Genomic DNA, 144,179 nt, shown 5'->3' with positions numbered 1-144,179 from the left:
CTCACAATAATAGTCAAGAATTTCTTGGCTTGGCTGCTTTGTCCGTGAAGCACATAAAACAAACTAGGGCATTTGCTTCCCTGAAAAGCCTCTTTCCCACCTTATAAGGATTCCACCCACTTCAAGATAGACCCTTCCTGCTAATTCCCTCCAGCCCACATCAAACCTACTCTGAACTTCCATATTCCAGTAATAAATACATGTCTGATAAGTATCAGTGCTTGAAGTAAATGATTCTCAAACTAGCATCAGAATTACCTGGCAGGCTCGTTAAAACACAAATCGCTGGGCCTCATCCGCAGAACTTCTGATTTAGCAGACTGAAGTACTGTACTTCTCAAAACTTTCCAGGTAACGTGCATGCTTCTGGTCTGGGCACCACACTCTGCGAACCACTGCTCTCCAAATGAAGCTCCAGGTATCAGAGCGGGAGGAGGGGCTTCAGAGCAGCTGGGTGCCCCACTATTGCCTCCTCCATGGACCAGGTTAACCTGGGCCTGCGGCGTCCCCTAGAGAGTCACACGTCTAAGGCAGCGGTCAGATCTGTTCCTCTCACGCCGTCTCCTCGACCACACATCCCTTTGTCCAGCCGATCTGTGCTCAGATGGGAGTCACGCATGAAACACATCTTACAGACAAAGAACATAAAAACCACCCGAATGCTGTTTGTGTTTGCAAGTGATGTAACTGGCAACACGGCTTCCTGCACGAGATATTTAATGGGCAAAGCTGGCATGCCAACTAAGGAAAATGGAATTAAAAGAGCATAATTTTTATATTGTCTACTTGGTCTCCGGTACCATACATTAATCACCTATCAAAGAAAATGTTTTTTTTCCTCTCAAGAATGATAAGAAAACCATTTATTCTCTTAGCAAAGAGAATGAAGAGAGCTGATCTATTGTGCCATCTGAAATAGGTGTTATATATCCATTAAATATTTGTCAAGTCTTTTTTAATAACTGAAGGAAGTATTGTGCTTAATGTTGAGTAGAAAAATACGAAGTCACATATGCAGAATGAGCAATGCAGTGTAGCACTGTGCGCATCCATTCAAGCATTTACTCCTGAACAATCATTGGCTGCCTGCCTCGTAGGTCCCAGGAAATGCGAAAGGTTCAGCAACGGCAGAGGCAGGAAGGCGAGAATGATGTCCGTCAGTACTAGACTTCTGGCCCGGACTCAGGAGTGCCTGAATCCTGCTCTACAAATCTTCCCTCCTTTGATGGAAATTCTAAGTACTACATTACTAATGGAAGTACAAGTGTTTCAGAGATGTGTTTACTGATTTGGTTGAAATTACATTGGAATATATGAGCTTATACTTAAAGCATAAAATGGCTTAACTACTTTATCAGTCATGGGGCTGGCAAGAAAGCAGGAATCACACCAAGTGTTTTATGAAAGAGAAAGTAATGAAGAAGCTATTTGGAGAGGTTTGGGAAAAAGAGAGGTTGAAGCATTCAGGGAATAGCAATAACAGAGTCATTTGCCACCCCAGGCCTGATGGGTCAAGGGGAAGAACCAGATTCAGAATTAGAACCTTGGAGAACAGGCTCTCTAATAAGAACTGCCATCTAACGAAATTCAGCCAGTGCTCAAACCACGGCCAAGTTGTGGAAACAAGGAAAATTATCCCGAACTCTCTTTGTTCTCATCCTCAACCTCCTACCAGGGCCTCCCATTGGCTGAAGCCCACAAGAAGCCCAAGTGACCTAACTGGTAGCAGTCATCATTCTGAAACCTGGAACAGGGCCAAAATGGACTATAATTTACACCCATAAGCCTCCCCTTCTCCCTGAACTATAAATTAGGAATGGTATTCCCCAAGAGGAGTTCCCATGAGGACAAAGACAGAAAGATAGCCTAGCTAATACCCTTTGACAATTCTGCTATATTTAACAGACAATGTGGCACAGCCAACCGGCATCCTCCCCCAGAGATGTGACAGCAGAAAGACCAAGAGAAGCACAGTGCACAGTGTGGACATGTAACACAGTGACCCCACTTGCTGTAAACCAAGGCTGATCAGGGTAGAATCAGACTAGAAAGCCCTTCTCCCTCGGGACGATGCAGCAGGGGAGTGGGTGGTCACAGGGTTTCTGACATGATCAAGGTAGAGGTGCTGCTCTTCCTGAAGATTAATATAACTAGTAACTGGAGCTTCTTTTTTAAAACTTATCAGTCTTTTAAAATTTAGAAAAAGGAAAGAATGGTGCTTTAAGGTACATAGCACAAAAGTTATGTTTTTTTAATTCTGTCTCTAAATGTTGTTGTCCTAATTTTCTCCTTGGAAATAAAACAATAATCTCTGTTCTAAATAGTAATTTTTAAAAATATTTTGCAAAATAGGCAAAAGTCTGCAGTAACGATTTAGTAGACTGATTTTTAAAAATAATTTCAGCCCTGGCCAGTTTGGCTCAGCGGTTGGAATCGGCCTGCAGACCAGAGAGTCCCAGGTTCAGTTCTCACTAGGGCACATACCAAAAAAAGAAAGAAAAAAAGAAAAGTATCCTCAGGTGAGGAATAAAAAAAAATAATTTCAAAAACAGCAGAGCTAGTCTACATTGAGAATAACTAGAGGGAAATGTTCTTTTTCAAAATGGATCCTTGATCCACTGGAAACTATCAGTCATGCATCTCAACCAGTAAAAAGTAACAGTCAAGGATGAGGCACAAGATGAGAAACGAGCTGATCTTTGCTATCCCAACTCAAGCCTTACACTACAATCTCTAAACAACATATTATATACGCAATAATGATGTGGAGAGAGTCTGTTAAAATTCTACTGAAAAGCAGATGTGTGCTGTTACCCACCTTAAGTTTACAGGCGTTTGTCACAGGGAGCATAGCCAAGCAATGGTCCACATGTCTCCCTCAGAGGCCATACCCAGGATATAAAGGAAAGCATGAGCGAAGATGATGTCTCTTTGATACCCGGGATAGAAATCATATGCAGAGTAGGAAAAAAAAATCTACTTCCTTTGATTTTGGTGATGGAAATTTGGAAAGAGGGAAGGAGCAAGTACACTGACCAAAGCAAGCAATGAGAAGTCTTCCTCGTAACATGTCCCTGGGTCAGTATCCCATTTGCGCCTACAGCCTTAGTAGCTTCAACTAGTCTAAGGGTATGTCTAGTTGGGTAGGGAGGCAATGAAGAGGAGGAGGGATGCCTCCCTGGGAATCCCCATCGGACTCTGGGATCCTCACTGATCTCCAGCTGTAAGCAATCAATTAAGCACTAATTAATGTGTTGCCAGCACAGTCCAATTGTTTCTATTTGTTTCAGTGGTGTTAGTATGGTTTCCCCAAACTCCTGAAGTCAAGGGTTAAGTGTATAACAACTCGTGGATCCAGCCATTCCCCCATCAGAAAAATTAATGATTTCAGACACCTACAGAATATTCAATAATTATACCTATATTGACATGAATTGGTTCTGTACTGTGTATATAAGCATATCAAGGAGCATCTTTTCTCTTCTGGAAATGCTTTCATATCATTTTAATAGCAGTTCATTCTATAAAAATAAGAAACTTAGAAGGCATTGTAACCTAGGACCTCCTGGCATTTACCATGTGCACACACATATGACATTATTACATGCATGTAACACAGAGTAGTAAAGTGTTTTCTATCCTCGATCTTAAATATTTTTCTTTGAAGTTTAAAGCTATTCTTTGTAGTAAAAATTTTTCATTTACATTTGACTATTTTATTTCTCCTCGCTTTAATAACATCTTTGGCATAAATTCAACCAATGCTTCCCACCTGTAAGCAAGAATTTGTTCTGAGTCTCTGAAAAATAATGCAGTTACTTGTCAGGAGCTCAGCTGAGCTGGGGGAGAGCCAGCTGAGCTGCCAGGTGTTGGAGTAGCCAATTAAAGCAACGAGGCAAAATGAAGGAGTTAAGCCTTTAGTCACGTACTGCAATAGTACAAGCAAGAGTCTAAAATCAGAAAAGAATGCATGCCCCTGTACCATTTCCCCCCAGTGCAACAGCACACTTGTCAAGGGTCAGATGGATGAGCACAGATGTGGAGGTGGGCCCATCGACCTGTGAGAGCCCCACACAAAGGGCTCTGGCAGTTCTGTGGGCCCTGAGGTTAGGGAGAGAGCGAGGACGACTAGGCATATAAAAGTACTGGGTACTGAGTCAGAGTGCGGAAAAGTGTCTAAAACCTTCCTTCGCTCCACAGGTAAGGAGGGCCCAGCAGAGGCACTTAAAGAAGATTCTGCCCAAGGCCCACGACCTAGAAACGAAGGCACCAGGCCAGGAAAGTAGACAAGAGAAGAGCATGACTGGCCAGAAGGGCCTGAGCTCCTGACTGCAGCTCCCCGCAGACCTCCATGTACAGGCCGTGCCAAGTCAGGTGTGTGGAGGGCAGCCTTCCCCCAGGAGGGCCTGCCAGGCAAAACCTTCTCAAAGCCTGTGCTCAAGCCCGAAAAATCACACAGGATTTTTACCAGGCGTCAGACTCCTCATTACTGATGTCGTAAAGAAAGTCCACTTTGTTGTTGTCCAGCCAGGCCTAATTTTAATGAGATTCAACCATCTTTGAATGGATTTCTAATTCCTCTTTCTCCTACACTTCCGTCGACCAAATATGGACAGGACTTGGGTGAAATGATGATAATCATGGTGGCTAATTGCAATTGAAGAAAAGTGAGTAACAGTGTACGTGTTCATAAACATCCATTTGTTTAAAATAATCAAGAAATTACATCACTGGGAAGTAAATAAGAATGGCAGGTCCCCTTCCTATTTCTCTGTGTGTCTTCTCATATTTATAATAAAACATAAAACAAATCAGAAATACTGCCCTAAGGGTGAGGGACAGGGACTGGAGTGGAATCTCAGTTCCTATGCGCCAACACGTGGCGTGTGATGAAGAACTAAAGATGCCCGCTCTGTGCAGAGCGCACGCCAGAGCTTCCTGAAAGCAGGAAATTTAAAAGGGGACTACCAAAGAAAAAAGTTACAAACCTCTCCTTCTGGCACCCCCAACATGGGAATGTTGGCACGCTTGATGTTGTCCCAGAGGCTCCTTACACTATCCTCATTTTTTTGGATTCTTTTTTCTTTTTGCTGTTCTGATTGGGCGTTTTTTGCTTCCTTATATTCCAAATCGATGGTTTGCTTCTTGGATTTACATACTCTATTATTGAAGCTGTGCAAATTATTCTTTATTTCAGTTAATGCCTCCTTCAATTCTCACTGGTCCTTTTTTGATGCTCTTGAGGCCCTCAGTAAGTTCACTGAGGTTCTCAGTGAGTTCATTGAGCATCCTTATAAGCAGTATTTTGAACTCAGCTTCTGTTAGGTTGCTTATCTCCATTTCGCTTATTTCTTTTCTTGGGGTTTTGTTCTGCTCTTTCATTTGGGACCTGTTTCTTCGTCTCCTCATTTTGGCTGCCTCCCTGTGTTTGTTCCTGTGTATTACTTAAGGAGAAGAGCGAGAACAAGAAATCGAAAACCTGTTTGAAACAATAATGGCAGAAAACTTTCCTAACTTGGTGAACAAAACAGACATACAAGTCCAGGAAGCACAGAGAGTCCCAAACAAGATGAACCCCAAGAGGCCCACACCAAGACACATCATCATCAAAATGCAAAAGTTTCCAGAAAAAGAGAGAATCTTAAAAGCAGCAAGAGAAAGGCAGCTAGTTACCTACAAGGGAGTTCCCATTAGGCTGTTAGCTGATTTCTCTAAAGAAACTTTGCAGGCCAGAAGGGAGTGGCAAGAAATATTCGGAGTGATGAAAAGCAAGAACCTACAACCAAGATGACTCTATCCTGCAAAGCTGTCATTTAGAATCGATGGCCATATAAAGACTTTCCCAGACAAGAAAAAGTTAAAGAAGTTCATCACCACCAAACCATTATTATATGAAATGATGAAGGGTCTTTTTGAAGAAAAAGATAAACTATATGAACAAACAAAATGGCAATGAATACATATCTATCAACAATGGAATCTACAAACAAAATGAACAGGTAGATCAGAAACATTCTCATAGATACAGAGAACATTTTGTTAGTTGCCAGTTGAGAGGGGGCTTGGGGGAATGGGTGAAAAAGGTGAAGGGATTAAGAAGTACAAATTCATTGCTAGACTGACAAACCTCAAAGGGAAAGGGGTTGGGGGGTGGGAAGAAATAAACCAAAGAACTTATATGCATAACCAATGGACACAGACAATGTGTGGGAAAAGGCGGGAGGGGGGCGAGAGTGGGGAGGAGGGGGTCAATGGGGGAAAAATGTGGAACATCTGTAATACATTCTACATTCAACAATAAAGATTTAAAAAAAGAAAAAGGTTACGAAAATGCAAGAGCTTTGTATTTAGACTTAACAATTTAGGGAGGTAATTTACATGGATAGTGGGTAAAGCCTTAAAAGTTTTTCAGAAATTCTAAGTCAGTTCAAGCTATTTGTGCTACAATCGGATATTTAGATCATTTTAACATTGGGTCTGCACAGTTTAGGCAGTTTGTGTGAATTGCTGGTCCAGGGGCATATTAATAATCTGTTTTATTTCATCTAATCTAAGGAATCATTCTAATTCCGCCTTTGTGAAATGTCAGAAATCCCTGTCTGAATTAGTCAGAATAGGTTACACTATGCTTCTGTAACAAGTAAAGTAACCCACAGACCTCAGTGGTCTAACACAACAAAGTTACATTTGTTTACATCATAGTCTATACTCCATGTGGTTATTCACCAGGTAGCTCCCTTCTTGCAACTCTGTATCTTAAAATCCTTCCAATCCAGCTGTCTGAGCAAGAAAGAGCCAGAAGGCACACCCACAGAGTTCTTTCTCAAATTGCTTCAGTCCCATTTCATTGGTGAGAACGATGCACACAGTGGCACCTCGGATGGTGGGGCAGCACACGCCTTGTCTCTGAGACCTTAGAGACTCAACCACCTTCTCCCGACCTTTTCTTTCCTGCGGGACCCACGGGAAAGCTCTGAAGGGCCTAGAAGGAGCTGGTCTCCAGGAAAGGACAGAGTGTGATCTGCCCTCAGTTCTAGACTGTGGGCTCACTGAGCTGAGAAAAGTGGTTTGGAAGCCCCTGCACAACTGAATTCTGTTTTGGCTTTCCTGTTTTTTCTCTACACCTTGTTGTTTAAATACAAACTAGATATTTGTGGGTTTCAAAAGGCCCAATAGCCTAGAGAGGACCTATTTTACATTTTGAATGAGATTTGGAAGACTAGCACAGTTTCAGCTGGCATCCCTCTCCGTTATTTATTCCCCTCTGTCCTTCTTTCTTCTTTTGACCCTGTCATATTTAAATCACTTTTCAGATGCACCGGTTCTTCATCAGTGTTTGCTCGGTGCTGGGGAGACAGCGTGGCTTGTGTGTGCGTAAGCAAGCAGTAAGGCAAGAGTGAACAGGCACAAAATAATGTGTTCAGAAAACATAATGACAAACAAAATCTCTTGCCAATCCAGGAAACCCTTTCCACAACAGTAGAAGAGAAAGAAAACTGTTTACTTTTTCTATTTTTTTATCCTTACCCAAGGACATTTTTGCATTTATCCTCAGATGGAGTGGGAGGGAGAGAGGGAGGAAGAGAGAGAGAGAAACATTGATGTGAGAGAGACACACTGACTGGTTGCCACCCGCACGACCCCAACCAGGGCCAGGGACAAACTGCAATGGAGGTACGTGCCCTTGGCAGGAACCGTACCCAGGACTCTCTGGTCCGTGGGCCAACGATCTAACTGCTGAGCCAAACCAGCCAGGGCAGGAAATGGTTTTAATTCTATTATTGAATAAGTATCAAACCAGCATGTGATGAACATCATTGACAGCCCACTAAAGAGACTGAAAAAAACAGAAAAATCTCACCTTTGATTGTACCAAGCAAATACAACATCTTACACAGATGTTCTTGACACAAACTGTCAAACGAATGCCCATGCATCTTGGTATCAGAGTCACCAAGAAGAACACAACACCACGGTTAAAGGGACCAGAGTAACCGAAGCTGAAGTCACTCATGCTAAGCCCCACATCAGCAACCCAAACCCAACACACCTTACTGGACCCAGCTCTGAGAAGTCCCTTTGCTCCACAGAAGAAAAGGACCCTGCCTCAACCAATCAGCAAATGCCCAGTATAGTAAGTCCTCACTTAAAGCCACCAACAGGTTCTTGGAAACTGTGACTTTAAGCAAAATGATATATAATGAAATCAATTTCACCACAGGCTAATTGATAAGAGTTAAGTCCTCACAGCATTTTTCTAGTCACTAAAACATCACCAAACTTCCAGATAAAGACCCAAAGCACTTCAGATATTAAACATTGAAATAAATATGAGCTATACATGCTTTTAAGAAAAATTAATAAAAACATATAGGATGATTATTTTTCAACCCAGTTACTCCAGTTCAGAGTGGCCAGGGCCTCTGTTAGCAGCTCAGGGCGCAGGTGGGAACAGGGCACCTTCCATCTCAGGGTACACTCACCCACTCTCTCTCAAGATGGGGGTAATTTAGACGCCAATTCACTTCACTGCACATCTTTGGGATGTGGGAGGAAACCGAGTCCCCAGGGAACACCCATGGGGAGAACCTGTAAACTCCGCACAGACGGTGGCTACAACCCGGAATCCATGTTTTTTTCTCATCAATATTATGATGAAACAACATTGAACAGAATGATGGTATTCGGGGACCTGTTGTATAACTTTCTTGAATGCTGCCCAACTTATGAATCACTGAATAACGCCAATAAGATCTTTAAAATACACTCAGTTGACTCTTTGTCTACATAGCTAGTATGACCAAAAATGAAAATCCTCGTCTTTCTTATAATTTCTATAAACTTAACTGCAAAAACATATGTAGAAAATAGAACTCAAGCCCTGGCCGGTTTGGCTCAGCAGTTAGAGCGTCGGCCTGCGGTCCTGAAAGACCCGGGTTCGGTTCCCGCTAAGGGCATGTACCTCGGTTGCAGTTTGTCCCCGGCCCTGGTCAGTTGTGCGGGTGGCAGCCACTTGATGTGTCCCTTTCACGTCGATGTTTCTCTCTCTCTCTCTCTGTTCCTCTCTCTCCCTCCCACTCTACCTGAACAAAAAATGGAAAAATGTCCTTGGGTGAGGATAAAAGAAAATAGAATTCAAATCATAAAAATATTAGACATACATACATGTGAAGAAAATAGGGGTTCCAAGGTGTGCTTCTTCTCTTCTAAGGTTCTTTAAACAGTAACATCCTTCATCCCAACTGGATTCATTAATCCATGGAGTCATGTTCTTTTGCTCTCGTCCATTTTCTATTTGGGGGAAATCATTCTTTTGAAAAGAGTTGGATTGATAAAAAAGAAAGGAATTTGGGATGAATGGGAGAAATAATGGCACAATCAAGTCTGATGTTTACAATCTGAAATCGTTTGTGTGGAAAATTAATACTTTGGAATAAGTACAAAGCTCCCTGCAGATCATGAAACCGTAGGGGGTAACCTAGGAATCAAAAGACACCAAGAGTTTATAGCCAATTTATTCCATTTAACTTCTGATTATAGCATTTACCTAGCAAGTGGCATCCAATTACGGTGTGAATCATATGCACCTGGGGACGGTTGTGTCGGTGCCAGGAGCCCTCCGCTGCCATGTGGGACTTTACAGGCACTTCAGGGCACTTCTAAGAGAGGAGCCAACAAAGGCTCGGAACCTCGTGAGCAGGACTGTCAGCAGTAACATGTTCTTTTCCCGAAGACCGGAGGCCGGTTTGGGCGGGGCTGCTCACTCATTCACATTATTAGGAACTGTCAAGAGCTCTTCCTACCGAATTAATAACACCTCGAGGTCTAGAGTCACTCTGTGAGATGCAAGGAAAAAAGGCCACCCTCTGGATTTGCTATTTCATGATTTCTGATGATTCCAGGATGAGGCCCTGCATTAGGCTTGGCGAAGATGCTGGCCATCAGCTGTGCAAAGGGGTGAGCATTGCGAGGATTTTGTCTTGACTCGGTTTCTTTCTTGCTTCACTCTACAAGGAGCACCCTACAGTTCTCCCCTGGTTCTGGCTTTTGTAACGCAGAGGATGGGGAAGAGAAAGAGACAGGACTACGGAGTGCAGAGAACAGGGAGAGGGAGAAAGATCCAAGGGTCAAAATCGCAAGGGTAGAGGAGGAGCGTTGAGAAGGGGTTCGAAAGGGAGGCCATCCCACCACAGCTTGAGGGCCCTGGCCAGTTTGGCTCAGCGGTTGGAGCGTCGGCCTGCGGTACAGAGAGACCCGGGTTCGGTTCCCGCTAAGGGCACGTACCTCGGTTGCGGTTTGTCCCCGGCCCTGGTTGGTCGTGCGGGTGGCAGCCACTCGATGTGTCCCTTCACGTCGATGTTTCTCTCTCTCTCTCTTCCTCTCTCTCCCTCCCGCTCTATCTGAATAAAAAATGGAAAAATGTCCTCAGGTGAGGATAAAAAAAAAAACCCACCACAGCTTGAGGCAGTGAGAGACTGTGAGAAGGGGCTCCAGGGGGTCAGTGGGTGCTGCTGAGGGGTACGATTGCTATACACCCTTTCGTGTGCTTTGAGAGATGAAGTCATGACGCATTTCCTTAACTGCAGCACTGCTCTGAGACTGGCCACATGAAGGCAGGGCGTAAATCCAGTCAAAGACGGTTTTCCCATTGTCCAGCATATAAGGTGATGGTCACTGTACTTATAACAAACACGTCATTAGATTGTGCCCTGTAAAAAGCAGACAGACCTTATCCTTCTCAGTCATTCATTTGAGGCATAGGGAAGCAGCTCAACATATGGGAAAGAAGGGAGGGAGGGAAGGAGGGAGGGAGGAAAAGGGGGAGGAAGAGAGGGAGAGAGGAGGGACTTCTGGAGTTGAACCTGATGGCCCTCAGCCAGTAATACTGCACCCTGGAAAGATCTTAGCGTCCACAGTCAGAAGTTCTAGGTTGCCTCAGCCTCTGCCACTAACTAGAGTGGGGACAAGAAAGAACTGCTCATAGTTTTCCCACCTTTACATTGGGGTAACATCTATCCTACACACGTATTTTACACATTGGTTTTGAGGTTTCAGTAAGGGGTTTTGAAATTCTTTGTAATTCATCTGCATGGGTATTTGGACAGAATGACAGAGGGCGATAAACTATAGAGTATTGTACAAATAGTAGTTATAATTGCAATGGGCAAGAGTTCATTTTCAAAGTTTTGCAGCCAGGATAGATGTTGATATTAAAATTTTCATTACAGCCATAAGGTGCACTTAAGTGTGTGCTTCATTGAAATTAACACTGTCTCCTCTGGGGGGGGGGGGGGAATCAATTGCATCAACATGCTATTATTATTATTTTTTTATCCTCACCCGAGGACATTTTTCCACTTTTTGTTCAGGCAGAGTGGGAGGGAGAGAGAGGAACAGAGAGAGAGAGAAACATCGATGTGAAAGGGACACATCGAGTGGCTGCCACCCGCACAACCGACCAGGGCTGGGGACAAACTGCAACCGAGGTACGCGCCCTTAGCGGGAACCGAACCCGGGCCTCTCAGGACCGCAGGCCGACGCTCTAACCGCTGAGCCAAACCAGCCAGGGCAACATGCTATTATTTTTTACCATCTTCACTGTGTGTGTGTGTGTAAAATATGTGAATATCATACATTTTATAAAGGTCAATACTACAATTTCTAATATTTTTACTTTTCTGATATTCAGTTTACAATAGTAGCTTGGGCCAGGCTGACTGCTGATTTTGCTGCCCAGAAGCAAACATCCTCCCCTTTTTCTCTTTGTTTACAGTTATTAACATATGCATGAGACAAATCTCTACAAAATAAAGTGAAAGTATACTGTTCAAAAATTGTTTTACTTCTTTTTAAATTTAGCTATGTATTCTAAACATCTTTCATGTTAGTACATAGAATTTTCTCATTGTGGTTAATGACAGTAGAATTTCAGTGTTGAGTGACCCAAATTTAGTCAACCAATTCCCTATTGTTGAACATCTTGCTTCTTTGCATTTTCTTGTTTTTGCAAAAATAAATAAATAAATAATACTACAGTCAGTATCTCTGCACCTAAATCCTTTGCACAGGTTCCTATATAGAATAAACACTTGGTGAAATACCAAGGTTGGCTACAACACTTTTAGCTACAAATAACAGTGTCATACACAAAAAGATACCACTTACCTCTCTCTACAAGAAATTTGGAGGTAGTTCTAGATTATGTCAGTGGCTCAACAATATCAGGACACTGGATAGGTGTCTCTACAATTTTCTTATCCTTCTCTTCACAATGTCAAGCTGGCTGCCACAGATCCAAATCCGCACACAGCAACAGACCGGAAAGCAAGTAGGAGATGAGGGTGAAAAGAGGAGCTCTCTTTGCTACAACACATCCTCTTGTCTGTAAAGAAAGTTATTGCCCAGAAGACCCAGCAGACACTCCCTTGTGTCTCGCTGGGCTGAGCTGGGTCTCATGGCTAACCCCGCCTATGAGAGAGGCTATACTGGGAGGCAGGCGTGAGATGCAAGTGTTGGTGGATATTCAGTCATCAGCATGAGTATCCTGCAGGCGGTTGTACACTCCACACTTCTAGGGCATTATTCATACCATGCACATCAGACGTTTCTAATCAAGGCTGTAAAATATTTTGATGAAGGGGAATTTTTACTTGTCTACATAAAGTCCTCCTATGAGTTAGCAGCAGCCTCAAAGCAGTTTCTGCTACATATTTAATAGATAATTCCAAACTGCCATCTGAAAATGTCATCATAACTCTATGCACTATTATCAATAGCATAGGAGAACGCTATTTTCTTCACACAATTGTCAACACTGAGTATCATCAATCCAATATATATATTTAAAAACCTCATTGTTTTCACTTACACACTCTGCTTTTTCCTGAGGTACATGCTCTCATACATTAATTGACTATTGGTGTTTCTTTTGTGATTGGTTTGCCAGTTTACACATTCTGATCCTCTACTCTCTTGGCTTTGATCTCAGACTTCCCAATTCCTATCTGACGCCTCTTTGCTCAAGATTACATGGCAATTTTTAATTGAATTTATTGGGGTTAGATTGGTTAATAAAAGTATATAGAATTTAGGTGTACAATTCTATGATATATCATCTGCATATTGTGCTGCATGTTCACCACCCAAAGTCTAGTCTCCTTCCATCACCATTTAGCCCCCCATTTACCCTCTTCTACCTGCCCCCAGGCCCCCTTCCCTCTGGTAATCACCATACTGTGTCTGTGTCCATGAGTTTTTCTTTTTCTTTTTCCTTTGCTTAATCTTATTTCGCCCAGACCCCAGCCCCCTCCCCTCTGAGAGCTCAGTCTTTTCTCTGTATCTATGAGTCTGTTTCTATTTTGTTTGTTTATTCTGTCCCTTAGATTCCACATGTGAGTGAAATTATATGGTACTTGCCTTTCTCTGACTGGCTTATTTCACTTAGCGTAATACCCTCTAAGTCCATCCATGCTAAAGCGAAAGGTAAGCTTTCCTTCTTTTTTTACAGCTAAGTAGTATTTCATTATGTAAATGTACCACAGCTTTTTTGTCCACTCATCTACTGATGGGCACTTGGGCTGCTTCCAACTCTTGGCTAATGTAAATAGCACTGCAATGAACATAGGGGTGCACATATTCTTTCGAATCAGTGCTTCAGGTTTCTTTGGATGTATTCCCAGAAGTCAGTTCCAATTTTAATTTTGGGGGGAAACTCCATACTTTTTTCCACAGTGGCTGCACTAATCTGCATTTCTACCAACAGTGCACAGGGGTTACCTTTCTCTACATCCTCACCAACACTTGCATGACAATTTTTTTAACTGCAAATTGCCTTGAAAGATAAAATACAAGTTTCTGACAAGAATAAACTATTTAACCATTGGTATAATGAAATAAAATAGAGTTCCTAGAAAGGAGGTGAAATTAGGAGGAGAGAAGAAGTCTGGGGGGGTAGAATTGTGATGTCTGTCTGTTCAGGCTGCCATAACAGAGTACTATAAACTGTGTACCTTAAGGACAAAAGAAATTTCTTTTCTTTTCTTTTCTTTTCTTTTCTTTTCTTTTCTTTTCTTTTCTTTTCTTTTCTTTTCTTTTCTTTTTTGTGATTTTTAAAAAAATCTTTATTGTTGAAACTGTTACAGATGTTCTTCATTGTTCCCCCATTGACCACCTCTGCCCCCCTCTCACCTTTTCCCACACTATTGTCTGTGTCCATTGGTTATGCATATAAGTTCTTTGGTTTATTTCTTCCCACCACCACCCCCAACCCCTTTCCCTTTGAGGTTTGTCAGTCTAGCAATGAATTTGTACTTCTTAATCCCCCTCACCTTTTTCACCCATTCCCCCAACTCCCCTCCCATCTGGCAACCAACAAAATGTTCTCTGTATCTATGAGAATGTTTCTGTTCTGCTTGTTCATTTTGTCTGTAGATTCCATTGTCAATAGATATGTATTCATTGCCATTTTGTTTGTTCATATATTTTATCTTTTTCTTCAAAAAGACCCTTCATCATTTCATACAATAACGGCTTGGTGGTGATGAACTCCTTTAACTTTTTCTTGTCTGGGAAACTCTTTATATGGCCATCGATTCTAAATGACAGCTTTGCAGGATAGAGTCATCTTGGTTGTAGGTTCTTGCTTTTCATCACTCTGAATATTTCTTGCCACTCCCTTCTGGCCTGCAAAGTTTGTTTTGAGAAATCAGCTGACAACCTTATAGAAACTCCCTTGTAGGTAACTAACTGCTTTTCTCTTGCTGCTTTTAAGATTCTCTCTTTGTCTTGAACCTGTTGCCTTTTGATGATGATGTGTCTCGGTGTGGGCCTCTTGGGGTTCATCTTGTTTGGGACTCTCTGTGCTTCCTGGACTTGTATGTCTGTTTCGTTCACCAAGTTAGGAAAGTTTTCTGCCATTATTGTTTCAAACAGGTTTTCAATTTCTTGTTCTCCCTCTTCTCCTTCTGGCACCCCTAAGATGCGAATGTTGGCACGCTTGAAGTTGTCCCAGAGGCTCCTTACACTCTCCTCATTTTTTTGGATTCTTTTTTCTTTTTGCTGTTCTGATTGGGAATTTTTGCTTCCTTATATTCCAAATCGATGGTTTGCTTCTTGGATTTACGTACTCTACTATTGAATCTGTGTAAATTATTCTTTATTTCAGTTAATGCCTCCTTCATTTCTGACTGTGCATCCATCATTTCTGACTGGTCCTTTTTTATGCTCTTGTGGCCCTCACTAAGTTCACTGAGGTTCTCACTAAGTTCATTGAGCATCCTTATAAGCAGTATTTTGAACTCCGCATCTGTTGCTTATCTCCATTTCACTTAGTTCTCCTCCTGGGGTTTTGTTCTGTTCTTTCATTTGGGACCTGTTTCTTTGTCTCCTCATTTTGGCTGCCTCCCTGTGTTTGTTTCTGTGTATTACTTAACAAGATGTATGGGGCTAGCTGAGACCAGATGCTGCTCGTTTGAAAGAATTTAGGAAAACCTGAAGCAGGATTCGAGACAGGCCAATCCTATGGTTAAGCAACTGGCAACAGCTTGGGTGGGCCTGAAAGTTGGGTGGGGTGGGGCCTCAGGGAGTCAGCAGGGCGGGGCTACCAGTGTGAGCCAGGTTGCTGGAGTCCCAGATATGGCGGCTGTCTGCCGCCCCAGAGAAGGGCTCACCAAAGAAGCAAAGGCCTCTGACAGCACGTTTCTCTGTCCCGGAGAAAGCCCCCTCTCCAACCCTCGCTCCAGTGCCAAACAGCTCAGCTCTTCCCTGTATGTCTCTGGCGCCACTCGAGCTGCCTCCCCTCCAAGCTTAGAGGGAAAGAGTCCGATAAGTCCGTGCGCGGGCCCTTTAAGGAGCTGCCTGGGGCTCCAGCCCCTCTGCCTCCCTGAGCCTCAGTTCCCGCTGGTTTTCCAGCCAGAAGTGATGGGGATTCTCTTCCTGGCACTGGAGCCCTGAACGGGGCACGTGATGTGGGACAGGGACCCCTCCGTCCTCAGGAAGGACCTTCCAAGTTGAGGTATCCTTCTGATTTTTTTTTTTTAATCCTCATCTGAGGACATTTTTTTGTTCAGATAGAGTAGGAAGGAGAGAGAGGGAGAGAGAGAGAGAGAGAGAGAGAGAGAGAGAGAGAGAGAGAGAGAGAGAGAAACATCGATGTGAAAGGGACACATCGAGCGGCTGCCACCCGCACGACCAACCAGGGCCGGGGACAAACTGCAACCGAGGTACGTGCCCTTAGCGGGAACCGAACCCGGGTCTCTCAGGACCGCAGGCCGACGCTCTAACTGCTGAGCCAAACCGGTCAGGGCTATCCTCCTGATTTTTATCCGCCACACGTGGGTGTGGGACCAGCCCCTCCGCCCCTCCTACCAGTCTGGATGTGGCTGCTGCTTTAATCCCGTAGTTGTAGGACTTCCATTCACCTTGATTTCAGGCGGTTTCGAAGGATGGTTGTTCTGTAGTTTAGTTGTAACTTTGATGTGTTTGTGGGAGGACGCGATAACACGTTTACCTACCCGCCATCTTGACCGGAAGTCCAAGAGAAATTTCTTTCTCACATTTCTGGAGGCTGGGAATTCCAAGATCAAGGGCAAAATATTTCTCTATGTTCCTTTAAAAATCCCTTCCCCCCTTTGTTCTGGTTTCTAGTATGCTTAATGCCAAATTTGAAATCTCCCTTCAGCCTTAACCCCAGCTTCATCTCTTCTATTTGTTTTCTGTCATTACTTTCCAATTAACTTTTTATTTTATAATTTTATTAAGTTGTGTTACCTCCCTGATGCCAGTCACTAAATCTAAGAGATATCACCAAGGATGTAACTCAAATTTTATGATTAACAAATGAGGGAACTGTTAAAATCTTTCAATATTTATTCTGTGATATAGAGAATTCTAAGCAAACTCTTCAGATCACTCAAAAAGATGTCCTTAAGAATCTTCCTAAATAGTTTCTGAACTAGTCAAATTGTTACTGTAGTTAGCTAGATATTAACAAATAACTCATCCTCTCTTATGGATCCCTGGAAATGCTTTTCCTAGGACACTGCAAGGATCCCACATTCACTGGTGACAGAAAAATAAATTAAAATGAACTTATTTATTTGAGTACATTTCTTCAGAGAACATGGGAAGACCGATTTTAGGAAAGTGTTGTTTAACTCTACAGGAACATGAAATTCCAAAATGATCATTTTTTATTATCTGGAATAATTGTCAATGGTTTTCTAGCACTAGTTTCTTATTAGTAATATATTTTAATAATATAATAATAATAATAATAATAATAATAATAATATAACGACAAATTTCTTTTCCCCTCTTGAAAAGAAATATACACTTATACATACCAATATTAGAAGTAATTCCTAATCAAGACTTTATTGATTTTGTTATTTCTTGGAGCAACTTTTTTTTTGACAAGGCAAGATAAACATATTTGCAAAAGAAAATTATTTAACTTTAGTTACAAGTTGTTCTTTTTTCTTTTATTGAATTGTTAGAGGGAGAGGGAGAGAGAGATAGAAACATCCATGAGACATCGATTGGCTGCCTCCTACATGTCCCCCACTGGAGATTGAGCCCACAACCTGAGCATGTGTCCTGATCAGGAATCAAACTGGCGACCTCTTGGTGCATGGGTTGATGCTCAGCCTCTGAGCTACACTGGCCAGACTAGCCACAAGTTATTTTTAAATGAAAAGGATATATTCATCAAACACCTGGTTATTGATTTGATTCAATAGTCCCTCCACCCTTCATCAAGCTAATAAACAGCTCATTTTTTTTTCTTTTTAAACATTTAAAATTGGTCTTTGACTTGAAGTATATTAAAAATATGACTGAAGAACACTCAAAAGAAAAATTAGTCACCAAATAATCTCTACTGAATGGTCACTGACAAACTACACTATAGTATAAAATTGTACTCTTGAGTGAGCATATGTGTATTGCAAAGTAAAACAATAAATAAATTAGGCACATATTTGTGATTTATATGAAAAATATATATTTGGTCATTCTCAGATATATTTGGACCTTGTGGTTCCTGTCTCACAGCTCCCAAAACCCGTGGACTTTCCTAAGTGTTGAGAGTGATGAAGGTCTTTTGTTATGTTATAAGATGACTATTGGAAAGCACCTAAGCCAGTGGTTCTCAACCTTCCCAGTGCTGTGACCCTTTAATACAGTTCCTCATGTTGTGGTGACCCCCAACCATAAAATTATTTTTGTTGCTACTTCATAACTGTAATTTTGCTACTGTTATGAGTCGCCATCGGAAATACGTGTTTTCCGATGGTCTTAGGCAAGCCCTGTGAAAGGGTCCTTCGACCCCCAAAGGAGTCATGACCCACAGGTTGAGAACCACTGACCGAAGGATGGGGTGGTTGTCAGTGGAGGCAATCCTGTGGTTAGAAGGCTGCTTCCACCCCACCCCGCCACCTCAGGTAGGGGGGAACAGCTGGAGATTGGGTTCAGTCCTCAATGGCTATGTCTACCTAATGAAGCTTCCATGAAAACCCAAAAGCATGGGGTTAGGAGAGCGTCCAGGTAGGTGAACATGTGGAGATTGAGAGACTGCCACACACCTGGAGAGGACATGGAAGCTCCACCCACTTCCCACATACCTGGCCCTGGGCATCTCCTCCATCTGGCTGTTTTTGAGTTCTCTTCTTTAATTTTTTTTTTTTTTATCCTCACCCCAGGACATTTTTCCATTTTTTGTACAGATAGAGTGGGAGGGAGGGAGAGGAAGAGAGAGAGAGAGAGAGAGAGAGAGAGAGAAACATCGACATGAAAGGGACACATTGAGTGGCTGCCACCCGCACGACCAACCAAGGCCGGGGACAAACTGCAACCGAAGTACGTGCCCTTAGCAGGAACCGAACCCAGGTCTCTCTGGACCACAGGCCGACGCTCTAACCGCTGAGCCAAACCGGCCAGGGCAAGTTCTCTTCTTTTATCATAAACCAGTAATCTAGTAAGTAAATGCTTCTCTGGGTTCTGTGAGCCCCTCTAGGAGATTAATCAGACCTAAGGAGGGAGTTGTGGGGAAACTTCAACCTGAAGCCAGGGAGCCAGAAGCTCAGGTAACAACTGGGTTTGACTCGCTTTTGAAGTGATGGGCCATCTTGTAGGACTGAGCCCTCGATCTGTGGAACCCGAAGCTCTCTCTGGGCAGATCATGTCAGGATTGAGTTACAGTGTAGGGCACCCAGCTGGTGTCAGAGGATTGCTTGTTGGTATGGAGGGAATCCCCTTACACACACACATACACATTGGAATTGGGTCCAGGCCCCCTACTGAATGTTGAATGTGAATTTTTAACTTTTCAATAAAATTAATGTTGAACTTTTTTTTTTTTTTAAGGTATTTTAGAACTGTGTTAGATCTTAGTTTCATTTCTGTGGTAGGCAGAATTGTAAGACAGCCCCTGCCTGAGTCCTTAAGGGCTGCTATAACTAATACTGGGGACTGAGGAGCAGCTAATAAATGAGAGAAATTTACTGCTTACAGTTCTGGGAGCTGGAAGTCTGAGATCCGGGTGCCAGCACAGCCAGGCGAAGGCTCTTTTCTAGGTTGGGAATAAGTTTCTCTCCATGTCCTCACGTGCTGGAGGGGGGAAGGACTTCCCCAAGCCTCTTTATACAGGCACTAATCCCATTCATAGGAGCTCCACCTTCATAATCGAAGTACCTACCAGAGGCCCTATCTCCTAATACTATCCTCTTTGGTGGGTTAGCATTTTATTGTATGAATTTGGGGAGACACATTCAGACCACAAAAGCCTCCAAAATTTCCACCCACCTTTGTGCTCACCCTAAGTAACCCTCTCCTCTGGGGATTGGGCAGGACCAAGCCTGAGTAGGCCTGATCTAATCAGAGGAGCCTTTCAAAGAAGACAAAGAGTTAGAAAGACGCTCCCTGCTGGCCCCAAAGAAGAAGTAAATGCCCCTGAATTCTGCAGCTGCACGCATGGAATAGGGCACAACCCCCAGAGAAGAACACCCCCCACAGGTAACACCTTGATTGCAGCCTTGGGAGAGGCCCAGAAGCAGAGGCCCCAGTTAAGACGTGATAGGATCCCTGGTCCACTGAAACTATGATATAATTAGCGTGTTGTTCTAAGTTTAAGTTTGTAATAATTTGTTGTGTAGCATTAGAAATCTAACATACATGTCTAATTTAAATGTTAAATTTGATAAGTGCAGCAGCCTAAAAACAGAATTGAAATTTTTTAAAGGTTATGTTTTCCATGAGAAAAAAACATAATTATAATCATGGCAAAAAACTAATTTAAAATGTAGATCAACTATTGAATGGCAATCTATATATTTCCTGACCATTAATTAGGAAAAATTGAAAACATAAGCATCTTTTGATTTTAAATGATTTTTTAAATGTTCACAGTAGGTACAATATTTAAAAAGTCAATTAGAGCCTGGCTGGTTTGGCTCAGTGGTTGAGCGTCGACCCATGCAGCAAGAGGTCACCAGTTTGATTCCCGGTCAGGGCACATGTCCAGGTTGTGGGCCCGATCCCCAGTATGGGGCATGCAGGAGGCGGCCAATCGATGTTCTCTCTCATCGATGTTTCTATCTCTCTTTCCTTCTCCCTTCCTCTCTCTCTAAAATCAATAAAGAAAAAAAATTTTTTAAAATAAATAAAATGAAAAGTCAATTAGAAAGTACAATGCCTCTAATAAATTAGTATGGCAATGGACTCATGTCTAATTAAATGAGTTATTATTTATAATGAAACATTGTAGATTTGACTAAACATGGAGTAACTAAATAAAAGTCTTATAATAATTTGTGAAACAGGATGGCAGGAGAGATGCACTATTTCAGGACTAAAAAACAAGCTATATAGCCCTGGCTGGTTTGGCTCAGTGGTTGGAGCATCGGCCTGCGGACCAGAGAGTCCTGGGTTCAGTTCCCGATAGGGGAATGTACAAAAAAAAAAAAGAAAGAAAGCTATATTTCCCAGAAGTAATTCTCTTTTGTCAGAATTTATATTAGGATTCTTACCTGCTGAACTGTCAATTCAAAACAGCAGCCATGCCAGATTGAATGAATTATATAGTCCTCCCTCTTATTTTAAATTTTAAAACAAATCTTTTTAAAAATTTAACATCTCACATTAAAGTTTTTAAATTTTAAATCTTTAAAAATTTTAACATTGAATAAGTCTCACTTGTTAAACAGAGTCCATTTTAAAATTACATAATTATGCACCATGCAGTTCATGTGACAGACGCTACACTATGTAAAAGCTTTTACTCTCTAGAGCGCTGGATTCAATTAGGATCTACAGGAAGTTAATTTGACAGGCTGCCCAGATTCTAGCTCATGACCTAATTGAAGGTGTTGTTAATGGCCCAGCTCTCACATTTCTCAGAACAGTTCTAAGAAGGGACTCCTGCTGAATCCATTCCACTTAAGTCAGGCTTAGTAGTTAACAATGCAGAAAAATGTGAGAGGAGCTATGACTCTGACTTTTTAATATAAAATTTCCTTCTTGGCCATCTGTATCTCTTCTTTGGAGAAATGTCATGTCCTCTTCCCAGTTTTTGATTGGATTGTTTATTTTGTTGTTACTGTTATTTCTCCAAAGAAGAGATACAGATGGCCAACAGACATATGAAAAGATGCTCGCTGTCACTAATCATCAGGGAAATGCAAATCACAGCCACAATGAGATACTACCTCACACCTGTCAGAATGGTTATGATAAAAAAGTCAACAAGTAACATGCAGAAAAGGGAACTCTTGTGCACTGTTGGTAGAACCGCAAATTGATGCAGCCACTGTGAAAAACAGTAAAAAGTTCCTCAAAATAAATTAAAAATAAAACTACCTTATGACCCAGCAATTTCACTTCTGGGTATTTATCCAAAGAAATCAAAACACTAATTCAAAAAGATATATGCACCCCTGAGTTCCTTGCAGCATTATTTATAGTAGCCAAGATATGGGAGCAAACTAGGTGTCCACTGATGCATGAATGGATACAAAATATAGATCAAAGAATACAAAAGACATACATACATATACCTATATACTTATATATAATGGAATATTACACAGCAATAAAAAATTTGAAATCGCTGTTTACAACAACATGGATGGATCTAGAGAGTATTCTGCTAAGTGAAATAAGTCAGACAGAAAAAGATAAATACTTTATGGTTTCATTTTATGTGGAATATGAAAATACAAAAGTGAACAAACAAGCCCTGACCAGTTTGGCTCAGCGGTTAGAGCATTGACCCACAGACCAAAGAGTTGCAGGTTTGATTCCAGTCAAGGGCACGTACCTCAATTGTGGTTCAGTCCCTGGCCCTGGTCAGGGTCATACAGGAAGCAATCAATCGATGTGTCTCTCTCACATCGATGTTTCTCTCTCATCTCTCTCTCTCTCTCTCTCTCTTTCTCTCCTTCCCTCCCTCCCTCCTACTCTATCTGAAGATAAATGGAAAAATATTCTCGGATGAGGATTAAAAAAAAAAAAAAGAACAAAGAAAAGAAAAGCAAATAGACTCAGAGAAACAGAGACCAAAGGGACGATTGCCATAAGGGAGGGGTGGAGGAGTGAGAAGGTGAAGAGGAATACAGTCAATAATATTGTGATAAATTTGCACAGTGACAGATGATTACAAGAATTAGTAGGGGATCACACTGCAAGGTATAAAAATATAGAATCACTTTATTGAGCACCTGAAACTAATATAATGTATACCAACTCCACTTCAATTAGAAAAGTAAGTAAAATAAAATGTCCCTTCTCACCTGTGCCACATTTCTGACTGGATTTGCATGTGAAAATGTCTGTTATTCTGATGGTAGCCTGTACTTTTGCAGCATTTTTCATACCTGTTGTTATTTAATCAATAATTTATAAATATTTACTTATCATTCGGCTTCTTAAGGAAACTCTTGGCTTCATGTAGGCAAGCCCACCTCTCTGGTATCTGCCATAATTTCCCCAGCGTCCAGCGAAACACCCAGCATAGAAGAGATATTCAATAAATACTCTTTATGGGCTAGTCTTTAAGATCTGCTTTTCTGTGGCTTGGCTTTCCATTTATACTTTCCCCTGATTTAATCTCTATAAAAATTTTCAGCAGATAGGAGATATATACAGTGATTCCACTGAAACTCAAATTCTTCTAGGAGAGTGTTTCTTAACCAGGAATCATTTTCTTTAAAATACCAATGCCCAGCTCCATCAATTAAGATCTCTAGGGGTAGGGTTTAAGCGTCAGAATTTTTCCAGCCCTCAGATGACAGCAGTGAGAACCACAGCACTAAGCTTTTAATTACCCTTTTTTAATGTGCATAGAATCAGCAGGGGCAGCTGTTAGAAAGTCCTCTCTCTTTCAGTCTCAATGTGATAGTCTAGATCATTGTTTCAACTCCTCTCCCTCCACATCTTTGCACCTAACTACGTGGTACCTTCCCACTGGAGAAGGGGCATACTTCCCTCTGACTTCTCCTGAGCCCTGTGACTTGCTTTGGCCAATGGGTGTCACCAGATGTGACACAGGCAGAGCCTTGGAAAGCACCTGTGGGATCAGGCCTGCACACTGGTACTTCTGCCAACTGCCATGAGAAAATAGGCTTGGTCTAGCCAGCTGGGCTCCTGAGGAGGATGGGAGACACTGGAAGCAGAGCCAAGTCAATCAGCCAAGCCATTTAGATCAGCTGATTCCCAGACGGTGTGAAAGCCCAGCTAAAATGAGCAGATCTGCCACCCAATCTCACCCTGGATCAGCCCCTGCCCTACCCCTGTCAACCTACAGACATGGTGACTACTTCAGTCAGAATCTTTATGTTTATAACTAGCTGGAAGCTAACCCAAACTCATTTTAAAATGAAAGAGAATTGTCTGCCTTACACAATGAACGGTACAGAAATCCACACAGCTTCAGAGACGACAGAAGCCAAGCATTTCAGTGGTTTCATCAGAAATGTGTCTCTCTGCACCCTTCTGCATTGGCTTCATTCCCGGGAGGGTCTCTGCAAGTGACAGGAGGGACGATCACCAGCAGCTCCAGGTCTGCATCCAACCAGCTGCACCTTGCTCAGGAAAAGACAAGACTTCTTTCAAAATAGTGCCTAGAGAAGTCCAAACATTATAATTTACATTGGCTCTAATTGGATGACCTGCCAAGTCCTGAGCTAATTACTGTAATTCTGACTGGCCAGGCCAGTGCATCGGCATTGTTCTCTAAGCTGGAGTGGCTGAATACAAAACAGTCACATGGACTGAGAGAGGGGAAGGCGCTGCAAAGGAAAACCTGGGTGCGTTGCTGAAAGGAGAAGAGATTGCTCAGAGCCGAATATGAGTCCCCAGCAATAAGCCTGACTTGGGGCTGGTGACTAGGTGGTTCTAGTTTGTGGAACCCCAACACGACATTTTAAAGTAATTATATTATGGCTAGGATCCGCCTACCTCAAGGAATACTCAGAAGGAAGGGCGTAATTTAACCAGCTTTTAAAAATACTGCAAACAGCATTTTAGATATAAGATTTGTGAAGGAATCCTGGTCAGTAATGATTAATGATTTCAACTCTATTTCTGGTGTTTACTTCATGGTGGAGGTGTCGGGCTGCTCTAAGTTCTTATTTCTTGGTTACTTCTTAGGCTATAGAGAATTTATTGTATTTTTTCTTTTTGTTCTGATTGGTTTTCTTGGATGGAGAGGGGATGGAGACCCTATTTATTATCTTGATCACTAACATGTTGTTTTGCTGAATTTGGCGAGTCTGTTCCTCTCTACTGAACCTATAAGAACCATGAGTGAGAGAATCAAGTATTGATGTCATTCATAATGGAATTTCTGTTGTAAGACCCTCAAGTTGAATCCTAGAGCCACAGGCCTAACTTTCTACAAGGTCATTTCCTCATTCACTGAAGAAACTGGTCCTTCTGTTTCAATAAAAGGGCGAAACACACAAGAAGCCAAATATAAACACAACCTGTAGACTAGACTGAATTCAAGTAATGAATGATTCTCTGAAGCAGAATCACATGGCCCAGCAATACATTCTTTCTTCAAGTCAGACTCAGAGTCCAACAATTTTTTGAAAGTAGTTTTCTTCTTACCAAATATCACCCAACCAAATCTTGAATTATACTTTCAAATAGATACTATCTCATTTAAGACTTAGTTAAATACAAAAATTTTAGATAATTTTTGCGGTGCTTTTAAAAACAAAAATAAATGGAACAATTTAAACATCAGGGATTCACCTAAAAATTATTATTCTCTAAAGCAGTGGCACATATTCTTACATCGAAAGTCTTTACAGCTACTAGATGGAACTAATCAGAGCTCTATTTACTGTCAACTGATGGGCAGCTGTGGGACAGGTAGACGCTGCAAGACTTCTCTGCTCATCACTTCTGCTGCATTCTGTTGGTCAAAAGAAAGTCCACAGAGCCAACTCACATGTGCAAGGAGATTGCACAAAAGCCCAATTAATAGGCATCAGCAGATATCTGCCCCCAAAATAGAACAGGAAGCATATAATATGTTCCAAAGCAATTCTGAAATCCAGGTGAGCATCCATCAATTCCTTGAGTAAAGCCCAGTTCTGCTTCCCATGAATACATTTTCATGGCTCTTTGCTCTGCCCACCTGCCTCTTGTCTCTGAACTCTAGTTATGCTTCCTTTCCCATAAGAAACTGTTCATACTTTCAGCTCTATACATTTCTGATTCTGATTCTTGTTGGTTGAGGGTCCAAAGACCTCTATTAATTTGTGTGCATTAAGGTCATTCTTGGTTGTAAAGTTATATAAATTCTGACAAATGCATAATGTCATGTATCCACCATTAGAATATCATACAGAATAGTTTCACCATACCAACAAATCCCATGTGCTTTACCTAGTCAACCCTCCCCACTGATCTATTTATTATCTTTATGGTTTGCTTTTTCTAGAATGTCATAAATGAAATCCTTGTCAAACTGTTTTTTTCACTTAGAAATATGCATTTAAGATTTATCCATACTCTAAAAGACTTAAATGTGAGTCATGAATCCATAAAAATCCTAGAAGAAAATGTAGGCAACAAAATTTCAGACATCACACGCAGCAGAATTTTCACTGATAGAACGTCTAAGGCAGGAGAAACAAAGGAAAAAATGAACACATGGGACTACATCAAACTCAAAAGCTTCTGCACAGCAAAAGAAACAACCATCAAAATGGAAAGTGAACCCATTATATGGGAGAGCATAACTGCCAACAATATGTCAGATAAAGGGCTAATTTCCAAAATATATAGAGTACTCATACAACTCAACAAAATAAAGACAAAGAACCCGATTAAAAAATGGGCAGAGCCCTGGCCGGTTTGGCTCAGCGGTTGGAGCGTCCACCTGCGGTCCGGAGAGACCCGGGTTCGGTTCCCGCTAAGGGCGTGTATCTCGGTTGCAGTTTGTCCGGCCCTGGTTGGTCGTGCGGGTGGCGGCCACTCGATGTGTCCCTTTCACATCGACGTTTCCCTCTCTCTCTCTTCCTCTCTCTCCCTCCCACTCTAACTGCACAAAAAATGGAAAAATATCCTCGGGTGAGGATAAAAAGAAAAAAAAAAAAAAAATGGGCAGAGGACCTAAATAGACACCTCTCCAAAAAGGACATACAAATGGCCAAGAGACATATGAAAAAATGCTCAATGTCACTAATCATCAGAGAGATGCAAATGTAAACAACTATGAGGTATCACCTCACACCTGCCAGAATGACCACCATCAGCAAATAATAAAACAAGTGTTGGCGAGGGTGTGGAGAAAAGGGGACTCTAGTACACTGCTGGTGGGAATGCAGACTGGTGCAGCCACTATGGAAAACACTATGGTGTTACCTCAAAAAATCAAAAGTTGATCTGCCATTTGATCCAATGATCCCGCTTCTAGGAATATACCCTAAGAAGCCTGAAACACCAATCAGAAAGAATATATGTACCCCCATGTTCATAGCAGCACTATTTACAATAGCTATTATCTGGAAACAGCCCAAGTGTCCATCGAAAGACGAGTGGATAAAAAAGTGGTGGTACATATACACAATGGAGTACTATGCAGCTGTAAGGAAGAAAGAGCTCTTATCCTCTGAGACAACATGGAGGGACCTGGAGAATATTATCCTAAGTGAAACAAGCCAAGTGGAAAAAGACAAATATCACATGATCTCACTTATTTGTGGAATATAATGAACAAAACAAACTGATGAACAAAATAGACGCAGAGTCATAGAAGCAGGGTACAGACTGACAAACCTCAAAAGAGGAGATGGGGGTGCGGGGGAGGGAAGAGATAAACCACAGAACTTAAATGCATGTATGTATAACCATGGACATAGACAACCATGCTGGGGACAGGGTGGGGGGTCAGGAGAAGGGTGTCAATGAGGGGAAAAGGAGAAACATATTAACAAAAATAAATTATAAAAAGATTTATTCATACTCTTATATGCTTTGATAGCACAACCCTTTTCGGAGTGAATAGTGTTTTATTGTATGGGTATATAACTGTTTGTTTACCAACTCATCTATTGAATGACATCTTGATTGCTTCCAATTTTTGGTGACTATGATAAACTGCTATAAATATTCACATGCAGGTTTTTTGTGGATGTAAGTTTTTGAAGCAGTTGAGTAAATACCTAGGAGCAGTTAGTGTATTATTTACCTTTGTAAGTAAGATAAAATTTACCTTTGTAAGAAACTGCTGAACTGTCTTGCAAAGGGGCTGTAAACTTTTGCATTCCCACCAGCAAGGACTGCCTTTCTGTTGCTCTGCATCTCCACTTGCAATTGGTATATCAGATGATTTAGATTTTAGCCATTCTAATAGGCGTGCGATGGTATCTCATTGTTGTGTTAATTTGCATTTCCTAATTAATAAATGATGTTGAACATCTTTTTATATGCTTATTTGCCATCTATATGTCTTCTCTGATGAGTATCTGTTCAGATCTTTTGCCCATATTTAAAATTGGGTTCTTTGCTTTCTTATGGTCAAGCTTAATACGAGTTTTTGCATTTTGAATGTAAGTCCTTTATCAGATATGAGTTTTGAGAATATTTTCTTCTATCTAACTTAAAAGACAAGTCCATAATGCAATTATAAACAACCATATTTCCAAATAAGGTCACATTCTGGGGCACTGAGGATTAGAATTTCAATGTATGAAATTCTGAGGTAGGGGAGGAGGGCAATTCAACTCACAACAACCAGCATAAATCAGTCCACAGCCAGTCTATCCCTAGACATGTGAGCCAGCCCAGCTAAGATCAGCAAAGTCAATAGGTTCACCACCTAGACATGTGAACAATAAATGCTTATTGCTGTAGGCCACTGACATTTTATAGCTGTTTGTTATGTAGCATCATTATGACAATAAATGACTGATACATGGAATGTGGATATTATCTAAGAACTCAAGGTTTTTTCTATTTTTTAATGGAACAAAAATGCTCCCCTAAACTGGAGCGACGTTAGCTATATTATCCAGCACTTCCAGGTGCTTTGTTGCTTATCTCCTCTACATCATTGCCACACAAAAAAAGCCATTGCATTCTTTTCCTCTATGGGGCAACTCACTCTCCATATCCTCTATTGTGAGCTTCCCACTCCTGTCTCATTTACACCGTCTTAATACGCACCTATGTACAGACTCAAAGATGTCTTCTAAAATTTTGTTTTGTTTATCATAGCAAAGCACTCTCAGAGAGAGAAGTTCTCTGGGTGATTTTATTTATCCATTCTCCAGTGAGGAGACCCCTATTCAAAGTCAATAAATATTTAGGAATAGAAAGCTGAGTGGATTGTTCTCAGTTCCCTTCATCATCAATTTATGGGCTTACAGATATTTCCTCCTTCAATCTGTATCTGAAGGGCAGCTTGATCTATACAGCTCTCACTCAGGTTGCCCACCAGCCATTTGTCTGAGGTAGGTCTGCGGGACAAAGGTGGAATAGTTCCTATCCAGCTGTCAGAAACTGCAGTGATTTGATCACTGCACCTGTGGGCATTCACTTACACCCCACATGTCAATGGATAAGAAATTGGAGATGACAGTTTAACAAATCAAAAGATAGCATAGCCTGGAAAGAAACATTCATACAGTGTTCAGGATGAGTCAGAGTCTGAGCTCCTACCACTGTATTCTTCCTTGCATCGTTTGGAGTAGCTCAGCTAAGCAGAAGGTGAGCTGGGCTGGACATTGTAATCCTTGGAAGAGACATGGTGATTTAGAGCATTTGGGCTGATAGTAACCCAGGGAGAAAATAGTGACAGCCCCTTATCTTCCTTGGTTGTGTCACAGGGGATTGGAAGAAGAGGGAGGCCATTGTGAGGACAGTCTAGGTACATAGATTTAGATTGGCCTTGGAATTCTGCTTGGGTTTTAGGAAAAAGTAAAATTTTAGTTATTCAAATTGTCATCTGATTCAGCACCTAGGAAATTTTTGCCAAGCTCTGGAGGAGATGGAGGTAGAGACAATATAAACAGGGGACGTGATGATGAATTAGATCAATCAGTGTTTGAAGAGAACAACAACAGTATCGGAGGCACTCAGAGCCCGCGGCCAGCTGTTCTGGGCTTTGAAGCAGTGAACTCTACACAGACGGGCTGCAGGGGAGTGGTCCCATCCACTCCGAGGCAACACCTGCCGGGTCGCAGCATAAGGAGGGCAGATGCCATAGCAACGAGAGGAAGGTACTGAGGCAGCATCAGGAAGCACGCTCTAGCCATTCGGTGATTATTGGGAAGGAAATCACCACTGATGGCTTCCACAGCGGTCAGGAGGAAGATGTCCTTGAACAGCACAAGAGAGACACCTCCAAGGACCCTACATGGCAGAGTAGTGTTAAGGGGCCGGGGATGAGTCAGATGATTTTGAGGTTCCAGTGATACTGCCAATGACCGCTGGACCAATAATTGGTTGATGCTTAACCACTATTGCTTCCATGTTCCTATTCGTACCGCCTGCTTAAAATGCAAATCACTGGATAACTTTTGAGATGACATTGAGAACGGGTTTTATTTTAAAGTCTCAGGACATCAGTAAAGAGAACTTGCCCCTGGCCTGGGATTTGGGGCTGTGTTTTCACAGCACACTAATGAGAGTCTCATCAAACTCAGAACCATCCACCATGAGGCAAGGACAATATGCCACAAAACAGACTAACCTTAGAGATGCTGAGATAGAATAAGAATAGTTCAAGGACATGAGGTTATGCAATTATAACTACTAAGAATTCCAATCTTTTTCATTGGAGGAGGAAAAGGGGGGAAATCACAATGTGACCTACTTTACCCATTGTGAAGTTAATCTATTATGGTAGGGGAAAACAGTAGTTGCAGTGTCTCTGTAAGGAAAATGAGACTGGCACTATAATTATGTACAAAAGAGATACTCTTGAACTTGTTCAGATTCCCTCTGACATGTTAACCTCTCTACACTCACATAGCATTTGGTTAAGAACTACTTATAAATGAAATAAGCCATCAGCTTCTCTGATTAATCTTGTTCTGGGATATTTTAAGCAGTATTGGACTATAGATTACAGTATAGTAGATGATAATAAGAAAAAGAGGAAGCCCTGGCCGGTTTGGCTCAGCAGTTAGAGAGTCAGCCCTTAGACCAAAGGGTCAAGGGTTCGATTCCCCATCAAGGGCAATGTACCTCAGTTGCAGGTTTGATCCCCAGCCCCAGTGGGGGTTGTGCAGGAAGCAAACAATCGATGTGTGTCTCACATCGATGTTTCTCTCTCTTTCTCCCTCTCTTCCACTCTATCTAAAAATCAATGGAAAAATGTCCTCAGGTGAGGATTAACAAAAAAAAGGAAAAGTGCTAATAGTTCTCTATTAGCCTGGATGCTAATTCTCTATTCATACAAAACAGAGAAACTACCTAATGCAGATATGCAAAACACATCAGGGAAGAAAAACAAAGAAAGGGATATAGATCATTTCTAGAATCCAGAGAAAGTTTTATACCATGTAATATAATAGATTCTTGAAGTCAAGGGTTTGGGAATCTTTGTGTTTTTTATTAATATAAATAGTCCAAATCTAGAATAATTTAATTTATTGACTCAATTTTTAAAGTTATGCGTATAATCAAATATGAGTAAACAAAGACACTCTTTGAAATTATATCAACACTTTTACCATTACCTAGAGAATAAAGTCCCTTCTGTTACATTGCATTGGTCATAGATATTCACAAGGTCAGATCAGATGAAAGGAGTGAGGAATGCAGCCTACTTAAGAAGAGGAACCGAGAAATCGTACAGCAAAAGGAGTGATTATGAAGAGTTGGGGCCATTATTGCAATATACTCGAATCCCTACGAATGATTTCTCTTATTCAGTAACTATTATTTATAATAATATAATTTATAATTCTATATAATTCTTTATAATATATAATTTATATATTCTTTATCATTAAAAAGTCTTTCTCACCAGATCTAGCTTACTTTTTCAACTTACCTCCCCTTATTTTCCTCTTTCCCTGACTTGTAAACTAACTCGAATCCTTCATGTATGTGAAAGAGTGCTTTCACATAAATTATCTCAAGGCTGGTATCATTGCTTTTTCAGTTTGTGAAAATAAGGCCCTTCAAGGCTGAGCAAGTTGACCAGAGTGATGCAGTAAGTGGCAGGCGTGGAAAGGGGCTCCGAGTCCAGGCCAGGGCTCAGGTCACCTTATCATGCTGTCCCTCCAAATGAGCAGAAACATTTTAATTTGTGTATTTAAAAGTGTCGACACTCCAGTCTGGCCGGTATGGCTCGTGGTTGAGTGTCAACCCATGCTCCAAGAGGTCGCCAGTTCAATTCATGTTCAGGGCACATGCCCAGGTTCTGGGTCTGATCCCCAGTGAGGGGCATGCAGGAGGCGGCCAATTGATGTTCTCTCCCATCGATGTTTCTCTCTCTCCCTCTCACCTCCTCTGTCTCTAAAAACAATAAAGAAAAAAATTGTTTAAGAAATATATATATTTTTTAAAAAGTGTCTACACTCCAAGAATGAATTTCTGGGGACACATTAAGGCTAATGTTAGGCAAACTTGATTACTGACTTTTGAAAGATAGTGACCTTAGACACTAGTTAAATTTCCTATACAGAGAAGTTTGAATCAAATTTCAAATGAAACAGTGGAATCAGTTCATGAGAAAACATCCCTTTGACATAAAAACTCACTGGTCTTGTAGGAGCAGATGCTAAAAAGGTAAAGTGAGTATTAATATCTGAAGATATATAGCTTGGCTGACTTTCTTAGAAAATGATCAGTAAAAGCTGCATCTCTGCTTTGTTAGAAAATATAAAGAATAAAGAAAAGCAAAAGTACCAGAAAAAGTAATTGCTAACTGGTGGAAATAATAACCTTATTTTTATTTCAAAATTGGCCCATTAACTGTCCGTTATTAACCTTCCCTACCTGCACACAAGTTTTAATGAGTGACCTCGACCAACCCCCTTTATAAACAGCTAGCAATATTTACTAGTGAAAAGTACCCAGATATAAAATGTCTTTTAAACATGGTATTCCTGGATTTCTTCATGTAAATAAACCTAAAATTTATGGATACACGGAGCGTGTCTGGTTGGAAAATGAGGGAGTCAAGTAAACTGTGTGATTAATGAAATATAAAATAGAGATGCTCCAAAGTCACAATGGCTCCTTTGGGGAATGGTGTTTTTGTATGTATTGCTCAAAAATTCTGAAACAATAACAGATATTAATGTAAAGTAAAAAAGACATTTTGGGGAACTGAGTGATGTTTCCAGGCTCCCCTAGAAAACAAATGCTGGCCTATATCTAAGTTAATCATTCTAAGGATTAATGTCAAGTGAGTTCAAGTTTCATATGAATTTACTTTGAGAATTCAACATATTACAGTAACACCAAAAGGAATTTAAGAAATATAAAACAATTAAATAGCCCTGGCTGGTTTGGCTCAGCAGTTAGAGCATTGGCCCATGGACCAATGAGTCATGGGTTTGATCCCAGTCAAGGGCACGTACCTCAGTTGCGGTTCATCCCCAAGCCCTGGTTGGGGTCATGCAGGAGGCAACCAGTAGATATGTTCCTTTCACATCGATGTTTCTCTCGCTCTCTCTTCCTCTCTCTCCCTCCCACTCTATCTGAACAAAAAAATGGAAACAATGTCTTCGGGTGAGGATAAAAAAAAAACAAACAATTAAATTTAAGCTTTAGCACTACTCAAGGTATTATGCAAACATGTCTTACAGTCATTTGAATTCTCTTGACGTTCACGAAAAAAAGAGCTATATATCTCCTGTCTCTTTTGGGGATGTATCCAATTAAGTCTTTATCTTTCCAATTTTATATGATTTTGATTTTACCTATCATGAAAATAATTAGTAACAAAAATCAAGGGGAAACATTCTACAATGTCACATAAATTGGGTTTGATCAACACAGAATATGAAAGTAAATAACAGGGTTTTTAATTATTGTAGTTGAAGAGCATTTAATTAATGTCAGCATATAATTGCAATTTTACCAAATGCAAACAACATCTGAAATAGTGAGGTGCTTTATTAGCAAGAGAGGTCAATGGGAACAATGGTAGAAAGACTTTGATTTAAAAATCTTTGAGAGAAATGAAAACATAGGGTATCTTCTAATAATGAAATGTCAAGATGATCCAGCTTTTGGGCATTTTAATTACTGATAACTTATTTTTGTAAAAATCAATAGTGTCTTAGTCTTTTAAAGTATATTTTGCTTTAGAGAAAGACTAAGGGTCAAACAAAAGAATCCCTAAATTGGTATCAAGAGACCTAGGGATTTTATTCCTGTCTCAGTTGCACACAAGAGGGGTGGGGACATGTGGCAGGGAAGGGAACGAAGCCAATAGACAGTGTGCTATTAGCAGGTTATTTCTTTGGTCAACTAAGCTCGATCCTGCTGGGAGATTGTACAACACACCTTTGAGCTATTCTGCCAGAAGGGTGAAGGAAATGGGTATGTATTCACTAGCACTTGTCTGTCTGGTTAAGTGCTATTCCCTGGGTGAATTTACTCCCCGGCACTTGAGGCAGCCAGAGAAAGTCTGAAAGCAAAAATCGCAGGTGCTGCCACTCGGAAGCCATAGGCTGGGTGTGCAGAGGAAGGCTGGCGTCCGAGCAGAGACACAGAGAACCTGCAGCCTCTGCTACAGCTTGTGCACCGCTGTGGTCTCGGCCGATGAGGAGTAACGATGCTCTCAACCCTCACACCATGTGCCATGAAGACTGCCTCAAAACATGCTTGAGACAATGAACCCAGAACTCATCTTTTCTCAGATTTTTTTTTTATCCTCACCTGAGGACACTTTTCCATTTTTTGTTCAGGTAGAGTGAGAGGGAGGGAGAGGAACAGACAGAGAGAGAGAAACATCGACGTGAAAGGGACACATCGAGTGGCTGCCACCCGCACGACCAGCCAGGGCCGGGTACAAACTGCAACTGAAGTACATGCCCTTAGCGGGAACCGAACCCAGGTCTCTCTGGACCGCAGGCCAACGCTCTAACCGCTGAGCCAAACAGGCCAGGGCTCAGATTTTTATTTTAAGGAGAAAAATATGTTTTCCTTCTACTTGAATTGGTAGAAGGTATACTCTGAAGCATCAGTTCTCAAATTTTTTGGTCCCAGAACTCCTTTACACTCTTAAAGATTAAGAACCCAAAGGAAGTTTTCATTTGTGTCGGTTATAGCCATCAGTATTTACCATATTAGAAATTAATGCTGTAGCATTTAAATATATTTACTTATAAAGTCATTGTAAAATAACAGTAGTATATATTACATATAACATGCATAATAATAAACATTTTTGTGACAAATGACTATAGTTTCAAAAAATCATGAGAATAGCTCTTACATTTTTGCAAAATCGAATTAAAGTCTGGTTTAACAGAATATTGCTGGATTTTCATAGCTGCTTTTCACCTAAATTGTTGTGATATGTTGTTTTTGGTTGAAGTACATATGAAAGAAAATCCAGCCTCATCCAGATATGCAGTTGGAAAAAGAACCTTGTGGATACTGAGAAAAGTTCTTAGGGACACTCCGGTGTTCCTGGGAACACACTTTGAGATCAGCCCATCAGCTGAAATGGAGGAATTACCCTATTTATACAAAATAAAAGAATGTATTTTTGCCCTGGCTGGTTTGCTAAGTGGTTAGAACATTGGCCTGTGGACCAGAGTGTACCGGGTTCAGTTCCCACTAAGGGCACGTGCCTTGGCTGTAGTTTGTCCCCGGGCCCATTTGGGGTCATGTGGGTGGCAACCAGTCGATGTGTCTCTCTCATATCCATGTTTCTCTCTGTCTCTTCCTTCCTCTCTCCCTCCTGCTCTCTCTGAAAGATAAATGCAAAAATGTCCTCGGATGAGGATAAAAAAAAAAAAAAAGAATGTGTTTGGTACCCATATTTCTGAAAAACATTTAAAATCCTTGCTTGTGGGGCAAATTGTGTTATTGACTGAAAACTAGAAGGCCCTGTATTTGCTCACATTGTAGTGTTAGTTGGGAGCAATTTTTGCATAATTCCTGACCTTACATGCTTCCAGGTTCAATAACTTTCACAAGAATGGAAAGCAATGTTGTCACATCTGCATGAAGAGGAGACAAGTGCACAGAAATGGAGCAACCCATGGAAAAGGTAAATATAATCTAAACACTCAGTTACTGGACAATTTTACTCATTAGAGAAAATGGTTTTTTAGAGCACGGTTGAATATTGTAGGAGGTTTATGTTAATATACATAGGTATTCCCAGCTATCATAATATCACAATTTTCTTTTCGTAATGCAGTTTCTGCTAAGACTGATATAATGAACGGCTTTATGCAGAAGAGTTCGTCAGCTGATTCATAGTAAGAAAAAAATCAAAGTATTGGCATATGCTTGGAAAAATGAGCATTAAAAGCCTACATTCATGTGCTCTAATTTTATGAGACTGTCCATTTTCCCTTACATTTTAAAATCACTTTCTTCCTTGATTTGACAAACATTTAAAATATCTAGTTCACTTGAAAATGCGAGGCTTTTGAAAGATGGAGAATACATTAGTCTCCCTTCATTTTTAATAAAATATTACTGAGGAGAGTAACACCAAAATACAAATTAATTACTCTATAGTGCAGAGCACATATAATTACACACATATAACTTGGTCTTATTAATACATCTACAAAATACTAAGATTTCATTTACCAAGGACCAAATAAAATGCTGATTGGGGTTTTAATCAAATTGACAACATAAATAAGGGAAACCAAGCTTGTCTTCAACACCTTGAACCAATTATTAAACAAGACCACTGCTCTAAATGGAATCTTGATGGCCCCATATTCTAGAAAGTGGTGCCAGAGGTATTGTCAGTGAATTGTCAAAAGGAAATCATTTTCAACATATTGGTGTCAAAAGAATAGATTCATTGCTTCAACAGAAAATGTATCAATTATATGTACTAATAATATCACATTCATACCTTTAAAAGTATCATTGATTCTTTTATCAAAAAATGTTCTGATTAAATGTATATTATATTGACTTAAGGAATTCAACCATTTCTGGCAGTGTTTAATTACTGCTCATCTGTGGAGCACTAAGATAATCTAAAAACTGGATAAAGTAGGACTTCCGGTCAAGATGGCGGGTAGGTAAACGCGGTATCGCGTCCTCCCACAACCACATCAAAGTTACAACTAAACTACAGAACAACCATCATTCAGAACCGCCTGAAATCAAGCTGAATGAAGTCCTACAACTACGGAATTAAAGCAGCAGCCACATCAGACTGGTAGGAGGGCAGAGGGGCTGGGCCCACACCCACGTGTGGTGGATAAAAATCAGGAGGACACCTCGGCTGGGAAGGTCCTCCCTGAGGACTGAGGGGTCCCCGTCCCACACCAGGTGCCCCGATCAGGGTTCTAGGAAGAGAATCCCCATAACTTCTGGCTGGAAAAACCAGCGGGAACTGAGGCTCAGGGAAGCTGAAGCGGCTGGAGCCCCAGGCAGCTCCTTAAAGGGCCCGCGCACGGACTTATCGGACTCTCTCCCTCTAAGCTTGGAGGGGAGGCAGCTCGAGGGGCACCAGAGACACACAGGGAAGAACTGAGCTGTTTGGCACTGGAGCGAGGGCTGGAGAGGGGGCTTTCTCCGGGACAAACGTGCTGTCAGAGGCCTTTGTTCCTTTGGTGAGCCCTTCCCTGGGGCGGCAGACAGTCGCCATATCTGGGACTCCAGCAACCTGGCTCACACTGGTGGCCCCGCCCTGGTGATTCCCTGAGGCCCCGCCCCGCCCAACTTTCAGGCCACCCAAGCTGTTGCCACTTGCTTAACCATAGGATTGGCCTGTCTTGGATCCTGCTTCAGGTTTTTCCTAAATTCTTTCAAACGAGCAGCATCTGGTCTCAGCAAGCCCCATACCTCTCGTTAAGTAATACATAGAAACAAACACAGGGAGGCAGCCAAAATGAGGAGACAAGGAAAGAACAGGTCCCAAATGAAAGAACAGAACAAAACCCCAAGAAAAGAACTAAGCAAAATGGAGATAAGCAACCTAACAAATGCTGAGTTCAAAATAATGCTTATAAGGATGCTCAATGAACTTAGTGAGAACCTCAGAACATAAAAAGGACCAGTCAGAAATGAGGATGCACAGTCAGAAATGAAGGAGGCATTAACTGAAATAAAGAATAATTTACACAGATTCAATAGTAGAATAGGTAAAGCCAAGAAGCAAACCATCAGTTTGGAATATAAGGGGAAAAAAAAAGGCCAATCAGAACTGCAAAAAGAAAAAAGAATCCAAAACAATGAGGATAGTGTAAGGAACCTCTGGGACAACTTCAAGCGTGCCAACATTCGTATCTTGGGGGTGCCAGAGGAGAAGAGAGAGAACAAGATACTGAAAACCTGTTTGAAACAATAATGGCAGAAAAGTTCCTTAGCTTGATGAAGGAAACAGACATACAAGTCCAGGAAGCACAGAGAGTCCCAAACAAGATGAACCCCAAGAGGCCCACACCAAGACACATCATCATCAAAATGCAAAAGGTTCAAGACAAAGAGAGAATCTTAAAAGCAGCAAGAGAAAGGCAGCTAGTTACCTACAAGGGAGTTCCCATTAGACTGTCAGCTGATTTCTCAAAAGAAACTTTGCAGGCCAGAAGGGAGTGGCAAGAAATATTCAGAGTGATGAAAAGCAAGAACCTACAACCAAGATGACTCTATCCTGCAAAGCTGTCATTTAGAATCGATGGCCATATAAAGACTTTCCCAGACAAGAAAAAGTTAAAGGAGTTCATCACCACCAAGCCGTTATTGTATGAAATGATGAAGGGTCTTTTTGAAGAAAAAGATAAAATGTATGAACAAACAAAATGGCAATGAATACATATCTATCGACAATGGAATCTACAGGCAAAGTGAACAGGCAGAACAGAAACATTCCCATAGATACAGAGAACATTTTGTTGGTTGCCAGATGGGAGGGGGCTTGGGGGAATGGGTGAAAAAGGTGAAGGGATTAAGAAGTACAAATTCATTACTAGACTGACAAACCTCAAAGGCAAAGGGGTTGGGGGGTGGGAAGAAATAAACCAAAGAGCTTATATGCATAACCAATGGACACAGACAATAGTGTGGGAAAAGGCGGGAGGGCGGTGGGAGTGGGGAGGCGGGAGTCAATGGGGGAAAAATGAGGAACATCTGTAATACATTCTACAATAAAGATTAAAAAAAAAAAAAAAAAGGATGGGTAATGAAAAAATGCACTGCTAAATTCAGTAATTTTCTCAGATTGCTTTCTTAATGGAAAGATTAAGAATTATCCAGATAGAATATTTTTAGTCATGAAGATTTCAGGAAGAAAGTTTGAATGCTCGTCTCCTGTTTTAAGAAAGAATACTTTGCACCCTGGCCAGTTTGGCTCAGCAGTTGCAGCATTGGCCTGCGGTCTGGAGAGACCCAGGTTCGGTTACCACTAATGGCACGTACTTCAGTTGCTGTTTGTCCCCAGCCCGGGTTGGCTCGTGTGGGTGGCAACCACTCAATGTGTTCATTTCATGTCGATGTTTCTGTCTCTCTCTCTCCCTCCCACTCTATCTGAACAAAATATCAAGAAAAGAAAAGAAAAGAAAAGAAAAGAAAAGAAAAGAAAAGGAAAGGAAAGGAAAGGAAAGGAAAGGAAAGGAAAGGAAAGGAAAGGAAAGGAAAGGAAAGGAAAGGAAAGGAAAGGAAAGGAAAGGAAAGGAAAGGAAAAGGAAAGGAAAAGGAAAGGAAAGGAAAGGAAAGGAAAGGAAAGGAAAGGAAAGGAAAGGAAAGGAAAGGAAAGGAAAGGAAAGGAAAAGGAAAGGAAAGGAAAGGAAAGGAAAGGAAGGAAGAAAGAAAGAAAGAAAGAAAGAAAGAAAGAAAGAAAGAAAGAAAGAAAGAAAGAAAGAAAGAAAGAAAGAAAATCTTGCAACCTTATGGAGGCCACAAGGCAGGCTCGCACCGGGGCTGAACCAGAACAAGCCCTTTGGCTCCCGGCCCTGTGTAGCTTCCACTCAAGTGAGGTTAGTTTCCTCATTTACTAGTTTAATTCCTGTTAGACAAGAAATTAGCAATTACAGCTAATCAGTTATCACTGAGAACATTATTAATAATCTGTGGATAATGAAGTTTAAATCCTGATTGATTACATTGTAGGCATCAATTTCATTATGTGAGTGAGACTCCAGTAAGGACGGATTAAAGCAAATTGACAAAAATATTGTTTTTCCTTTCCATTTGGATAAGCTGTATGATTTAGGGACCTTCTGCATTGGGCACTCATTAGTCAAATCTCTTTTATTTGAATGTCGTTCATACTAGATTCCTCATTCGTGTTCAGGCCCTTCATTTCACCAAGGTTTCATCATTTTCTGAGTGAAAGGACAACATGAAAAGAAGTAACTGACCAGTCTTCATTATATCCTTATCATTCTGACATGTCTTAATTAAATCTCATTACCCTTATTCAGGAATAATTACTCCAATTTTTACAAATCCTTAATGTCATTGTGTGTGGACATGCACGTATATTCCAGGATTCTGCTTTAATATCCTTTCTATATTTTAAGGGCATCTTTCAACAAGCCAATAATTTAACATTATGTACATTATCTGAGGAGAATATATTTTCCAATACAGCATCACTGAAACATGTTCCAGGAGCTGCAGATTTGTAAATCTATGCAAAAATTTTAAAAATAATTGTAGTTACTGTGGAAATACTCTCACTGGGTGTGACAGCTCTTTAATTAATTTGGATGTACTTTTGTGTTAATTAAGCTTTCTTTAGTTAGTTTTCAATTTTCAATAAAAATCTCTATATATTTACTATGTTTATCTACCTGACACTGAACTTGATAAATTACGTACAATTTTATTATCTATACCCATAACTCTCCCTTCAACTTCATTGAAATACAGACACACACACACAGTACAAATGAAGAAAACGGAAACTGTTTATACCTGCTTTCTTTGTATCTGAGTTTAGTTGTTACTAATTTAGGTCCATGGCTTCTTTCCATTACTATAATGATTATATGTTCTTTTATATTACTCATAAATAAGTGCATGGACTTTGAATATGAGATAATACTACATGTGGAGAGTAAAGTGATGCTCCTTGACATTTCCCTAAACCTCATATTCACCCAAGTGCCTAACTTACACTAAAATCACCATTCAGTTTTTTGGGTTTTTTTTTTCTTTATTGATTTTAGAGAGAGGAAGGGAAAGGGAGAGAGAGAGATAGAAACAACAATAAGAGAAAACATCGATTAGCCACCTCCTACATGCCCCCCACTGGGGATTTGGCCCACAACCTGGGCATGTGTCCTGACTGGGAATTGAACTGGCAACCTTTTGGTGCATGGGTTGATGCTCAACCACTGAGCCATACCGGCCGGGCCCATTCAGTTTTAATACATGATATACCTACTCCAATACGAATTTTACATCATATGCATATGAGTTATATATCCATGTTTATCCTCAAATTCTAAATGCATCAGTACAAAGCTCAATTCTTCATTTTAATGTAGCTCAGGACACCTCTAACTTACTAATAATCAATCACTGTAAGTGACAGTATATTTGAAAAATAAAAGAAACTGTGCCTTATCTTAGCATGCCTATTACCCCTGACTGAAGGCTGTGGGGGAGATTACTACAGGCAAACCATGTTGTAATATATTTTCCTGAGTTGCAATTCTATGCCTCACTACATTCAATTCCTCTCTTCAGCTAGTTTTCATTTGGATGTTTAAAAGAGATATTTGATCAGTTACATAACCATTTTTGCTACTTTCTTTTCAAGAAAATTGTGCATTTCAATAGGTTGCTATGGCTACACATGGGTCACTATTCAATTTTGTTACAAACCAAGTAACAACAGAACTAAAATTTGCAAGGTGGATATATCCTTACACCTTAGAATGTTCAGGTAATGACTGTTTCTTTACAAAATGGATGTAACCACTTGTTGCTCATTTGACTATTATGTTCTCCAATGTCTACCTAAGCCCTACTTTCAGAATGTTCTTCCCACTACTAGAAACCTAACATGTCTCTCCCTGGACTCCCCTTTGGCATTCTTCTATCCATTGTTTCTCCAGATGTGAGCCACTGAACTATCCTCTTAAAAAACACCTGGAGTGGTTGCTAAGTGTTCGAATCCCAGGTTTCACCATAGGCCTAATTAATCAGAATGTCTGCCGAGGAATATACTGATCTAAATGTTAACAAACATCCAGAAAATTAATGTGCACAACCAGGTTTTAAAACACATCTTCAGTCATTTTCATAGTTATGTTCTAAAGTACAATTTTACATATTTAGTAAGTCTCACAATATATTATTATATTTTGCTTCAAAAACCAAATAATTTTTTAAAAATTGTATATGTACAATTTTAACCAATGCATGCACTTGTATAACTTATACCTTTATCATGAAATAAAACACTCCCAAGTCCCCCAGAGATTTCCTCATAGCCGTTTCCTGTCCATCTCTCCTAGCCAGAGCACTGCTCTGCTTCTGGGTTATTGTTTTTGTTGTTTTGTTTTGTTATGTTTTGTTTTAACGTGGCTTATGTTCGTGCATATACCACCTGAGATTGTTTCCCCTACTGATATCCAAAATAAAGGTTACTCACAATTTTTAAGCATATGGCCTTAGCTTTTCCCTGGCTGATAAAAAAAAAAAAAACTTTTCCATTCAAAATAAAATTTAATTAAGAACTAAATTATTTTTATTAGCTGTGATGGGTTTGGGTACAAATTGAGTGTGACTATACTGCTCTTCACAAATTCTATCACACCTGCTTCCTTAATCATTTCCAGATGAAAAACTGCATGGATTATTAATTAAGGGATGGGTGTATCATAAGGTTAAAATGCATTTCACGTTAGATTCTCAAAACTCCCATCAACTGTGTTAATAATGTGTGCCTCAAGGACTAACATTACAAAATTCTATGGCTTAACTATACAAATGTTGGTATAATTCTATATTAACTATAAATAACTTTTTTTTTTTTTTTTGGTATATGCCCCTAATGGGAACCGAACCCAGGACTCTCTGGTCCACAGGCCAACACTCCAACCACTGAGCCAAACTGGCCAGGGCAACTATAAATAACTTTTTAACAACAAAAGGAAATATATTCTTTCTAAATGGGGATGGTACATTGACAAAGATAGTCCATATGATGTTCCGCGAAATAAGTCTCAATAAATTTAAAAGAGTAAAAGTAGTTCTGCATATATTTATTGATCATACTGTAAGTTAATTAGAAATAAATAACAGAAACATATCTGAAAAATCTCCCTAATATTTGGAAATTAAACAGCACACTAATAATCTATTGGTCAAAGAAATTGCGAGAGTAATTAGAAAATACTTTGAAAAGAATAAATTCATTCTGTAAGACCAGCAACATTCTAATACCCAAACCAGACAAAGATATTACAAGATAAGAAAACTACAGACCAATATTTCTCATGAATGTATATTAGCAAATGAAATATAACAATATATACAAAGAATTATACCCCACAACCAAAATGGGATTTACTTCAGGTATTCAAGTCTAGTTCAATATTCAAAAATTGGTAATCCATCACATCCATAGGCTAAAATCATATGATTATATCAAAAGATGTAGAAAAATTATTTGACAAAATCCAACACGCATTCATGATACAAACTCTCAGTAAACTAGGAAACTTCCTCAACTTGTAAAACAAATATCTACAAAAAAACCTACAACTAACAACATACTTAATGGTGAGAAACTAGAAGCTTCCCCACTAAGATGAGAAACAAGGCAAGGATGTCTTTTCTCATCACTATTTTTCAACATTATGCTGGAACTCCTGGCTAATGCCATAAGATAAGAAAAGAAAGGCATACACAGTAGAAAGAATGAAGTAAAATCATCACTACTGACAGCTGACATGACTATATAGAGACAACCATTAAGAAATTATGAAAAAACTGCCCTGACCAGTTTGGTTCAGTAGTTAGGGCGTTGACCCGTGGACCAGAGAGTCCCGGGTTCAGTTTCCGCTAAGGTCATGTACCTCCATTGCAGTTTGTCTCTGGCCCCGGTTGGGGTCATGTGGGTGGCAACCATTTGATGTGTCTCTCTCACATCTCTCTCTCTCTCTCTCTCTGTCCCTCCCTCACTCCCTCCCGCTCTATCTGAAGATAAATACAAAAAAAAAAAAAAATGTCCTCAGGTGAGGATAAAAAAATACAGTTCCTTAATATGACTAATAAGGTTGCAGGATGTTAGGTTTATATTCCAAAGTCAGAAGCAAAATTCTCTTTCTTAAACTATTAATGAACATTTGAAAATACATAATTTTAAATGTTATTTACAATAGCATCAAAAGCATAAAATACTTAGAGATTAACTTAACAAAATATGTGAAAGATCCATACACAGAAAGCTACAAAATATTGCTGAGTGAAATTAAAGACAATGTAAATTTTTTAAAAAGATGATGTAAATAAATGGAAAGATATAACACACTGGTGGATCAAAAGACTTAATGTTGTTAAAATGTCAACTCTACCTAAATTAATCTCTACTATGTCATTCAAAATCTCAGCAGGCTTTTTTTAGAAATTGAAAACTGGTCCTAAAATTTACAGGGAAATGCAAAGATCTAGAATAGCCAAAACAATTTTGAAAAAGAACAAAACTGAAAGATTTATAATACTTTTTAAGTACTAATAATTTAATACTTATTATAAAGTTTATAGTAAAATTTATTCTAGGATAACAGTAGATATAAGATTCATGGAACAGAATAGAGAGTCCAGAAATACACCCACACCTACATGACTTTAGGCAATGGTGTCAAAGTATTTCAATGGGGGTAAAGTGTTTTTCAAATAATGGTCGAATAACAACTGGATATCTACATGGGAAAAAATTACCCCTGAACACTTCCTCATACCATACACAAATATGAACTCAAAATGGATTACAATTCTAAACGTAAACCCTAACATTTCTAAAAGAAAGCACAGGAGAAATTCCTTGTGGAGTAGGCAAAGATGTCTTAGACTACAAAAACCATAAATCATAAAAAAAAATTCTGAGCCCAGCTGGTGTGGCTCAGTGGATTGAGCAACACACCATGGACTGAGAGGTCCCAGTTCGATTTCCGGTCAGGGCACATGCCCAGGTTGTGGACTCAATCCTCAGTAGGGGTCGTGCAGGAGGCAGCCAAAAGATGTTTCTTTCTCACATCGTTGTTTCTATCTCTCTCTCTCTCTGTCCCTTCCTCTCTCTCTAAAAAAATCAATAAAAACATATATTTTAAAATGTGATAAATTGAACTGAAAACATCTATTCTTCAAAAAGCATCATTTAAAAAATAAAAAGGCAAAAACAAACAAAATATTCACAAACAACAAATCTTATATCTGAAAATGGGTATGTGTCAGAATATAAGCTCTATGACTCATCACTTCAAAAGATGATTAACCTAAAATAAATGGAAAATAATATATAAACATATACTTCATAAAAGAAGATGTGTGAATGGTCAATAAACATAATAAAAAGCATTCAAACTCACTAGTCTTCCCAGAAATTCTAATTAACGCTGTACTGAGATACCACAAACATCTATTAGAATGACCAAAATTAAAATATTTAATGTGTAACTAGTGAGTGTAAAATAATATAACCAAATTTGTGACACAGTTAAGTAGTTTCTTATAAAGTTTAACATGCTATCTAGCTATTCCATTTCTAGGTATTTACCTAAGAAAAATAACACGTGTTCACACAAAGACTTTTTCACATATGTTAATAACAGCTTTATTCATCAAGGAAACAACCCATGTTCATCAACAGGTGAACTAATAAAAAAACTATTGCATTTTATGCATGGTGTGTGATTATATTTACATGAAACACTAGAAAGGCAAATATAATGTGTAGTGGCTGAAAGGAGACCGGTGGTTGTCTAGTTGGGAGTGAATGGGTACAAATAAACTGTTTGAGATGAGAAAAATATTCATGATTGTGGTGGTAGTACTCAGGTATATACTTTTGTCAAAATTCACTGAGCATTGGGGAAAGCAGGAGGCAGGCGGGAGTGGGGAGGAAGGGGTCAATGGGGTGAAGAGGGGAAACATCTGTAATACTTTGAACAATAAAGATTTTAAAATGGCCCTGACCAGTTTGGATGAGCAGTTCGAGCTTCGGCCCATGGACCAAAGAGTCGTGGCTTCTATTTCGGTTGCTGTTTGGTCCCCAGCCCCTGTCGGAGCCCTGGTCAGGGTCATGTGGGAGGCAGCCAGGTGATGTGTCTCTCTCACATCGATATTTCTCTTTCTCTCTCTCTCTTCTCTCTCTCTCTCTCTCACCCCCCCTTTCCCACTCTAACTGAAGATAAATGGAAAATAATATCCCCAGGTGAGGATTAATAATAATAATAAAATACAAAATTCACTAAGCAGTATACTTAAAATAGGTGCATTCTATTAACACAATGAAGTCTTTTTTAACAAAATGGAGTCACTGGGAAACTCATCATGAAAAATGTGAATTTTCAGGTATCTTTTGCAATACTGTCTGCTTTTGTTTATAGGAATGGTTGCCAGATGGGAGGAGGTTTGGAGGCTAGGTGAAAAAGGTGAAGGGATTAAGAAGTACAAAACAGATGGTTTTAAATAAAATGATGCTACAATCATAGTGGTATTATTTGGTGAGAATAACAATTTGATCACAAAGAAAATAAACTGTACTCATTCATTACCCATATAGGATGAGGTTCAAGTTTTGTCCTCATCTTGTTAGTTATCTCCCCATCCCCACTTCCAACCAAGTCAAGTCACAAGTAGAACTATGACTGTTGAGGCATAGTCCAAATATCTGAATCGGTATTTGATATGAAATGGCAAATCTTTTTTAACTTTGTTTTTTCTTTCTGTCTTTTTATTTTCATTTTTTTTCCTTTATTAATTTTAGAGAGAGGAAGTGAGAGGGAGAGAGAGATAGAAACATTGATGAGAGAGAACATCGATTGGCCGCCTCCTGCATGCCCCCCACTGGAGATCGGGCCCACAGCCTGGGCATGTGTCCTGACCAGTAATCAAACCAGCAACCTCTTGGTGCATGGGTCAATGCTTAACCACTGAGCCACACCAGCTGGATTCCTTCTATCTTTGTAAATTTATCTTTATTGCTGAAAATATTACAGATGTCCCTCCTTTTATCCCCCATTGACTCCCTCTATCCCCCTAGCCCCCTTCACCACACTATTGTCTGTGTTCACTAGACACATATTTTTTTTATCTTTACCTGAGGACATGTTTCCATTGATTTTAAAGAGAGAGGGATGAGGGGGAGAGAAAGAGAGAGAGAGAAGAACATCGATGTGAGGGAGAAACATCTATAGGTTGCCTCCTGCATGCACTCCAACCAAGGATCAAACCTGAAACCTGGGTATGTGCCCTAACCATGAATTGAACCTGCCACGTTTTGGTGAATGGGACGATGCTCCAACCAACTGAGCCACACTGGCCAGGGCTTGACACACATATTTTTAATATTAAAATTATTTATATTATAAGAAGAGCTCAAAGCAGACTAATCTAATAAATGATTTAACATAACTTTTCCATGGACAAATATAGTTTTTCCAAAAGAAAATCTAATTTTTTTTTTACTTTTCTATTCATGTTTAAAATAAGATGTTATATCAGCATAAATACTAGCATAAATCACCATTTGACACACATTTTTCTTTTATCCTCACCTGAGGACACTTTTGCATTTATCTTTAGATAGAGCAGGAGGGAGAGGGGGAGGAAGAGAGAGAGAGAAACATCGATGTGAGAGAGACACATCAGGTGGTTGCCACCCATACAACCTCATCCGAGGCCGGGGACAAACCACAACTGAGGTACGTGCCCTTAGCAGGAACCAAAACCAGACCTCTCTGGTCCGTGGGCCGAAGCTCTAACTGCTGAGCAAAACTAGCCAGGGTGACACACATTTTTATGTTTACGCAAATTCAGTACATACTGAACTTTAGCTCATGTTTTATAATTTACATAGTTCAATTTATAAGCAATATTTCATGCTTAACTGCCTTTTGGAGACATACATGTTATTTATTTCTTTTGAACTTCACAGTTTTATTGTGTTATGCCTGTCCATGAAGTACCCCTCATTTTCTCATGCAATTCTACTAGATTCAAAAACAAAGGAGGTGGCATTTAAATAAAAGAACTATTCATGAAACACATTTACCTGCATACATATAAAATTTATAGTTATATGTCTATATGCACATTGCTATTTGATGACATTTTCTTAGAAATCTAAGGAAGATAAAATCATAAATGAGGAAAAGTAAAGAGAAGTTAATTAAATTTATATTCATTTTTCCCACTTGGACAATGGTTAGGTTTAGTGTGAAATACTTGTCTCAGCATTCTGAAGGACTGAACAAAATTTGGTATGTCTAAATTTTCAAACTTTTTCAATAGTTTCAAAATATATTCATGATTTCTTATCACTTTGCCTTCAAATATTATTTTCATTATTATAAATTATCTATTGAATAGCAAAATCAATGAATCTTACATCAATGCTCTGCATAAAATAACTATAGATAAATATTTGCCAATAAAGGTTATCCTGTCTGCCTTTATTACTGCTTTTTTCTGGTATTCTCTCTCATATTAATATCTGAAGCATCTTCAAGTAGATTGATAAAAATGTAAGGTTACACCTCCTGGGTCTCCTAAATAGAGCACAGATTTATGTGCATGTCCCAAAGACGTGAAAAAAAAAATTGTTACACTCAAAAGAAACTGCCAAGAAAATGGCAACCAACCGAATGGGGAAGATATTTGCCAACAACAGCTCCAACAGGGGGTTAATATCCAAACTATATAAAGAACTTATACAACTCAACACTAAACAAACAAACGATCCAATTAAAAAAGTGGCCCAGGAACCTGAGCAGACACTTCTCCCAAGAAGACATAAAAATGGCCAACAGATATATGAAAAGATGTTTAACTTCACTAGCTATCAGAGAAATGCAAATCAAAACTACAATGAGATATCATCTCACATCTGTTAGCATGGTTATTATTAACAAGACATGTAATAACAAATGTTGGAGAGGTGGTGGAGAAAAAGGAACCCTCATTCACTGCTGGTGGGAATGTAAACTGGCACAGCCACTATGGAAAACAGTATGAAGCGTCCTCAAAAAATTAAGAATAAACTTCTGGTCAAGATGGCAGCGTAGGTAAACATGGTACTCACCTCCTCCCACAACCACATCAAAATTACAACTAAACTACAGCACAACCATCATTCAGAACTGCCTGACATCGAGCTGAATGGAAGTCCTACAACTACGGAATTAAAGCAGCAGCCACATTGAGACTGGTAGGAGGGCGGAGGCGGGCGGGCTGGTCCCACACCCACGTGTGGGGGATAAAAACCAGGAGGACACCTGGGCTGGAAAGGTTCCCCCCTGAGGAGTGAGGGGTCCCTGTCCCACACCAGGTGCCCAGCTCAGGGTTCCAGTGCCAGGAAGAGAATCCCCATCACTTCTGGCTGTAAAACCAGCAGGAATTGAGGCTGAGGCTGCTAAAGCCCCAGGCAGCTCCTCTTAAAGGGCCCACGCACAGACTTACTTGAACTTACTCCTTCTAAGCTCTGAAGGGAGCCAGCTTGAGAGGTACCAGAGACATACATGGAAGAAGTGAGCTATTTGGCCTCAGGTCGAGGGCTGGAGAGGCTGCTTTCTCCTGGACAGACGTGCAGGCAGAGGCTGATGTTCTTTGGTGAGCCCTTCCCTGGGGCAGCAGACAGCCGCCATGTCTGGGACTCCAGCAACCTGGCTCACACTGGTAGCCCCGCCCTGGTGATTCCCTGGGGCTCCGCTCCACCCAGCTTTCAGGCCCACCCAAGCTGTTTGCAAAGGCTTTATCATAGGATTGGCCTGTCTTGGATCTTGCTTCAGAGTTTCCTAAAATCTTTCAAACAGTCAACCTCTGGTCTTAACTAACTCCATACCTCTCACTAAGTGGCCCTAGTCCCAGTACTAGGAGCAGTCAGACTTGGTTCACAACTTGGCTTTTCCTGGGCACATCCAAGCCCAGCACAAGAAGCAGCCATCAGCAGACTGCTTTGTAGCTTATGCCAGGTGGCCCCGGCTAGACACAGGCAGTGGCTGACCTTGCCCCAGAGCTAGCATATCCAGTGGACAGCTTCAGACCACATTGAAACACCACCAACAACCACCTCCACAAGTGACACACTCAATGAGCAGACTCAGTGGGTACCAGAGCCCTGCTGAAGTAAGTCTTGCTCTGTGTTGGGTCCCTACACAGCTGATCCTCCAAGGGAGTCAGAGGCCAGTGGTCCATGGGCATAGCCAGTCCTTGCAGCTGATCAGCCTGAGTAAATCCCTTCCACTGATGTGCCAACAGCAATCAAAACTCAATTACAACAGAAGGGTATACAGTCCACACTGTGGGTGCACCTCGAGGGCCCACCTAGGGATGATCAGGGAGACTGTCCCACTGAATCCTACAGGACACCTACAACAATAGGCCACCCTCTGAAGCCTAGGAGACATAGCAACTCTACCTAATACATAGAAACAATCACAGGGAAGTAGCCAAAATGAGGAGACAAAGAAACATGTCCCAAATGAAAAAAAGAACAAAACTCCAGGGAAAAAATAATAATAAACAAAATGGAGATAAGCAATCAACCAGATGCAGACTTCAAAACACTGGTTATAAGGTTGCTCAAGGAACTTGGTGAGACCTTCAAGGAATTTAAGGAGACCTCCAAGGATCTTAGTGAGAACATCAACAACATAAAAAAAGGACCAGTCAGAAATGAAGGAGGCACTAACTGAAATAAAGAATAATTTACAGAGAATCAATAGTAGAGTAAGTAAAGCCAAGAAGCAAACTATCGATTTGAAATATAAGGAAGCAAAAAACACATAATCAGAACAGCAAAAAGAATCCAAAAAAATGAGGAGAGTGTAAGGAAACTCTGGGACAACTTCACGCATGCCAACATTTGCATCATAGGGATACCAGAAAGAGGAGAGAGGGAACAAGAAATCGAAAACCTATTTGAAACAATAATGACAGAAAACTTCCCTACCTTGGTGAAGGAAACAGACATACAAGTCCAGGAAGCACAGAGAATCCCAAACAAGATGAACCCAAAGAGGTCCACACCAAGACACATCATCATTAAAATGCCAAAGGTTAAAGACAAAGAGAGAATCCTAAAAGCAGTGAGAGAAAAGCAGTCAGTTACCTACAAAGGAACTCCCATAAAACTGTCAGCTGATTTCTCAAAAAAAAACTTTTCAGGGCAGAAAGAAGTGGCAAGAGATATTCAAGGTGATTAAAAGCAATGATCTACAACCAAGATTACTCTATCCTGCAAAGCTATCATTTAGAATCGATGGCCATATCAAGAGTTTCCCAGACAAGAAAAAGCTAAAGAAGTTCATCTCCACCAAACAAGTATTACATGAAATGTTGAAGGGTATTCTTGAAGGAGAAGAACAAAAATATGAACAATAAAATGGCAATTAATACATATCTATCAACACAATTGAATCTACAAACAAAATGAGCAAGCAGGACAGAAACAGACTCATAGATGCAGAGAACTTTTTGTTGCTTGCCAGATGGGTTACAGCTCAGAGGATGGGTGAAAAAGATGAAGGAATTAAGAAGTATAAATTGATTGTTAGACTGATAAACCTCAAAGGGATGGGGGGAGGGAGGTTGGGATGATATAAACCAAAGAACTTCTATGCATATATGCAGAACCAATGGACACCGATGATAGTGTGGAGAAGGAAGGAGGGGCAGGATTGGGGAGGAGGGGGTCAGTGGGAGAAAAAAAGGGGAGAACATCTGTAATATATTCAACAATAAAGATGAGTTTGTTTTTTTTAATTAAGAATAGAGTTACCATATGACTCAGCAATTCCTCTTCTGAGTACCTGAAAATTTTGAAAACATTTATTCAAAAGATATATGTACCCCTATGTTTATTGCAGCGTTATTCATGGTGGCCAACACACGGAAACAACCAAAGTGTCCTTCAACAGATGATTGGATAAAGAAGAGGTGGTACATATATACTATGGAATACTACTCAGCCATGTGAAAAGATGAAATATTTCCATTTTCGACAACGTGGACAGACCTTGAGAATATTATGCTAAGCAAAATAAGTCAGTCACAAAAAGCTAAGAACCATGATTTCTGTTATATGTGGGATATAAAACTGAAACTCAGCCACAGAAAACAGTATGGGTGGTTACCAGAGGGAAGGGGATTGGAAGTAGTAAAGGGTAAAGGGTGACAAACATATAATGACAGAAGATGATTTTTAACCAATGTCACGTCAATAAACTTAATTTAAAAAATAAAATAAAATGTTATACAAACTCACAGCTTCATGTACTGGATGTTTTCCTACTTAGCCATTTAAATCATTAAGCAAATGAGCCACAAAAGCTCCCCAAATAAAATATGGTTTTGAAAGGGGTTAGAGGTCTAAGTAGAAGCTGAATTCAAATAATAACAGCATTAAATTAAGAGACAGCGTCAGATAAGAATGTTTTCCATTTTGCCTGTTTCTGTGCCATTTACAGATACTTCCATTGCTCTGAGTGGTTTTTATAATAGTGAATAAATGGAAACCTACATGCAGCCTATTTTTAAATGCCATAAAGATGAGTAATCTAAAGACAGAGTTGTTCAAAGTCATTTTGCTACAATATGTGGGCAAATTTTCCATGGTCTCATTAGGCAGCTTAAGAACAGTATTTAGATCTTTATATCTCTAATTAGATATTTGAGGTAGAATTAAAAGAGGAGTTTAGATTCAAAAGTTACTTTTTTTTTAAATCCTCACCCGAGGACATTTTTTCCATTTTTTGTTCAGATAGAGTGGGAGGGAGAGAGAGGAACAGAGAGAGAGAGAGAAACATCGATGCGAAAGGAACACATCGAGAGACTGCCACCCGCACAACCGACCAGGGCTGGGGACAAACTGCAACCGAGGTACGCGCCCTTAGCGGGAACCGAACCCGGGGGTCTCAGGACCGCAGGCCGACGCTCTAACCGCTGAGCCAAACTGGCCAGGACTCAAAAGTTACTTTTTATTGTGATAGTCATGAAATACTGGGAGATAAAAATGCTTTAATCCTAAACTATAATCATGTCATTGTTTTTTACGTTCCCATAACTATTGCTAATTCTACTATCAAAATAGTTGAATCCTGGCCTCGTGGCTCAGTTGGTTGGAGCATTATCCCACACACGAAAAGGTTGCGGGTTTGATTCCCAGTCAGGGCACACACCTTGACTGCCGGTTTGATCCTGTTTTTCTCTCTCGCTCCCTTCCTCTCTCTAAAAATCAATAAAAACATAAATTTGTGTGAGGATTAAAAAAAAAGTGGAAATTAATTCTTGTTTGTTTCCTCATTGACTTAGCACACTATTGGGCCACATAAGTGAGAACAATCAGGGGCCTTGGAATCAAACTGAACTCGGTTCAAATCCTGGCTTAGCCACTTTCATCTGAAGCAAATCATCAAACTTCTGAGTATCTCAACATTTTTTGAAATGGCAATAACTATATCACAGTGTGTTATGAAGATTATATGGTAAGATACTAAAAATACTGAGCTCAATTCCTAAAATGAAGTGGGCGTACATCACTTATTTACCTCTGTTATTCCTAAACAACCCACAAAGAGGCCATCTTTGCAGTCTAAAATGTCCCAGGATTGCCCTGGCCAGTTTGCTCAGTGGTTAGAGCATCGACCCGTGGTCCAGAGAGACCCGGGTTCGATTTCCGCTAAGGGCATGCACCTCGGTTGCAGTTTGTCCCCGGTCCTAGTTGTGTGGGTGGCAGCCACTCGATGTGTTTCTTTCATGTCAATGTTTCTCTCTCTCTCTCTCTCTCCCCCCCCCTCCCTCCCTCCCTCCCTCCCTTCCACACTATCTGAACAACAAAATGGAAAGGTGTCCTCAGGTGAGGATAAATAAATAAATAAATAAATAAATAAATACAATGTCCCAGGATACGCAGGTAAGAGCTTTCCTGAGCAATTGATTGACTGTGTCTTGGGGAGAGGGTCTGAGAGTGGAGGACATAGGCAGAGCAGACTTAATGAGGGGAAAAGATTAAAATCCAACTCATAAAACAAGGTATTTAATAACTATAAAACATGAGAATGTCCTTCACAGATTTTTAATAAACTCAACCATGTATATATTTACATTTCTAAAAGGAAACAATCACTAAGTGTGAATAATAGTTAAATGACAAGCTAGACAACACTCCTTCCTGTAAATGCAACACATAAAATACCATAACACCAGCACAAGAATCAATCTCCATGAAGCAACCAGACAAAAACACATAGCCTAACTAATCAACCATGGCAATTCTTTCCATATAGGCCATCAATATAAATCTCTGTAATCATTTTCTATGGATGACAAACAAATTACCATAAACTCGGGGGCTTAAAACAACACTAATGTATTATTGTACAGTTCTAAAGGTTAGAAGTACAACGAGGGTCTCACTCAATAAGGCTGTATTCCTTTCTGGAGGCTCCAGGGCAGAGTTCATTTCTCTGCCTTTCCCTAGCTTCTAGAGTCTGTCCACATTCCTTGGCTTATGGCCCTTTCTTACATCTTCAAAGCCAGCAACAAGTGGCAGTCCTTACATACATCATTCTGATTTCTTCTTCACCTCCCTCTTCTACTGTTGTTACCACTACGCTGGACCCACCCAGATAACACAGGATAATCTCCCTGATTAGTAACCCTTAATTGCCAAGTAATGTAACATTGTCACAGGTTCTGGGGGAGGGAAGTGGGGTGCATTGTTCTTTTTTACCATAATCTCCAGGGGAGATCACCTCTGAATCATAGAACATTAATCTCCACGTATAAATAATATACTGCAACTTACACATACCTTATTAATTTCTTCCAACGATTCAAAAACAGAGGAGTTGGTTTTATTTTTTGGTGTGTGTGTTTTTTGTTTTACAGCTTTGGAAACTGCAAAGCAAAGATGTTCCATGTTACTTAACAAGAGCAGAAAGAGATAATGCTATGACAGTAAGAGCTATGTGACCTGTTTACTTGAGGTGGTAAAAATTGATTATCACCGATGTCAGGCTTTCTTTTGCTTCCAGGAAAAATAGAGTATCAAAATGCAATAGCCATGTCAACAAGCCATATAAGGCTATCTTCACACACCCCTGGAATCTATCACACCATTTCATCCTTTGCATCTGGAAATTGCTGTATTTCCAAAGGGAAAAATATCTGTTGCATTACCAGTAAGTATCTCAGAGTAGCAACTTAGAAAGTGGAGCTTTGAACAATGTGGCTGAGATCTGAAAGCACAGACATTGTGGGATAAATGTTTATCTCAATGGGATCATCTAAACAGCATATTTGTTATCATATCAAACTTAAGTTAAATACCACTACAAATAAAAATACTTGGTTGCTTAACTTCTTAGAAAAATTTAAATTATAGAGGATGTCACACACACAAAAAAAATACTTTAGAAAAATGTATTCAAGTTCTATGTAAGTGCATTGTTTAGATCAGGGGATGGAGCCCAGAAATGTAATAGAAATGATTGGACAGGACTTGCGGTCAAGATAGCAGCGCAGGTAAACGCGGTATCGCGTCCACCCACAACCACATCAAAGTTACAACTAAACTACAGAACAACCATCATTCGAAACCACCTGACATCGAGCTGAATGGAAGTCCTACAACGATGGAATTAAAGCAGCAGCCACATCCAGACTGGTAGGAGGGCGGAGGGGCTGGTCCCACACCCACGTGTGGCGGATAAAAATCAGGAGGACACCTCGGCTGGGAACGTCCTCCCTGAGGACTGAGGGGTCCCCGTCCCACACCAGGTGCCCTGCTCAGGGTTCCAGTGCCAGGAAGAGAATCCCCATCACTTCTGGCTGTAAAACCAGCGGGACCTGAGGCTGAGAGAGGCTGAGGTGGGTGGAGCCCCAGGCAGCTCCTTAAAGGGCCCGCGCATGGACTTACCGGACTCTCTCCCTCTAAGCTTGGAGGGGAGGCAGCTCGAGGGGCGCCAGAGACACACAGGGAAGAACTGAGCTGTTTGGCACTGGAGCGAGGGCTGGAGAGGGGGCTTTCTCCCGGACAAACATGCTGTCAGAGGCCTTTGTTCCTTTGGTGAGCCCTTCCCTGGGGCGGCAGACAGCCGCCATGTCTGGGACTCCAGCAACCTGGCTCACACTGGTAGCCCCGCCCTGGTGATGCCCTGAGGTCCCGCCCCACCCAACTTTCAGGCCCACCCAAGCTGTTGCCAGTTGGTTAACCGTAGGATTGGCCTGTCTTGGATCCTGCTTCAGGTTTTCCTAAATTCTTTCAAACACACAGCATCTGGTCTCAGCGAGCCCCATACCACTCGTTAAGTAATACACAGAAACAAACACAGGGAGGCAGCCAAAATGAGGAGACAAAGAAAGAACAGGTCCCAAATGAAAGAACAGATCAAAACCCCAGGAAAAGAACTAAGTCAAATGGAGATAAGCAACCTAACACATTCTGAGTTCAAAATAATGCTTATAAGAATGCTCAATGGACTTAGTGAGAACCTCAGTGAACTTAGTGAGGGCCTCAAGAGCATAAAAAAGGACCAGTCAGAAATTAAGGATGCACAGTCAGAAATGAAGGAGGCATTAACTGAAATAAAGAATAATTTACACAGATTCAATAGTACAGTAGATAAAGCCAAAAAGCAAACCATCAATTTGGAATATAAGGAAGCAAAAAACACCCAATCAGAACAGCAAAAAGAAAAAAGAATCCAAAAAATGAGGAGAGTGTAAGGGGCCTCTGGGACAATCTCAAGCGTGCCGACATTCGCATCTTGGGGGTGCCAGAAGGAGAAGAGAGAGAACAAGAAATTCAAAACCTGTTTGAAACAATAATGGCAGAAAACTTCCCTAACTTGGTAAAGGATACAGACATACAAGTCCAGGAAGCACAGAGAGTCCCAAACAAGATGAACCCCAAGAGGCCCACACCAAGACACATCATCATCAAAATGCAAAAGGTTCGAGACAAAGAGAGAATCTTAAAAGCAGCAAGAGAAAGGCAGCTAGTTACCTACAAGGGAGTTCCCATTAGACTGTCAGCTGATTTCTCAAAAGAAACTTTGCAGGCCAGAAGGGAGTGGCAAAAAATATTCAGAGTGATGAAAAGCAAGAACCTACAACCAAGATTACTCTATCCTGCAAAGCTGTCATTTAGAATCGATGACCATATAAAGAGTTTCCCAGACAAGAAAAAGTTAAAGGAGTTCATCACCACCAAACCATTATTGTATGAAATGATGAAGGGTCTTTTTGAAGAAAAAGATAAAATGTATGAACAAACAAAATGGCAATGAATACATATCTATCAACAATGGAATCTGCAAACAAAATGAACAGGTAGAACAGAAACATTCTCATAGATACAGAGACCATTTTGTTGGTTGCCAGATGGGAGGGGGCTTGGGGGAATGGGTGAAAAAGGTGAAGGGATTAAGAAGTACAAATTCGCCCTGGCCAGTTTGGCTCAGCGGTTAGAGCGTCGGCCTGCGGTCCGGAGAGACCCGGGTTCGGTTCCCGCTAAGGGCACGTACTTCGGTTGCAGTTTATCCCTGGCCCTGGTTGGTCGTGCGGGTGGCAGCCACTCGATGTGTCCCTTCATGTCGATGTTTCTCTCTCTCTCTCCCTTCCTCTCTCTCCCTCCCACTCTATCTGTACAAAAAAATGGAAAAATATCCTCGGGTGAGGATAAAAAAAAAAAAAAGAAGTACAAATTCATTGCTAGACTGACAAACCTCAAAGGGAAGGGGGTGTGGGGTAGGAAGAAATAAACCACAGAATTTATATGCATATATGCATAACCAATAGACACCGACAACAGTGTGGGAAAAGGCAGGAGGGGGGCATCAATGGGGGGAAAATGAGGAACATCTGTGATACATTCAACAATAAAGATAAAAAGAAAAAAAAAGAAATGATTGGAAATGGCTAGGAAGGCAATGGGCATCCTAGAGCCCCTCTGTCCCATCTGAAGGGGCCAGCCACCAGCCACCACTCAGTGGCAGCTGCTGATTGTTGTCACATAAGGTCCTCTAATAGTTTCATCATTAAGAAAGTATAATTTTTATGTGGAATAGTTTAAATTTTCCATGTTTGCAACTAAATAATATACTGCAACCCATGACAGAGCAAAAAAAATAATAATGCAGCAAATTTCACTTATCAGCCAGTAGGTTGCACCTTCAGGTCTAGATCAGCCAGTCCTTGATAACTGCCTGATACTTTACTTCATAAAATCAATAGATTAGTGTAACTTATTGTCCTAGCTGTCTAATCAGATGCAAATATTATCAAAACCTAGAAGAGAAAAATGTGTACACAGATGAGCTCAAGAGTCCTAGCCACTGAAGGGTTGTTTCTCGAGGGAACAGACGATGTCTTATTTTTGTTGTGGCCCCAGCACACAGCATCGTGTCTGTCGCACAGTAGGCTCGAAGTCAGTGTTTGTTGAATCAATGAATGACTAAACTCTAAGGAAAACCTCTGTAACTCTGAGGGCTTTATTCATACTTGTTAATGTAAAGAAGTAATGGTTCAGCCTTAGAATGTGGGGTTGGCTTAGAAAGTAAAAATTCTTAATATTTTCCATATTATCAACTATATATACATTTTTCTAATGATTATTATGTTGCAATTACCAATAAGACTTTTTATTTCTTTTTTTTTTTTATTTTATTTTTGTTACAGATGTTTCTCCTTTTTTACCCCATTGACACCCTCCTCCCCATCCTCCCCGCCCTGTCCCTGGCTTTGTTGTACATGTCCATTGGTTAGGCGTACATGCATATAAGTTCTGTGGTTTATTTCTTCCCTCCCTCACCACCTCCTCTTCTGAGGGTTGTCAGTCTGTACCCTACTTCCACGTCTCTGGGTCTACCCTATTCCTCAGACTGTTATCTTCATTATATTCCACAAATAAGTGAGATCGTGTGGTATTTGTCTTTTGCTGCTTGGCTTGTTTTGCTTAGGATAATACTTTCCAGGTCCCTCCATGTCATCTCAAAGGATAAGAGATCTTTCTTTCTTACAGCTGCATAGTACTCCATTGTGTATATGTACCACTGCTTTTCTATTCATTCATCTACTGATGGACACTTGGGCTGTTTCCAGATCTTAGCTATTGTAAATAGTGCTGCTACAAACATGGAGGTACATATATTCTTTCAGATTGGTGTTTCAGGCTTCTTAGGGTATATTCCTAGAAGTGGGATCACTGGGCCAAATGGCAATTCAATTTTTAATTTTTTGAGGTAACACCATATTGTTTTCCATAGCGGCTGCACCAGTCTGCGTTCCCACCAGCAGTGTACTAGAGTCCCCTTTTCTCCACACCCTCGCCAACACTTGTTTGATGATTTGTTGATGGCAGCCATCCAATGAGACTTTTTATAATATAATGGGGCAAAAGGAATTTAACTGAAAACAATCATGTAACAGCAACCCAAACCAAGTATTTGTGTGCAATTTTTATGTTACAATGTGGGGATGTGACGGCATAGAAGTGAATCAGATTAATTAAACATGCGCAGTGGCACTTTCATAAACAGGAAGGGAAGGGAAGGACTGACACTGTGCACGGAGGAGGAAGGAAAGAAAGAGCTTGGAAAGAGACTGGAATATATGTCAAGAGGACGTGTAGACATCAGAGCACCTTACTCATCATGACACCATTTGCATGTTGGTTAAACCACTCAGCAAGATGAGATCAATCAGCTGGACCTATGTCATCTCACCTGGAAATACACTGCTCTGTGATATTTTCATTTCCTGTGTGTATTTGACCCACTACAGTGAAAACTTCATGAGGGTCAGAGACTAAAACATATTACAATAAGAGCTCCTGAAGCACTGTCTACACAGAAGCATTCATTCACATTTTTTGAGTGGTTAATGGGTGACATTATATTGGTGACAGTAGAGCATAACAGTTAAGAACATGGGACTTGAAGTCAGTAGATCTTTGTCTAAAACTGTGCTTTGTCACTGACTAGCTCAGTGACTTTGGGCAAATTACTCCACCTCTGTGAGTCACAATATCATTTGTAAAAAGGGTGATAATGATAAGACTTATTCCATAAGTTTGTCATGAGGATTAAGCAAGTCAATGCTTGTAAACACCTAGTAGGATGCTGGGTACCTGACATGCACTCAGTAAATGTTTTACTGCTGCAACATACTGAAATTTCAAGTTCAGAAAAATACTGGAGCTACATGCTGATCTCTGTAGACGTGGAGAAGGGAGATTCGTTTGGTTCCTCAAAACAAACTGAGATGCTGAGAGAAAATGCTAAAAAGTGACCCAAATGTATTTTTAAAACCAACTTTTAATTTATCCCACATGCCATTTGTAATATTGTAATAGAACAAAGAAGGAAAAAGCACGGATGCAGTGTGATTTACGATCGATATAAATGATTACAAACAAAATTAGTTTGCAGATACAAGCTCACCAACAGAAAACCTTGTGACAGGTCAAGGTTTACAAAGGAGAGAAGACCTGAGATGTGGCTGGGCACTGAGGGGACATTCAAAAGGAGGACTATATGCAATATTCTTTTTTAAGCGACTTTCCTGGTTCCTAGAAAGAAACAAGTTTCACTGCCATCAATGTATTACCTTATCAAAGTCCAGCTAACTTACACACCAGTATGTATTTGTTCTTAGATCTTTAATGTTTCAACACACATTTTCAGGCCCTAATTGCTCCTACACACAGACAAAATGAAGGCAGTGCTAGAAGTACATTCAAGTGAGAAAGAGAAAGAGAGAGGCTTCGTTTCCTAAAAGGAAATGACACGTACTAAATGATCGCTATCACACTTGGCATAGCATTTATAAGAGAAAACTAAAGCCAAGCAATTAAAACGTTTTCCACCCAAATGTAGCAGAAAAAATGAACAGTCGCAGAGCAAGTACCACACATCAACTTAGAAGAGAATCAGATGCCAAAATAAGGTGATAGACTACGCCGGTGACACTTCTCCTTTTGTAGCCTCAGTATTTATGGAGCCAATTCATGGAGCCTGGAAACTTTGTAAAGAAACACTTCAACCCTGGATTTTCAGCTCTGGGGCTCAAGCAGAGGGATGACAGCCAAACTCTTGGACCATCAGCTCTCGGACAACCCGATGGACCAGCTCTTCAAGCCACAGATGTTGATTTACAGAACATCCTCTATTTCTCCTTTGCTTCCTCCAGGTTCTGGGGTGCATTCCACTGGCCTGGAAGACACCTCCATTGGAGCTTCTTCTCCCTGCCTCCTGTTACCTTCCTTGGTCTCCTCCTGGCTCAAGTGTGGCTGGCAGTCCTGCTCTGAGTTACTCCAGACATAGCCGGGTAAAGTCACGTGGCTGTCGTGCTGCCGGCCAGCCGGCCTGGTGGCTTTGGCAGAGATGAGGACCATGCGAGTGCTGGCTGCCATCTGCGACTGGCTGCTGGTGCTGTGCGTCATGGTGGTGAGCACCGAGCCGTATCTGTGGCCGCCGCACGGGGGCGTCCTTTTCCAGTCGACGGACAGATTCCACCGACTCCACATCTTCTTCACCTCCGACTGAACCTAAACCGCAAGAACCACGTCGTGCATCAGAAACCGCCAGGGAGACCCTGAGGCTTTGTTAGACGAGTGTTTGCCCTGGCTTCAGTGACAGTGGTAATATTCATTAAGAGACCACTTTGTGCCAGGGACTTGGCATGTTCTCTCTCAGCCTCAAACAACTTCCAAGAAGGTGTTATTACTGGAGATGAACAAACTGAGGCTGACAGGGAGGTAGAGGGATTTGTCCCAGGTTAGTACTGTAATAAAGTCTGAAATACAGCCAATAGACTTGTGGGAGAGGACAAAGAGGACTGGGTTGGAGGAGAAAGACATAAGCTGTGGCTGTGGCTGAGGAAGGGCAGGAAGGGGACTCAACCTGAAGTGTGACCTCCACTCTGTCACCGTGCAGGGGCACACTGACCGGGGGACCGGGAAGGAGGAGTGTACACCGAGAAGCAAGCACCTAATGCATTCTCAATGGGGGGCGGGGGGGGGGGGTTCCATTCTTTCAGCTGGAGAGTCAACCCTGTTGTTAGTGCCACTTTCCGGAAGGAAGCTCATTTGCAAGTTCCATGGGAGAATGCAAACCTGGTAAGCTGATGTCACCTGAAAGAACAGTTCAACTCCCAGACGAACAGAAATTATCCCACCACACCACATTATCCCACCATTTTTAAACATTGTAGTTTAAAAATGTCAAAATGGCCCGGCTGGTGTGGCTCAGTGGATTGAGTGTAGCCCCCTGGACTTAGAGGTCCTGGTTCGATTCCCAGTCAGGGCACATGCCCAGTTGCAGGTTCGATCCCCAGTAGGGGGCGTGCAGGAGACGGCCAATCGATGTTCCCCTCTCACATCGATGTTTCTCTCTCTCCCTAAAAAAAAATCAATGAAAACATTTATTAAAAATGTCCAAGTGTTCTAATGGATTTGGCCCAAGAATACATATTTGAGTTTCTTATAGACCTTGAAATTGATTAATAAATTTAAACATTAACTGGAATATGAAGTTCACCATCCTTCCAAGTCTCAATTTGCATTCCAACAAGTTGGTTTTGATATCAGGGTTTATAACTGAATTGACCTTAGCTTATTAAAATGAATTCTTACTTTCTCAAAATAATTTATGATTAGCCCAGCCAGTGAGGCCCAGTGGATTGAGCGCTCTCCCATGGACTGAGAGATCCTGGTTCGACTCCCGGTCAGGGCACATGCCCAGTTGCAAGCTCCATCCCCACAAGGGGGCGTGCAGGAGGCAGCCAATCGATGTTTGTCTCTCATCAATGTTTCTATCTCTCTTTCCCTTCTTCTCTCTCTAAAAAATCAATAAAAAACATTTTTAAAAATACTTTATGATTAAAATATCTCTCCTCTCCCTGCCTATCTGTCCTGTAACTCCTGGGAATCCTGAAAAGCTTCGCGTCCCATTGTGATGGAGACCTGTGAGATGTCTGGGTTTCCTTTGAACCTACCTCTCCATTGCAGTAGCAGTAGATGATAGACACGAAGAAACCCTGGAAACAAAAATGCACGTTAGGTGCTGACCATTCACGAAGACCACAGCATTACAGTGTCTCGTGTCAATTTATTCCTTCAGAAAAATGTATACATTATGCTCTCCTAATATTTTCACATCTTTAAGTTGGCTTTACATTTGTCTGAGATCATGGGGGCCATCAGCAAATCCTCAAATGACAAATGCTGATGAGAATGTTGAGTAAAGGGGACTCTAGCACACTGCTGGTGGGAATGCAGACTGGTGCAGCCACTATGGAAAACAATATGGTGTTTCCTCAAAAAATTAAAAATTGAACTTCCATTTGACCCAGTGATCCCACTTGTAGGAATATACCCTCAGAAGCCTGAAACACCAATCAGAAAGAATATATGTACCCCTATGTTCATAGCAATGCTATCTACAATAGCTAAGATCTGGAAACAGCCCAAGTGCCCATCAGTAGATGAGTGGATAAAAAAGCTGTGGTACATCCCTGGCCGGTTTGACTCAGTGGTTAGAGCATAGGCCTGCAGTCCAGAAAGACCCGGGTTTGGTTCCCTCTAAGGGTGCGCACCTCAGTTGCAGTTTGTCCCCGGCCCTGGTTGGTCATGTGGGTGGCAGCCACTTGATGTGTCCCTTTCACATCGATGTTTTTTTTTCTCTCTCTCTCTCTCCCTCCCACTCTATCTGAACCAAAAAAAATGGAAAAACATGTCCTCAGGTGAGGATTAAAAAAAAAGCTATGGTACATGTACATAATGGAATACTATGCAGCTGTAAGAAAGAACAATATCTTATCCTTTGAGATGACATGAAGGGACCTGGAAAGTATTATGCTAAGTGAAATAAGCCAGTCAGAGAAAGACAAGTACCACATGATCTCACTTATTTGTGAAACAAAATAAGCTATCGACCAAAAAAGATCCAGAATCATAAAAGTAGGGAATAGACCGACAAACCTCAGAAGGATGGGGGGTGGGAAGGGAGGGAAGAGATAAACCAAAGAACTTATATACATATATGCACAACCAATCAACACAGACACTAGGCTGGGGAAAGTGGAGGAAGATGAGCGTGGAAAGGAAGGAGGGGTCAGTGGGGGAGAAAAGGGGGACATCTGTAATACATTCAACAATAAAAAATAAAATAAATTTGTCTGAGATCTTTGCTTGGTGTCAGCTGAACCGAGCAAGCAACTGAATCAAACATGCCAAGATACACAAAGAACTGATTTCTATTATATTCCCGTCATTTGTGTTGCCACTCAAGGATCACTGAATATCCCCTGGTTGGTAAGAGACATTTGTACATTGTGAATGCTGGAAACTACAAACATAGGGTGTTAGATGGTGAAAAGACAAACTGTTTTTCACTCATTCAAAAATATTTATTGAACTTATACAATGCAAAGTGGTCAGTGTGCCAAAGATAAACAGTCTAATCAAGACAGACAAGGACCCTGTTCTCTTAGACCTTACGTTCTAGAAGGAAATACAGAGGGGTGAAATATAAGCAAATAGCCACATGAGAAAAATGTTAAGACGATAAGGGTATGCAAAAACAAGCGGTGCTGACAGAGAAGAATGAAGATGTATCTGATAAGGGACTCAATAAAGACCTCTCTGAAGAGGTGACATTTAAGCTGATCTGAGTGACAAGAAGCAGCCAGGCCTTATGAATATTAAGGGGAAGAACATTCCAGGCAAAGGGAACAGCAAGTACAAACCCCTGAGGCAGGAATGAGCTTGAGGAACCCTGCCACGCCAGGGAATGGATTTGGATTTTATTCTGAGTGCAATAGGAAGCTTCCAGATACTTCTGTCAGATAAGTGACACAATCAACCTATTTTTAAGGTTCTTCAGACTATTTATGGAGACGAGACTGAAGGCGGCAGGAGGTGGCAACAGATACATACCCCATAAGGGTCAGGGGGCATCTGCAGCAATCCATGTGACGGACGATGCCATTATTTTGAAACAAAATAAAATCTATAGAAGTCACCTCTTTCTCTGTTTTATCTCCTTTTTTCCTCTTCCCTGCCTTCTCCTTTTTTTTGCTTTCACTCATTTTCCGCTCACACGCAGGGTCACTGTTTTGTAGGTGGCACACCGTTGACAGCGCACTTTCTCGTCTGCCACCCAGGCTTGGTCACAGGGTAACCTGACCTCTGCGGGATGGACAAGCACCTTCTCACGGCCCTTGGGAGACAGGTGCGTGAAAGCCAGAGAGAGGCAGAGAAAGAGGCTGCAAGGGCAGGGGCGAGGAGGTGGAGGAGCAAAATACAAGAACCCAGTTAACAGCAGGCCCTCTACCTGAAAGGAGTTGAAGAAGAGCTCACAGTGCATCCGGATCTCCCACCCGAGCCCCGAGAAGGAGTGGGGCAGGCACACGAACACAACGTAATGCACGCCGAAGACCAGCACCAGGACCAGCGTGGATTTGGCGAGTTTCCTGAAAGAGAATGCAAACCCTTTTCCTTGACCGTCTCGCAGTGCCTTTCGGTAGAGACCGCTTGCTGGGGGAAACAGCAGAGCTAACAGGGCTGACTTTCCTCACCTCTTTGGAGCCACAGCCGCTGCTGGGTTCCCCTCCCTCCTCGTCCTGTGACTTTTATACTAAACCACGTAGGTTATTCTTACTTCCCATGACTATTATCTCCTAAGTCTCTCTAACCTCACTTCTGCTCTTCTTGTTTAAAGGATACTATTTTCATGAAGCTGTGAAATGCCTTTGTTTCTGTCCCCAGTCCTCTTTAACTTCTGTGTCTGAGACTTAAGCATTACCTCCATCTATGTTAACTGTCGTTACTTTCTCGGGCAGCATGCTGGCTTTTGTTCGTTTTAAGATCAGCTCTTCCCTAGTTTCTTCTTACACTCGGCTGTCCATTTATCATTTCATATTTTCTTATGAGCTACATGTAGTCACTTTCTCTCCACGGTCTATATCAAATATCCATCTCAAATTGTTTATAGTTCTAGGTTTCATTCTGGGATTTGGTGGAGGTTGAAAGCTAATCAATTTTACTTTATTTCCTTTAACTGCCTTTCTATATACATTTTCTTGCGTATTTGGAGGAATCCTAGGTTTTCCAGTTTAATGGGCTGACTCTAAAATGGCCCCCAGTGATGCCCACCTCCTAGTATTTACAGCCTTGCTAATCCTCTCACCTTGAACGTGGGCAAGACCTGGGACTTGCTTCTAATGAATAAAGTACAACCAAGATGATGGGATGTCACGTCTGTGATTATGTTGCATAAGACTGTAATGTTCATCTTACTAGCAGACTCTCTCCTGTGTTTGGTTCAGTGAAGCAAGTTAGCATGTTGTGAGCTGCTCTGTTGAGAAGCCCTTGTGGTTAGGAGAGGTGGCATCTGGCCAATAGCTGGCAAGAAACTGGATCCTGCCACCCATCACATAAACTTGGAAGTGAATTCTTCCCCAGTCGGACCTTAACATAAGACTGCAGCCCTGACTGACATCTTAATTGCAGCCTTGTACGAGACCCAGAAGCAAAAGGGCCCAGCTAAGCTAGGCCGATCCCAGACCCACAGAAACGGTGAAAGAGCAAGTGTGTTATTTTAAGCCACTAAGTTTGTGGTAACTCATTTTTACAATAGGTAGCCAGTACATCCAATCTCATCGTTTTCTGGTGTTTGTTTTGGTTATTTCTTGTTTTAGTTTTTTATTTGTTTTGTCTTTTGCACTTTTTATCCAAGAAATGGCCAGATCTGTCGTCTTCTTTCTTTCTCAGATACCCCTTTTTCTCTGTGAATCACTTATGCCCTTGGTAATCTCAAACAATTGGAACCTTCTCCCTTTCTCACTAGTCTTTCCTCCTTACTTTCTTACTTACTTACTTTACTTTCTTACTTATTTTCTTCTTGGAGATAAACTATGTAGGCAAGTAGCAATCACACTGGACTGAGTCTAAAGAAAACTGGATTCAGTTTCCAGATTTGCCATTAGCTCCCTGTGTGATCGTGGTTCAGTTTTATCTCTAAAATGAGGAAATAGGGCCCAAAAGTCCAAAAGTGCTCTAACCGTCCAAGGCTTTACTAGGGATCTTCTTCCAGACACATCCATTGTCCTATTATAATGATCTTTTCAGCTCCTGCACGAGCTGGACTGTCCCATGAAATCATATGGAAATGCCGAATTTAGATACGTGGAGTCGCACATTGCTCCACATGGTTCTCCTCTGCCTCTCTGGTCTCTCTTTAGTTAGTGGACCATCTGCTCCTCTTGGCTCAGGGCCATCTGATCTGCCTCACATCCAGTCTCCCCTGCAGCCTGTGGGCTCTCTCTTATGCTGTTCCTAGTCCTCATATCTCATACCTTGAGTCATCTACAGTCCACTTAATTGCAAATTCTACTTTACATCCATTTAATTCAAGGTAGCATTCCTGATAAGACAATGGGTTTCTCAGACCTAACTAATCCTTTCAACTTTCGGAGGCTCTTTGGGATGTGCTTGTCCTCCCGAACCCTGGCTAGCGAGTGCCCTCTTTTATCACATGCAGTATGGGCAGGACACACTGACTACCTTCACGGCGTTTTAATGTGGTCTACTCAGAACCTTGGAAGTCTGGTCTAAAATCAATCTGAAAAGAAAATTGTGTTTCCTCCTTTAACACAAATGGGTAAATCCCCCTGGACACTATTTTCAAATCAAGCTTTGTTCCTACTGTATGCGCCTAGGAACCAAAAACTAGGTTAAAGCAAAAACTAAAGCAGAGCAAACACACTATGAAATGATCACAAATGTAAAAGTTTAGGGACAGCCTGGGTCAACGCAGAGCAAGAAAACGCTGTCAAAGTACTAAAATTCAGTGGCCATCCGGGTAGCTCAGCCATTCAGGTTTTCTCTCTCTCTGTCTCTGACTAGGCTCAGCTACAGCTCTCTAGAGTTGTAGTCAATCTGTAGGAAAAAAGATAGTAATTAAATTAATTGTCTATTGCTATGTAACAAATCATTACGAATGTAGTCGCTTAAACCAAACCCATTTGTTATCTCTCAGTTTCTCTAGGCCTCCAGGCCAGGCAGGATGCAGTTGGGTCCTCTGCTCAGGGAATCACAGGCTGGAATTAAGGTGCTGGCCAGGACTGCGTTCTCATCTGGCCCTCAGCATTCTCTTCCAAGTTCATTCAGATTGCTAGCGGAGCTCAGTTCCTTGCTGTTGGGGTCGCTCAGTTCCTACAGACTTCCCTCAGGCTGTCCTCAGTCCTAGCCATAGGCCCTCACAACAGGTCAGATTACTTCTTCAAAGCCAGCAAGAGAATCTCTCTCCAGGATGCCAGCATGGAGTCTTATATAAAGTGTCCTAATCACAGGACCCATCGCCTTTGCCCTACAGTGTTACCTAATCAAGGGAGAAACTATCCAATCACAGGTCTTGCCCACATGCAAGGAAAAGCGTGGGGGTGGGGATTATACAGGGTATGTATACCAGGGAAGGCAGGCATCTTGGGGGTTATCTTAGAAATCTCCCTATCATAGCAGTTCAAATAATTCCTGTCCACAGAAAAGCAAATTATTCCCAATGTAATGCCACTAATGATAGGCCTGTAGATATGAACAAGGTTTGCTCATTTGCATCCATTTATAAATTCATTTCAGCATTCATTATTCTCTTTTAGACATAGGTAATATCTAACCAGTTCCTTCATTAATGAGTTAAATAATAGATCTGAAATGTGTTCATTTATATTTGTATAAGAGTTATTATTATGTCCTCTTTTAAAATGTATCCTTCAAAAACAGTGAATGAGTCAAAGTAGTAGTGTATCTTAGGCCAATGTGTCATCTATCTGTCTATTCACTTATAAAGATGGACTTTTCCACATATCAAATTATTCAACCATCCTGGGCACTAATTTGTTTCGGGGTCCATCTGGTCACCGATGCACACTGTACATCTCTGCAGCCCAGCTCTCTGAAAAGGCACAGCTGTCTAATGAGATGACTCAGACATGCAAAACTGCAAGTGGCCCTCTGGCTTGCTAGACACATGGTGGTGGCTCTGGGTCTAAGAGCAGAGCCACGAGAGGAATACAAAAAAGTCAAATGGTTTGTTGGATTCAGCGTTCAGTGTAGAAAACAGATGCCCAATTCTTGCAATATCTCTCCCTAGCTCATCTCTCCACAGTTAAAAATTTCTGAAAAATCTCTACTTGTCTTTTAAGAGTCAACTTAGCTTAAAAAAAAAATACCATTTCTTCCTTTTTAATCCCTTCTGGCCTTGAATTAATCTTTCCTTCTTTCCTACACATATAACTCCCTGTCCGTCTGTCTGTCTGTCTCTCTATCTATCTATCTATCTATCTATCTATCTATCTATCTATCTATCTATCTCTGTCTCTCTATCTTTATCTATCTTTTTCTCTGAGAACAACCATGTGTGAGTGTTTTAATGACCCCATGTCCAGGTGAAGATAGAGGCTCAGAAAAGCCCAAACGTCATCACCCAAAGTTACACAGTTAATCGTAGATTCAGCCTTAAAATCTGTCCTCCTTAGTATCATGCTGCATAATAAGTTCTGGTTGGATTTATTCCAAAAAATAAATATTAAATATGATTTTTGTGTAATAGTGAATGGAAATCTAAATTAGCCAAAACATTTATCTGTTCTTTTCCACCGTATCTTGCATTTTTCATCTCTCTCATGTTCTTCCAGTCCTGGCTGTCTTTGCTTACTTTGCAAAATAATTGAGTTGTAATGTAAAAAAGAAAAAAGTCTTTCTTTGTGTGTGTGCAAGCTCACCTGGACACTCTCTCTGCTCTGAAAGATGCCCTCAGTCTTTTAAACAGTAATATGCACTGAAATGTGTTTAAAAACTGTTTCAGATGCCACCATTTGGAAATATAGTTTTCATTATTTTAGTTTAACAAGAATATTACCTTTGACAAAGGTAATAACCAAATGAAATATAAGTTTAAAGGTACAAAAATGAGTGGGTGTAAATTTAAAGATTTAATTAAGCCTCTTAAAAGGACTATCACTGGGACAGAAACACGGGTTACATTTTCCTAAGTCTCTTTGTTTAAAAGTGAGAAGTTATTTAAACCTGACGATCTAAGGCCTCAGAAACTGCATACAGAATTGAATTCCCAAATCCCAGCCAAATAGGTTCCTACATTTTTCTCTCCAAAAAAAGAAAGTCATTTCCCATTACATTTTTATCTGTAGCTCAACTTTGGACATTATTAAAAATAAATATGTTTCATCTATGAACAAAATGTATTTTGGCTGAAAAATAATTGCCCTGACAACTATCAGTCTAGACCACATACTCATTAATTGCTTCAAATTTAAGAAACTTCTGGGTACCAGATTATTTTAAATTAATTCTGAATTCTAGATTACTTTAATCCTAGATAAATTATTCTCTTCAATTATTCTGAAAAATAATCCTTATGAATAAACTCAAAATATTGGCTATCCTATTTTTAAGATAATTCACCCTTTGTTCTTTCCAGAGTTGCTCAAATCTCTTGGGCAATTTTTCACTGAAAATACAAGTTTCCATCATTGAGAGCTACAGAAATAGGTCACTTTTATTCAGAACTAAAGAGATAAGCAGCTTTCCAACACCACTGCACTTTTTCACTTTCTGAAGAAGTATGAAAGGCTATTTATATTTTCCATTGTTCTAGCATCCTTTGGCTTTTATCTTCACCAGTGGGATGTGGCATGAGACAAACTATCTTACAATAGCAAAGGTCTTTCACTGTAGACTCTTATGCACAATTTATATTATAATATTATCACTTGCAGTACATTGAAAATAATGAGCTAGTGGCTGCTGGTTTGTTCAGGCTGTGTGTCCTATTCTAGACTCCAATCTATAGCTGCCTAACAGTACATGCTGCCTAAACGCTTAAGGGGAATGATTCAACAAAGAACGTATAGAACACCTGTGAGAGAAAATCAAAATGCTGACTATGATTTCTTCCCTTCTGTGTTTGAGACAGTATTTCAGAACAATCCAAGGTAGAAAGAAGTAGTTACATGTTTGGGGAACATAAAGGTCAATCCAAGTCCAGCTGGTGTGGTTTAGTGGTTGAGTGTCAACCCATACACCAAGAGGTCACAAGTTCAATTCCCGGTCAGGACAGATGTCCAGGTTTTGGGCCCAATCCCCATTGGAGGCCATGTTGGAGGTGGCCAATACATGTTCTCGCTCAACATTTCTATCTCTTTCCCTCTCCCTTTCTCTCTCTCTAAAATCAGTAAAGGAAAAAAATTTTTTTTTTAAAAAGAACAATCCAAATCCACCTGACTGTTGACTATATGCATCCAGCTGGATAGAGGCCACTATTATCCAGAATTTTCAAACTAATCATTGGAAGAAATAGACACACCCTTAATATAGTTTGATAATGATCATGTTCAATTTGCCCATTTCTTTATGAAAGATGGAATAATGGACCTTAATCAGTACGTCTGAAAGTTAAAAATTTATATTTGGTAGACGCCAATTTGATGGAAAGATTGAAAACAATACAGCAATCTACTTTCTTGGTGTGTTTTTCTTTTTCTTTTCAGTTTTGATATATTATTTTAAGAATGAAATAAGAGCAAGATCTCTGAGTGTGAGCTACCTAAGACCCTGGGCATGGCGCCATCTCCTTAATAAATCCTTGCTTCCTTGTCTGCAAAAAAAACAACATCAACAAAACAATGCAAATAAAAGTGTCTGCCAAGGTCATCAATAAGAGATTGGGTGGGGGGATACACATAGTTTCTAGGAAAATCCCAATCTACTAATAACAAAAAATATATATACTCCAAATTTAAACATATTGGAAAAGTTTTGGGTTATTAACATTTCCCTAAAAAGTATAACATATATATTTTTCTGATAAAACACAAATTAAACCAAACAAAAATACACATTTAAATTAATCTCTTAGAGACATTTCATATCAATTGATATCTGTTCTTTACACTAAATTGTAACCAAAATACGTCCTCTGAATGATGCCTGTCCTGGAATTACCTGTATTGCTTTCTTGTGTCATGCCCAACTGCATTGGTCTCCCAAATCTTGGTAGCCAGAACTCTAACCGTATTCAGAAACAGAATAAAATTCAGCTGAAAGAGAAGATAAGATTGCAAAGAATTATTAAGTTTGTCTTTAAGATGTTTATAAAATTTGCATAAATTGAAATTCTTTGTATTTCAAGACTGAAAATTCCTTAACTGTCAGTGAGGGGCTCTGAGATAAGATATTGAAAAGCTAGTGACTCTTGATTTGCCCTCATAAAGACACAAAGAAAAAAATTTTAACAGCACTGGAAACTAAAATTACGAGGGGGTGATCTGCCAGAATCCACAGGGAATTTCCAAACCAAAGAGCAAGTCAAGTCCTATAGCACACTGGCAGGACAAAGGATAATAGTTATTATATAAACATAACCAACTGTTCTTTTGAAATGAAGTCTCAGCTTCTGTCTCTATTTTTAGAGAGAGAAATAATAGAGTTGTTTGGGGGATGTTGTCTCTCTCATAATGTATAAAAAATATTGGGTGAAATATACAAGAATTTTTAAGGCAAATAAGATGCTGTATAAAAAAAGGCTCCCCATGTAGGCAATTCAATTGAATTTGAAATATTATAGGTGTAGGCACCACCAGAAACAAACAAGTTCTGGCTTTTAAAATGGAGGGAAAGATAAGCCCCTTTACGTCCGAGGGCCTCAAGGATCCGTGAAGAGATTCAAAATGAAGAAAAAGAACAGGGTCTGCAGGTCTGAGGTCATAAGGAAGTAGAAGCCTGAGCCTTGGGTCCTTCATTCAGGGAGTTGTCTGCAGTCCGGAAAGGTTCGTACTTAGTATGAATGGGAATGTGCGTTGCCAAGAGTGGGCTCGTGTTGGCAGCCACATGGGATGACCCACAAGTGCTGCAGTCATGGCGACAACTTGTCTTGCAGAGCCTTCAATCATCTCTGGAATTTGGAGAATTTGGGTTATTGGGTGATTGTGTGCCCCACTCCCTGATCCAGCTGACTGTATCAGCCCTGAAGCCCCTGCCACCTTGTTTGCCACCCAACCAGTTGTAGGCACCTCTCACCAACTGCACAGTATTCTCTAAGAATTGGGTGCGGGGTCTTGAGCCCCATGCCCTGCAGAAAGGACAGAGGTATGCTGTGAGCTGGTAGAAGAAGGGTGTTTTCAGGCCAATAAGAGTTGTCATTTACTGAGCACTCTCTGGTTTAAATGCTCACATGAAGAAGGGACAGGTATTTTTATTATGTCCACCTTGTATAAATGAAGAATCTCCAGCTCAAAGAAATGAACTGATTTCACCTAAGCTACCCAGCTACCAGCTGGAGTTTGAATCAGGTCTATGTAAGTCTGTATTGTGAATTCCTACCCACCACCTTATACCTTCTGTTAAGGAGTATTAAAAATAAATAAAGAAATAAAGGCAAAACATGGGAGTTGAAGATTTGCACTCATCCCCACTCACTACAACACCTGGCTCACAGACACAGTCTTTTTCAATACGGGGACGGTAAGCTGCTCATCTCACACGAGTGCTATTTCCTGAGTGGTGAAGCTTACTTCGTGCCCCAGGAATTCCTCTCCCCCTAAGACTACAGTCCTCGGCAGTACCATGCAGCAGAGACCAAAGCTGTGGGAAGGATCTGTGTACCTGCTGTTTGAAGGACAAAGTGGTAGGGGTGGGAGCTGGAGCTGGCAGAGCCGGCAGCTGGCAACTGGCATTGTCATTCCCTAGTCCTGCAAATCGGAAGAATTACAGATGGTTTCAGATGGGCCACCCCTAAACTCCATCCGTATTAAAATGAGCATGACCAGGGACTCTGTCCTCAGGTCACAGGCCACACTAAGTAAACACTGAAAAATCCCAGAAATTTTACTGAAGAGGATACACACACCCAGTGCATCAGTGCACGTAATAACCAAGAAGATACACTCAAGGACAATGGAGTGAATAATAGAAAGAATTAAGGAAAACTAAAACTGAGTAGAACTTGCTGCCTTAAATGATAGGTAAACAAAATACATACATGCATACATATATCGATACATGCAACCGTAGTTGGCTCAAATCCCAGATAATTATTCTGAGTAATTTAGGAAAGTAGAATAAAGGTTGATTATAACCTAAGTCACTGACTAGTTACTATTCTAAGTGTTCTACATAAACTAACTCTTAGTCTTCCCAGCAGCTCTATGAAATGAGCACAGTATCCCCGTTTTACAGAGGAGGCATCTGAGTCGCAGTTTGTACAAATTCCGCACGGTCGCACCGCCAGCAAATGGCAGAGCCCTAGCCAGGCCCATGCACCCTGGACACCAGCTGGACTCGACCACTGCACTCCACTGCCCACAGAATACTGTGAATAGCAGATGGACATGGAGACAAGATTTTTTTTTAAGTGCCTGGTGCACGAAGAAAAGATGGTAAAGAATCTAAAATATAACTAAGGTTAAAAACCAATATAGAAACAGCAAACAGTAGATCAGACTCCGGAATGTCTTTAGAAAACCCCTGAAGAATCTTCCCAAATGGAGGGACAAAGAACAGAGATTTGTACGATGAAGGGGAAGATGCTTGTATGGAGGGCATGGAATTGAGAGTCATTGTGCAGATTATTTATCTTCCTGAAGAAAAACTATGATAAACTGAACTAGTCAATGAAGATGTAAATCCTGTGCTAATAAGAAAAACATGCGGGCAGATGGGAAAATGACATTAAATTACTGGGCAAATGGAATGAAAATGAACAAAACTGAGAGGAAGCTCTGGTGACTTTTTTTTTTAAGATGAAGAAATAATTCTAGAAATGCGGTATCCGTCCTCCCACAGCCACATCAAAGTTACAACTACAGAACAACCATCATTCAGAACCGCCTTACGTTGAGCTGAATGGAAGTCCTACAGCTACAGAATTAAAGCAGCAGCCACATCCAGACTGGTAGGAGGGCGGATGGGCTGGTCCCGCACCCACGTGTGGCACATAAAAATCAGGAGGAAACCTCTGCTGGGAAGGTCCTTCCTGAGGACTGAGGGGTCCCCATCCCACACCAGGTGCCCCACTCAGGGTTCCAGTGCCAGGAAGAGAATCCCCATCACTTCTGGATGGAAAGCCAGCAGGAACTGAGGCTCAGGGAGGTTGAGGGGCTGGAGCCTCAGGCAGCTCCTTAAAGGGCCCGCGCACGGACTTATGGGACTCGCTCCCTCTAGGCTTGGAGGGGAGGCAGCTCGAGGGGCGCCAGAGACACACAGGGAAGAACTGAGCTGTTTGGCACTGGAGCGAGGGCTGGAGAGGGGGGTTTCTCTGGGACAAATGTGCTGTCAGAGGCCTTTGTTCCTTTGGTGAGCCCTTCCCTGGGGCGGCAGACAGAAGCCATATCTGGGACTCCAGCAACCTGGCTCACACTGGTAGCCCCGCCCTGCTGACTCCCTGAGGCCCCGCCCTGCCCAACTTTCAGGCCCACCCAAGCTGTTGCCACTTGCTTAACCATAGGATTGGCCTGTCTTGGATCCTGCTTCAGGTTTTTCCTAAATTCTTTCAAACGAGCAGCATCTGGTCTCAGCTAGCCCCATACCTCTCGTTAAGTAATACACTGAAACAAACACAGGGAGGCAGCCAAAATGAGGAGACAAAGAAAGAACAGGTCCCAAATGAAAGAACAGAACAAAACCCCAAGAAAAGAACTAAGCAAAATGGAGATAAGCAACCTAACAGATGCTGAGTTCAAAATAATGCTTATAAGGATGCACAATGAACTTAGTGAGAACCTCAGCAAACTTAGTGAGGGCCTCAAGAGCATAAAAAAGGACCAGTCAGAAATGAAGGAGGCACTAACTGAAATAAAGAATAATTTACACAGATTCAATAGTAGAGTAGGTAAAGCCAAGAAGCAAACCATCGATTTGGAATATAAGGAAGCAAAAAACACTCAATCAGAACAGCAAAAAGAAAAAAGAATCCAAAAAAATGAGGATAGTGTAAGGAGCCTCTGGGACAACTTCAAGCGTGCCAACATTCACATCTTGGGGGTGCCAGAAGGAGATGAGAGAGAACAAGAAATTGAAAACCTGTTTGAAACAATAATGGCGGAAAACTTTCCTAACTTGGTGAACGAAACAGACATACAAGTCCAGGAAACACAGAGAGTCCCAAACAAGATGAACCCCAAGAGACCCACACCAAGACACATCATCATCAAAAGGCAAAAGGTTCAAGACAAAGAGAGAATCTTAAAAGTAGCAAGAGAAAGGCAGCTAGTTACCTACTAGGGAGTTCCCATAAGGCTGTCAGCTGATTTCTCAAAAGAAATTTTGCAGGCCAGAAGGGAGTGGCAAGAAATATTCAGAGTGATGAAAAGCAAGAACCTACAACCAAGATGACTATCCTGCAAAGCTGTCATTTAGATCAATGGCCATATAAAGAGTTTCCCAGACAAGAAAACGTTAAAGGAGTTCATCACCACCAAACCATTATTGTATGAAATGATGAAGGGTCTTTTTGAAGAAAAAGATAAAAAATATGAACAAGCCCTGGCCGGTTTGGCTCAGCGGTTAGAGCGTCGGCCTGCGGTCCTGAGAGACCCGGGTTCGGTTCCCGCTAAGGGCGCGTACCTCGGTTGCAGTTTGTCCCCGGCCCTGGTCGGTTGTGTGGGTGGCAGCCACTCAAAGTGTTCCTTTCACATCGATGTTTTTCTCTCTCTCTCCCTCCCACTCTACCTGAACAAAAAATGGAAAAATGTCCTCGGGTGAGGATAAAAAAAAAAAAAAAAAAAAATGAACAAACAAAATGGCAATGAACACATATCTACTGACAATGGAATCTACAAACAAAATGAACAGGCAGAACAGAAACATTCTCATAGATACAGAGAACATTTTGTTGGTTGCCAGATGGGAGGGGGGTTGGAGAAATGGGTGCAAAAGGTGAAGGGATTAAGAACAAATTGGTTGCTAGACTGACACACTTCAAAGGGAAGGGGGTTTGGGGGTTGGAAAAAAAATAAACCAAAAAACTTATATGCATATATACACAACCAATGGACACAGACAACAGTGTGGGAAAAGGCAGGAGGGGGGCGGGAGTGGGGAGGATGAGGTCAATGGGGGAAAAAATGAGAAACAACTGTAATACATTCAACAATAAAGATTAAAAAAATAAAATAAGTAATAATTCAAGAGAAAATCATTTAAAGTTTTTTTTGTTTGTTTTGTTTTTATCCTCACCCGAGGACATTTTTTTGCATTTATCTTTAGATAGAGCAGGAAGGAGAGAGAGAGGAAGAGAGAGAGAAACATGGATGTGAGAGAGACACATCGAGTGGCTGCCACTCACACGACCCCAAACGGGGCCAGGGACAAACCACAACCGAGGTATGTGCCCTTAGCGGGAACCAAACCCGGACTCTCTGGTCCGTGGGCCAACGCTCTAACCACCGAGCCAAACTGGCCAGGGCCATTTAAAGTTTTTACATATCCTATGTGACCTTCATGGAGGAAAAATTTTGTTTGAAGATACACCTCAGGTAAACTACTGGTAAAACTGCCCTGGTAGGTTTGGCTCAGCGGTTAGAGCGTCGGCCTGCGGTCTGGAGAGACCCGGGTTTGGTTCCCGCTAAGGGCACGTACCTCGGTTGCAGTTTGTCCCCGGCCCTGGTTGGTCGTGCGGATGGCAGCCACTCGATGTGTCCCTTCACATCAATGTTTCTCTCTCTCTCTCTGTTCTTCTCTCTCCCTCCCACTCTACTGAACAAAAAATGGAAAAATGTCCTCGGGTGAGGATTAAAAAAAAAACTACTGGTAAAACTAAACAAAGAAATAAAACATAGAAAAGGTGAATAAAATGACCTTTCATTAGAATTGAAGCAAGGAACATCGAATGAATTTTATGCAAATATGGTTTTTAAATAATGCAAATAAAAACAAACATTACATGAATTGAAAACCACTCAAAATTTCATTTGGAGAACTCGCTTTCACATACAAGATACGAGGTCTTAAAACACTTATAATTTTCTTCTTCAGACTAGTCTTAAATATGTTTCAATCAACAATATTCATCAACCCACTTTTACTTCAATGCCCTCTCTAGAGGATCATTTAATGAGTTTTATATTTAAAAACGACAAAAACAACAAGTTGCCCTGGCCAGTGTGGCTCAGTCGGTTGGGCTTCCTCCCATGCACTGAGAGGTTGCTGGTTTGATTCCTGCTCAGGGCACATGCCAGGGTTGCAGGCTCCATCCCCAGTAAGGATGGATTAATGTTTACTCTCACATTGATGTTTTTCTCTCTGTCCCTCTCTCTCTAAAAATCAATAAAAATATATTTTTAAAAACACAAAAAGAGCCCGGCTGGTGTGGCTCAGTGGTTGAGCATCGACCCATGCACCAAGAAGTCACCAATTCGATTCCCGGTCAGGGCACATGCCCAGGTTGTGGGCCGGATCCCGAGGGGGGGCCGTGCAGGAGGCGGCCAACCGGTGTTCTCTCTCTTCGATGTTTCTATCTCTCTCTCCCTCTCTCTCTAAAATCAATAAAGAAAAAAATTTAAAAACAAAAAGAATGCCTTTCATTAAACAGTTGAATAAGATTATTTCTCCTCTGGGGGTAAAAAAAAAACCTCAAAATTTCACCCATGAAATCTCTCACTTCTCAGGCCGTCTCTGAAACTCTGTCCTAGAATCATCTTTGTCTGGATCGTCTTCCTCCCTCTGCTCTCCCGCCCATACTAGGTTAGCTTATTCTCAAGTTCTAGCTGAATGTCGCTTCTTCTCAGAAGCTATTCCTGACACTCCAACCCCACCGTAGCATTTGTCACACTTAAATGTTTGCTTCACCCAATGAGCTTAGGCTGAGTGAGGATAAATTGGTGTCTCTCTCAGGTGGGCAGATCGTGACTCATTCCGGTGTCTTCAACAGGTCCACTTGGCCAGCAGATCTAAGATCATACCCTCCAAACCAGCCTCCAGAAGCTATACGGGTTTTGCTTTGGTTCTCCCCAGCCCTTGTTTATACCTCTGAGCAGCAAAGAGGGAGGCCATGTATTCCCCTCAGAGACCCTCTGAATACGCCACATCTCACTCCACATATAGGCACACTTTTCAATATCATGAACGGAAGAAACCTTTCTGCTTTGTTTATAGGCATATTGATGCTAAATATTGAATATTTAAATAATAGATAATAGATCATAAAATCCTTAATCTATTCCAACTATTACAATTTTACTGTCAATATGATAGATTATGAAGACAAATATGGAGCTCATTTTTATCAGTTGGAATTCAGTTTATAACTAGAGACAGCATCAGTGGTAAATTATAAAGCTTTCATTTCATTTGAAGTTCTAAATGTGACTGGTTTAAAAAGCGGGGGGAGGATTCTGGAGTGGCAAGCTTCCTCTGGGGAGGAAATCAATTTGGTATTTGCAATTCCGTCAAAGATTAGATTGAAGTTTATCCATCTTACTTTCCTCTCTCACAGTCATCCCTGTCACCCCCATCCCTTGTTTTTCCTGACTGGGCTCCTTTAATTACAAATGGGGGAAATGAATCAGACTCAACAGCAGCTGAGAAGCTTAGGCCTTGTCTGTTTCCTTCCCCGATTTTACAAAGCTCACTGGATATATTTTAAATGGCCTTCATTAGAAGTACTATCTTATTCCCTCTTCCAGAATTCCCTCAGATGTTCTGAAGGAAAAACAAGGGATTTGGGGAAAAAATAATTTATAAGATAAACCACTGAAAATCTGGAGGTCTCTACTGAACGCACTCAAAGTAGCAAGCAACGGCCTCGGGAGATGCTACTTGGTTAGTCATTCGATCTAGACCTTCAGGCCTTTGTTGAAGCCCATGACACACACTGCAAATTATATGCTGAACACAGAGGTTAGTTCTTAGCTAGGGTACACAGCGATGCTATGAATCATAATAAATATCTAAAAATAAGTAAATATACCAATAAAAATCGACAAAAAAAGAAGTAACTTACAATTGCCTCATATTTTTCTAAAATCCATCAACATTTATAATGCTAACCATAAGCTCTCATAATTACATCAGAAAACACAAGTGTATTGCATTTTAATTACTGTCTCCATTTCCTTGTGAGCTCCTTTGGTTTTTTTTTTTTTACTTTTATTTTTTGTTGTTATTGTTATTGTCTTTTTGGTTGTGTGGGTGTGTGTGGGGGGGGGGGTGCAATACACTCTTAAAAGTGCCTGATCACATGATCACATGAAACATAACTAGCTTCCCATAACCATGGGGCCATTCACTGGTGATGTTGATCAGACCATTTGCTATAATCCCAAATTTCACTGTTAAAGAAATTTGCCTAGTTCAGTGTTCTCCAAAAGACAGTTACTTAGGGTGCCACCACTATGATTTTCCCTTATCAATTATTCACCTACTATTATTTACTTAATGTTTTCTTTAAACAATCCACTTTTATTAAAGTATTGAAATTTAAATTCCAGATCAGTAACATAAGTGAAAAACCAGTAGAAGCTGCTATAAACAAGAGGCAAAAATAAATGGAATGGAAACAAGTCAGAGGAATTTTATCTAGATTGGGTTGCCTGTCCCCCATATGCCACCCCCAAAGAAACAAACCACACGTTAGGGCTGTGTTAAAGACCAGTACCAAAAGGAGAATTTCTCCTGGGTGTGTTCAGAAGGGTTGGAAAGGGACCAATGTTCTCAATATATGGCTCAATGTTACATAGTGACCTTCACGTACCACCTAAATCCTCTCATGCACCAGGTATGTGCCCACCTTGGGGAACACTGGCCCAGCTTACATCCTATCACCACTAACAGTAAAAGCTGCAGGCTCTGGACCCCCCTGGCTGGGTCTGACCCTCACTGCAGCACTCTCTGAATGTGTAACCCTAAGCAAGTTATATAACTTCTCCTGGACTAAAACTGAAAACAATGAAAAGACCTACCTCACGGTTGTTTGAGGGTTATGCAAAAAAGATTTTGAGACATTTCCTGAAGCAAGAAGGCAGTCAAAAATATTTATTCATCAAATGATGAATAGGAAGTAAGAGATTTAACTCTTTCAAGGGACAAAAGAAAAGACTTTTCAGTAAGAATGAAACTGAGGAGCGACTAGAAAGACCATTTGACTGCCTATCAGTGGACGGTGGATGAAAGGATGGATGGATGGACGGAGCAGACTAACACAGGATAAAGGAAATAATTAGGGCAAATACCACAGAGTTTTCCTCTTTCTTCTTTTCCTTAACCTATAAATTCAAGATCTCTTATTTCTGCTAGTACCAAACCTCTCTCCACCCCATATTATTAGCATCTTCAAGGCCGTCTCCAAAGTACTCATGAGCAAGTCTGCTCAATTTCCCAGTCTATATGCTATGTCTGTGGTTTATTGCTATTCAGCTGTTATAGTCTTTCTTAGTGGACACCAGTGCCAACGCAGGTCCTCATGTCTCAGGGGGCAGTGCCCTGCTTGGTCAGGATTCATCACATCTACCCATTCCGTTACCACTTCTAGACCACGCCGCCCCGCCCGCTGCTTCTCCTGCTCTTCAGGTAGAACATCCTGTTTCTTCTGAGGATGCTCTGGAAGGCCCAGGACCAAAACGAACTTCATGCTCTGTTATCAGTTAGGAAACATTCCTCTCATATTTTGATGTTATACAGAAAAATTTTTAAATCATCCTCAAGCCTGGCCAGTGTGGCTCAGTGGTTGAGCACTGACCCATGCACCAAGGGGTCATCGGTTAGATTACCAGTCAGGGCACATGCCCAGATGTGGGCCAATCCCCAGTGGGGGCATGCAGGAGGCGGCCAGTCGATGTCTCTCTCTTCCTCTCCCTTCCTCTCTCTCTCACTCTCTAATCATCCTCAAATCAATATCAAGATGTTTCAGGTGAATAATTAATAGTTATATTCGGAGAGATTCATTTTCAGAATAACAAAAATTACTGTTTTCTAATGACTATAGTTCTCTTCAACACAATTTTAACATGTGAACAAAACACAGAAAACAATAGTGCTACAAGTTTAGATTCTAGGATTCCAAAATCAAGTGGTTCCTTCCAAATTTGTACTGAAGTTTGTGATTATGTCTAAAATTCAATTATTTTATTATGACATATTCCAATTGGAACCTATAAATACTCAACCTTTACAAACTCCGTTATTCTCTTAAATTTGTTTTGCTTAGAAATTCTGACTGCGTTTTACCACATTTTACTCCCAGATATATAAAATCCAATTAATAAAATCTATGTTATTATAATTTCCAAAGCCATAATTAAATGCGGGATCCAACTTGCATTTTAAATTCTTGGCAAATAATTTTTGACAGCATATATGGAGTCTATCAATTCACATAAAACCATGCTACATGTAATGTAAGCCTAAAAAACAAAGCACTTATCCTGAAGTTAGTATATAAAAACGCTATAAATATTGCTATAAAGATGGAAAGGTCCTTTTCCATGAATTCAAGAAACAATCTTATTTATTTATTTACTTTCGTTGACTTTATCAGGCAAGAAACAATGCTGACATGTTTTGGAATGCAAGTGAAAAGCACATGGTCAATGGCACGGGTTGTAGCCTTTGTTCTGTCACAGTAGCCATGTGCCCTGTCCCGCGTGGGCTTCGGGTTCCTTCTCCAGGAAAGTGAAAAGGTTGCGTGAAATGGACTCAGAAGTTCTACAGTTACACTGGCTCTGAGCTCTTATTTCCATCCCCTTTCCTCTGGCGTTCCCCAGGATATCTCACTTGTATGTATGTTTTATTTTTTTGACAAGTATTTACTGAGTGACCATTATTTGCCAGGAAACTTGCTAGGCAACTAGGAATACAGTTTTGTTTTGTTTTTTTTAAATATGGTTTTTGTTCACTTAACCTTGCAAGGTAGTGGGCATGATGGGTATTCAACAAACAATTAGAAGCATTATACGTCGTGATGATCTTGGGAAGGAAAACCCTCACTGTGCTCTGCAGGTTATAATCGGTGACAACTTGGACTGGGGCCTCAAGGAGACCGCAGTGAAGTGGCATTTACAGCGAGGAGGAGAAGGAAGCGCGCCCAGCCTGGCAGGGGTACAGTGCAGAATGAAAGGGACAGAACTGGGTAAGTTCCAGGAACTGAAAGGAAGGCAAGGTGGCTGAGGGAGCTGCAGAGGGGTGCAGGCATGAGTGACAGGTTTTCTCTAGAGTATCAGGGATGTTAGATTTTATTATAAGTGCAGGAGCTCATTGGGGAGAGAGGGTGACCCTGAAGTTAGAATCCCAGCTCCACCACTTACTAGCTGTGTGACCGTGGGCAGTTCCCTCGTTTAGAGTGATGGGGAGGATTAGAAAAACTGATCTAATAAAGCACGTAAAACAGTGCCCGGCGGTGCCTTGGAGCTGTCATAATTTTAGCTCAAGAAGATGGAAATGGCCTTTTCTACCTAAGTTTCCTTCCAAAATTATTAAGTGTACAATCATTTTCATTTCTTCTTCAACAATGGTGAGTCTTTTAGAGCCTCTATCATTATCTCACTGTTTCACTTTGCAAGTCAGAATCTCAGCAGATGTCAGCCACAGTTAAGGGTCTGAGCTCCAACCCAGACTCTCCCCGCAGCAGCTACTATAACAGGAGTTTCCTAATCCTTCCTACCACAGTGACAAACTTTCTCTGGGCTTTAGCAGCAACTTAATTATGCATCCTTTTTCTTTTTAAACTATCCAGGCTTTGCCCGGCCAGTGTGGCTCAGTGGACTGAGTGTCCGCCCATGGACTGAGAGGTCCCGATTCGATTCCCAGTCAGGACACATGCTGGGGTTTCAGGCTGGGTCCCCAGTGGGGGGCGTGCAAGAGACAGCTGATCAATGTATCACTCACACTGATGTTTCTATCTCTCTCTCTTTCTCTTCCTCTCTAAGATAGCCATAAAAAATCTAAAAACACATAAATTATCCAGGTTTTTAGACTTACTCCAATAGCTGCTAAGATTGGGGCTTGATAAATCCACTTGATGTCTCCAGCACTAAGGTCCCAGCACCTGAGACAGGAAAAAGAAATTGGCAAAGCAAACAGGCAGTGAAAATTAAGTAATATTAAGTAAAATTAAGCAAACAGGCAGTGAAAATTAAGTAATATTTTATTTTAAGGTTTAGGAAAAAATCCAGCCCTGAGCTTTTAAGAAACAAATAGGCAGAAAGAAAAAAATCTCATAAAGCACCCAACCAGTGGGGACAAAATGTGCAATGTGTAATGTAAATTGGCTTCTACACCATTAGCTAAAGAATATTATAAAACTGGTAAATTATTATTATAGTGACAAGAGTCAAAATCACATTTCCAGAGCCACACAAAAATTAGTCTACGTGTGGTACAACTGATATTTTATATGTATTAGCACTGAGACTGGTATTTTTATTTTTATTATCACTTTCAGAAGTTACAGCAATTCAATTTTATAATGTCACAACTTGTAGAACAATGACAATAACACAAATCATTCTTATTCAGAGGAACGCAGTACAAAACCTACAACAATGGGAATGATCCTTATTGATAGGAATGTAATAGAAAACTGAATGTGAATGACTTTCGTCCATAGAAATGAAAATCAGCTGTGTTCGCTGGAATACAATTGATCAGTGTCCTGTGAATATTGACCAGTGTTTGCATTTATTTGTGAATTTATTTCAGTGTTCATTTTTTTAAATATAAACATGATTCTTTTATTTCTCCTTTGAACCAATTATAATATCTTACTGGTTCCATCATTAATTAGTGAGTTAAAAAAAAATCTCTGACAGGTGCTCATTTCTATTGGTATAAGAAGCATAATGTCATCTTTAATTTTTAAAATTTAGTTTTTAATAGTATTTAATGAAAACACTATACAATTTACCTGTTATATTTATCTTCTACTTCCCCCTACCCAACTAGAATTTAAATTCTACACAGGCAGGGACCATTTGATTCTTGTCTTCTGTTGTACTGTAAGTGCCTAGAATAATACCTAGCATGTAGGTATAAATATTTGTTGGATTTAATTGAATTCAAAGTAAGTTTGATTCAAACTCACTCAATCTGGTATGTAGTAAAGGTCTTCTTCCATTAGAATAATTAGCATAGAGTTGATGAAAACTAGTTCCACTGAAAACTTTAATGTAGAACTTTAAAGAATTTTTAAATTAAAGATACATAAATAAAAGCCTTCGGTTTCTTTTTCCTTAGACAAAACCCAGCACTGACTGTGGTAATAGTAAACGAAATCTTATACAAATATTTTAGGGATACAATGATAAATTTTTAATTCTACATGATGAATGATCAATGTAATGAACAAGTGTGGATAATAAGAAATTATTTCAACTATTCCTTGAAGGCAAAACCTTTTCAGTGCACATGGAGTAACTACATATTTTTTTATTTTAATTTTTTTATATAGGCAATACATTCTCATTTCAAATACCGAACTGCCAAACTCTATAAAAAGACAGATATTGAGACATCTCAGTCCCCCCATATTTCTATTTAACCTTGCCCCTGTCCCTCCACTTATAGGTAATACCTTGTATTACTTTATTATATATGCTTCCAGTGTTTTCTTATGCATACACAAATACAAATATTGTCATCTTATTTTCCCCTATATAACAAAAAATGCAAGGTATATCCTGTTCTGCAATGTGCTATTTCCTTTTAACATATTTGATCTTTCTTCCCATAGCAGTACAAAGAGAGCTCAGCAGCACAGCATTCCACTGGAAGCATGTACCAGAGTTAAATAAGCCAGACCCTAGACCAGTGTCATTCTGCCACACCGAAATCTGCAGTCAATGGATTTGAAGTTTGAATGACATGGAAATCCAAAACAAGGACATTTTAGACTTGCACATTAGACATTTTCTAGCATTATTTGCATGCATTTATTTTGTTTACGTTATTCATCAAAACAAGAAAAAAAATTTTTTTTAAGTTACCTAGTTGTATAGAACATATATCATACTACCCTAGAAAGGCTTTCTACCGTAAGGAAAGTGGCTCATATTGTACAAATATAAAATGAACATTGATGCACCAGCTATAAGACTCTTGGAGTCTATAACTTTTTTTTTTTTTTTTTTTGATATTTGGTAATATATCCACAATCTTCTTTCTTTGCATCAATGACATTTCATCATGGAATTCAATTATTCAATTCCAGCTCTACAAAATACTCGTATTTGGAAATAGGGCAAAACCAGCTACCTCTAAAAATAGGAAAACTTGACTTTGGTCATTTTCAATGGCAAAGTTTCATATTTGCCCTTCGATAGAAGAGGCAACTGAAATTTCCGATTTTTTTTAAAGAAAAAGCTATTAAGCTTTACTTTTCATTAATCTTCAATGTCCCAGCTCACACTGTGTTTGTCAACATGACCCAGAAAGTACTCATTGTTCAGATTTTAAAAATAAATTTTTAATGCTCTGGGAAATACAGGAATGAATGTCAGTAAAAATGTGGTTCTGAATGGTGGAGCATGAGCCCCAGAGGTCTGACTAGATGCAGGACTTCCTGTAGCCAGGACTAGAAAGAGGAGATGCGCTGTTTTGCTAGGGGGTCTAGGGAATTGTACTAATTGAATGCTGCACCGTCTCCACAACCGACAATCTGATCAGAGTAGAAGAAGCCCTCGGTGCCTTGAGATTTCCTAGGAGCAACCAACGGGATCTTTCCTGGGCCCTTTGCACTGCAGGCCCCACCTTTCCTGCTGGCATCTGTCTCCTTTGAATGAGCATAAAGAAGATAATAAAGTACCTTGTAAGGTGTTTTAGCTTTTGTAAGTGAAAAGAAAGAGAAACAGAAAGATTCAATTTTTAAGTTCATTTGTCCAATCTAAACTACTCAGTTATCTTATCCTATAGTCAAAGAACACTTCTGATATGGATTTTATACCTGAAAAGGCCTTCCTTTGTATATTTATTAGAGTTTAGAGTATCTTCTAAAACTAGGTCTGAGCGGTTTATGTCCAACTGGCTAAGATGTAGAGAATTTTAGAGTTTTAGCTTTGAAAGGCCAGATCATAAAAAGGTAAATCTCACATGTAAGAGACATGAGTGGGGACCTCATCCATCCTTTGGAGATGCTCAGGTCTGCTCTCTCTCCCTGAGCTTTGTAACATGTCACTATACATAGGTCAGATGACGCTTAAGAAAAACCACACAAACTTACGCTGAATTTCATGAGAAATCAAATCAGGCAATTTCGAAATCATGCATGTATGTGGTAATACAGTTTTATTTTATATGTAAAATAAATATAAAATGACCCCTTAATACAATTATTGCTCAGATTGAACACTAAAGGACTCAAGATTTTATTCTGAGTAAGGTAGGAATCAATATTTTGTACAGAGGAACCCCATGATCTAACTTTAATTTTTTACATTACTGTAGCTGTTTTAGAGCTAGTATTGGTTGTATTTTTCAAAATATTATTTATAAAATATTATTAATGGATTCTTTGTCTCAAAAATAATAAACCTGTAAAAGATATGATTATCAATGCTTTATAACGTAGTTTATGATTTTTAAGAAAGAATGCATGATTACTAAAAGAACTAATTATCTAATTCAATACCAAACGTACTTTGCATATATTTGCCTTCTTTCCATCCGCAAGGCCTGGAATATCTGATGAATGGATAAATGAGTCAGAATTGCTCCGATTCAAGGTTGTAGGCTTTGGAGAAGTAACCTGATATCTCTGGGACTCATTTTATTCATCTCTCAAATGAGAAGTTTGAATCAAAAAAGTGCCTTCAGTCTCACCTTCTCTAAAATCCCAAATCTAAGTTATACAGTTACACATCTCTGTCAAATTAATTAGCATTATTTAGTACCTCTTTACTCATTCAACCCTCTCCCTCCTCCAAGAAATAGAATAGCGGATGCTGCAAGGTGTTTCTGAGATTGTGAATATCACTGTGTGACTATAGCATAATGACAATGTGGAAGAAGAATTAGGGGTTCTGTGGGAAGTAATCTCACAGCAGAGTCCGATCATAAATTCCTAACTGGGTAGGTCATGGTGGGCAGTCATGCCTTAGGCATACAACCTCTGTAGTGGAAGGTTTTAAGCCAGCCCTGTCCATTGTTCTTATTTGTCTAGGTTGACACACCTTCAAAATACCAGAAGTGGCGCTCTCCCTCCCAGGAGTACACCCAGCCTTCCCCTCCCCTGCTCCCCCTCAGGCATGCATCCCCTAAACTCTAAGGTCCCCATGAGACTTGCAACCAGGAGAGCAATGGCAGTGGCAGTCTGTCCCAGGCTAACCCCCAGAGCCTGGCTCCAAGGCCCCTTTTCTCTAACTCCAATGAGCCAACGCAACTCTACCTGGGCTCATTTCTGTCCTGATGTGTTCCGGCACAGTGATTTTCAACCCTTTGCATCTCATGGCATACATAAACTAATTATTCATATTCTCAGCACACCAAAAAGATATTCTATTTTTGCCAATTTGACAAAAAATATATCATTTTGAGTCATTCACACTGGACGGCTATTGTTGCGTTGGCTGTTGTCATCTTTTTACCTGGCAATCTAAGGGAGAAGAGGTCAGCAGCCCTGACTAAATAGCCAGGTCCTGCATGTTTTAAACATTCTCGCAGCACACTGGTTGGAAACCGCTGCTGTAACGTTTCTAGAGCCAAGCAGCCCTGCCTAGGTTCTCCCATTGCTTCTTCTAGCCTAACTCCTTCCTTGTTTCACTGTCCCCGGCTGTAATAAACACACTTTCAAAACAAAGAATAAAAAAGCAAAAAAACAGAGGGATACCCCTGGAAAGGGGTATGACCCCTCAGGAGAGCACATAATCTCACTATCTGTTCTGTAAGCAAATCCTCACCTTGCTTTCTCCAGCCTTCCTCAGGTCCCACACTTAATTTCAAATGTACAAAAGAGGCTGCAAAACTGTTATTCTCCAGAGCCTTTGAGAGGTTGATCCCCAACTTATATTGTCAGTTTGGCACATATAAACGCTTCTAAAAATTTTCTACAGGTTTGGACATATCTTACACCCACAACAACAGTGTAGATAACATTAACCCTCCATTGCTAACAAATCCAAACATCAGGAAGAGAGAGAGGTGAGTAAAAATGCAAAGACAGTACAGTACGATCTAGAACTGAGGGAGGCTGATGAGTGGGGAGCTTGGGAGCAAGTAGTGGGAGGGCTGAGCCCGAAGACAGTGATCTACAGAGTTCGGATTTTCGGAAACAGCGGCAGGTTCTTTCTCCTGTTCACATGCTCACATAATGTGGCTTTTTTTTTTTTCACTGCATAGCAGACAAATGACTTCTGAAGAAAATACCTAGTAACTCAAAACAAACATGTTGGCTCAAACTAAAAAGAGGATCCCACCCCAGCCAATTTGGCTCAGCGGTTAGAGCATCCGCCCACAGACTGGAGAGTCCTGGGTTCGGTTCCCACTAAGGACACGTACCTCGGTTGCAGTTTGTCCCCAGCTCCAGTTGGGGTCGTGTGGGTGGCAACCAGTCAATGTGTCTCTCTTACATCAATGTTTCTCTCTCTCTCTCTCTTCCTCCCTCTCTCCCTCCTGCTCTATCTGAAGATAGATGCAAAAGTGACCTCGGGTGAGGATATAAAAAAAAAAAAAAGAGGATCCCAGGAGCTAACAAAATGTCCTGCCATGAAATGTACACCATCAGTGGGCATTAAATTGCACTCTGTTCACATGAAACATTGATCAACATGACTGCAGCTGGGTTGACTCAAAGCTGTTTCTCTTGAAACCACCTTCTCACGTAATGGAGTGTATGAGTCTGCTCGGGCTGCCATTACAATAGATCACACACTGGGTGACTTCAACAATAGAATTTATCTCCTCCCCTTCTAAAGGCTGGAAGTCCGAGATCCAGGTGCCAGCAAGGCCCATTTCTGGTGAGACCTCTCTTCCTGTGGCTTGCTGTGTGCCCATGAGGACTCTACTTTGTCTGCACATGGAGAGACAGGAACTCTGATAAGGACATTAATCCTATCATATCAGAGCCCCGTCCTTACGACTCATTCAGCCTGAATTACTTCCCTGTGGACCCCATCTCCAAATACAGTCACAATGGCGGTTGGGGCTACCACAGATAATTCTGGGGAGACACAGTTCTGCCCACAGCAGTAAGTCTGACCATGAGAGCACACCGCAGGCAGCTGAATGCCCTCCTGCCTTTACCCGTCCTGCCACTCACCTCGCGTCCGCCAGCGTGGCCCGTGCCACCGCCCAGGCTGCAACAAATACTGCAGGGAACCCTGCAATCAGAAAAGGAGGCAGAGAGCATGTACTTTTTCAGATGAAGGGTTTTTTTTTTTCCTTATTTCATCACACAAAAAATATATACTATTAAAAGTTGAGAGAGGAAAAACAGACATGAAAAATGTTACTATGTGAACTAGAAAAGTTCTCATTTTCATCTTGTCCATTTGAGAAGTGAGCCAATACAGGGGTGTTGTTTGGTCCCAAAAGTCTGAAGATGAAGGTTGGCCCTGTTTCCATTCGAGAGATGCAGGGTCAGGCTATCCCGGGTGGACCGAAGCTCCCAGGCCAGAAGCAGGCGGCGGCGGGTACGCGCACGTGTGTCTCTTGCCACACTCACTGGCAGCCACGTGCTTTCGAGTGAAACAAGAAGGGCTCGTGAGGAGCCGCAAGGAGGCTGTTGTTTCAAACAACGTAAAAGTTTTCATTCTAAAAGTGGAAGCCACAGAGAGGCCCTTCTGCGAGTTACGAAATCAGGACGTTTTGCTCAGTCTAGCCTCTTTTCGTGGTTCATGTTGGCTCAGGGCAGGAGCATTTGCACACATTGAAAACCTAGCAAAGAGGCCCTGGCCGGTTTGGCTCAGCAGTTAGAGCGTCTACCTGTGGGCCAGAGAGACCCAGGTTCGGTTCCTGCTAAGGGCATGTACCTCGGTTGCAGTTTGTCCCTGGCCCTGGTTGGGTCGTGCAGGTGGCAGCCGGCTACTCGATGTGTCTCTTTCACGTCGATGTTTCTCTCTCTCTCTCTCCTTCCCGCTCTATCTGAACAAAAAATGGAGAAATGTCCTCAGGTGAGGATGGAAAAAAAAAAAAAGGAAACCTAGCAAAGGGTGGTCGCTATGCTAGGAGGATGAGTTTGTCCGTCATGAAAGATAAACACCTTGTGAGCTTGCGATATCAAATCTACTATCCTGAGTTCCCACAAGTCCTTTGCCCCCAAGAAAGCTGACTGTTCAGTTCGTGCTACAGTTATTAGACTCTGACATCACAAAAAGAAAATACAAACCATAACTTTTGTGGAACATTGTAATGGGGGACCAAAGGATTTAGGGAATAATATTATGTGGTCTCTATAAAGGAGGTTTAAAGAAAAGAGAGAGAAAGACTATAATGAAAACACTACAGAAAATTGCAAGCACCTTACAAAGGGAGCAAAAAAGTTTTAATCTAACTTAGAACATTTTTTATTAAACACAATATTAAATTCTTTACTTTTTAAAAACATTTGTAATTTTTCAGATATTCCTTCTTAGCAAAAAAAGTGAACAAAGAAATAGATTCAGATGAAAAAACTTTCATGAAAATAAGACACTATACCCTACAAAAGTCTCCTCCGCAATCACCTAATTGAATTTAACCTCAACATGCCTGTGAGATTATTTAATTTCATAATTCTACATTTCAATTTTATTTATTGGTTGTATGTAACTCCTATTTTTTTTAAAAAATGGCTTGAATTCTATCTTCCAGAAATTTGTTTTTGTCAAAATAGATTAGTTAATTCTTAGGTTCAGCTCACACATCCTATCTGTCTGTATCTATATATCTACCTTCCAATCTATCTAGCCATCAATCCATCCATCCACCTGTCTAACCACACATCTAGTAAGCATTTATTAAGTGCCTATTTATGTGTCAAGGATTGTTCTAGTCTCTGAAGATAAAACAATGAACAGATCAACAACATCCCTGTTTTCCTGAAACTTATATTATGCTGTGGGAGGCAAAATTCCTAACACAACTTTGTTTATCAATAGCACTATGAAGACAAACAAGAATGACACCATGTGATGGAGAAAGCACAGCTTCTTCTGCAGGATGGTTCAGAAAGGCCCGACACCATGCCCGTGCTATTCTGCTGCCTTGGCTATCTTTAAAAAGTGGCTGTCTTCCTTTGAGCAAAGTTTCCACATTTTTTCATTTGCAGGTTTTTATCTTCTGCTTCCTTTACAATCTCCTGATTAGGCAATTTCCTGAATGATGTGCTATGTGCATTAATTAATGGCACTTGAGTTAGAACTATGTTTTGGATGATAATTATAACAAATATAATAAGCACCATTTCTTAATAAAAATTGCTTTTCTCATTCTCTTGGGAGACCCTCATTCATAAGACCAGTGTAGAAACAACCACGAAGGAATGATGAACAGAAACCACTTTGGGGTTCTGTAAGATTCTTTTGATCACCAATCTTAGTATCACAATATTACATAATGGAGAACACATAAACACAGAAAAAAATGTTTGAAATTCAGATGTTATTTTAAATTTAAATGTTAAGTCAATTTAATGGAAATTTGAATGTTACTCAATATACACATTCACTATGGGAGCTGACATAAAATATGTCAGTATAAATAAGTGACTTTGGGAGGGAAGCAATCTCTGGTCTAAGAATAAGTGGACTTGGGTTATGGCATGACTCCATTAGTATTCTCCAGTGGTACATTTACACAATGGAATACTATGCAGCTGTGAAAAAGAAGGATCTCTTACCCTTTGAGACAACATGAAAGGACTTGGAGTGTATTATGCTAAGCAAAATAAGCCAGTCAGAGAAAGACAAGTATCACATGATCTCACTTATATGTGGAATCTAATGAACAAAATAAACTGATGAACAAAATAGATCCAGAGTCATGGAAGCATGGAACAGACTGAAAAATCTCAGAGGCAAGGGGGAGGGGTGGTGGGAAGAAATTAACCAAAGAATTTATATGCATATATGCCTAACCCGTGGACACAGACAATAGTTCAATGAATGCCCAGGGGAGGCAGGAGCAGGGCGGAGGGGGTCAATGGGGGAAGAAGAGGGGACATCTGTCAATACTTTCAATAATAAAGATACTTTTTTTTTAATGAAGGTTTAGACTAATGGTCAAAATGTTATAGTGATTAAACCCTTTTTTCAAATAAAAACACATTCAGCAGCCCACTGCATTAAAACAGAGATGCTCATATGAAAAAATGCTCAACATCTCTAATCATCAGAGAGATGCAAATTAAAAAGACTATGAGATATCACCTTACACCTGCTATAATGGCCGCCATCAACAAATCATCAAACAACAAGTGCTAGCAAGGATGTGGAGAAAAGGGAACCCTAGCACACTGCTGGTGGGAATGCAGACTGGTGCAGCCACTATGGAAAACAATATGGTGTTTCCTCAAAAAACTAAAAATGCATCAACAAATCATTAAACAAGTGTTGGCAAGGGTGTGGAGAAAGGGGGACTCCAGTGCACTGCTGGTGGGAATGCAGACTGGTGCAGCCACTATGGAAAACAATATGGTGTTACCTCAAAAAATTAAAAATTGAACTTCCATTTGACCCAGTGATCCCGCTTCTAGGAATATACCCTAAGAAGCCTGAAACACCAATTGCAAAGAATATATGTACCCCCATGTTTGTAGCAGCACTATTTACAATAACTAAGATCTGGAAACAGCCCAAGTGTCCATCAGTAGACGAATGGATAAAAAAGCTGTGGCACATATACACAATGGAGTACTATGCAGCTGTAAGAAAGAAAGATCTCTTATCCTTTACAAGCAAGCAGAAAAAGACAAATACCACATGGTCTCACTTATATATGGAATATAATGAACAGTCTGAGGACTAGGGTAGACCCAGAAACATGGAAGTAGGGTACAGACTGACAACCCTCAGAAGACGGGGTGGTGGGGGTGGGAAGAGATAAACCACAGAACTTATATGCATGTACGCATAACCAATGGACATGGACAACAAAGCGGGGAACTGGGCGGCGGGGATGGGAAGGAGGGTGTCAATGGGGTAAAAAAGGAGAAACATCTGTAACAAAAGTAAAATTTTTAAAAAAGATTTTAAAAAAACTAAAAAATGGAAAAAAAAAAAAAAAGAGATGCCGGTTGCAGTTTGTCCCCGGCCCTGGTTGGTCGTGCGGGTGGCAGCCACTTGATGTGTCCCTTTCACATCAATGTTTCCCTCTCTCTTTTCCTCTCTCTCCCTCCCACTCTGTCTGTACAAAAAATGGAAAAATGTCCTCGGATGAGGATTTAAAAAAAAAAAGAGATGCTGTGAAGCCAAAGAGGAGGAATAGGGTCTCTGTCTTGGTCTCCGTAGTGTCATCTTGGTTTGGACACTTCGGAGTCTTCACAGCGCCCTACCTCGGCCTTACCCTAATCGTGTGCTATCAGAGTCCTGTAAATCATAGACTGATCATAGAAAGTGTACAGTTAGTCCTAAAGGTAGTGACCCGTCATGACAGGGGGATTCCTAGATTTGCTACAGATGTACGGCGTCTTAGAAACCAAAAACCCTGAAGCCCCTGGGAATCCGGCTACACTGACTGCCAGGAGCTACACAGACATGGAGCTCCAGGCGGTGCCCCCGGTTGCCTCACCATGCCCATCGGGATGCTGAACCCATCGCCTGCTGATGCATCCTTTAAGGAAACTAAAAGTCCCTCCATATAATTTTGGCACAGCTGTTCTCTTGGACTCTAAGCCAATACTGAATAAATGCATCTCTCTGTCAGGAAAATTGCAGAGCCTTTGGAAGTCTTTCATTGTTACAAAGAAGAGTGTCTATTTATGAAACTGTAGAAAAGCTACCTCCTCCTGTGATAGAATTACTACAGGAAACAAAAGAAATCTTTAAAAAAATATAACTAATTCATAACCCACAAAATAGAATAAGGCATTAATAAAAAAGAACCAGTCTGCCCTGGCTGGTTTGGTTCGGTGGTTAGAGCGTCAGTCCATGGACCAAAGAGTCACGGGCTTGATTCTGGTCAAGGGCAGTACCTGGTTGGGGTCGTGCAGGATGCAACCAACTGATCTGTTTCTCTCACATTGATGTTTCTCTTTCTCTCTCTCTCCCTGCCTCCCACTCTATCTGAAGAAAAATGGAAAAATATCCTCAGGTGAGGATTTAAAAAAATAAATAAAAGGACCAGTCTGAAATAGAAGAGTTACAATGGAAAGAAAAGTATGTTTACTTAATTAAGTACTGCCCATGGGCAGAAACTGTAGAAAATCAAATTGGTGGAGAGGAGGTAGAATCTTGAACCCAGGTAAATCCATGGAGATAAATCTACATAATTGTTACAAATTGAATCTAAAGTTAACTATAATTTATTTTCGTTTAAAGAGGTAATAATCCATGTAATTTTAAATAATTGAGTAAGACCCCAAGCTATATCTTAAAATTGTGGGGAAAGTGATAAGCAGAGAAAACCAAGTTCCTTATCTTTCATAAAATAAAACCAAAATATAGATCTTTCATTGACTCTAATGGTTAATATAATTTTAACTTTAAGGTAACCTTCAGTAGAATTAATAATGACATTAAAAATCATAGGAAAAGGGAGAGATATTTTTCTAGATTTGTATATTGTGTTTGCAGCAAACAAGGAGATTTTTGATTGTGCAAAGGTGTTGTGCTGAATTTCATAGTTATATAAACACATTTTATAAATTAAATATTTTGAATTCAACACATATCATCAGAACAGACAAACAAAAAGTAAAATAACCTAAAGGGTCAGACTGCATGCTTCTTGTGTGTGAGGACTCTACACAAACCTCCGTATTTCAATGAAATTTGCTGCCAAATGGATGATCAGACAATGTTTACTGGATTGAGGATCATTTTATACAGAGATAATGAAACTGGAAATGTAGCACCTTCTGATTATTTTCAGAGAATACAAAACATGAAAATATTCTGCATGAGAGCTTGGCAATAGGGGACATGACTACACGCTATTATAACCAGAAAAGGTGCTTTTATATGATAATATGCACATTTTGACATTTCATCTGACAGTTGAAAATTAAGAATGGTAAATTACATTCAATAAGAATAAAGAAATAAGACTGACGCCTTTTAGATATAGAACTAACTATATTTTTTAAACGTGTAGTTGAGCCCTGGCTGGTTTGGCTCAGCTGTTAGAGTGTCGGCCTGCAGACCAGAGAGTCCCAGGTTCGGTTCCTGCTAAGGGCATGTACCTTGGTTGCAGTTTGTCCCTGGCCCTCGTTGGGGTTGTGTGGGTGGCAACCAGTCAATGTGTCTCTCTCACATTGATGTTTCTCTCTCTCTCTTCCCCCCTCTCTACCTCCTGCTCTATCTGAAGATAAATGCAAAAAATGTCCTTGGGCGAGAATTTTTTTAAAAAATGTGTAATTGAAAGAACAAAATGGATCTAAGAATAAAATAGCGTATTTATGAGAAAACCGAGGCAGAGATAGAGAAAATGAAGAATGAGGTTGGTTGAAAGAAAAGAAGCATAGTCGTCACCAGTATTTGTCCTTATTCCTCTATATATCTTGTTTTGTGATAAAGCTATGTAAAAAGACATTTTAAATATTTGCCTTCGATTTACTAAAGGTCAGATGTGACATCTGTTCCTCTTCAGATTGTTATTTCGTTCTCTTCCAACTGATTGTTAAAGATCAGTAAAATTGGTATAAATAATGTAACCCAGCAGGGGAGAGTTGAAAGTTATACTGATTGGGTCCAAATGAATAACCAAGGAATCCAAACAAGCTCTCTTCCCTAGTGAAGCCAATAAATCATACCATTGAAAGAAAGGATAAAACTGAATTCACTCTAAATTATTCTAGCAAATGATCATGGCAAAGCAGCTGTAATGTTTTTTATCATTATTTTTCTCATAGGAATTTGGAAAAATGAGTAAGAAATAAAAATGTTTTAAAATCAGACTCTCAGTGTTGAGATGAGAGAAAAATAGTCTATTAATCAAATAGATACTTACTTCATTAAATAGTAGCTATGCTTGAGTAGCAGAGAGATATTCTTCAAAGAATATTACTATTCTTTTCATTATACCTTAGACTCCAGCATTTACTTAAAAAAAAAAAAATAGAGTTTAAAAGAGAGAAAGTCCATCAGGCCGGTGTGGCTCAGTGGTTGAGCGTTGACCCATGCACCAAAAGGTCGCCGGTTTGATTCCCAGTCAGGGCACATACCCAGGTTGTGGGCCCGATCCCCAGTGCGGACATGTAGGAGGCGGCCAATCAATGTTCTCTCTCATTGATGTTTCTATCTCTCTCTCCCTCTCACTTCCTCTCTTTCTAAAATCAATACAGAAAAAAAGAGAGGAAGTCCGAAGATAGACCAACTCCAGAATCACAACTCTGTAAAGATTGGTTATTAGCATTTTAGATTGTGATTGAGTGAGCATAATATTGCATGTAAAATGCTTTTTCAAAGTGAGCTTTCATGTAAACCCTACTTGCTTTAAAGTGTGTTCTTAAACCATTTGATAAAATGATTTCAAGGAATGATGCTTATCTACTTCAGTCATCATTCCTATGTCAACATTTTTGTGGATAAATTAATAAAAGTTGTAAAAAAAGAAAAAAAAGAAAAAAACTCATACTTACATAGAAGCTCACTGGACTTTTTTTTTTTTTTTTTATCCTCACCCGAGGACATTTTTTTTTCCATTTTTTGTTCAGATAGAGTGGGAGGGAGAGAGAGAGAGAGAAACATCGATGTGAAAGGGACACATTGAGTGGCTGCCACCCGCACGACCCAACCAGGGCTGGGGACAAACTGCAACCGAGGTACGTGCCCTTAGCGGGAACTGAACCCAGGTCTCTCTGGACCGCAGGCCGATGCTCTAACCGCTGAGCCAAACCGGCCAGGGCTCACTGGACTTTTTTTAACTCTTTCATTGCAAGACTTGAAAACTAGTTTCCTGGTTTCAGTGAAACAAACTCCTTACTATAAGGAGGGACAGAGTTGACTGCTACAGCCCAAGTAAGAGCTGACGGAGAAGTTAGCTATCGAACCAACAAGTAAACAGAGAAAAAGGAATGTATAACAAGTGTGACCAGTGCTGTAGAAATTAAAAAAAAAAAATGCAACGTAACTCAGACAAATGTCTGCCTTTATTGTGAAATTTTCTATTCACACTTTTACCAACATCTAGTAATTATGTTGGTACACAGATACAATTAATTTAGACTTGAAGTCAAATTACCAAAAGTGTCAAAAATAAATTTAAAGTACCCTAAAAAATGCAATGTGTTTTTTTATTTTTAGTAGCTGCTAGTTAAAGATACAGGAGAGCCTTAAAACAGACAAGCTGCCTTCTGAAATAAAACTTTATTCATGACAATCATTATTTCATAATAAGTGAAGTATTATAGTAAGTTGACCCTTTGTCTTCTTAAAGGTTATTAATTAACTAGCAAGGAATTCGATATTTCTCACTTCACATTTTCAAACAATTTTAAGGCAAAATGGGCCCAGAAATATTCTGATTTGGGGGTGGGGAGGTCTTCAAATTTGATCTTGAGCCATTTAATTCATTTATTTCCTATGCTAAGTGCCTCATAATTTAAATATTAAAATAGTAATTGTGATATGCAATTGTTAATCCTGAAACTTAACCACATATAAGTTATAATTTCTCTTACATTTTAACAAACAACGTCCTTTTCTCCACATCATGTTGCATTAGTGCCTAGTCCAGTGATCCCTCTAGTATGGCTAAGACATTTTTGAAATGTGAGCCGAATATCTTTTTCTTTAATTACTTATCCCATAAGTAATTTGAATTATTTCCATCCAAAATACATAGTAAATCTATATAATTGGTTTATAATTTGTATTTTTACATGCAGTCAAGATGATGTTATAAATTCCTTTCTGGCATTTTCATCATACAAATCAATGATGAGCCCTGGCCAGTTTGGCTCAGTGGTTAGAGCATCGGCCCGCAGACCGGCGAGTCCTGGGTTCGGTTCCTGCTGGGGGCACGTACCAGGGGTCATGTGGGTGGCAGCCAGTCGATGTGTCTCTCTCACATCGATGTTTCTCTCTCTCTTCCTCCCTCTCTTCTTCCCGCTCTATCTGATGATAAATGCAAAAATGTCCTCAGGTGAGAGTAAAAAAAAGAAAGAAAAAGAAAAAGAACAAATAAATCAATGATGAGCAATTATAGCTAAGAAATAAAAAAAATAAAAAATTTTAAGATGAAATTATTGCTAAATCAGGACATTGACATAAGATGTGAACAGAGCAGCTCTAAATGTGTGTGACTAACAACGTGTTCTCTTATGTTTCCACCAAAGAATCCTCTCAAGAATCTGACCTAAAGCAGAAAAAGACAAATACCACATGATCTCACTTATATACGGAATATAATGAACATAACAGTCTGAGGAATACAGTAGACCCAGACACATGGAAGTAGGGCACAGACTGACATCCCTCAGAAGAGGGGGTGGGGGGTGGGGGGGTGGGAAGAGATAAACTACAGAACTTATATGCATGTATGCATGACCAATGGACATGGACAACTAAGACGGGGACAGGGTGGGGGGGGGAGGTGTCAATGGGGTAAAAAGGTAAAATATCTGTAACAAAAAATAAAAAAAATTTCATAAAATAAAAAAAAATTAAAAAAATAAAAAAGAATCTGGCCTAGCCCTGGCTGGTCTGGCTCATTGGTTAGAGCATCGACCCACAAACAAAGGGTAACGGGTTTGATTCCTGGTCAGGGGCATGCACCTCAGTTGCAAGTTTGATCTCTGCCCCTAGTCAGAGATATATGGGAGGCAACCAATCGATGTGTCTCTCTCACACCAATGTTTCTGTCTCACTATCTCCCTCCCTCCCTTCCATGCTATCTAAAAATCCATGACAAAATATCCTCGGGTGAGGATTAACAAAAAAAAGAATCTGGCCTGAGAACACTGGCCGTATGTTAACCGTGAAGGACTGTAGCCACTGCGAGGGTTATAGATCTGCTCTTATAATTTTCCTTGGTGAACAATGAAAGAGAAAAAAGGAAGGATAAAGATAAAATGAGGAGGGATTATTTTAGAAAAACGGTTGAAAGAATGTTAATTATAGGCATGACAGAAAGCCCTAAAATCCATAATATAGTTTAAAAGAAAAAGAGACAATTTCCTTACCCCAGCCTATCAAGGTGAAGCCCCACAGGTATTTGGTGTCAGAAAAGAAAGCCACAAAAATCAGACTATGCAGGTAGAGACCTTCCACCAAGATCCAATAGTAGTTTGTCGCCAAGAAGTAAATAAACATCACAACAGCGATCTTGCACCCAATCTGTTACAAATAAACCAGAATTGCATCATATTAGAACTCCTAATTGTCCTGAGTGCCAACATTAGACAACTGAAAAGCAAGTCTTCATTTTCCTTTTTATAATGTATGTCTCTTATACATAGGAAGGTCAAGGCTGTTGAAAAGACTAGGACAAAATTAGTTTGACATAACATTTTTATTTTATTTTATTTATTTATTTATTTATTTATTTAATCCTCACCTGAGGACGTTTTTGCATTTATCTTCAGATTGAGCAGGAGGGAGAGAGGGAGGAAGAGAGAGTGAGAATCATCGATGTGAGAGAGACACATCAAGTGGTCACCACCCACACAACCCCAATGGGGGCCAGGACAAACTGCAATTGAGATACATGCCCTTAGCAGGAACCAAACCTGGGACTCTCTAGTCCACAGGCTGACGCTCTAACTGCTGAGCCAAACCAGCCAGGCTAGTTTGCCAAAACATTTTTAAGATTATAGGTTTGGCCCTGGCCGGTTTGGCTCAGCGGTTGGAGCATTGGCCTGCGGACCAGAGAGTCCCAGGTTCGGTTCCTGCTAGGGGCACGTACCAAAAAAAAAAGATTATAGGTTTGATTCTATTTCTTAAGTGAAATTTTTGCCTTTAGAAATTACCAAAAAATCACTTTTTCTTAATTTTTCCTGTTTATAGAAAGTATTCATGATCATTCGAGAAAATTAGAAAAGTACAGAAAAGCATAAAGAAGAAAATATTATCCATCATTCTACCATAAATATATTTTATTCTGGTCTTTTATTTATGCCCAAAAGTTAATTATTTAAAACAATAAACTAGTAATACATCTGTGAATTGGTTAGGTGATTCTGCTGATCCGGGCCAGGCTCAGCTGATCTTGGTTGGCTAGGCTCACGCATGCAGTTCTGACCTCAACTGGCACACTATCACTTCTACTTAGTTCTATTATGTAAAACGAGTCACAGAGCCAGTCTGGAATCTGAAGCAGCATGGAATACAAAGCTACGAGGCAAAGGACAAAGATACAGATAGGGCATTAATTTGCACCAAAGAGACAATTAATCTAGTATACTTAATTTCCAGATATATTGCTTTAAAGATTCAGTTAACTGAAATATTGGATGATCCTATTTACTAAATAACACCAGGACATTTAACAGCAGAATCAAGTGTGATAGAATTTATTTTGAAACAAGTCTGTGAGTCTACAATAAAGGAGCTGGATGTCATGGGCCTTTAAATCCCAAGCTTCTGGTTTTGGGCTTTTTACTTTCGCAAGTGGTGACAGCTGCTATGGGCTGTACATCAGATGCCATTCTGATTATGCGCTGTTTGACATTTCCATTCCAGAACATTCCTGAATGAGTGATTAGGCATGAGATTTGAGAACGGAATTGAAATAGTAAGCATCGGTATACAAATTGGTCATCTATTTCAGTTAGTCCAGAGATAAGATAAGCCAAAACAACTAACATATAGTTAGTCGACTGTGGAATTTTACTTATGTGTAATGTTATACCAATGAGTAATGAGAGAAAATGGTGAAAACACTTACATATTGCAATTTATCCATATAAGGCACATCTATGAAATTCTGTAGGTCCTCCTTCATCATCAGGGACTGCAGCTCCTTTACCCCTATGTGAGCATGGACCACTCTGTCCTTGACAAAGATGCTTGCAGCTCTCAGCATGAAAGATACAAATAAGTGCAGGTGTATATAGTTCCTAGTGCAATGCAATCGTCTATGGAGAGAAAATAATCAATTATAGATTTGGATAAAAATAGAAATGGGCAAAGAAAATACCTAAGTGAGCCCAAACTCCTCCCCAAAAAAGAGGAAAATATAATAAACCTGAACAAAGACAGAAACTCATTATCATATATTCCCAATAGAAACAATTGGGATCAAAAACTAAAATGTAACTTTTAGGGAATTAATTTCAAATTTATCCTTATCTGCTATCATGTTCATTCATATTTTGCAGTGTTAATATTATACTAAATTATATCTATATATATTACACTGTATATTAAAGTAATAGTGGTTAGTGGAGAACCACTTGAACAAAGATGAAACATTATTAAAACTGGAACTTTCACATTTTAAATACATTCTCTATGTGAAAAAGTAAGATATTATAACATTATACAATTTTATTTTCTAGGCAGTTTAAAGGGTAAACCAGCTTATTTGAATATAAAGAGCATTGGAATGATAAAAGGATCACAGAGTCAATCAGTAGCATACTTCGTATGTTAGACATAGTAACACTAATTTCCAGTACAGAAAGCTAACTCCAAAAAAAGAGTTTTTCTTCAAGTTTGATGAAGAAATCCTCTAGGAAAAGGGTTGTATAATCTGGCCAAAAGGCTCACCTCTCCATTGCTTGATTGTGAGAAAACACAACTTTCCTGTATAATAAACACACTGATATGACTCCTCTTCCAGAAGACAAAGCACCCAAATGTAAGGGAATAAGAACATTTTTAATCCAAGAATCTATTTTTCTATTTCATAATGTAGGATGGAAAGTCAAATAAGAATAAGCTAAATTTAGATATTCTGAAAGTGTTACAGTGTTAGTATGTTAGGGACACGTATTTATGTCCATTGTGCCCAGAAGGGCCTCTCAGATTCACCCTTCACTGGGAGTGTCTTCACAGGTGAGCAGTGTTTGGCCAGATAGTTTATCAAGTGTACATAGCAGCTATTTACTGTGAGTGGTGCCATCACAGTAACTAAGCAGGTTTTGATTTTTCCAAGACAACACTTACTATCCCAATAAAGGAGTATTTTGTTTTGTGAAGCAGAAGAGTTTCTGAACTTTTTGTTTAACTTTTTCTGTATAATATGCAATTACATATAAAGTAATTATATAGAAAGAATTTACTGTTAAATACTGTGATGAACTATTATGTAAACTGAAGAATTATTAATCATTGGCATCCCCCTGAAATTTTGTCTCTCACAAATACTTCTCTACTATTCTGAACACGCACAGCTAAGCTTGGTGCAATGGAATGACGTCTGGCTAGGAGTCAGGAAATGAAGGTCCTGTTTCCAGCTGGACCACTTATCAGCTGTGGCCTTAGACACTAAGCTTTATTTTCTTGGTCTCTAAAATGGGGTAATATCTGCCAAGCCTATTTCACAAGGCTATTTTGAGAACCCCTTTATAATCTCACAACTGGGATTGTGTTACCTTTCTACTTAAAACTTTCATTGGCTCCCTGTTACCTACTTTTAAATTTATTTTATTTTATTTAGAGAGAGAGGAAGGGAGAGGGAGAGAGAGATAGAAACATCGAAGAGACAGAACATCAATTGGCTGCCTCCTGCATGCCCCCCACTGGGGATCAGGCCCAAAACCCAGGCATGTGTCCTGACAGGGAATCAAACTGGCGACCTCTTGGTGCATGGGTCGATGCTCAACCACTGAGCCACACCGGCCGGGCATGTTACTTACTCTTAGAAGCCAAACTGAAAGCCCTTGACAAGGACCTGCAAAGCCTAGAGTCACAAAATCTAGTCTCTTCCTGAACATTGCAATATGACCACTTCTCCCTATGCACCAAAGGCTGCATTCCTATGGGACACTTCTGTTTCCTGAGTGGACTCAGCTCCTCTGTGCCTCTGACTTTTGCACATTCTGTTTCCACCCTTTAGAATGTGCTGAATTCCTTCTCATTCCATTTCAGCTCACAGGTCAGATGTTCTGGCAAGTTTCTCTCATCTTGTCAGTTTCAGACTGCTTCCTCGGTATTCCCAAAGCCCTTTATGGAAACCGGTATCACAGTACTAACAATATTTTATTTGATAATCATTTAATGGGTCAGTTTCTCTCCAGGGTGTATATACTACTTCTCAGACCTGCATCGTATCTTTCCTTGGCCTCCATGGATACCAAAAAGGGGCTATCACATGGTAGAGAAAAATGCTTGTTGAATAAATGGACTTGTGAATCAATAAAGAAAAAGCTTTGTAAATATAAACTGTACCACTGCGTTATGGGTAACTGTATTAGGAGAAGTTATTGAAATATTGGAACTATTTACTTATTTACTCAACAAATATTTGAGAACAAGTACATTGTAGCTACTGAAAATGCAGCAATGAGCAAACAGAGGGAGAGAAAAAATAAAATGATAAATAAGTAAATCAGGTAGTACATTAGATAGCAATAAATCAAAGGAAATAACAAAGCAGGAAATGGGTACGAGATGTTTCAAAGGAGAGAAGATTATGATAGAAAACGAAATATAAAAGTTTTTCTACTCGTGGTTTCTGTTAGCTTTCTAAATTCTCTATTTTAGTTTTCTAAATATGTCATCTACCCTCAGTCCCTTTTCCCACACATAATTTAGCACTAAGTCATAAACTTGTACTACCATAATTAATGTATCTCAAAACCATCCATTTCTATCCAATCTACAGCACCACTGCCCCAGACCAGGCCACTGTCTTCTAGGCTGGGGTTATATCGACGGCCTCGTCCACATGGGCTTCCTACCTGGCTTCCCACCAGCTCACACCCCACTTTACAACGCATGCCACGATCTGCTTAAAATCCTTCAGTGGCTCCTCATGGGTCTGAAGGTACCCTTCAATTCCTTAAGGCCGATAGATCTCAATACCTTCTCATCCCTGCTTACCTCTGTCTCAATGAGCATCAAAATTCTAAAATTCTGTACCAAAATTCTGACCTCAAATATTCTATGCTTTTCCTTGATCTCAACTTAGGTTAGGAGCTCTCTCCAACCATTTCCTCTTTGGGTAAGATCTGATTTGTACTCAGGTGTGATTTGAGATTTTCCTTTATTTGGGGGTCTTCCCTCATTTCCTTCCTCTACCCTCCAAAATTACTCCACGCCAACTGGATCAAACTGTAGACTGATTGTTTTCCCAGCTATCTGCATCACAAGCCAGTGGCAAGCATCATGAGTAATATGGCCTATATGTGCTGACTACTATTTTATCTCCTTCTTGGTCAAATTTTGTGTTGATTTAGATTAAGTTGAATTAATTTGGACAAATAAGTAGATAAAAAATAAACCACAGCAAATGCAGTAAGAACTATTTCTTGATATATGACATCAGATAATTTGGAAAATTTAGAATGAATTTCTGTCCAATGCCACCAAAGTCATTTGGGAAAAGTGACATAAGTCTTTTCATCGTGAATGAAAATTTATGCTACTCATTCACTCCATTCTGCATCACTTTGCAAACAAAAACACTGCAATGCAGATCTGTTGGCTTAATGGTACCATACTTCTTTGATACTTTAAATTTTAAACAAACAAAACCCTGACTTTCTCATTAAACAAATAAATTATCAGAGTCAAGTAATATAGTAACACTAGGCTGAATTTAAAAACTTGTGTTGGGAAAAATATTTGGGGACACAAGTTGTGAGACCTCTGCATCTTTAACGGGGAAGGAATCACTCACCTGAAATAACCAATGATGAGAATAGCCACGGCCAGGGAGCCAAAGGAGATGGAGTAGCCAATAGTGTACATGACATAGAGGCGTTCAAAGAATTCTTGCTGCAGGGGAAGGGGTTTAATTAGAAAACAGTCTTGAACAGATTAGTCGATGTAAATAAACCAAAATATCATGCTTTTACCAGTTTTGAGAGAATCAATGTGCTATCACATTCATATAATACCATAAATTATCCTTCTGGTCTTCCTCTTATTTCCTAAATTCTAGTCAGGGTTAAAGATGTGAGAATGATAATTGGCACTTCTTATTGCCTAAGTGAGGTCAAATTAAATGTTGCAATATTTACCATATATATATATTTTTACTGCTCATTTTAACCAATTGGAATTGTATATCTGACCTATGATATATGGAGTAAACCAAACACATGTTAGAAGATTATTTTAAGAGGAAATGGGTAAAAAGAATGTGTCATTTTTAGAATATTATTTCTAGCTTTCTTTAACCATTTTTTAGCTATAATTTACTTGAACTGATATACAAATCCTAAATGAGTTTGATGGGTTTTGATAAACCAAGTTTGTTGTGACCCTTGCAAGTTAAAAAACCACTACCTGCCCCCAGCTAACTCCTGTTCCAATTTCTGTCTCCACGAATTAGCTCTATCTGTTCACATATTTCATATACTTCTTGACTGTTGTTGGAGTTCTTAGAATTAGATAGTATATACTCTTTTAGTCAACATACTATTTTGATACTCAGTAACATTGCAGGAATCAATGATTTATCCCTTTTTAATTTTTTTATTTTAAAATAATTATAAATTTCATAAGAAGTGGACACAATAGTAAGAAAGGCTGCAGTACCCTTCACCCAATATCTTCCAGTGGTTACATCTAACATAATTATATTAAAATATCAAAACCAAGAATTTGACATTGGTGCAATTCGTGTGTTTACAGTTCTACGTCATTTGAACAGGCGTAAATGTTTATAGCCATCACTGCAGCCATGACAGAGAACTAGTCCATCACCACAAAGATCTCCCTCATGCTGTCCCTGTACAGTCACGCCTGCCCTCCTCCTCCCCACCATCCCTGACACCTGGCGACCATCAACCTATTTTTCATCTCTATCATTTTGTCATTTTATAGACATTCTGTAAGAGGAATCATACATACACTACGTGACCTTTTGAGAATGGCTTTTTTTCACTCAGAATAATGATCTCAAGATCCATTTAAGTTATTGCATGTATCAAGTTTGTTCTTTTTTATTGCTAGTTTTCCCATCTGTTTTATGTACCTTTTTCACTAAATCATCTAACATATTGATAATAGTTATTATTGAGTTCTCCATCTGCAAATTCTAACATCTGGATCATCTGTTTCTTTCTGCTCTTATTTTTACTCTAGATTTTTGGGCCCCTCTCTTGTAATTTTTTTATGATATTATGGACATTGTAAGTAAAAGAATAGTAGGGAACGAAATAGACCCAGAGACATAGAAAAGAGTAGGGTTCAGACTGACAAACCTCAGAGGAGGGGGGGCGGGGGGGATGGATGCAATGAACTAAAGAACTTACATGCATCTATGCATAACCAATGGATACAGACAACAAGGCTGGGAGGTGGCGGGCGGGATGGGGAGGAGGGCATCTAAGGGGAAAAGAGGAGAAATATCTGTAACAAAAATAAATTAATAAAAATTGAAAAAAATTAATAAAGAAAAAAAAATAGTAGGGACCGAGTAGATAATATTCTGAAAAGAACAGACCTCTTCCTGTATCGGGCTTCTTGGTGGGGTGGCTGGACTACTCTGTTCTTAAACTGGAACTGGGCTTTGTTGTAGCTTCTGTTTGTTATGATTCTTTTATCCTGGTTTTCAGTTTTGAGAGCAAAATCAAGACAGACCCCAGGATCTGAGCATCAGCAGCCTCTCATGACTATAATATGGGTTTTAGTTCCTCTGACACTTTCCCAGCCACAGAATTCTTTCTGCTTTTTGAACCATCCATCAGCTTTTTAAGTTGCTGAGGGTTGCACTTTGCTCTCCAGCTCCGCCCTGGGCGTCCCGCTTCTCCTGGATTTCACTCCACCCTGATGCTCTGCCCCAGCCGGCAGGGAGCCACTGCCTTGCTTTAGACGGAGGCCCTGTGCCTGGGAACAGTCTTTCTCAGCTCTATTTGCCAGGCTGCTGCCTTTCAAGCAATGAAATCTGTGCATCTTGGGGATGCCCGGACTTTCCCTGGCCTGTATGTGCCCTTAGTGAGGGTCCCATGTGCCTCAAAACATGCCTCTCAGCCCCTCTGTCCTGCCCCACACTCAGCTAACTGCTGCCTTTCACTCTGTGAGGGCACACGCATACCTTGGGGTATTTCTCTGAGCCCAGCTGTACTGTCCCTGCCTTTGGCATGCTGCCTCCAGAGGGAGAGAGAGAAAGAGAAACAACGATGTGAGAAAGACACATCAGTCGGCTGTCTCCCGCACACACCCCGACCAGGGGGTGAGCCCACAACCTGGGCAAGTGCCCTGACCGGTGACTGAACCTGTGACCTTTTGGTGCATGGGAAACACTCAACCAACTGAGCCACACCAGCCAGGGCTACATATTATTTTCTGTTAATAAAATGCTAAAACTTTTTAAATAAAATATTTAGATAATGTATAAATACAAAATAGAAGAGAAAAAAACTCCCAAATTCCCATCAACCAAAAAGAAACACTGTTAGTATTTCACATATTTCTTTTCATCCTATTTCTATGCATAATTGCCTATTGTTTTAAACACCTTAATCCCCAATTTATATACATTTATTATATAATATTTTTCTTTTGTTAATGTCATTTTTCAATTAAATGTATAAGAAAAGAATTTCCCAAGGCTACAAACTCTTTACAAAAAATTTGAGCTTATTAACTAGTTCATCATTGGAAATGTTAATTCTTCACAATAATTATTAATCTTTCAATGATGATTTTTTTCCATTTAGTTCCCCCCAATCCAAATCCTTCTGCTTGAATCTTAGAAGTAAGATTATAAGATCAAAGGATATAACCTTTGGAAGTTTTTTTAATATATGTTGCTAAATTCCTTTCGAGGAATGCATATAGCCTTTAGACATTAGATATTCTATATGGTAATTTATACAGTATGCTAGTGTTTTAGATATCATACGCTAAAGAATTTAATAACTTGTGATGTATCATAAGAGATTTTTTCCTTCCTTTTATTAAAAGTAATTATTTCATTTTATCAAGCCAATGATATGGAAATTATTTAAGAAACAAAATAACAGATGTTTTAAAATATTAGTCTTATTTCTCCTGCAAAAATGTTGCATTTGTTCTAAATGAACACTTCAATTTATGTGTCTTATATAAAACTTATCTTTAAACCATTAATAATTAATATCACATACATAAGTAATATCATTTTCCCTACAGTGTATCAAAACATCAGGAGATATTCAGTTTTCTTTTTAGAGAATATTTATTTTTCTTAAGTTATCTCAAAGTATTGCTTAAGGGTTGTAAACAATAGAAACACTCTTTATATTTTTAATTAAGGAGATAAAATTATGGATGCTAACAAAACTCTAAATTTTTCTGCCCTGGACGGTTTGGTTCAGCTGTTGGAACGTTGGCCCCCAGACCAAACAGTCACGGTTCAATTCCAGTCAAAGGCATGTACCTTGGTTGCCTTTCTGTTCCTGGCCCTGGTTGGGGTCAGGCAGGAGGCAACCAATCGATGTGTCTCTCTCACATCGATATTTTTCTCTCTCTTTCTCTCTCTCTCTCTCCCTCCCACTCTGTCTGAAAATAAATGGAAAAATATCCTTGGGTGAGAATTTAAAAAAAAAAAACTCTTTAAATTTTTCAATTAACTTTTAAATCATTCTATATAACATAGTATATATCTTGGATATATTACCATCCTTCACTATTTTGAATCTTGGAATACATAAAATCACAAAAAATGGTCATAAAATTATAGTTCAGTGAAAATAAAACCATGATTTAATTGAAAGGCCATTTAAAACCTGTGAAAAATTTGCATTTGTCATCCTTAAATGCATAGATAAATTCATCACGGAGTACCCTAAATATTGTGAATGTTTGTGTCAAGGAAATTGAAATAATTTTGAAGCATTTTATACGAAGTTGTTGTTGGCTTTAGTTCAATTGGAGAGGATATAGCAACTTCACATTGACTAATTGTATCTAAGAAGTTTGTCAACAATGAAATACGAACTGAAGATCTTCCAGCAACTTACTAAAGAGCTCATTTAGGTGGTAATAATTTATGTTAGAAAAGAAAAAAGTTAAGAAAGGAAGTTCTGCCCTGGCCAGTTTGGCTCAGCGGTTAGAGCATCGGCCCCTGAACCAGACAGCCCCTGTTCAGTTCCCACTAAGGGCACGTACCTCAGTTGCAGTTCATCCCCGGCCCCGGTTGGGGTCGTGTGGGTGACAACCACTTGATGTGTCTCTCTCACATCAATGTTTTTCTCTCTCTCTTCCTTCCTTTCTCCCTCCTGTTTTATCTGCAGATAAATGCAAAAATGTCCTCTGGTGAGGAGAAAAAAAAAGAAAGGAAGGAAGTTCTGACCATGCAAAATCAGAGAAAACTTCAACTCACCATTTCTCACCTCTCCCTCACCTTCAAAATATCATCAAGCATAAAGAAAAATGTCTAAGGTTGGGAGAATTTATGTATAATGACTATTCTCAGGGTTCTCATAAAAATCACTTATGCACCAACTCATCAAGCTCACTCTTGTGTCATGTGCATACATATCATCATGCATTTTACTCATGAGGTCTGAGTGGTAGGAGTTTCAGTGTGACTTTTAAAGAACCATGTGTAACTTAAAAGTAACTATCTAGTCCAGCCAGTGTGGCTCAGTGGTTGAGCATCGACCTATGCACTAAGAGGTCACCGGTTCAATTCCCAGTCAGGACACATGCCCAGGTTGTGGGCCCGAACCCCACTGGGGGCATGCAGGAGGCGGCCAGTCGATGTTCTCTCTTATGGATGTTTCTATCTCTTTCTCACATCTTCTCTCTCTAAAACTCAATAAAGGAAAAAAAAAACTTTTTTAAAGAGTAGCTATCTAGAAGTTTTCAAAGTTTTCATATGATTACTGTCCTAGAAACAACACTGATGAGGAATTTGTAGTTCAGGGCTCTGCTTTAGACCCTCCACCAGTGAGCTGTGTCACTTTGACCAGCAAATCCCTGGTTCTGAGTTGACTCATGTGTGTAAAATTAAAACGTATGGGAGCCCCAAACTTCTCTTTAATTCTACAACTCTAATTTTTCACATACTAATAAAATCAACTACCAGCAAGTCTTAGGAGATGGAAAATACAACTCTAAAATACAAAGCTCCTCCTGGAATATGGCGTGAGATGAGAAGCAGCCATTTACAGATAATCAAAAGCAATCATGAAGCATGTTGCTGATTACTTATTTAAATCTTGATACATAATACAATGGAATGGAAACATAACGTAATGCAACAATACACATAGACACGTATTCGTAAGTAGATACGTATATATCTCAGCCAGGTCGCTCTAACCTAAAGAAGATAACAGGATGTTTCTGGTCCTAGATGTTTCCTTCAGTATCTGAAAAGATTACAGCCCTGCTTTTATCTTTTATGATCCTCGTGTTATAGAATAAAAGGTTTTTACATATAATGGTTGACAATCAAAAATTGCATAAAAATAATTATTCTGTTCCCCCTTAGGGGCTCACAAATACAAAATGACCACTACCTTTCCTATGCTGATATCTGGCTGAAGAAAGCGAAGGCAGTCTGAATAATTAGCCCATGTCTTATTTAAACTGTGCATAAAGTCCCATGTTCCATTGGGGTTACAGTGTCGGAAAGCCACGCCTGTGAAGACATGAAGAGAACGATGACAGTGCTCAGGTCCTTCAGAGACCACTATTTTTAAAAAGTACATTTCAGTCCAAGCTACCCGTTTCAGAAAAACCCAATACCTTTATGATTGAAGTCATAAATATAAGGAGGGCAGGGGACAGCTGATATTTTCCCCACTGTTCCTCTGGGCCAACAAATGAGTCCATCCCATTCTGGAAAACAATTTCCCTCTGATGAGAAAAAAAAATTAAAAAGCAAATAAACAAAAATGCAGCTGGAACCAAAGAGTAAATTCTTTCAAATCACTACCTGTAGCAAAAAAATGTCAAATCACTGCCTGTAGCAAAATGTAAAACAAATCGGTAGTTTCAGAAACTAGAATGAGGTATATAGGATTCAAATGTCCCAAAATTCATCCACTAAGTCTCATAGAAGGAACATCTGATTTACATAAATTAAAAATACTCTAGTGATTCCAATATGAATATGTTATAGCAATTAACATATAAGAAACATTAGAATTCGGTGTGAACAACTTCTATAGTCATATTCTACTATCATAGTTGTAGCTACATTTTTTTACCCTGATTTTTTTAAAACTTGCTGCTAAAAATGAAACAAATTGAGCTTCACAGGTAAGCTCCAACATTTGGGTTTGCCTTTACCAATAATTTTAGTAATTTCTTTGAGTCTAACATTCATCTCAAGCAAAACTCTCATGAGCTCTACTCTCCTCGAGATGTACTCAGGACCCTATCACTTCTCACAACCTCCAATGCCACCAGCATGGTCCAAGCCCCTCATCTCTAACCTGAATTACTGCAGTAGCCTCCAGTTGGTCTTCCTGATTCTGTTCTTACTCTCCTTTCATTTATTCTTTGCATTTAAATTACAGTAGACATTCAATACTATATTAGTTTCAGGTATATAGCATGATAGTTAGACATTTATATAATTTACAAAGTGATCCCTCCAGAAATCAAGTACCTACCTGGCACCCTACATAGTTATCACAATATTATTGACTATATTCCCTATGCTGTACTTTACACTTTCATGATGTTTTTGTAACGGCCAATTTGCACTTTTTAATCCCTTAACCTTTTTCATCCAGTCCTCCAAAGCTCCATCTCATGTGGCAACCATCGGTTTGTTCTCTGCATCTGAATCTGTTTCTGCTTAGTTTGTTTATTTTGTTTTTTAGATTCCACATCTAAGTGAAATCATATGGTATTTGTCTTTCTCTATCTGACTTATTTCGAAAAGATACATGCATCGCTATGTTTATTGCAGCATTATTTACTATAACCAAGATATGGAAGCAATAGACTAATGGATAAAGATGTGGTACATATATACAATGGAATATTACTCAGCCATAAAAAATAATAAAATCTCACCATTTGCAACAGCATAGATGGATCTAGAGGGCATTATGCTAAGTTAAGTCCTTTCATTTATTCTTGACACAATAGCCCCAAATCCTCCAAAGGCTCCCCATCTTACTCTGAACAAAAGCCAAGTCTTTACAATGTCTGAAGGCCCCTACAGGATCTGCCCTCTCCCCTAGATGATCTCCCAAACCACAAATCCTACTAAACACCTCCTTTCTCTTCTCAATGCATTCCCCCAGATAGTCACAGGTTTATTCCCTTCCTCCTACAGATTGTTACCCAAACTTCAACTTCTGAGTAAACTCTCCCCATGTGAAATTACATCCCAACACACTCCTTATGGCCTCCCTGCTATATTTTTCACCTTCCAATATTGTGTTATTTTATTATTGTTTTCTTAAACCGCAGGATTGAAGGACCCAGAGGGTAGGAGATTTTGTCTGTTTTGCTTGGTACATTGGCCTCCAGGTACTTGACAAACATTCCGTCAGAGTCAACACTGTTCTGCAGGACTCCCCTCCATGAGCTGTGTCGTGAGCTTCCAAGAAGAGAGCACATCAGCCTGTCATATCCCCACTTCCCCAAAAGACACCATGTTTAATGAGTGCTGTTTTTGTTTTCTATTGCTACTTTCACAAATTTAGTGGTTTCAAATAGTCCAAATGTATTGTCTCACTACTTCTGTAAGCCCAAAGCCGGGTAAGCTTGACTGGATCTCTGCTTATAGACTCACGAGCCAAAGTCAGGGTCTAGACCAGGCCACATTCCTTTCTGGGGGCTCTGCGGGAGAATTTGTCTCCGTGCACATTCCAACTGCTGGCACAATTCAGTTCCTTACAGTTGTAGGACTGAGGTTCCCGTTTCCTTACTGTCTGTCAGCTGAGGGCTGTTCTCAATTTCTAGAAGCCATTTGCATTTCTTAGCTCATGTCCCCCCTTCCTCCATCTTCAAAGTCAGCAAAGCAGGTTGGATTCATGTCACATTTCGAGTCTCTTCTCCGTTCCCTTTACTGTGACTCTTCTGCCTTCCTAGGCCACTTGTAAGGGCCCATGTAACTAATTACATTGGGCCTGTCCAAATAATCCAGGATAATCTCCCTATTTTAAGGCCCATAACTTTAATTCCATCTTGTAACATGACATACACAGGCATAGCACCAGATAACAAGGAGTGGACATCTTGGGGGAGGGGGCGGAGAGGACATTATTCTGTTACCACAGCTACTATCCATTACAGCTCAATTTTTTAGTTACCAATTACACTAAGTGTAGCTGAGGATTTTCATTCTTGCTAATGTTCATTCCATCAAATTGTTTGTTTGGTTTTGAATAGTCAGCATAACAAAAGCTCATACAAATACTGATCTCTACAAAAAAGAATCCAGCATAAACCTGAAATTAACTTAATATCCACCATATCACACAGAAATAAATAACTTGATATGCTTTGTGGATTGTTGAAGGAATTTTAAAAAAAAAGAAAGAAAATGTTGCCCTGGCTGGTTTAGCTCGGTGGTTAGAGCATTGGCTTGAGGACCAAAGAGTTGCAGGTTCGATTCTGGCCAAAGTCACCTACCTCAGTTGTGGTTTGGTCCCCAGCCCTGGTCAGGGTCATGCAGGAGGTAACCAGTTGATATGTCTCTCTCACATTGATGTTTCCCTCCCTCCCTTTATCCCACTCTGTCTGAAGATAAATGGAAAAATATCCTCCGGTAAGGATTTTTTAAAAATAAAATAAAATAAAGAAAATGTCTTCTCTCGCCCACACTGTTTGTATAGAAGAGAACCTTGTCCTAGAAACAGTTTCACTTTGCTCACATAACAAAAGGCCTGGTCTTTCGATATCACAAGCAACCCAGGGACTCATCATACTGGCTCCTGCATCTGATGCACAACTTCCCTGCCTCTTCCCACCATTACCTGCTTTTTTTTTTTTTTTTTTAATAAATTTTTTATTTATTTTTTTGTTACAGATATTTTACCTTTTTTACCCCATTGGCACCCCCCTCCCCACCCCACCCCCGCCCCGTCCCCGGCTTAGTTGTCCATGTCCATTGGTCATGCATACATGCATATAAGTTCTGTGGTTTATCTCTTCCCACCCCCCCAGCCCCCATCCCCTCTTCTGAGGGATGTCAGTCTGTGCCCTACTTCCATGTGTCTGGGTCTACTGTGTTCCTCAGACTGTTATGTTCATTATATTCCGTATATAAGTGAGATCATGTGGTATTTGTCTTTTTCTGCTTGGCTTCTTCTTTCTCATTTACACAGAGGGCAATGAATGGCTCTCTCCCACCAACTTTGCCCTAGGCACTCTTCTCTGTCCTGATCCCATTCCAGATGCTTCCCACCCACTCGCTGTCTTGACCAGGCCATGCATCCCTATTTATCCGCACTGTCCAGTCCTTTGCCAGGTGGATATCCATCATGCAATCTACACAAACTGCAGCTGACCACACATCCTCGTGTTCTTGTAACTACGGGTCCCTCTAAAATGTGTGCAGCCATGTCATGTGAGCTGTTCTGGCAAGAGTCAGTCACGTGATGGAATGAAGTCTTCATAAAAGTCTAAGATCCAATGACCGGTTTATTCTATAGTTACACAGTCTTCACACTGCTATGGAGAAAAATATGCTGGTTTTTCCTCATGTTCAGAAAAGGACAGTTTTCTAGTTCCCTGTAAGATACCACTCCACACACAGACATAACCCCCCAAATTCAGAAAACAAATACTCCCCCAAATAAGGTTTCTGTAGATCATGTTCACCTTTCTGGTGGCTCTTTGACAAAGAGACTGATAAATATTCGTGAAAGGTTGAAATCACTGGAGAAGCCATGACCTCACGGATAATACAGAGATCCTAATTAACATCCGCTCTGATAATCATCTCACATCCTATGTAAGTAAATACTTTCATTATTTAGCAGGAAACTAATTCATTGCCTGATGACTCACCAATCTCCCTTTATAAATTAAGGCCATTAATCACATTTCCTGTAATCTTTTGCATGAGCCAGGACAAGCTCAATATTAGTGAAGCCTGTCAATCCATCATGTTTTTCACAGAACAATATAAAATTTGAAGACTCTAACTTGGTCTCTTTTCAGTTCTACAATCACCTATAACATAATGTAACCATATGTTCCTGAGTAGAATCAGGATCAATAATATTTTGGTTTGTGTTTTTAAATACTTGAATAGTTTTATAACTAGGTATTTGCATTTTACAGTTCCTCTCTTTGTAGATATGAAGAAAAACTTTATCATAACATTTTTTTCATTAAAAAAAGAGAATATTGTATATTCATCATTTAGAATTGACACTTGTTAATATTTTGCCATATTATTTCATGTCATTTATTTTTTGTGGTGGTATTTTAGATTAAATTGCAGACAGCATAACAGCTCACTCCTAAATATTTTAATATGCATCTCTTGAATGTAGAAAAAAATTTTAATGAGTATTTCTTAAATTAGCTAGTGAATTCATAATGTCATTCTACTTTTTTACATATAAAGTAAAGAAATTTTTTGTCAATTTACATTTAATTAGACATTTTTATTGAAGGGTAGAACAAAGTTTGACCAGATTTAATTCTGTCCTATTTGTATGGAGAAGATCTCAAAGAAAGTATCTTTTCTCTTTTAATATTTTTTCATCAACTTTTTCATGTTTCACATCGTCATAAATTTTAGCTGTTATGTAAGTTGACATCCAGATCATTACTCTTTTATGTGTAACGCTTGTGGTGTGTGACTGCTTCGCACTTGCTGGACTTGACCCATCCTATTCTCTCTGCCGGGAATGTCTTTTACTTTCTTCTCTACACATCTAGTTCCTGTTCTTTTCATTTTAAGATAAGATGACTATTCCTCCAGGTAGCCTCCTCTGATCTGCCCCCCATTGAGTTAAGCTGCCTTTCCAGTGATTCCATGGTTTGATGCCTCTGTTAATGACACCAGACTGAAAAGCATTATCATTATCTCCAGAGGCAAGGACAGAATCTGATTCACTTTTCCAGTGCTTAGTACAGAAGCAACAAACTGTGGTCACATTCGAACTGTTAAAGGAACACTGAAGATGATCATGTTGGACTGAGATATCTCCCAGCTCAGAATTTCATGAGACTTCATAGAAAACAGTTCATTCAGCCCTCAAAGATAATAATACTTATAAATTCCTTCACAGTACATTGCTCCTTCAGTGTTCTTTAGAGGTGACGTGGGTGAGTCCCCTTTTTAACACTATTGGTCTGGCCGTTCAGACAACTGCTTCCCGGTACACAAAGCCTACAAAGGTGGAATTAATATAAAAATCTTCTTTCTTATAACACAGCTTAGCTGGCTATAATCTAAAAGAATAAATCTTTGGCCAGAAATTATTTCATAAGGTCATTTGAGGCTTTTCTAGGTTAATCACTAAAGAATTAAATATAATATACATCTTCCAAACTAGTAAAGGGAGGGAGGATGAAATAAGGAAAAAAGTCTCAATTCAAAAGAAGCTGAAGAAGGTGGGGGTGGGGATGGAAGGGAGGAAAAGCTGGTGAAATGAAAAGCCCAAATAAGATGAACTGAATAAGCAGAATTAAACTTAAGTGCTATATATTAATAATCACAATTAATGTAATTGGACTAAATACTTCAGTTAATAGACAAAGATAATCAGAATAGATAACATGAAGTTCATGTGTGTCTTGATTATAAAAGATATTACCAAAACATAAGCATACAAAAAAGTTTAATGAAAGAATGGGAAAAGTCGCCCAGCTGGTGTGGCTCAGTGGTTGATCGTCAACCCACACCAAGAGGTCACTGGTTCAATTCCCGGTGGGGGCACATGCCCAGGTTGTAGGCCAAATCCCCAGTGGGGGGCATGCAAGAGGTGGCCAATAGATGTTCTCTCTCATCGATGTTTTTATCTCTCTTTCCCTCTCCCTTCCTTTCTCTCTGAAATTAATAAAGAAAAAAATATTTTTAAAAAAAGAGAGGGAAAAAAAAAGAATGGGAAAAGATAGAGAGTTGTTTAATGGACATAAAGTATACATTTTTGCAAGATGATTGGCTGCACAGCCATGTAAATGCACTTAACATTACTGAACTGTGTACTTAAAAATATTTAGGATGGTAAATTTAATGTTATCTGTATTTTATAATCAAAGACATTTTTAAAGGGTGGAAAAAGGCAAATACCTACCAAGAGAGGAAGAAACAAATATTATTTATTAGTTACTTTTAATATAATTATTTTATCTTATACATTTTTTAAATTATTTTAATCCTCACCCAAGGATATATTTATTGATTTTAGAGAGAGGCAGGGAGAGGGAGACAGAGAGAGGGAAACATCAATGTGAGAAAGAAACATCAGGTGGTTGCCTTCTGTACACACACCGACCAGGATCAAACTCGCAACCTGGGTATGTGCCCTGACTAGGAACTGAACTCAGACCTTGTGATTTAGGAGGATGCTCCAACCAACTGAGCCACGCTGGCCAGGGCTGGATCATATATTATTTAATATTTGAAGCAAAAGTACACTAAAGATAAAGAGGGCTGCTTCATTTAGAAACATATTTCTAAACTTGTATATACCTAAGAACATTTCTAAAATATATGAAGCACAAAATTCCCCATCATAGCAAGAGATTTTAAGATATAAACCTCAGACCAGAATAGGCCAAGCAGATAAAAAATCATTATGGACACAGAACACATGAACAATACAACCGATAACTTAACCTAGTGGACACTGAAACAACGTACTCAGCTGGAAAATCCCATTCCTCTGAAGACCACAGAGAACATTTATCAAAACTGACTGCAATATAAGCTGCTAAGTCACAACACCTTTTTAAAAATCAGTACTGTGCAGACCACAATCTTCAATAATAACCCACTGAGAAATCAATCATAAAACTTTTTTAATATTTGGAGACTAGCATCAAGCAGATAGCAAACTACATATTTTATTATGGGTTATAGCTTTAAGGACATTATCTGCTGCATTCAGATTGCTGGAATTTAGGGAGCTCCGTAAACAGTGGTTCCCTTCCCAGTTGAATTTGGAACCATTTAAGAAACTACGTAAAGAATCAGGCAGGTGGAGATCAAATAATCACTTTATTAAGAAAAAGGCTCTCTGGAGAACATGGCCTAGGTACATATAAATGAGCTTGCTTATTTGCTCATCTGAATTTTAGATACCACCCAAAACTACAGGCAACACCCACCAGGGCAGACCTTACCCCTCGAAGCCTACTGCATGATCGAGATAAAGCAGCACGCATGCTCTCTACAGGTAGACAGAACCCAGAGAGGCCAGAGGAACAGGCTGATGTGCACAGCTGCTATTCCCAAACTCACCCATCAGGCAAGTTACTCCTCCCATAGGGAGGGCAAAGCTAGTGGGTTAAAGAGATGAAAAGAGCCTGATTCTGCTGCACACCCCTCCACGTGGGAATGCAATGACTAATGAGCATCTCCTAATACTAAATAAAGGACATTTGCAATCTTGGTGAGGCCTGGGGGAGGGGCACGAGGAGGACACCACTTTCTTAGCATCCTTACCTCCTTCCTGGAGCTGAGCTGTGATGTTGAGTTCACACTGTACTTTGGCTTTCAGCACAAGGACAATCTGCTCTTCTATAGTAATGGTGCCATCAGAATCCAGCTGCAGAAGTGGACAAGACATGAAGAGCGAAAAACATTCTCATAATCTTTTTTTAAGCCATGATATATACAAACTGGCATTATTTTACCTTCTAATATACTTGAAAATTAAAGTTTTGATAACAAGCTATCTGAAATAGCTTGTTTAAGTCAAATAGTTTATTTAAGTCAAAATTCAAAATCCATCAGACTTGAAGATCATCTTACTTTCACCTGATTTGCCTAAAGAAAAAAAAATCCCAGCCCTGGCCAGTTTGGCTCAGCTGTTAGAGCGTCAGCCTGCGGTCCAGAGAGACCCGGGTTTGGTTCCTGCTAAGGGCACGTACCTCGGTTGCAGTTTGTCCCCCACCCTGGTTGGGTGGTGTGGGTGGCAGCCACTCGATGTGTCCCTTTTACGTCAATGTTTCTCTCTCTGTCCCTTCCTCTCTCACCCTCCCACTCTATCTGAACAAAAAACAAAAAAGTGTCCTCAGGTGAGGATTAAAAAAAAAAAGAAAAAAAAAATCCCATACTAAGAAATTTTAAAATAACTAGGCAATTAATTATATTAGGTATACTATAATTAGAAAAAAGTAATAAACAGATTGGAAATCTAGATTGTTTTGCAGAACCACTGTTTTATTGATTCTCTTGCAATATGTCAGTTAGGGCACATAGAAAGACAATGGACTAGAAGATTAAATTCAGCTCTACTGAAAAATCGCCCTGAAACCTTGGGCAAATCACTGAACATCTTCAGGTTCAGCGCAGACCTACACATGCACTTGGCCCAGGGATCAGAGAAGCGGAAGGAGACCCGGGGGAAGGGAGAGCAGTTGCCGGTCTGGCTGCTGCTCCCCTCTAACGAGAGGAGCCAGCAGGTGAGGGGTGACCTGTGTCAGACACAAAAGAGCCCGCCTTCACCTTCCAGGGGTGAAAAAACAAAACGGCTGCTGCTTCCCCTCTGGCCTCCAGCTAAACGCTGTCTCCTGCGGCCACCTAACCAGAACCACAAAGGGACACAAGTCCACACATTACAACAAAGCCACCAAAATCCGCCTCTGTCAATGTGGCACCGTCCACATCTCTTTTAACCACTTAATTTCCAAAATTTTCAGTAACAAAGTCAGGCTTCTCTCTGACACAACACAATTTGTTTGGTACCGAGAGTGATTCCAGGGGAACAGAATGTTAAGGAGGGGAAAAAAATCTCCATTTGTCATCTATGGTTGTGTAGCAAATTAACCCAAAACTTTGTGACGTAAAACAACAACATGACTTATCTGACAGCTTGGGACAGGTTTAGCTGGTGGTTCTGGTTCAGAGTCTCTTATGCGATTGCAGTCAAGACTTCGGCCATAGATACTGTCACCTGAAGACTTGACTGGGACAAGGGGATCTACTTCCAAGATGGCCCACTCACAGGTATTGGCAGCCCCGTGACTGGTGGAGGACACTTCATGGTTCTCTCCATACAGGTGCTTGAATGTCTTTACAACATGTCAGCTGGCTTCCCACAGCGTGAGGGACTCCAGAAAGCAAGCAAGGGCGAGACCACAACGCCTTTTCTGATCTAGTCTCAGTGTCACTCGGGATCAGTCCCATCATTTCTGTTCGTTAATAGCAGGTCACCAACTCTCACTAGAGAGAGAAATTAATCTCTACCTCTTAAAGGGGGGTATCAAAAATTTGTAAATATATTTTCAAACAACCACAATTTTCTGCAAGTGATCATCTATTTTCTAGAAAAAGAACACTGAGCATTATGTGTTCTGTAGGTTCATTAACAATAAAAGGGTCCAGAGTTTTGCAGTTCTGTTTTCTGTAAGGACTTAGGGATTCTTAAATCAAATGAGATGATGAAACCTATCAGTCTATCTAAATGACAAACTCCCTATAATATAATCCTTTGTAAATCCCAAATCTTTCATTTCAGGCTGCAAATACATTCATTCTCTAGAACCATTACTCAAGGAAAGTGGAAAAACAAGTCTTTTATATATATTTCATATTCTAAATGTTGTTATATTTAGAATAAGATATATTTATATTATGGATTGAACATTAGAAATCAAAAGATGTTTACATCATTAACCATAGGAAGTACAATTAGAGATTATTAATAATTATGGATTTAAATGATAGGATACAAAATGATAGACTGGCAGGTTAAACTGAAATAAAGGGTACAAAAAAAATACCTATCATAAGAACTAGTTTAGTGACAAAAAAAATTGTGTTGTTCCTGAAAATTACAAGTTTACTACTTTCTAATATATTATATTTATAATATACAGAGTAGCTCAATAAATAATCATATGTATATAGTTTTAGAGATTGCTGGATAATATTCATAGCTCAATGCCCACATTTATTTTAATAATTTTTTTCATGAAAAAGGAGAATAATCAAAAACTAATTTGGGGGTGTTGGCATACAAGGCTAACACAGTGCAGATTCGGAGTTCGAAGTGGCCACACTACAAGTGAGCGGTAGAGTCTCATATGTCATAAAGGGAGAAGGGAGTGAAAACAGATGAGTCATCGGAGTGGGCATGGAAGGAGGACGGTCTTCTTCCCCATTCGTTCTCCAGAACGTCGGGGCCACTCCAGTTGTTTTGTTTTTGTGTTTTCTGGCTGTGTTTTCAGCTGAATACTTCCTTTCTTTGACTGAAATCCTAGAAAATACTGGGTAAGCTGTAACCAAGTTTCAGAACTATAAATTTGATTCAGAGAAATTTGACTTCAATATCAAACATGAATTTTTCAAATCACTCCTTATATCAGTTTTACTTGAACAGAAACATTTTTGTTTTCTTTTGTGCATATGTGGCCCTTTTACTGGGATAACCTTTTCAGGAACATAAGCATTTTTGAAGCTACAGCTTCTAAAGATACTGTATTCTAATCAGGGAGCAAGTTTGATTAGGATATACTAACTCATGATCTGTTAAACTGATCTTTAATCATGTCAAGGGAGAATAAGAAAATGCTTAACATCATTTGTATTGCTTTTTCTTCCTCCTTTGTTATAGATACAAGTGTTCTTCATCATAGACATTAAAAGCATAGTTTATTTAAAACAGAAGAGCATTTTTCATACGCAATGTTTTATATTCAATGGTACTCCAAAAGCAATAATTGCATCCAAAAAACTGATACTTTTAGAAAAATAGATGTTGGCAATTTTTTCTGGGCAAGTGATCATTTATAATTTGAAATACAATGTTGAATTTCAGTCTGTCACATACTTGATAGCTAAAATAAGCCCTGGTTTGATCACATGTATCTTACTGAAAGTCCCAAAAGTTGTCGCTATAGATACTAATTGTTAATGTCAGAGTATGTGAATCCCCATAATTACAATATTCACATATATTGCACATTAAAGCCAACATGAAGCCATAAAGCAGGTGTATTTAAAGAGAAGTATTCTGGAACTTCCACTTCTGGTGTGATGGAGTAGACACATTTCCACTCTTCCTCCCAGTAAGTCCAACTAAAATGAACATAGGAGCAGAAAGCTCTGAAACATGGAGAGCAGAAAGCAGACCAGGGGGCACCTGGGATCCTGAAGAGCAACACAGTGGGAAATTCTCTGAGTTTTCTTTTTGTGTCATTATGTATTCCCGACTTGGATTTGTAGACACTGGCAACTCCAAAACATCAACAGGCGCTGACCAAGAAAAGTCTCAAAAAACCCTGCTCTCCATAGCAGAGAAGGGAAAGAGGCAGCCGGACAAGACAGAAAACTTTCAGACAATAATAGCTCGACCCAAACACCACAGCCCACCCCCAGTTCACACAAGCAAAGGCCACCCATGGAGGTTTGAGGAGGTGCTGTGAGGAGGCACCCATACCCTTCCCAGAAGGGTTTCAGAGCAAAGTAGAGAGCGGGGACTTCCACCCACTCGGGTCTGTAACAAGGCCCCTCATGGTCCCCCCCAGGTGCCAGTGGAGACCATGTGGGGAGCCTGGACTTCCACCCCAACCTAGCAGTCACGAGGTGTCCCTCTATGGGGCAATGTTAGAGGGGACCTAGTGGAGAATCCGCCCAGCAGCAGTGAGCTACCTCCTTGTGGTCTGGGTGAGACCAGGGGAGAGCAGAACTCACAGCCCCACTCATCAGTAACAAGCTCCTCACCTCGGGTGCCAACAGCAGCTGGCTGGGCACCTAGTCTGCCTGCACTGAGAACTAACAAGGTGAACCATCTTGGCACATGTATGTGGACGCACAGGTCAAGTGGGCTCCAGGAGAATGAAAGAATGAAAAATCCATGAGAGCAGGGATTTAGGGCTTGCTCTTTTATTCTTTCAGTGTCTCCTTACTCTACCACTTCCTTGTCTTCGTTTGCCCGTGACTGGTGAGGAGTGGAATGGATGCCGGAGAGGCACGGAAATGCTCATTGCCTTCTTCATGAGGGGGTCGCGAGGACTAAAGAAAATAATGCCAATGGAGTACCCAATTAAGTGCATTTATATAGTGAATGTTGTATAAATGTTAACTAGTACCACTGCTATTATCACCAAGTCTATACTTTTACTACCTTCTAAATTGATTCGACCAACATAAATTTACTGAAGCAAAAAGGAAAATGCTAATGGACAAATTTCTAGAAACACATAGTCTCCCAAAACTGGATCAGGAAGAGATAGAAAACTTGAACAGACCAATAACAACAGAAGAAATTGAAGATGTAATCAAGACTCTCCCAGCAAAAAAAAGCCCAGGCCCGGATGGCCAAAGAAGAGCTAATACCCATTCTCCTCAAACTATTTCAAAAAATTCAAGAAGGAAGACTTCCAAACTCATTTTATGAAGCCAGCATAATTCTAATTCAAAAACCAGAAAAAGAAACAACAAAGAAAGAAAACTACAGGCCAATATCTCTGATGAACATAGATGCCAAAATCCTGAACAAAATACTAGCAAATTGGATCCAGCAATACACCAAAAAAATTATCCACCATGACCAAGTGGGATTCATCCCAGGAATGCAAGGCTGGTACAATATTTGCAAATCAATAAATGTGATACACCACATAAATAAAATGAAGAGTAAAAACCACATGATCATATCAATAGATGCTGAAAAAGTCTTTGACAAAATCCAGCATCCATTTCTGATAAAAACGCACAGCAATGTGGGAATAGAGGGATCATATCTCGAAATAAGAAAGGCCATATATGAAAGACCTACAGCCAACATCATACTCAATGGGCAAAAACAAAAAGCACTTCCCTTAAGAACAGGAACAAGGCAAGGATGCCCACTTTCGCCACTCCTACTTAACATAGTACTGGACGTCTTAGCCACAGCAATCAGACAGGAAGAAAAAATAAAAGGGATCCAAATTGGGAAGGAGGAAGTGAAATTGTCATTATTTGCAGATGACAATGATACTATACATAGAAAACCCCAAAGACTCCATCAAAAGTTTACTAGACTTAATAAATGAATTTGGCAAAGTAGCAGGATACAAAATTAACGTCAAGAAATCGATGGCATTCTTATACACCAATGATGAACTCACAGAAAGAGAAACTAAGAAAACAATCCCATTTACCATTGTGGCAAAAAAATTAAGATACCTAGGAATAAACTTAACCAAAGAAATAAAGGACCTATTCGCAGAAAACTGCAGGTCATTGAAAAAAGAAGGAAATAGAGGAAGATATAAAAAAGTGGAAGCACATACCCTGTTCATGGATTGGGAGAATTAACATCATGAAAATGTCCATATTACCCAAAGCAATCTATAGATTCAACACAATCCCCATCAAAATACCAACGGCATACTTTACAGAATTAGAACAATTATTTCAAAAGTTCATATGGAACCAAAAAAGGCCTTGAATAGCCACAGCAATCTTGAAAAGGAAGAACAAAGTTGGAGGGATCACAATACCAGATTTCAGGTCATACTAAAAAGCCACTGTAATCAAAACAGCCTGGTACTGGCACAAGAACAGGCATATAGACCAGTGGAACAGAACAGAGAACCCAGAAATGGACCCAAGGCAATATGCTCAATTAATATTTGACAAAGGTGGCAAAAGCATACATTGGAGTAAGGACAGCCTCTTTAATTAAATGGTGCCAGGGAAACTGGACAGCTACTTACAGAAAAATGAAACTAGACCATCAACTTACACCATACACAAAAATAAACTCAAAATGGATTAAAAGACTTAAATGTAACTCATGAATCCATAAAAATCCTAGAAGAGACTGTAGGCAACAAAATTTCAGACATCATACACAGCAGAATTTTTACTGACACATCACCTAAAGCAATAGGAACAAAGGAGAAAATGAACACATGAGACTACATCAAACTAAAAAGCTTCTGCACAGCGAAAGATACAATCATCAAAACAGAAAGGCAACCCACTGTATGGGAGAACATCATTGCCAATGATATATCAGATAAGGGGTTAATTTCCAATACATATAGAGTGTTCATACAATTCCACAAAAGGAAGACAAAGAATCCAATTAAAAAATGGGCAGAGGAGCTGAATAGACACCTCTCCAACAGGACATACAAATGGCTAAGAAACATATGAAGAAACGCTCATCATCACTAATCATCAGAGAGATGCAAATTAAAACAACAATGAGGTATCACTTCACACCTGTCAGAATGGCCGCCATCAACAACTCATCAAACAATAAGTGTTGGCGAGGGTGTGGAGAAAGGGGGACTCCAGTGCACTGCTGGTGGGAATGCAGACTGGTGCAGCCACTATGGAAATCAATATGGTGTTACCTCAAAAAATTAAAAATTGAACTTCCATTTGACCCAGTGATCCCACTTCTAGGAATATACCCTAAGAAGCCTGAAACACCAATCAGAAAGAAGATATGTACCCCCATGTTTGTAGCAGCACTATGTACAATATCTAAGATGTGGAAACAGCCCAAGTGTCCATCAGTAGACGAATGGATAAAAAAGCGGTGGTACATATACACAATGGAGTACTACGCAGCTGTAAGAAAGAAAGATCTCTTATCCTTTGAGACGACATAGAGGGACCTGGAAAGTATCATCCTAAGTGAAACAAGCCAAACAGAGAAAGACAAGTTTCATATGATCTCACTTATTTGTGGAATATAATGAACATAACATTCTGAGGAATGGGGTAGTCCCAGAGATGTGGAAGTGGAGTACAGACTGACAATCCCCTAAAGAGGAGGGGGGTGGGGGAGAGATAAACCACAGAACTTATATGCATGTATGCATGAACAGTGGACATGGACAACAAACTGGGGAAAGGGCAGGGGAGGAGGGGGAGGGGGGAATCAGTTGGGGGGGAGGAGAAACATCTGTAACAAAAATTAATTAATAAAATAAAATAAAATAAATTTTTTTAAAAAAAAGAAAATGCTGAACATGAGAAACCTTGGGGCAGCCCTTTCCTACCTCTGAGTGAGAATCTACCACCTACACTGTACACAGACAGAAGCAAACAGCAGATCAGGTACATTGGAAAGAAGGAAAATGGACAGACACTGCAGAAAGGGAGATGACAGTCAAGTCAGAGGCAAGGAACTCATCTGTGCATTATCTGCAATCTGTCTCCTCCAGAGTGGACGCTTCTCGGGAGATGGGGCCACGCTTTAATCATTTTAAGAGCCTGCACAATGAACATAAATCATTCTACAATGTTTGTGCTGGTTTAGCAGCAAGGACTGTTGAGCATATTTATTCTACTAGTTATCTGTTGAGCCCAACCATGGGGAAGACACTATGAACAGACATGATGACAGAAGATAGATACAAAAGAAATCCAAGCCATGGATCTGGCCCTGGAGGTCAGAGGCACTTGGTATCCATTCACCATGAGTGGTACAAAAACGCAATAGGCTCACAATCAGAATGCCATTCTGGCAGAAATTGAAGTCTGCTGTATCTTTCGGATTAATTTTAAAAGACATTTTTGAGAACTCAGGAAAGCCCCATGTATCGACTCGAGGTTTCTTCTAGTTCTTAGGTGTCTCTAAGATATCTCTCAGTCCAATTGGGCAACATAAAAATGGTGCTTAAGCTTTGCTCACATGCGACTATGGCCACACCACACTGATCTCGGAAGTTTTGCTTACATGACTACCAAAAGCTTCTGGATGTGTGTCTTACTGACTTCAGTCTTCCAGAAAATGAGATGCCAGAATACCATGCTGAGAGGAGACATTCCACCTTGTACTTCTAGGCATCATTGCCTTTCTGAAGGCAGGTTTTCCTGTGGGGCAGGCAGAAGAACATGCGAGCTTAGACATCTCGTGCCCACAGTCTTGGTTTAAATGCATCGTCACACACAATCTTATTCTCAAAAATGTCTTTAAACAATGACTGGAAAAATTCTTCTCATAGAAAGCAGAGCTCATTATATAAGTAGGAAAATGACAAGTAGTATAAATTAGTCTTATGTAGGAAATTTCAGCCAGTTTGTAATTTGATATAAATGGTTTCATAAAGAAGAGGCATTCAGGAACTGCTTTCTGAAGTCTGCTTTCAGGAACTTTCATTACACACATAAGTCTGTTCCAATCTTGTCACAAAATATCGGCCAAACAGTATTGAACAACATTTTTGTTTGCTAGATATTTTAATTTGTTAGCAATCCGTATCATATTATTAACAAAAGTATTTGATTCATTTGTTAATTCAAGTAGCAATATATAATAGCCCTTTTACCTATGATCATGCAAGCTCTAATATTTAATGAGCATCGACTGGGTACCATAATGCTGTAAAAAAAAAATTACTAGGACCTGGCTAGTGTGGCTCAGTGGTTGAGAGTCGACCCATGCACCAGGAGGTCAACAGTTCAATTCCCGGTCAGAGCACATGCCCAGGTTGGCCCCATCCCCAGTTGGGGGCATGCAGGAGGTGGCCAATCAATGTTCTCTTTCATCGATGTTTCTATCTCTCTCTCCCTCTTCCTTGCTCTCTCTAAAAATCAATAAAGAAAAAAAAATTTTCCAAAAAAAAAAAAGAATCAATTCTTTTTTCCAAGTAGCCCAAGAGCTAATATGGGATTTTTAAAACAAATAATATATTTATGACTTTGAGATAAAAATCATACATGTTATTATTCAAAACTCCTATACTAGCCTACATTTAACAACTTAACAAAATTAGCAATGATATTACATCTATTAAAAACCTAAAGTAGCCCTGGCTAGTTTGGCTCAGCGGTAGAGCGTCGGCCTGTGGTCTGGAGAGACCCGGGTTCGGTTCCCGCTAAGGGCACGTACTTCGGTTGCAGTTTGTCCCCGGCCCTGGTTGGTCGTGCGGGTGGCAGCCACTCGATGTGTCCCTTCACGTCGATGTTTCTCTCTCTCTCTCCTTCCTCTCTCTCCCTCCCACTCTATCTGTACAAAAAATGGAAAAATATCCTCAGGTGAGGATTAAAAAAAAAAAAAAAAAAACCTAAAGTAAATATTATATTTAGTGATAAATCTTTAACAGTCCTATTGAAGCAATAAACAAGATAAGATGCCTGCAATAACAATTACCATTCAACATTATACTGGGAGTTCTAGCTAATGCAATAAGACAATAAATAAAAAGAAATAACAGAGATAGATACTGTAGAAAACTGTTACTGTTCAAAAATAAACTTCATAGGTGTGAATCAATGAATAAAAATAGAGACAATCTATAACAGCCATAACTAATTAGAAAATGTAGTAAAAATTATGATGACGATGATGACGACGACAATAAGGGCTAACATTTATAGTAAACAAACTCTGACAGGCACTACACTGACTGCTTCTCCTGAGGTCTGCACACACCAACACAGTGCCATCGGCATTAGGTTTACCCCATTTTGTAAATGAAGACAAATTCCAAATTCTGTTTCTGATAAAATCCATAACCTTAACCATTTTGCATAGTAACCTCTCCCTCCAAAAAGGTATGATTTACTTTATTTGAGAACCTATAAAATTCCACCAGCCAATGGAATGACTGCCAAGCTCAACCCTTAGCCTGCCTGCGTGTCGTACTAAGACGAGGGCGCACTGGGACCGTGAACCCCCTTAGACGCGCGCTCCCCCGGCTGGCTCTCCTCTCCATCTCCACGACCAGACGCAGGTTCTGCCGCACCTTGTGTACTCACTGCAGCCAGCTCTGCCCTTTAGAATAGAATGACCTTTTTAAAGTTAAATCTTGAGTAAATGATTGGAGACTTGAGTTCCAAGTGGGATTAAGGAGGATGAATTTCCTTGGAATGAAAGAAACACAAATTAGCTTATTCAAATATTTATGGAGAACCTACCACCCAAAGGCACCATGTGTGTTGTGACAGGGGGTTCCAAATTGTCTCTTCACCCCCTTTCCCTGTGAATTTCTAATCCAGAGGTAATCTTAGAGAAAACAGTCTGCATGCTCTTTTCCAATTAACTTAGCTGGCCCTTTTAATTCCATTATGCTCTCACAGAATATTATTCACACATGTGGCTTCAGGTACTCCCTATGAAGTGATGCTAAATATAAGGCTTTTCTCACACTCCATAATCCGATATCCAAATTCCACTAAATATATCTCAGGCTCCTCACACTCAGACCTGCCCTGACCATCCTTCCTTCAGTTGAATGTACCTGCTAAACATCTGGATTCCATCTGCCTCTTTGCATGGCCACCTGCACAAGGACACACCGTGACTCAGGATGGCTGCAGCTGCCTTGTAATTAGCTGCTATCTTCAGATGACATCTTCAAAGGGGCAGATAGATTTTTTTTTTACATTGTTTGTTTTTTTATCCTCACTCGAAGACATTTTTCCATTTTTCTGGTTAGATAGAGCGGGAGGGAGAGAGAGGAAGTGAGAGAGAGAAACATTGACGTGAAAGGGAGGAGAGAAAAAAGGCGGCGGAGTGAACGGAGCTACACAGACCGTCTCCCAGAACCAAACTGGAATTACAACTATAACACAGACATATTGACGGGAAAAAGCAACAGAAAAGCAGCTTGGAGGACCATACAACGAGGGACACTGACTCCATCCCGGTAGGCTTGCGAAGGTGCAAGACGGGGGCTGGGAGCCCATGGTCGGCAGCTCGGCAGTGGCCTTAGCTGGGAGCAGCGCCCTCGGGTCACACTCCCAGGCGGCTCCACAGCGCAGAGCTGGACAGAGGCTGAAACAGCCACAGCCACTCACCGTGGGCTCCGGCAGAGGGAGGGCAGACTGGACTGAAACTGTGTGGGCACACTCGGGATTTGGAGGGCACTCAGAGCTTTTGCTGAGTTGCAGCCACGCAGGACGGTGGGCATATTGCTCCTTCCCAGGGCTCTGGGGAGAGGCAGCAGCCCCTCTCTCGGAGATCCAACCCCACCCTATGGGCCATTGAAGTGCTAATTGAGGCTCATTAACAACCAGCATCTGCACCACCCTCCTGAAATCCCCTTGTGCTGAGCACCTGAGGGAGTTTTTCAATCAACAGAAACCCAAAACTCATCAAGTAACCTCGACTGCTAGCCTCCAGGCAAAAAGCTAGAGGATAACAGTACCTTTCCTGGGCTGGCAACTTTAACCAGGAAAGTAAGACTTGACAGTGGTGTTTAACGTGGGTCCTCCCTTACTCATCTAAACACAGACGAGGGAGCCACAAACAGCAGAACACCAACACCCAAGGGAAAACTTGACAGGCTCCAAAGCCCACAGTGATAGCCAAAATGGTGAAACACAGAAACAGAAGCCAAATGAAAGAGCAAGAGACCTCCACCGAAGATGAGATCAATGTGGAGCAATTAGGCATGTTAACAGAGCTAGAATTCAGAGCCATGATCTTGAGGAAGCTGAACAGCATAAGTAAGGACATAGAGACACTGAAAATAAGCCAATTGGAAATTAAAAACCATCAAGAAGAGATAAAAAATGACATATCAGAAATGAAAAACACATTGGAAGGTTTAAAAAGCAGACTAGAGGAAGCTGAGGACCGGATCAGTCAATTAGAAGACAGGGTAGAAAAAATCAACCAATCAGAAAACCAAAAGGAAAAAACTATTAAAAAACAGGAATACAGCTTAAGAGAACTGTGGGACAACTGGAAACGTAATAATATTCGCATCATAGGAGTCCCCGAAGAAGAAGAAAATGAGCAAGGGATAGAGAATATATTCAAAAAAATAGTGACAGAAAACTTTCCTAATTTGGTGAAGGAAGAAGGCATTCAAGTTCAAGACGCACAGAGAGTCCCAAGTAAGAAGAACCCAAACAGGCCCACACCAAGACACATAGTAATTAAAATGCCACAAATTAAACACAAAGAGAGAATCCTAAAAGCAGCAAGAGATAAGCAACAGGTTACCTACAAAGGGAACCCCATAAGGCTCTCAGCTGACTTCTCACAAGAAACACTACAGGCCAGAAGGGAATGGCATGAAGTAATCAAAGTCATGAAAAACAAGAATCTGAATCCAAGACTACTCTACCCAGCAAGGCTATCATTCAAAATAGAAAGTCAAATAAAGAGCTTCCCAGACAAAAAAAGGCTAAGGGAATACATTAGCACCAAACCAGCACTGCAAGAAATGTTAAAAAGACTGCTGTAATTAGCAGTAGAAATGGGAAGAAAAATACAACCACACTAAACAAAAATGGCAATAAATAAGTACATATCAATAATCACCTTAAATGTAAATGGATTGAATGCTCCCATAAAAAGACACAGAGTAGCTGATTGGATAAGAAAGCATGACTCATCTATATGTTGTTTACAAGAGACCCACCTCACAACAAAAGACTCACATAGGTTGAAAGTGAAGGGATGGAAAAAAATTTTCCAAGCAAATGGAAAGCAAAAAAAAGCTGGGGTAGCAATTCTCATATCTGATAAAATAGATTTCAAAATGAAGACCATAACTAGAGACAAAGACGGCCACTACATAATATTGAAAGGATCTATCCAACAGGAAGATATAACCTTGATAAACATATATGCACCCAATATAGGAGCACCAAAATATATTAAATATCTTCTGGAGGACTTCCAAGGAGAAATCGACAACAATACAATCATAGCAGGGGACTTCAACACCCCGTTGACAGCACTGGATAGATCCTCTAGGCAAAAAATTAGCAAGGAAACAGAGACTCTAAATGAAGCACTAGACCAAATGGATTTAATAGACATCTACAGAGAATTACACCCCAAAACTACAGAATACACATTCTTCTCAAGTGCAAATGGGACATTCTCAAAGATAGACCACATGATAGGACACAAACTAAATCTCTACAAGTTCAAGAACATTGAAATCATATCAAGCATCTTCTCAGATCACAATGGCATGAAACTAGAAATCAATTGCAACAAGAACATGCAAAGACATTTCAACACATTAAGGCTAAATAGTATGTTATTAAACAATGAATGGGTCACCAAGGAGATCAAGGAAGAAATTAAAAACTTCCTGGAAACCAATGAAAATGAACACACAACAACACAAAATCTATGGGATGCAGCGAAAGCAGGTCTGAGAGGGAAGTTCATAGCACTACAGGCCTACCTCAAAAAACAAGAAAAATTTCTAATTGACTGTCTAACCTCACAACTTAAAGAATTAGAAAGCAAACAAAAAGAAAACCCCAGAGCAAGTAGAAGGAAAGACATAGTAAAGATCAGAGCAGAAATAAATGACATAGAGACCAAAAAAACAATCGAAAGGATCAATGAAACAAAGAGCTGGTTTTTCGAAAAGATAAACAAGATTGATGGACCCTTAGCTAGACTCACCAAGAAACAAAGAGAGAGAACCCAAATACACAAAATCCGAAATGAAAGAGGAGAAGTAACAACCAACACCACGGAAATACAAAAGATCGTTAACAACTACTACGAACAACTATATGGCAACAAATTCGACAATCTAAGCGAAATGGACAAATATCTAGAAACACACAGTCTCCCAAAACTACTCCCGGAAGAGATAGAAAACTTGAACAGACCAATAACAACGAAGGAAATTGAAGAGGTAATCAAGACTCTCCCAGCAAACAAAAGCCCAGGCCCAGATGGCATCACGGGGGAGTTTTACCGAACATTCAAAAAAGAACTAACATCCATTCTCCTGAAACTATTTCAAAAAATTCAAGAAGACGGAAGACTTCCAAACATGTTCTATGAGGCCAGCATAATTCTAATTCCAAGGCAGAAAAAGACACTACAAAGAAAGAAAACTACAGGCCAATATCCCTGATGAACATAGACGCCAAAATCCTGAACAAAATATTAGCAAATCGCAGCCAGAAATATATCAAAAAAATTATTCACCATGACCAAGTGGGATTCATTCCAGGGATGCAAGGCTGGTACAATATTCGCAAATCAATAAACGTGATACACCACATAAACAAAATGAAGACTAAAAACCACATGATCATATCAATAGATGCTGAAAAGGCATTCGACAAAATCCAGCATCCATTTCTGATAAAAACGCTCAGCAATGTAGGAATAGAGGGATCATATCTCGACATAATAAAGGCCATATATGAAAGACCTACAGCCAACATCATACTCAATGGACAGAAACTAAAAACATTTCCATTAAGAACAGGAACAAGACAGGGATGTCCACTTTCGCCACTCTTATTTAACATTGTACTGGAAGACTTAGCCACAGCAATCAGACATGAAGAAAAAATAAAAGGGATCCAAATTGGAAAGGAGGAAGTGAAACTGTCATTATTTGCAGATGACATGATATTATACATAGAAAACCCTAAAGACTCCATCAAAAATCTACTAGACTTAATAAATGAATTTGGCAAAGTAGCAGGATACAAAATTAACGTCAAGAAATCGACGGCATTCTTGTACACCAATGATGAACTCACAGAAAGAGAAACTGAAAAAACAATCCCATTTACCATCGCGCCAAAAAAATTACTATACCTAGGAATAAACTTAACCAAAGAAGTAAAGGACCTATTTGCAGAAAACTACAGGTCATTGAAAAAAGAAACAGAGGAAGATATAAAAAAGTGGAAGCACATACCCTGTTCATGGATTGGAAGAATTAACATCATTAAAATGTCCATACTACCCAAAGCAATCTATAGATTCAATGCAACCCCCATCAAAATACCAACGACATATTTCATAGAACTAGAACAAATACTTCAAAAGTTCATATGGAACCAAAAAAGACCCCGAATAGCCACAGCAATCTTGAAAAAGAAGGACAAAATAGGTGGGATCACAATACCAGATATCAGGTTATACGACAAAGCGACTGTAACCAAAACATCCTGGTACTGACACAAGAACAGGCATATAGACCAGTGGAACAGAACTGAAAACCCAGAAATGGACCCAAGGCAATACGCTCAATTAATATTTGACAAAGGTGGCAAGAGCATACAGTGGAGTAAAGACAGCCTCTTTAATAAATGGTGTTGGGAAAATTGGACAGCTACATGCAAAAAAATGAAACTAGATCATCAACTTACACCATACACAAAAATAAACTCAAAGTGGATAAAAGACTTAAATGTGACCTGTGAATCCATAAAAATTCTAGAAGAAAATGTAGGCAACAAAATTTCGGACATCATACAGAGCAGAATTTTCACTGATACATCACCTAAGGCAACAGAAACAAAGGAAAAAATGAACACATGGGACTATATCAAACTAAAAAGCTTCTGCACAGCAAAAGACACAATCATCAAAATGGAAAGGCAACCCACTGTATGGGAGTACATCATTGCCAATGATGTATCAGATAAGGGGTTAATTTCCAATATATACAGAGTGCTCATACAACTCAACAAAAGGAAGAAAAAGAACCCAATTCAAAAATGGGCAGAGGAGCTGAATAGACACCTCTCCAAACAGCACATACAAATGGCCAAGAGACATATGAAGAAATGTTCAACATCACTAATCATCAGAGAGATGCAAATTAAAACAACAATGAGGTATCACCTCACACCTGTCAGAATGGCCGCCATCAACAAATCATCAAACAAGTGTTGGCGAGGGTGTGGAGAAAAGGGGACTCTAATACACTGCTGGTGGAAATGCAGACTGGTGCAGCCACTATGGAAAACAATATGGTGTTACCTCAAAAAATTAAAAATTGAACTTCCATTTGACCCAGTGATCCCACTTCTAGGAATATACCCTAAGAAGCCTGAAACACCAATCAGGAAGAATATATGTACCCCCATGTTCATAGCAGCACTATTTACAATAGCTAAGATCTGGAAACAGCCCAAGTGTCCATCAGTAGACGAATGGATAAAAAAGTGGTGGTACATATACACAATGGAGTACTATGCAGCAGTAAGAAAGAAAGATCTCTTATCCTTTGAGACGACATGGAGGGACCTGGAAAGTATTATCCTAAGTGAAATAAGCCAAGCAGAAAAAGACAAATACCACATGATCTCACTTATATACGGAATATAATGAACATAACAGTCTGAGGAATACGGTAGACGCAGACACATGGAAGTAGGGCACAGACTGACATCCCTCAGAAGAGGGGGTGGGGGGCTGGGGGGGTGGGAAGAGACAAACCACAGAACTTATATGCATGTATGCATGACCAATGGCCATGGACAACTAAGCCGGGGACGGGGCTGGGGTGGGGTAGGGAGGGGGGTGCCAAGGGGGTAAAAAAGGTGAAATATCTGTAACAAAAAATAAATAAAAAATTAAAAAAAAAAAAAAAAAAAACATTGACGTGAAAGGGACACATCGAGTGGCTGCCACCTGCACTACCAACCAGGGCCAGGGACAAACAGCAACCGAGGTACGTGCCCTTAGCGGGAACCGAACCCGGGTCTCTCTGGACTGCAGGCCGATGCTCTAACCGCTGAGCCAAACCGGCCAGGGCTGTACCACAGCTTTTGTATCTACTCATCTGCTCTGGGTACTTGGGCTGTTTCTAGTTCTTGGCTGTTGTAAATAATGCTGCTATAAACGTAGGGGTGCATATACTCTTTCTTATTGGTGTTTCAGAGGGGCAAATAGATTTTAATAAAGTATTCATATTAATAAACGTAAAATTAAAACATCTATCAGTACTATGAATAAAATGTCCAATAGGCCCTGAAGGAGAAACCGCAAGGAATAAAAGGAACAGTGCTGCAGGCAGACAGAACCACCTTTCAAAATTCACACACACGCACCATTCAAAAGTCTTCCGTGGCTCCCAATCATGCTTAGATATCATCTCAGCCTAACAATCATTCCATTAAAAAGCCCCTTATTCATAGGCTAATACAAATAGAGAAAAGAGCTGATAGTTTCACTATCAAACACCTTAAAGCTTTTGTCTGCTTGTATACATTTTTTTCAATCACAGTTTGTTTTTATATTTTAAAGTCAATACTCTCTCCCCTTCTATGACGTAAATGCCATTACAGCATTGTCCCATTTTAGAATGGAGACTCACAGGGTGAAATGGACTGCCTAAAGTCACACTGCCATCAAACGATTTAAAGACTAATTCAGAGAAAAGATAAAAACTAAACAGAGGGCAAAGAAAGGAGATGATTTCCAGTAGATGACAAAACCAGCTGAAGCTCAAGTTAGGAAATTAAATGGAATGTATGAATGTTTGTTGAAAATGCTCTATTTTTCTTCCCAATGAATTGAGAAAGTAGAGTTTCTCCTCCTCAGCACCCAGAGTGAGAGTAGAGAGATCAAGTTTAAGCCCTGGCCGGTTTGGCTCAGCAGTTAGAGCGTCGGCCTGCAGACCAGAGAGACGCAGGGCACGTACCTCAGTTGCAGTTCATCCCCGGCCCCGACTGGGGCCCTGTGGGTGGCAGTCGCTCAATGTGTCTTTCTCACGTCAATGTTTCTCTCTCTCTTTTCCTCCCTCTTTCCCTCCTACTCTATCTGAAGATAAATGCAAAAATATCCTCGGGTGAGGACAAAAGTAAATAAAAAATAAAGTTTAGAGCCCAGGGAGAGTGCATCTTATCAGAAAAGGAGTTTGAACTCAGCTTTCCAGGTTCCCTAGCGCTTCTTCCCCTGCATAAGAATGACCGTGGCAGTGTCGGGATCCCACCCAGGCAAAAATGAGTGATGCTCAAAGGAAACCCTGCCTACTGGCATCTGTTCACACCTGGTACTCTATGGAACTTATGTATTTCCACTCACTATGTCATTAGCTTCTGGTCATTTTTCCTGTTGTGCTGATGGATTTGTACTCCCCTCTCCATACATACACACTGTCTGAGAAACACGTGATCTGCCACCAGGGAGCCTGGCAAGGTGACTGAATCAAGTGGGGTCAGCCCAGCAAAGCCAGTGTTGTTCCTTGATAATTTTGTAAGGGAGGAGCCATGGAGATGCACCACTGAGGGTCCTTCAAGAAAGACCCAGCCATTTGTTCGTAAGGAGTGTAGTGGGCTGCCTGCTGCTTCCAAGCATCTGTCTCAGCCCGGCAGCCAAGTCTACGATCCCATAAACAACCCCAGGCAATGACTGAACACGATGGGAGTGCTGGGCCCTGGCCATTCCATCACCACATGGGGCTCCTCCGATGGGCAACCCTTACCCCAGATCTCTCCATGGGGTTGGCCCGGACTTTGTCAGATGTGCATCCGGATGTGCTCTCTCTATCCAATCCTGCCTCCTCACCCTTTTATCTTTCACAAGCATCCCCCCAATAAACTTATGGAACCCCTAATTCCAATTTAGAGTCTTTTTCCAGGAGGACCCACTGACACAGTAAAGAAAATACTACACATATTTATACAGTGGTCCTCATTACCATGTGATAATCTGACTTGAGGAAATATATTGCTGGGTTCCGCAATGACACATGATGCATGAATGAATGAATTCTGAACTGTGCATTGAGTCAAAGGCAGCATCTTTGCCAACCAAAAACCACAGAGATTTTTTTTAAACAATTGATGAGTACTAGTCTATGTTATCTGTTTTGTGATGTGATCCAATACCTATTGAATAAAGTATTATTCTGCACAAGCTAACTCTGCTTGGATGAGTTCTCTTTGTTATTCTAACAATATGTTTAAAATTTTTTAAATATATGTGTGTATTAGCTGGGAATGAAGATGAAGAAACTGAAGATCAGAGAAGGTGTCAATGTAAATCACCTTAATTTAATTTTCAGATTTTGTTTAAAGTGCCAAAAATGTAACATATCATCACAAACTGTCGTTTTACACAATTCTTAATCTACAAACATAAATGGAAGTCAGTTTCAAGCAATGGGTCCCAACCAGGGGCAATTTGCCTACAAAGCAACATTTGTTAACATCTAGAGATACATTTAGTGTCCTAACTGGACAGGGGCAGGGTGGGGGGCATGCTACTGGAGTCTGGTGGAAAGAGGACAGGGATGCTACTCAATATCCCACAATGTACAAGAAAACCCCACAACAAAGAATTATATGACCTAAAATGTCAATAGTGCCAAGGTTGAGAAACCTGAGTTCATGATTATAGAAAGTAATATTTAATATCCTGATTGTCTGATTGAAATCTAAAAGTAAAATGTTTAATATCCTGCTCATAATCCCACAGTGATTTTTTTGTTATTGTTGTACTAATCAATATCCTCCCATTTCCTAGAGAAAGTAATCTAGAATACTGAGTAAAATCAGCAGTTAGAATTCACTTGCCCCTTATACAGGGAAGCAGTATTTCTAAGCATGTTATTCAAATATTTTATGAGATAGAAATGCAAGGAGTACATTAGAGATCACCAGAGTTCTGTGTCACCAAATTCTTAGGGTTTTGTTTTTTTCCTTTCAGTCATATTACTTCTGTTGGTGAAAATTTTCAAGTTTAAGCACACCCTACTCTTAAGCATCCACGGCTAATATTATTAGTCAATGTGTAACACACATATTGTTTCATATTTTTAAAACAGAACAAGTTTATGGAAACATCCTGGTCATGTTAGCAAAGCCCAGTATTTAGCAGGGCACTATTTCCTTTCATTTAATGTGTTATGTGGTTAAAAAAAAACCTGCACTTTTAGATTAATTGAAATTTAAATTGGTTATCTGAAAGCCAATAACATAGTATTAAGTTTATGTAGTATCAGAACACAAATCAATGCCTAATTTTCTCACGGTGAAAAATTTTTCAGGAAAAATAAAAACACTTGGTGTTTCATTTGATGGTCAAGATGCGCCCCCTACCGAAGAGAAGAGAGAAATAACCTTGATTTCGTTTAAATTCACAGGACTCCCAAAATTGCCTTACACCCATCAGTAGAAAATCTCCTAGCTCATCTGAAGAGCTGAGTGTAAACTCTAGATTCTATTTGGCACAAGACAAATGTGAGGATGAAATGTCACTTACATATTTGAGGGGCTCCATTATTCTGAAAGATCACCCAGAAAATCTCTCAACAATACTAGCAGTATGAAATGACTACTACCACTTATTCCTAACATTAACAACTGAGCTTTAACAGGGTATTTTTTTCTATCTAGTCTCTTTGTTTTGATGATACGTGATTCTGCATCAAGGAGAGCCAGTTACCCTTTCAGACGGTGGTCACATCGATCCTGGAAGTTTACGTTCTCAAAGGTGACCGCAAATTGCCAGCAGACAAAAATAATTAGGATTAATTAAATAGGGAGGAAAGAGACTATGGGGAAGAAAAGTTCTTTCACCTCCAGCTTCGCCCCCGATCCAGAACCCCATTGCTCCTAAATATCTCCTTTACTTTGCAGATGCCAAGATGCTGGTCTGAACAGTGCCCGCCCCAGGACATCACTCACCTAAAGCCTTTTTGCATTGCTGTTCCACTAAGAGAGAGAGAGAGAGAGAGAGAGAGAGAGAGAGAGAGAGAGAGAGAGAGAGAGAGTTGGGGTGAGCGCCTTGCTCTCGGTCTCCGAGGCTCCAAAAGAAGCAGGTACAGTGGGTTGGGGGCTCTTACCTGGGCTCCGGCGAGGAGGCAACCGACGAGCAGCAGCCACCCCGAGAGGTGGGACGACGCCCCCGGCCGAGCCATGCCGGACCAGCCCGAGCGAGAATCGGGGCGCTGTTCCCGGAGCCCGGAGAAGCTCCGCACTCGCAACTTGGCGGGCGTGGGTCCAACTTGTGGCCCGGAGCGCGGCGCAGCCGGAGTGGCGGGGCCACCAGGCGGGGGATGCCCGGGGCCGGGCTGCCGGCGCCCGCGGGTCTCGGATCCGGGTCCTGCCGCGCGGCGGCTCGCGGCTTGGTCTGGGCTTCGGGGTAGAGTGGGTGGTAGCCCGGTCTCGACTTAGCCCCGCGGCCCCAGGCGGGGAGGGGCGGCCCCACGCCCCCTGCAGGAGCCGCGGGGAAGCGCTCGCGCTCCTCCTCCGAGTCACTGCGCCCTGCAGCCCAGGGGACCCGGGGGCAAGGGATTCCGAGCACTGCTGCTGCCACCCGCAGCTCGCACCATCTCTGTTATTCTCCTCTCTGTGCTGGTCCCAACGCCCAGTCTCCAGGGGCGCCGTAGGCCCTCGGGGAGTGGTCCCAAAGTTCCCTACTGTCTAGACGTGCGCTGACCACCAGCCACCGCAGGACCGAACCTTGGGTTAAAGGCTCGTCTTGCATCTGCAGCTGGATGCTCAACCGTCTCTACAGCTCTCTAAAGTTCTGATTGCTTTTCTCCTAACTACTGTAATAGAGAGTGAGTGTGTGTGTGTGTGTGTGTGTGTGTGTGTGTGTGTGTGTTTGAAATCGAGATAGAGGTTGAGAGAGAGATTCTACTCCACCGGAAATCTGAGTCAAAATTCTTTGTATTGTTTCGTGAGTTTTTGGATCCAGACATTAACGAAAGACAACTAATATTCTTTAACAGGTTTTTTGTTGTAAACACCTTCGTTTAGGGCAATGCCTATTCCTCTTTTTCTTAGAAGCATAATCACCAAGATGCCAGAGACCTTGCTTTAGAGACATTTGAGTTGAAGAAAATTCGTCTCCGAGGACCCATACAGTTAGAAGGAATGATTCCCGTGGGTAAAGCGCAACAGTTCCCTCATCTGTTCTTGACAGTGAGGATCTGAGATCTGTCACCATCGGCTTTCATTTGTGCGCCAACGTGAGAACCGGGTTTGCTTTCAAAACGTCTGGATTATTAAAGGCTGGCTAGCTCTAAAACACTAGAAAGGGATGGCTTTATTTCTGTTTCTACATGTCTGAAAATGTCCATGCCTATCTCTATTTTAATAGCATTGTTTGTATTATGTACTGTATGTTTTATATCATCTTGTATGCTTTTTGGAAGTAGCAAGATCTAAATTATACAACATACACTCATAGGCATACACCTGCAAAATTAACAAGTAAAGTTCACTTGTTCTACCAAAGATTTAAGGTTTAGTGGGGTTTGTGTGTGTTATGTGTGTGTGCGCGTGTTCTTTTTTCAAAATAGAGCTCTCTATAGTCGCTATGATCTAAAAATCTTTCATTTGATTAAATTACTTAGACTCATTACCTGTTACATTATCCTACTCAAGCAAGAAAATAATGGTGATAGTAATAATACTGATTGATAACATTTATTTGGTGCTTTATTATATTAAGTTACTCTTCTAGGTACCTTACATGAAATCATTCTTTATATTCACCCTGTGATATAGGCATTATTATTATATTTATTGATGAGGAAGTAGACACAAAGTAATTTACCAAGGTCTAGATGTTCTATCTTTGTGGCACTACCAACCACCTGTTATCCTATTTATACAATAGTATTATTGCAACTTTTATCACATTTCTTAGGCCTCACAAAACATGGAACATATTTCCAGCCAGTTTTTCCTTTTATTTCTTTGTTTGTTTCCCCTTCCAAAACTCAGGAATAATTTACTGTGCATTATAATAGTGGTTCTGAGCCATGGCAATTTAGTCCCCCAGGGGACATCTGGCAATATCTGGAGACATTTTGGATGCATCCCACTACATGTTACTGGCATATAGTGAATAGAAACCAGGGATGCTGCTAAACCAGGGGTCCTACCATTCACAGGACAGCTTCTTGAGACAGAAATATCTGTCCTAAAATATCAAGAGATAAGGTTGAAAACCCCTGCATTACAGAAAAAAAAAAAGTGTACCTGAGACTATTAGTTGCTTATTAACTAGACATTCAATAAAATCCCATAAGCCTATATGCTGGAACTTGTCATCTATATTTGTGAAACTTACATCATCCGGGTGTCCATTCATACAAACAGGTATAAACCCACAGGCTCCAGGCTGTGTAAGGCCATATTAAACTATGATAAATGAACAATGTTAGGTAAAGTTAAAAAATAATTACACAAATTGCTGTGATACCATCAGGTTGTTTGTGACCTTTGCCATAAAATATATAATTGTCTATACCATGGGTAAATATGGACTAATTAGTTAACAGTACTTACAAACATAACTTTAATTTTCTTTAAAAGTTTGTGCGAAGTTACCCATCAAATCTCTTTGCAAATGACATATCAGTCCTTAAAATCAATGAAAGACAGGTAACAATTTTGATCATCCTGATTTGTAAATGAAAAAACAGGACCTTGGTGATAAAGGGACTCAACCCAAGTAAATCATAGTCCCAAGGAAAATGTGGTTATTCTGGCAAAATTTTGTTTTGCTTTTTTGCTGTGTCTTGTCAAGTTGTTTTTGTCTTGTACGTCCACTGTGTCACACGCTGGCCATGCATCTGGATTAGCTGGCATGCTTGTTAAAAGGCACATTCTTAGCTTTACCTCACAGCTGCAGGATCCCAGTCTCCGGGGTCCTGAATCCCAGACCCGGAGACTGGGATCCTAGAATCTGCCTTTTTAACAAGCTCCAGGGCAATTCTCATACAAGATAAAGTTTGGGCACCACTGTCTAGACCAATTGATACACTCAGCTAGCGTGGGATTCCCGGGCAGTTGGAAGGTCCGTTAGCCCAACACTTCTTTCTGTGAAAAGTGCGTGATCTCCTGCAGCCAAGGGGCAGGGGTGGTGAGTCAGGTGCAGCCTGCTCTGTAAGGGGGGGACGGCGGGAGGAGCAGGCTTCAGCACAGCTCCCCCTGCTGCGGCGGACAGCCTCATTTTGATGACTGCTTTTATTTTTGCTGTTGTTTTCCGTCTCTGAGGATAGGTATCTTTCCTTGTTTTAATGTTGCGCTTCTTTTTAGTATCTGTTGGGGAGGACGGTAGGATCTGAAGCTCTGCTTCTCACTCTGGCTCCACTACTCCTGCTCAGGAGAGCAGACCACTCACTGTCTGCAGAGACAAATTTGGAGGGCTTTATTTTGGGAGCAAAAATCCTTGCTATCAGCCACTCTGAAGTGCTAACATAAATTAACCTCAGATGGATTAATTAACCATCAATGTAATTTAATTGCCTTGATGATTTCTCTAAGTCCTTTCAAGCTTTTTGATTCCAAGCTTGGGTATGATGGCTGCTGCTGTTGCTGTGTGTGTTTGTGTGTGTGTGTGTGTGTGTCTGTCTGTCAGCATGTGTGTGTGTGTGTCTGTGCCTGTCAGTGTGTCTGTGTATACCTGTATGTCTTTGTATGTGTCTATATGTGTATATTTGTGAGTGTGTCTGTGTGTGTATCTGTCAGTGTGTCGGTGTCTGTGTGTGTATATCTGTGTGTCTGA

General features: G+C 40.2%; 1 protein-coding gene across 1 annotated transcript; it reads right to left on the bottom strand.

Annotated features, from left to right (window-relative positions):
- Positions 1–60,583: 60,583 nt before the first annotated feature.
- On the bottom strand, positions 60,584–140,568 carry PTH2R (parathyroid hormone 2 receptor). The gene is made up of 13 exons (XM_036253259.1): positions 140,500–140,568; positions 119,519–119,621; positions 111,673–111,783; positions 111,444–111,565; positions 105,665–105,762; positions 101,765–101,954; positions 100,062–100,215; positions 90,060–90,120; positions 83,792–83,858; positions 71,828–71,922; positions 65,139–65,277; positions 62,800–62,841; positions 60,584–61,351 (listed from the first exon to the last, which is right to left on the bottom strand). The coding sequence occupies exons 4-13, from the start codon at positions 111,519–111,521 to the stop codon at positions 60,956–60,958; spliced, it is 1,320 nt and encodes a 439-aa protein (XP_036109152.1). The 5' UTR covers positions 111,522–111,565; positions 111,673–111,783; positions 119,519–119,621; positions 140,500–140,568; the 3' UTR covers positions 60,584–60,955.
- Positions 140,569–144,179: the final 3,611 nt, after the last annotated feature.

The sequence above is a fragment of the Molossus molossus genome, unplaced genomic scaffold (genome assembly GCF_014108415.1).
Source record: "Molossus molossus isolate mMolMol1 unplaced genomic scaffold, mMolMol1.p scaffold_m16_p_11, whole genome shotgun sequence".
Classification (NCBI taxonomy): Eukaryota; Metazoa; Chordata; class Mammalia; order Chiroptera; family Molossidae; genus Molossus; species Molossus molossus.
Note: the sequence above shows the minus strand (reverse complement) of the source record. Positions and strands in the feature narration are given on the sequence as shown.

Coding starts and splice junctions, on each gene's coding strand:
- PTH2R (XM_036253259.1), bottom strand. CDS start 111,521: ATGCACAGTTTAAATAAGACATGGGCTAATTATTCAGACTGCCTTCGC. Junction 100,216..101,764: donor ATATGGATAAATTGCAATAT/GTAAGTGTTTTC, acceptor TATTTGTAACAG/ATTGGGTGCAAGATCGCTGT. Junction 61,352..62,799: donor ACTGCTACTGCAATGGAGAG/GTAGGTTCAAAG, acceptor CTTGCGGTTTAG/GTTCAGTCGGAGGTGAAGAA.